The sequence below is a fragment of the Ochotona princeps genome, chromosome 3 (genome assembly GCF_030435755.1).
Source record: "Ochotona princeps isolate mOchPri1 chromosome 3, mOchPri1.hap1, whole genome shotgun sequence".
Classification (NCBI taxonomy): Eukaryota; Metazoa; Chordata; class Mammalia; order Lagomorpha; family Ochotonidae; genus Ochotona; species Ochotona princeps.
In genome coordinates, this window is record NC_080834.1 from 115496534 (window position 1) to 115640712 (window position 144179).

At 44.3% G+C, this 144179-nt stretch overlaps 1 protein-coding gene across 1 annotated transcript; it reads left to right on the forward strand.

The window, feature by feature from the left end:
- Positions 1-71913: 71913 nt before the first annotated feature.
- SLC7A14 (solute carrier family 7 member 14) lies at positions 71914-117506 on the forward strand. Its single transcript, XM_004591308.3, has 7 exons — positions 71914-72356; positions 88338-88574; positions 89967-90184; positions 98543-98689; positions 100969-101177; positions 103585-104462; positions 116898-117506. The coding sequence occupies exons 1-7, from the start codon at positions 72053-72055 to the stop codon at positions 117215-117217; spliced, it is 2313 nt and encodes a 770-aa protein (XP_004591365.2). The 5' UTR covers positions 71914-72052; the 3' UTR covers positions 117218-117506.
- The last annotated feature ends 26673 nt before the right edge of the window (positions 117507-144179 follow it).

The window sequence follows — 144179 nt, forward strand, 5'->3', positions numbered from 1 at the left end:
GCTAGAACATACAAGAATCTGGTCTGGGAATACCTCAAAGTATCTTTGGAGATCTCCCCACTTGAACTGCTGGACTCAGAATTCTAACCAAGAAAAGACAGAAGACGGAATAGGACAATCATTCATCTCAGCTACATGTTGGCAGCGAAATATGGGACAAATGGAGACTTCATGATGGACCATATCAATCAGTGGACCACCTCATCGAGCGAAACTGGCAGTGACTCATAACTGGAGAACTATTAACTCCACTTGAGCACATATCTCAGAGCATGCCCCACATTCGGGACTTGGGGTGGGCGGGAAACCGGGTGGGGCTTCTCCCTCAATATCCCCTTTTACCTCAGATACATGATGGAAACAATATGGACATAATAGCATTGCCCACCTCCCTATCCCCCTGAACCTTTTTTTTTTTTTTCCTTCTCTTTCTTGATTTTCCTTCAACTATAGTTAACTATGTAAAGATTGTCAACAACAATACAATAAAATAAAAAGAATAGAAAGCAAAAAAAAAAAAAAAAAAAAAAAAAAAAAAAAAAAAAAGAAGAAGAACACAGGGAAGGCCATATAAATAATAATGAGGATTTTCTTGGACTTAGGCCAATCCTAAGGATGTTGTATATTCATTCAGTTACTCCTCAAACAATTCTAGTTTCCCTTTTCCCTACTTTTACAAAAAGTCATGTTTTCTTTGTTCACCAAAGTCATAGAAATAATTGTAGCCTGTCTCTTTACCTCAACAGTCATGTCAACTTTGCTGGATTGGCACAGATCACCATCTCTTGACTTTCCATTGCCAGTGTCGGAATGTATTTCTCAATGTGTCTGATCTCTGACTCCTGCAACATGTCAGCTGTCTCCTCAAATTGTTACTTGCTGGTGCATATTTAAGGCAACAATCTAATCGGTGAAATGGATGCTGCTGCATTTTCTCCTAGGGGAGTTTTCATTACAAATGCTGTTGCAGGTTGAGTGACTGATGTCCACCGATACATTACCATCTATCAAGGACTGGCTTTTTAGAATTGTACAGAAGTCATTCTTACTGATGGCTGTTTACACATCCAACAATATTTGATGACCCATGCTTACCATAACTGAACATTTTTAAAGCTTCTTGGTACATGCCAAGAATTTTTATGCTTAATAACTAAATAAAAGACTGTTAGTGGATGTAAGCTCAAACATCAACAAATGCAATTATAAGATTAGACATGAATTTTAGCTAGTTTATGGACTGTTGCTATAACAGGATATATGTAAATAGAAAAAGTGTCTATATAACTAGTTTTCAAATTATATAATGATTGAAATAAGTAACTATAAAATGCATTATTAGGCAAATAGTATTCAAAAATTTGCTCAAAGTGACCTGTTAACATTTCAATAGTCAATGTAGTTTTCCATGGTCATAATTGACTTTAGCCACTAAGTCACCATGCCAGGAACCTCCTTTGTCTTTGAAAATGAAATAAAATTCTTCCACAGTGAAGAAAAGCTCAAAGAAAATGCCTCTTCCAAACCTGCCTTACAAAATATGTTCTCTTGTTAATGACATTCTCTTGACAGAGAAGAGGAATAGCACCCACCAAAACCAAAGGCAAATGTGAAGAACATCCCAATAAAATCCCAACAGAAGACTAAACCAAACAATGAACAACCCATTGATAAAATGACAGGACCAAATTATTACCCATTCATATTAACCGTGAATGTAAATGGATTAAATGCATCAATCAAATGTCATAGATAAGTAGACTGAATTTTTAAAAAGCCCATTTATTTGTTGCCTACAGGAGACAAATCTCACCAACAAAGATCAGTGGAAACTGTATCTCATGGATTTTGATTTTTTTTTTTAGTTTCATTTCTTCAAAATATTTTCATTCCCATTAAATTCTTCACTTTCCTGTAGATCATACAGTAGCATCATCTTCTTCAAGGAGATTCTTGATTTTCTTTTTCATTTTTTCATTGACACATTAGTCAATCATTAACATGTTATTTAACTACATGCCTTTTTACATTTCTTTTTTCTTCCTATTGTTGATCTTGTGGCTTTCCATTTATATACTCATGGCTTTATAAATTTCTATTTTTTCTTCCTGTTGTTGATTTTGTATTGTGGCTTTACATTTAAGGGGATATATAGTAACTGTGTAATGGAGACTATCATATTCAGATGTGAGGACACAATACAGTATGCATCTCTACTTCCAGACAAAGACGGATTCCCAATGAAACTGTTTACTACATCTTGACAATAGGATGCTGGACTCTCTGCCATTGTCCATGCCCGCAGTGATGGACATATGACTGTTCATGATGAACTATACTATACTAATAATATAGGGGAGCTTGGGAGGGGAGTGGATTTGGGAAAGGAGGAAAAGAAATACCAAGGCCTATTGAATTGTATCATAAAATGATAATAATAATAATAAAGTATAAAAAAGAAAAATAAATAAAACAATGTAGCTGAAACTCCAAGTATTGAGTTATATATTTGAAGTACCAATATCGCATCATTGGATGATTATTATTCACACTCATGGTCAACCTTAAGCATACAACTCCAACCACTTGAGCAATAACTGCAGCTTTAGTTAGAGTAAGTCTACTTGGTTCCCAATTGGATGGAGATTTCTTTAGTACTTACAGGCCCAGAAACTAAATTCTCAAATTAAACCTATGAAATTGTAGTGTTTGTGCCAAGATATAAATTTCCAAGACTTGTTAAAAGCATATACATTTATACATGTTTATCACTAAAGGTACTATAAGTGCTCGTCTACATCTGATGATTTAGAGGCACCTTCAATGAGCATCATCACTACATATTTCAACTAACACTGAACTGTTAACTCACAGATTCACCACCTAATAAAATTGTCAACCACATAATAAACAGCAAAATAAGGTTTCCAATTTCCTAAGAACCATTACATGTTCTTGAATTTTATAAAGGAACTGGCTATACTTTCAGCAAGATTTGTTTTATTATTTGCAAATCAGAGATACAGAGAAACTGATCTTTCGTCTGCTGGTTCATACTCCAACTGGCCAGGCTGAAGCCAGGAACTAGGAACTCTGTCCAGATTTCCCAGGTGGATTGCAGAGGTGTAAGTATTTGAGTCATTTCCACTGGCTTCCCCAAACTGCTAACAAGTAAGTGGATCAGAACTGGGATAGTCTGGATATGAACTAGCACCCAAATGAGATGCTGGCAACACAGGCAGTGACCTTACTCATTAAGCCACATGACAGGCTCCAAAGATATTTACATTTTTAAAAAGAAACCCTAGGAAAAAAATTTTAAAAAGAAAAAGAAAAAGAAACCCTAGGGTCTGGCACTATAGCCTAGTGGTTAAAGTCCTCGCCTTGCATGCGCCTGGATCCCATATGGGCACTGGTTCTAATCCAGCTCCTGCTTGTGGCCTGGGAAAGCAGAAAAGGACAGCCCAAAGCCTTGGGTCCCTGCACCTGCATGGGAGACCCAGAAGAAGCTCCTGGTTCCTGGCTTCAGATTGGCTCAACTCCAGCCATTGTGGCCGCTTGGGGAGTAAACCATCAGATGGGAGATCTTTCCCTCTGTCTCTCCTCCTCTCTGTATATCTGCCTTTCAAATAAAAATAAAGTAAATTAATAAAAAAACCTATAGAGGTTTCAAAATGTCCCAGGGTCAGGAGTAGGCCTAATTGGGAGACTGTGGGCACCCCTCTGATAGGTTTATCAAAAATAAAATAAATCTCTTTAAAAATGTTTAAACATTTTTTCTGTAGTGTAGACTAGAGTGATAAATTGGCTTGTTAATATGTCAAAATACCAAATGGATAGCTACCTGTTTGCATTTTATATCCTAACCACTTAGATACTAGAGACAATTTGAAAACAAAGGGCTAAGTGTTGCAAGACAACTTGAATGAGAGCAGAAGTCCTCATCAAATGTTAACTATCTTAGAGTTAGCTCCTTATTTCCTAAGATTAAGAATATGGGACATTGTGTGATGGTCTAGAGGCTAAATCCTTGCCTTGCAAATGCCGGGATCCCATGTTGGCACCAATTCATGTCCCAGCTGCTCCGCTTCTCATCCAGCTCTCTGCTTGTGGCCTGGGAAAGCAGTAGAGGATGATCCAAATCCTTGGGATGCTGCACCCATGTGAGAGACCCAGAAGAAGCTCCTGGCTCTGGGTTCCTGGCTTCAGATCAATTTAGCTCCATCGTGGCCGCTTGAGGAATGAATCAATGGATGGAAGATCTTTCTCTCTGTATATCTATCTGTCTTTCCAGTAAAAATAAATACATCTTTTAAAAACAAACAAACAAATAAAAAGATTAAGAATATATGGGTAGGGGAAGGTCTTGTGCTGCAGAGAGTTAAATTGCCAATGGGGTCACATGCATTCCACATCAGAGTACTTGGATTAAGTACTACCTTCACTTTCAATGCAGCTCTCTGCTAACATGCACCTTGGGAGCTAGAGGGCAGTATTTCAAGTGCTTGTGTTCCTCCCATCCATGTAAGACATAGCTAGAGTTCCTGGCTCCTGAATTCAGTCTGGCATAATCCTTTCCTGATTGGCCTAGGTTTCTAGACAGGCATTCATGTATTTTTTAACATTCATTTATTTATTTTTATTGGAAAGGTGGATAGAGAAAGGAGGAGAGACAGAGAGGAAGATCTTCCATCCGATGGTTCACTCCCCAAGTGGCTGCAATGGCTGGAGTTGAGCCAATCCGAAGCCAGGAGACAGAAACTTCTTCCCAGGTCTCCCATGTGGATGCAGGGTCCCACGGCTTTGGGCCATCCTTTACTGCTTTCCCAGGCCACAAGCAGGGAGCTGGATGGGAAGCAGGACCGCCGGGATTAGAACCGGCACCCATATGGGTTCCAGGCACGTGCAAAGCGAGGATTTTAACCACTACGTTATTGCACCAGGCCCCATTCATGTATTTTTTAAATTATTTATTTGAAAGGCAAAGTGACCAGCAGATGGATGATATCACTATATTTATCTCTCCATCACTCTGCCATTCAAATATCAAATGTATTTTTAAAACATATAATGCAAGAAATTTTAATTAAGATATTTATGAAATTTTAAGACTCAGAAAACAAAGTGTCCAAAATAAGGCTCTACCATTATTTTCCACTTATAATTGTTCTAGTTACTAAAGATATTCATAACAGCTATCTTGCAGGAAGGATACACTACGGGTCAGGTGTCAATTGGCACTTGGCACTGTATAGACACTAGCTTATATAATCATTCTCCAAATATTGTGAGGTCAGTGTTATCACCACTTTTGTCATATGAGAAACCTGAAGATCAACGAGCTTTCTGATTACCTCAAAGTTATAGGGCAAGTTGGTAACTCTGAAAATACAAGCTTTTCCCCCTGGATACTGCAAGGGAATTCACTCATGCAGTACTTCATACTGCAAAGCAGGAGTTCTCCCCACGTGACATTGGCCTAAGCTACTGGAAATGTTTCTAAAAATAACTCCTTCGATCGCAGAGGCATCCATTTGGTCTTCCTCCAGCTACTCCAAAGTCATTGTTTTCTGCGCTCAACCCCATCCACCTAACAGCTACGGCTGTTCCTTTTTTTCTGCAACTGGTGATTTGAGATAGAAAATTTTCCAAAGCAAATCTGGCACTCTGTGTTGTGATTCCTCTGAAATCTCTATTCCTCATTAAATTAAGCCAGCCATGGGGAAAAAATAGTAGGAACTTACATCTGCCTTATACAATGGAAAAATGTATACTAAACTTGTGGGGTTTTTTTTTTCTTTGATTTTAACACCTTTGTGTGGTCAACAAAGTAAATATCACTCCTGTTTATCCAATGACAAAGAATGAGTTTCAGATATGAGCCTTGAGATTTGCCCAAGGTCATAGAAATGAGCTACAGCAGATCTAAACCCTAAACTCTGGATTCCGAATCCATGCTCCTTCTGTTATCCCCAACCTCTTCCTGTAGGTGGCCGGTTCCGCCTGCTATCCTTGATAGGATAAGGATAACTGAAGTACTGAAGTATACAAGAGAGAGTACAGTAATGCAATTCTACTTTAGCGAACTTCATTTGAAGTTGTCTTTCCTCCTGGTTCTTGATGACAGTGGTTTCATTCATGTTTGAGAGGAAACCAATCCCAAATCTGGCTCCAGAGGTAGACTACTAATCATCGTAATCCAAACATCCAGATAGAGCCGTTGACAGCATGACCTAATCCAGGCCGATGAGCCTGGAGATGTTTGTTGGAGGCCTAAGGGAGGGAAGGCATACATACTCTCCTTCTGGGTTGTGGGGAGCCGGGTGCTGAAGCTGCACTGGGATTGAGAGGGGCCGTCACAAGATGGTGGCTGGCCCAGGACCAGGAGGCGGAGTTGGTCTCGCCAGCAGGTAAACAGGAAGTCACAGGGATAGGCTAATGCCCTCGTTGTGATTACTGGCCTATCACGTAGCACCAAGTGGACCCACGGGGAGCAGTGATTAGTAGAGAATGACATAAAAGTAGCCAGTAAAAGCTAGGTAGGGACAACGGACTGATGACCGACGACAACGACCACGACAAGAAAGAGACTACGATGCAGAAAGATGGGACGAGGGGGAAGAAGGACGGGCAGGAAGCAGGGTGGCAGAGAGAGAGCTGGAAAAGAGAGATACAGACAGAAGCAGTAAAAGCAGTATGGAGAGACAGGGAAAAGAACGAAGAAATGCAGCAGAAAGTATGGGAAGAAGGGTGGCGGAAAGAGGGCTGGAGAAGTGGGGAGGAAAGCTTAGACCAATGGGGACAGGAGCAGCGGAGATAAGGATTTAAATGCAGCCACTTTTGGCAGTGAGGAGTCCGGTTGCGGTTCTGGCTTTTCCCGGACCCTCAAAAGCGTGCCTCATCATTTGGGCGGTATAGTGCTGATGTGAAACCTGGAACCAATGCAGCCATTCTTACAGCTTCTTTTTGGTAGATTTCAATCAATCTACTGAAACAAATTCTGAATCTTATCCTATCAGTGCATCTACCTAAATATTGACTTATTTATGTGTCTCTGCCTCCATCTCTATTTCTATCTCTGTCACATCCATCCTGGTCTTTAAAAAGATACAAGGTGGGGCCAGAGCAATGACTCAATTGGCTGATTCTATGCCTTCAGGCACCACTAAGATTTCATAAGCGCCAGTGCATGTCCTGGTTGGTCCACTTCCCACCCAGCTCCCTGTTTATGGCCTGGCAAAGCAGAAGAGGATGGACCAAAGCCTTCGAACCCTGCACCTGTGTGGGAGACCCAGAAGAGGCTCCTGGCTTCAGATTGGCTCAGCTCCAACTATGTGGCCACTTAGAGGGTGATTTAATGGATGAAAGATCTTTCTGTCTCCCCTTCTCTGTATATCTGCCTTTCCAATAAAAATAAGTAAATCTAAAAATAAAAAAAATATCTAAAGCAGACACAAGGTTATAAGAGCCATAACTCTGCTTTATTTTCTTTTTTTTTAAAAGATTTATTCAGTTTGTTACAAAGTCAGATATACAGAGAGGAGGAGAGACAGAGAGGAAGATCGTCCATCCGATGTTTCACTCCCCAAATGAGCTGCAACGGGCCGGTGCATGCCGATCCGATGCCGGGAACCAGGAACCTCTTCCGCGCCCAACTCTCCTTTATTTTCAAGCCAGTTTCAGTTGGCTTTTCATTTTCCTACAAGCAGATGCATCCTAAATGATATGTACAATACACATTTATACATCATTGGATTAAGAACAAATAGGGCCCGGCGGCGTGGCCTAGCAGCTAAAGTAATCGCCTTGAAAGCCCCGGGATCCCATATGGGCGCCGGTTCTAATCCCGGCTGCTCCACTTCCATCCAGCTCCCTGCTTGTGGCCTAGGAAAGCAGTCGAGGACGGCCCAAGGCTTTGGGACCCTGCACCCTCGTGGGAGACCTGGAAGAAGTTCCTGGTTCCTGGCATGGGATCGGCGCGCATCGGCCCGTTGCGGCTCACTTGGGGAGTGAAACATCGTATGGAAGATCTTCCTCTCTGTCTCTCCTCCTCTCTGTATATCCGGTTTCCCAATAACAATAAAAATTTAAAAAAAAAAAAAAGAACAAATGATCAGGGCTGAATGTTAGCTCCAAGTAAATTGTCCCAACACCACGGTTCTTAAACATAAGTAACATGATCTTTTGTCTGCTGCCACTTTCCAGATTGACAGCTAGGAGCAAGCTACCAGCCTTCCTCTTTCAAACAGCCCCTTTCCTGTACGTAGTTGCTATGCTACTATAATAACATATCTACCAAGGTAAAATTATTTAGTACATTTACATCTTCATTAAGAATTGTTGAGCCCAGCAAGATGACAGGTTGAGCTAAAGGAAGCTGTGCGTAAGGTATGATATTTTGACAACTCATGACAAGAAGACTAATGTCTGGTAGCTGAGGTCACTGTATAATTGACTTGCTTTGATGACATGTAAGAGCTAATGAGAGGCATGTGGGAGAAAACTTAACAAAGTATAAAGAACCAAACAAATGCAGAGGGGTACTAATAAGAAGAAATCTATTCCCTATTGTTTCAATATGGAAGTTCCTAGAGGTGTTAAAATCAGAGAACACATTTTATACTTGTTTAAAAATGACTTCAGCAGAGTCAGATAAGAATCTCAATGCAAGACCATGATCATTATGTGAAATTATGCAGGGACTGAATCACTTACAATTTCGTTCTACAGGAGAGTGATCTCAAGAAGTTTTATTCTATGGCCATTAAATTTTGGAAAATGTTCATTGTTTTCACCTTTCTTTTTATGGTAAGAGTGTTCCAATCCCACTCCCAGGCCACATGGCTTTTGTGGCACTAACCCCACATCCCAGAACCATGGCGGTACAGGGCGTAAACCAGCCAATGATGGCTCTGCTTTCCAAAGCTTGTGATGGCTTTATTGAATGGCCAAATGACCCTGGCCAGTTCAATGATTGTCAGACTTGTGACTTAAGTTGAAATTGTTGGGCGAGCAATGTGTTCCATTCATTGATGTTGTTCTCAAAAGAGCTGAAATTGAGGATTTGAACAGATATTTGTATGTCAATGTTCTCCTTTTAAGATGTATTCATTTATTTGAAAGTAGAGTTTCAGACAGTGCTCAATCTGCTATCTGCTGGTTCACTCTCCAAATAGACACAATGGCTGAGTCAGGCCAAAAGCTTAGAACTCCATTCAGGTCTCCCACATGCGTATCAGGAGCCCAAACACCTGTGCTTCCTTCCCTGTCACATAAACAAGGAGCTGAATCATAAGTGGAGCAGTGAGGACTTGAAACAGCCCTCTTATGGGATGCCAGCATTGCAGGTGATTGCTTAACATTCTGCCCCACAAAGTATTTGAACAGCAGCATTATCCACAATAGCCAAAAGACTGAAGCAACCCAAACATCCACTGACAAACACATTAACAAAATATGGAAAATCCACATGAAGGAATTTTATTCATTTTTTTAAAAAGGAAAGAAATTCTGGTACACACTACCACATGGATGAAACTTTATAATACTGTGAAATAGCTAGTGCTTTATGATTCATTTACACAAAGTATTTAGATTAGTCAAATTCACTGAGACATAAAGTAAAATAGTGGTTAACAGGGGCTAGACGAGAGGAAAATAGAGAGTTACTGCTTAATGAGTGCCCAGCCTTGGTGGAAGGTAAAGCTGTAGATCTAGATGGTGATGGTAGCTGTTCAATACTATAACTATGTCTAATGCTGTTGAACGCCACTGGAAAGTTCTCTGCCAGGCCACATCTCATCAAGGGAGGCTTCAGACACAGCAATCACTTGTGCATCTCACATCATAAGAGGCTGTTTTACCATCCCTCCTCCCATCCATTCTCCCATAAGCATAAATGCAGACACAATTTAGGTTTCCTCTATGTTGCAACTCGCCAGCCACAGAAAAGCAGCCAAATACCCAGATGATAGCTTAGCCTCAACGCTGCACCTGTTGGATGACACAGGTCACATCCCTGAGGAGGATACTCTCACTTTCACTGATCCCTTTTCTCTTGTTTTATGAAGATTCCTGATCAACTGAGAGCATTAGCAATAGTGAGATGACCCAAGAGTTACACAGAGTTCATTTTGTAAAAAAAAAAAAAAAAAGTGAGATATTATAGCTGCTTGCAGAATTCAAAGAAAATGGGCACTTGCTTGTTAAACCAGCCATTGTCAGCATCTGTTCTGGACAAAACAATTACAGTCTTTAGCTGTTGTGAGATGGGATTAAGTTTGCCTCATTTCCCATTATAGCTAAAAGTAGTTTTTCTGATGATACAATAATGGATGTGAATGTTTCAAAGACAAAACATGGTGAAAAGAACAGTAACTGATTCAGCCAGGGGGCAGAGGGGAGAGGTAGGAGGGAGTATGCATTGCCTTCAACCTCCCCAGCACTGGATGGTCCCTGAAGGGAAGTCCCAGAGAACACACAGGAAACCCAAGCCTGGAAGTAGACCTCATGGATGAAGTGAGCCGTTACAGTTGTTTATCAGGGGGAAGATGAAGGTAAAGGGACATTACCTCAAAGCATCAGCTGTGTAATACGAGATCAAATACACACTTTGCAGCAACAAGAGGAAATTCAGTGTGTCTCTTCTATGATCACATAGCATTCATCTAGATCATCAAAAGTGGGAGTAAGGGCAAGCGTTGTGGTGCAGCTGGTTAAACTATCTCTTCGAATGACAGCATTATTAGGGTCCTGTCTGCTCCACTTCTGATCCAGCTTCCAGCTTCCTGCTAATGCATCCTGGGAAGTATGGTACTTTCAGTGCTTGGGCCTCTGATCCCCACTTGGAAGACCCAGATGGAGTTTCTCTAACAAGATTCAGTCCTGATAGGAGATCTCTCTCTCTCTCTCTCTCTCTCTCTCTCGCTCGCTCTCCATCCTCCTATCCCTCTTCTTCTCCCTTTCACTATCTGACTTTCTGTCTTTTAAGCAGAGGAAAATAAATAGGCATTTTTTTAGAGATGTATTTATTTTTAAAAGTCGGAGCTATAGCAATGTGGAGAGACAGAGCAAGAGCCATTTTCCATTTGCGGGTTCGTGCTCCAGATAACTACAACACATAGCCAAAACCAGGAACCAAGAGTTTCATTCAAGTCTCCCCTATGGGGTAGCAGGGTCCTGATGCCTTGGGCCATCCTCTGCTGCTTTCCCAGGCCACAAGCAGGGAGCTGGATCGGAAGTGGAGCAGCCAGAACACAAAACAGTGCCCATATGGGATCCCAGTGTATGCAAGGCAGTGGTGTTTCCTGCCATGCCACAGCGCTAAGCCCCCATATTTTTTTTAAGTTTTAACTTTTTTTCTTTTTTTTCTTTTTTTATTAATTACATTGCATTATGTGGCACATTTTTATATGCACTGGGATTCCCCCACCATTCCCAAAACCCTCCCCCCCACGTTGGATTGCTCCACCTTATTGCATTTCCATAGTTCAAATTCAGTTGAGATTCTTTCATTGGAGGTATTTACCGAGCATACAGTCCAGCATCTTATTGTCCTGGTAGGTTCAATAGTTTCTTGGTGAGACCATCTCTGGTCTGAAGGTAGAGCCAGCAGAGTATCATCCCAATCAATTCAAAGCCCCAACATAATATTTACAACCAATTACAACATTATGGCATTAATTGACATGCTACTGATTAACCAATATGTTAATAGGAAAATGCAGGGTCTCAACCACAACCTGTGACTTCTTCATAGACATTTCCATTTTGGTTTATATTCAACCGTGTTCTATACACCTTAAAATGGCAATAGATTGCCATTCAGCTGTCTCATGTCTATTTTAGTTTTAGTATTTAGCAGTTTATAGCATTGAAGCATGGTTTCTCTGAACCTGGCTGTTTTTCGGGTAGTCTAACTTTATAACAAGACATATGTCAACAGTTTAGGTGAACAGTTTTAGGAGGGGTGTGCAGAGAAATCTTCAATACCCCAGTGAGGAGTAACTAATCTTTGTGTCCCACCCAGTGAGTTATAAGTGCATCCCCGCTGACCGTTTCCTGTCTGTTTCTAAGCTTTCCTTGTTATTCTCTATTCTAGTTTGTTTGTTTGTTTGTTTGTTTTTTGTTTTGAGGGGTTTCTGGAGCGATCCTGATGGTCATTACGAGAGGGTGGGCACACACAGTTGGAAGCAGGCAAGGACCAGAGAAAGCTCCTCTCCCTAGTCCCGAAGGAAGTTCACCGTTCTTCTGTTCTGCAGACCGCTCAGGGATCCTGGTTGTCGTTCCGATGACCTTGGATCCTGCAAGGCAGGACTTGGACTTCTTCCATCCCATGTGGTAGATCCAAATGGGGGTGGGTGACCTCAGAGTTCTTGGCCTCAGAAGGCACTCCATTTCCCCATGGTCTCCTTGGTAGTAGGGATGTAGTCCTCTGTGCTCGTACAGATAGTCCTTGATGAGGATCTGGGAGTCTTCAAGGCTGGGATACAAGCCTCCTCCTGTCCCCCTGCTCCACTCTGGAGTCCTCCCTGCTCTATGCGTATGACCTCCCGTTAAGAGGTTTTTAGGATTGCTCCTGATTCCCCCTATATGCCTTTGTAGTTTTGCTATTGTCTAATGCTGATTCGAGTCTGTTGCATATGAGTTACCAGTTATGATCCTGATAAGTTATACTTCCCGTCTTCCTCACATCTTCTAGGGTGATGTAAGATTTCTCTAATAGGCATTTTTTAATGTGGAATCAGACTTGAGAAGTAGTGACCTGGTTCAGGATTTGGTTCAAGAGGCCAAGTCACATCTCAAGATATGAAAGTTTACAAAACACTTTTCTAAGACACATAAGGAAAAACTGTCCCAATAGCAAGCTGAACACAGAGCTGAGGGCCAACAGCCAATGACTTAAACAATCTCAGAGCCACATGGAGTGGCTACTTACGTGGAATAGCTGAATCCTTGCCCTAGTCATCTTAAAGGGCCCGTGACATGTTGACACAGTGAGACACAGGAAACCTGAAGACAAAGATAATTAAGCTGCATACTAGTTTGTAGAAGCAGGAAGAGTAAGGTAGCCAATCTTGAGTTTTTCTTTCCTGAGGATTTTGAAAGAAAGACATCTTGGTGGTTGATTTAAGCATTTGTCAGCTGAGCCCAAAAGGGGATAAAGACTAGAACTTCATGGCCTTTCCCAGATTGCTTCATCACTTTCATCTAATGTGCTGGGACGCTTTGCAGAGTCTTTGGTCTTCTTAAGAGCTTTAAGAAATGAGTAAATGGAATGAAATACTCTCATTTTCTAAAAGTCATTGAATTAAATAGGAGAAAGCTTAAACACAGCAGGTGAATACATATCTTTAAAAGACTGACAACAAAATAATCACTACTTTACACGATGGATGCCTATCCAGAAGGTAGTGATTTGCCTGCCCATCTCATGAAGGGAATCTGCTGTGGACATAATTGACCTATTATCAATGTAATCTATTATCCACTTGGAGGCAATAGCATGGGCTGCTGAAATGGGGATAAGCTAACAATCCCTTTAGCATGAGCATTGTTTCTCATTTCCAATTCTCTCCTGTGTTTACTGACATTTTTCACTTTGTATTCAAAGCCACTACCCTGGCTGCTGCCTTGGCAATCTGACATTTCTTATAAACAAACATAGCTAAAAGTCTACCCCCTGACTCATGGTCATTCTGTCAGTGCCTACTGTTGTTAAGGGTCATTGGTCGGTGGCAGTGGCCAGCAAATGGAATATGCTGCCATCTGAGATTTAGGAATTCTGCAAACATACCCAGAGATTCCTTAATGCCTTTATTCAGCATGAGGTATTAATATGCCCATCACTGCAGTGGCTATGCCCACTCACCAGCAGTGTGCACTAATGCACCAGTTAAACCACAGGGCTGCTGGCCATAGGCTTGCATCTACAGAAGAGTTGCTCCTACTCTTTTATGTTTATGAACTAGTTGAGACTCTGTACAGGAAACTGCCATCACTGAGTTCAGTCAAAAAGAGAAAGGCTTTACCATATTCACCCTTTTCATATCCATCATATTAATAACAATGACACTAAGAATATGGCCATCAAGCACAATGTGTTGGGCACTTTGTCTATATTACTCTACTCTTCACCAAAATTCTGCAGTTAGATATTACTCTCCCTTTTTACAGAACGGAATACTAAGTAGACAAAATTTGAGTGATTTGCCAAATGCTTCATCACCATTCATACATAGCTAGGATAGAAAGTCAAGCCTGTCTGACTCCAAAATCCTTCTTCCTGTATCCCACCCCCCATGATCTCAGGAACTTACGGGACAGTTGTAGACCCCACAGTTCTCAGGTTCTGGAGAAGGACTTCCCAGTGCCCACACGAGCCTTAGTTACTACATTTTCTCACAGTCTAGTTCAAGATAATCTCCCAAAGACTTCCCCTCTTCTATTTTGTCCTTCATATATTTGTAAAGTTCTTGCAAATGTTTATTATAAATTTTTATTGTAAGTATGTTTATACCTTTATACTATGTATTTCAATGGCTTCTCTTGTATGGGCACACAGTCCTAAAGAGACAAATGTTTTCATACAGTGAAAAGTCATGAAAAGGAAGATTATCAGGTGGGAAAATAAGCTCTCACAAATACGCATCCGCTTAGCAGCTTGAGGAGAAACTTGGCTTGCTAGGAAGACTGGGGCAACCTGCGTAGCAAGCATTATGGAATCAGAATGTCAGCTGCTTGCTAGCTCAAGCCTAACACAGTGCAGCCAAGTCTCAAGAATTCCAGTGTCAGTATACACAATAATCCACTCATCAGGACCAATGCAGCCTCATTCCCTAAAAGAGACTTACTTAGCCTTCCTGGGAGACTCCCCATTTGCAGTCTGTATTGATCCTTATTTTACTCTGTGTGTTGACCTTGAAAACTTAAGTAAGCCCTCAGAGCCTTTGTTTCTTTGTGTGTAAAGCAGGATTACAGCAACCTGACATGAATAATACAGAACAAAAGTATGCAAATGTCCAAATGAGGACTCGTAGCAATATGGAGCAGAGGCCAGAGTGACCCACCATGAATCCACACTCTGAACAATTACATTCACATTTCATGTATGTTCATTTCCACAGAGTATCTACAGAAAGAGACATTATTTTCATGTCATAGCACTGGTTGTTTTGTTTTTCCTGTTTGGCCATAGTAGGCAAGTCAGTGACTTCAAAAGTCTTCTGGGAAAGAATATCAGATTAAGAAACAGGAGACCTGTAAAATGTGAGTTTTAACCCTGGCTTATCTGAAAACTAAACGCAAGATTTTAAGTTAATTACATACTCCACATATTCATTCTTCTCACCTATCAATAGGAGTATTTCCCAAGATATGGAATACAAATCATTGCTGGAACTCTAAATGCTTGCTACTCAACAAGTGGCCTAAGCACCAAGATTGTTGAGATCAGGTCAGAAATACAAAGCCTTGGGTCCCAGTGCGTACTTATTGAATCCAATTCTCCATTTTTAACAAGATTCTGCCAAGGTATTTCTATGCACAATAGATGGAGAGATTTGACTTTACATGGTACCAGGATCCAGCATGCTTTTCCCCTTGTTTTTCAATGTTTCTGATTCTCTTGTGGTGCAAGTCTTCATGTGATTCCAATATGTCATTAATACCTCAGTAACAATGACTAATTTTCTTTGTAATATGAAGGCAGTAGGCCTCAGTTTCCTGAGAAGGGAAACATATTTAGCTTGACCTTTTTATTTTCTTTGTATTTATTTAATTAGCTGGATTTATTTACAGCAACTGATACCCAACTTCCTATTTGAGATAGTGATGGAAACTACTAAAATAAATTAATTCTGAAAAGTCAGCATACTCAAAGAAAAATTAAATCAATAAAAGGAATTGTTTGATTCCATATCAAAAAATTCCATTGGCTTGACACTCCTGAACTCTTATTCATTCAGCAGCTTCACTCATTGTACATAGGGTAGGAATAAGAAAAGTACTATATTGAATTACAAATTTAGGAAAGAAACAGGCGTGCTGGTCAGCTTCCCCTTTCCTTCTCTTGAAATGTAATCAGAAGATAATATACTCATAGGAAATAACCTTGTATCTTCCCATGTAAGTTAAAGTTTATGAATGATTTCTTGGTTTACACCATCTTGAATGGTATACTTATGGGAGTCGCATCTTCCTGTGTCTATGGTATGTTGTGTCTTCTTTGCTTTCCACTGTTGTTCAGGAATACCTCTCCCTGTAGAGGGTTCTGGACCAGCCTCTGGCCAGGCTGTTAGAATGATTTTGCCTTTTCAAATTCTGAATTTGCTCATAGACAAGAGTCAGGGTGCAGTAATGAGCCTTGGGGTCCTTCTAAAGTAAAAAAAAAAAAAAAGCAATTGTATGTACCATGAATCATAAGACAAAATCAGATCACTGTTTTTAAGGCATCTAGTTAATCGTCTCTTAGTCTAACCACCATCCATAGAAGCAGGCTATAAAGGGATTTGGTGGTTAGTTAGTCAACATTCTCAGCCAAAAGCTCTAGGGGGGGTGGCAGCACCTGTTCTTTTCTTCAAGAATAATAGCTTTTAGGGTAGGACTTCACCTTAACATATCCCAATCTTCTATCACCTCTCCACAGGGAGAGGTGTTCCTGAGTAACAGGGGAAAAGAAGACACAACATACCATAGGCACAAGAAGACACGACACCCAATAAGCACAGCATCAACATGGTGTAACCAATCTTTGAACCTCTTGGCGATAGAAGATTAGGATATGCTTTATTCCTTCCCCATCACTCTGCTTTATTTTTAGCACAGCATGTATTGGACATGCTTAGTCTGTAAGCTCAAGGAGAGTGAAATCAATCCCATATTGTTCATAGCTGTATCCTGAGAGTCTAGAACAAGTAGAAAAGACAAATCAATGCTTTCATATTCCAATTGCAAGAATAAGAAAACTAGAATGTGAGCTTTCAAGATCCAGTTTTCAGTCACTTTTCAGAATTATTGCTTAATTCTGGAACTGTGTCCGTTGTAGCTACTGTATGAGTCTAAGTAATTATGTTTTTGTCTACTACATTTCTATTTGTTGGTTCATTAATGCTCTACCCACATCTGGAAAGTGTTTGCAGTAGCTTATGATAAAGTCAACAGTCACCAAGCAAAAGATAAGAGCTTGTAAGTAAGACAGTAGGGTTCAGGGGATATCTTATCAAGAAATCTTCAGGGTGTGGCTTTCCTGGTCTGTGCAAAATCTGTCATCTAAACTCCTTTTTCTACCCTTTGTTAGGTGAATTTAAAACTACTTTGAAAAAAGTATTCAGAGTCCTAGAGCAATTTTTGGTGAAACTCAAGTTTTCTTTCTTTTTTTTTTTAAAGATTTATTTATTTTATTACAAAGTCAGATATACAGAGAGGAGGAGAGACAGAGAGGAAGATCTTCCTTCTGATGGTTCACTCCCCAAGTGAGCCTTAACGGCTGGTGCTGCACCAGGAACCAAGAACCTCTTCCCAGGTCTCCCACGTGGGTGCACGGTCCCAATGCATTGGGCCATCCTCGACTGCTTTCCCAGGCCACAAGCAGGGAGCTGGATGGGAAGTGGAGCTGCCAGGATTAGAACCAGCGCCCATATGGGATCCCGGGGCGTTCAAGGCGAGGACTTTAGCCACTAGGCCACCGTGCCAGACCCAAAGAAACTCAGCTTTTCTAAAGTTTACATTTATCTGAGCAAGTTTTCATAAAATACCATTTTGGGAGATCAAATTAGTTATATTTCATGCTTATCTTCACTTTCTTATGTCTCCCGATGACAGCATAGATGTGGGTAGAAGTTAAAAGCAGTATGTATCTAGTCAAGACAGTTTAAGTGATATACAAAGGAACATGGCTGGCACCTTTTGATTTTTTGATCTCCTAAAATACAAAGAGGTTCAAGTTGACAATTTCTAAAGACCATCAAAGGAAAGCATGGTGGCAATGGGAATGCCTGATTTGGATGAAGACTTCTTCACGTTTCTTAGCATTAGACTTAAAAAAGAAATCACCATATAAGCTACTGAAGAGACTTTTCAACATAGCTGCTGGAATATGACAATTTTTTTCTTTGAAACGTAATCCATTGTGATTTAGCATCCCAAGTCAATTTTACCTAGCAAAGGCAAAAAAATTTAAACTCTGATATTCTGAAATCTAGACACAAACTTACCCTATATAGTAAATACTCTAAATACCCTAGATAGTAAAGCACTGGGAATTATGACTAGTGTTATTGCAAAGATGGGGACTGGAGATTACATAGAGATGCCTATCACAGCAGAGAGTGAAACTAGCTCTCAAAACACCGTGCTCCTTGAGCTACAGGCATACATGCAGGCTTGAAGAAGCACATTGGCATTGTAGTAACTGTTCTGTAACAACCCCATCTTCCCAACTCTTCCCGCCTAAACTGGAGAACAGACAGGATTTTCTTCTGTCCATAATGTCAACAGCTTTCCCTTTCTTAGTAGCTTTCCCTGCATTATTCCATCTAAACACCACAGCTTTCTTCAAGGAAAGCAGATAAGCTCCCCCACCCCATTTTGAATATGAGTCTGAGGACTTAAGTGCTTGGCCAAAGAACCTATGGTAAGTAGCTAGTGGAGCCTGCACTAAGATTCCAAACATCTCATTCTTAAACTCTACACTTTGCCACCTTTTCCAAAGGTGTATTCATTTGAAAGGCAGATTTACAGAGACAGAAGGAATGACTGAGAGAAAGGTCTCATCTCTCCCAGTTCACTCCTCCAAATGGCCAAAACGGTTGGGTTGGGGTTAGGCCAACGCCAGGAGCTAGAAGACTTTTCCGAGCCTGCCTCGCAGCTGCAGCGGCCCAAGCACCTGAATCATCCTTTGCTGCTTTCCCAGACACATCAGATGGGAAGAAGAGCAGTCAGGAACCATCATCCAACTTAACCCACGGTGCCACACTGCCAGTCCCTTTCTGCTGCGTTCCATAGCTTTTTGGTGTCCAGGAGAACCCTGAAAGCTACCTCACAAGGCTGTCTGAGGACTTGAGCCCTGAAAAGGAATCCAGAACAGTGATGAGCTTGAGCAAGTAGACTCACCAAGCCTGCCCTGGCTATGCTCAGTCATTTCTCGATCCCCAGAGCAGACCCATGATCTGGAACTAGATTTGAACTGTTCAAATAGTGTCAATCAGCCACCATTCTCCTGAGACTTAAGTCCAGTGAATTTGTTTCTAAGGACAGGGAATTGCATTTTATTAATTCCTAGGATTTTGAGGGCATGGGTCAAAGCTATCAGAATTCATACAGGTTCTTCCAAGCTAAACCAGGCAACTCAATGCATATTAAACAATCCTTTCACCAAAGGGCCCAAACACGCTAGTACTGGTACCAATTGATCGCCATGCTCTCAGGCATGACAGCTCTAAAACATTCACCTCGAAGGAACCAACGCAAAATATAAGCATTGTGTCTCTCCTGCAGCCTTCTAGCCTGATCTCACAGAAGGCTCCTCCAAGGCTTAAAAAAGATACCAAGCTTCTACTAACACCCATCCCATTCTTTGTTTTAACCCAAGCAGGGGAAGAAGGATTCTCATCTGCTGAGCTCCAGATGTGAGCTGGGAAAAGCAATTTCAAAGAAAATGATCACGTTTTATTTTTCATGACAGTCCTGTGAGGTGGTCATCTCAGAGATGGGAGGGGAGGAGCAGTAGTAGGGAAAGTGCCAAGGAGAAGAATCCAAAAGCTATGGTCTAGAATTCTTGGTGGGTATTCAAGTCTTCAAATCTCAAATCCACAGTGACGTTGTCAGCCCCCAAAGAAGGCTCTCATCTTCAGGAGGGCCTGGAAGTCATGCACCTTCATCCAGCCAGGCGAGGGAGGTGGAAACCTGGGAAGGACAAAGGAGGAAAGGTTCCAGAGGGCAGGAAGTCGGGTAGAGTGCAGCAGAGGCCAAGTTACTGGCAGATGCCTGCCAAACCCAGCGACCCTGCAGGGTGCTGCCCAACTGGCCCTCTTCCCCTACACGCTCTTCCTCAGAGCAGCCAGAGACACCCAAGGCGGCACCCCGAGGCTCCGAGGGCTGGAGAGTAGTCAGTGGCAGCCAGGGCGGGGCGGGCTGGGACCGGGGTCTGATGCGGGGCTCCGGCTCCGTAATGCGAGGGGTTGGGCCGTCCACGTGACTCCCAGGGGCGGAGGCAGGCTAGCAGCCGGCTTGGACTGGCGGCGCGGAGAGCCCAGCCTCGGCGGGCGGGCGGGCGGGAGGCCGGGGGGCAGAGTCTGAATAATTGAGGAGCGGCTGGGCAGAAGCGGCCGCCGCCTGCTTGCTTCGTCTCCACCGCCACCGCCGCCGCCTCCCGCACCGTGGCTGGAGAGACGGCCCCGCGCCCTTGCGTGCGCACCGCTGGCCACCAGCTTCTTGGGTGAGTCCACAGCCCCTTCGCCGCAATGTCCTCTCCGCGACCCCCGCAGGACCCGCGCGCCCCCCAGGGATTTTTTTGTCCCCTAGATCCGAATGAGCTCGGAAGCCCGATCGCCGGAATCAGGGGAACAGGAACATGGCGCGCAGACTGAGGGCGCCCTCCGGGAAGGGGTTCCCTGGCAGAAGGAAGGACCTGGGTTGGGGTCTCTCCCAGTCGGCCCCAGAATGGGATCCGGACAGCGTCCGACGGCTGGGGGAGAGGGGCTGCATTCCCAGAATCTGCTAGGCGCGGCGGAAACAAACGCAGCCCCAGCGCGGCGTGAGCCTAGGGCAGAGGCAGGTGCCTGGCTCAGCTTTGGGGCCGCTGGGTCTAGGCGGACGCCGGGCCCGTCCTTGCCTCTTCGCCTTGTAAGCACTTGCTCCCGCAGCTCCGGTTTCGACCTAAGACTGAGCCACAGAGAGCAAGTGATGCTTCGGGAGACTGCAGCCTCCTGCATCGAACAGGGGACATCTGCCCTTTTACCTGAGAACAAACTCTTAAAAGCGACTCCAGTTTAGCCTGGCGCCGCGACCAGGCCAGTGCGCCCCAGGGATGTCTGTCCCCAGGGAGCGGCGACACGCAGGGGCAGCGAGGCGGGAGAAGTGTCCAGGGAAGCTTCCTGTAAGGCTGGCACCCCAGTAGAGGGCTCATGTCCTGACTTGATCAGAAGTCCCTCTATCCCCCGACCCTAAAAGCACATCTGTTTTCCATGAATCCAGAGGGCCCGAGTAGGCGGTGTGGCTACCAGGGATGCAGCCGGGACCGTCCCTTTCTCTCCTAAGCCCCTTCTCCCCACCCCATGGTGGGGATGAAGAATTAGATAGAAGCTGCCAAATGAGGAGATGCAGTGAAACTGTTTCTGGCATTCTTTTTCCCCCTGCTCTAGTCATTGGAGTCTTGAGTCGAGAGGTTCTGGAGAAGGGATTATAGCCGGAACGGCAGGGACAGTTCCTTCCCACAGTGAGCCTAGGGCCTCAGGGTGGCAACCTGTCTCCCCCAGGAGTTTGGGGTGCCGGAAGAGCAACGGTTGCACCCTGCGAAAGAGCTGGGTCTCTAAGTGGACTGCGGGTGGGGCGCTGTCCGCGGTACTGAAAGTTCTTCAAGGCTGAGAGCTAACGTAGCCCGAGAACTGGCGGCCAACGTTCCCTTGCCAGCAGAAATAGCGCTAGAATCACATAAAAAGGGTCCGGTGGGATAAGCGACCCAGAGAAAAATAATAGGTGAGCTGTTTTGTTCAGTTGCCTGCCTTTCTCCAGACTTTACTTGGGCGGGGGGGAGGTTCCCAGTACTCTGGGGTGGAAAAGAGAGGAGTGATCACCCCAGGATGCAGCTAACTTCAGGTGGTGCCTTATTTAGTTGTTTCCTGTATCTACTCAGTGAGTTTTTTTGGCTTACAGCATTTTCGGAGCAGTTTTCAAGACAGCAAAGCTACACTAAGGAAAAGCTTCGTCAACCAGAGGAACAGGCTTTCTATTCCTGGCTATGGCTTTTTCTCATCCCTCTATATTGCCCGTCTAGCAACCTTATGTGCTCTGTTTCATTCACAAGTCTTAATATTATGAGCAAGATGGAGTAAAGAATTAAGTCAATTTGGGTCAATCAAGTTAAGAAGATATTTATTGAATATCTGCTACCTGCTATATAATTTCATTTAAACTTCACAATAACTATTAAGTATCACACAGGTCAGAAAGCTGAAATGAGAAATCTTGAATCCTGAAGTGGAATTTGACTTATTTCCAATGTCCAAGACATTGTCATGCCCCCTAAATAAGTAGATGGTACTGCATAACAATTGTTATGGAATATAGCAAAAGAATGGCATTAATGTACACACACACACACACACACACCCCTTTTCACCCTTTCCTCTTTAATCTGTTCACACACACCCACATTCACTCCCACTCTCCTCTCCACTTCCATGCATGCTGCTTGAGATACCACTGCTCACACAACTTGACCTCCATTATTGAGGAACAAGTCTTCAGAAGACCAAGCCAGCATGCTTTCCTGAAACAGCAGCAGGACTCCAGAAAAAAAAGAACTGGAGTTCACATGTGCCTTTCTCTCAAGAGTTCTACTGTTTAGTTTCTGTCAACGTAACTTTAAAGCTCATTCAGCATCATTGTTTACAAGAAGGACAACATGGTAACTAAAAGATAGTCACTAGTTTAGGTCACATCATTGAAAAGCCAGGATTATAACTAAATTAACTTAGCACCAGATCCAGTCCCTTCCCAATACTCCATGATAACTCCTTCATTTGTTCTTGCTAGAATATCATTATGGGTAAACTAAATCTGGCACTCTGTCACATGTACTTACAATGCAAGCAAACCTTTTGGATACTTTTAGTGACTGCTCCATCACCTACCATTGTTCTACTTTTCCAGGATTATCTGACGCCACAAATGTAAGAGATTTGACCCTACTTCCTCAGCAACAATTTTCTCTGTGGCAGCAATTTAAAAACAGGGATGGTAATATGGCATTTCCCAAGTTGCCTTTACAATGCTTTTTTTTTCCTTCTTCAATGGCCTACTCCCAACAAAACAATTTTCCCAAAATTGATTCCTCCAAGCAGCTTCCAAAGTTTTCATATGGACTTGAAAATGGCCCCATATAGGGCTAGGTGGAATAAAGGTCAGTGTAGTTTTTACTATCTATAAGTGGATCCTACATTTTAGCCATGATTCTAAGTCTTTTGTGAAATCTTCAGAGTTTTGTAAAGTAGGTAGCTTCATTGGAGATGATGCTGGAGTTCTAGACCATTCTGTCATTGGTATGGCCTAATGCTAAGTCCTTCTTGCTTCCTTACACAGCTCCTAACAAAATCTAAACTTAAATAACTGGATTTCTGTAGCCTTGGCCACATCATTTACAAAGAGGAAATACTTAATATTGGGCTGTTAGTCTTGTCCTGCCCTAATACATAAAGTCTAGAAATTCAAATTCAATTCAAAGAGTACAATTCTGCTCTTTCATCTCTTAGCATTTATCACAACATGTCCTTCTCATTTATTATCCCTTATTTTAAACTCCTCACATGGCTTCTTGTTGCTGAGACCAACATTCTGTTTCAAACTTCCTCTAGGGGTGGGCATTATGGAGTAGTGGGTAAAGTCACCTCTTGGGATGCCTGCATCTCAAGCTGAAGTTCCAGGTTTAGTCCTGTGTACTCTGCTTCTAATCTTACTTCCTGCCAATGCACCTTAGGAGCCAGCAGGTGATAACTCAAGAGCTGGCATTCCTGACACCCATGTCAGAAACCCAGATGGAATTCCCAGCTCCTGGCTTTATCTGGCCCAACCACAATTGCTGTAGGCATTTGGATGATGAGCTAATGGTTAGAAAATCAATCTCTCTATCCCCCCCCCACCCTCTGTGTGTCACTTTGCCTTTCATGGATATGAGTAAACTTTAAAATAAACCTCTTCTGGAACTAATTGAGGTTTAATTCGTATTTGTGAATTCACATAATTTCTGTTGTGTGATCATCAGGCAATCCTGCAAAGATACTATTGCCCAATTCTTTTTTAAAAAAAGATTTTATTTTCATTTAAAAGACAAACATTCAGAGAGAAGGAGAGACAGAGGGAAAAAAGCTCTTTCATCCACTGGTTCACTCCCCAAATGGCTGCAACAGCTAGAACTGGACTGATTCAAAGCCAGAATACAGGAGCTTCTTCCAGGTCTTCCACTTGAGTGCAGGGCCCCAAGGACTTGAGCCATATTCTGCTGCTTTCTGAGGCAATTAACAGGAAGCTGAATTGGAAATGGATCAATCAGGACACAAAATAGCACCCATGTGGGTTACCAGCACCAAAGGCAGAGACTTAATGCATCATACCACAATGCCAGCCCCCAGATTGTTAAACTTTATTTAGAGCTGCTGTGGCCAATATAGTAGTTACTAATCACGTAGCTATTAAATTTAAATTTGATTAATTAAAAATTTAGTTCCTTGGTCATGCTAGCTATACTTCAAATACTCAGTAACTATAAATGGCTCCCTTACTAGACACTGAAGATACAAAAAAATCCCCTCATTGTAGAAATTCTGCTAGACAATACTGCTTTAGAAAGTGCTATAAACTCTTTTACAGCAACCCAAAAGAAGGCATTTGGAAGAAATAGGGACATACCACTCTGCTTTTAATCTTCTACAATGAAAGGAGCAAAGGCCATTTGCACAGCTACAGCAGGCCAGATATTAAGGACAGTCAGGCTATGAAACAGCGCACATGACTTGCCTAAGGAGCTGGTACCTTCAGGGTGTGCATCAGAGGGATGCCATTTTATCATAACTTGAATCCCAACTTAAACATCGCCTGAAAGTTCTCATTCAAAATTCAGATTCACATGTCCCACAAATATGTGCTAACATGTGTATGTATGTATACTGTATTGCTGTGTAAGCAGAATATGACAAACATTTATAAAATTAAGACTCAGAGTTTGTAATTATCACATCATTTGCTACTTGAGATAGTCTAAGTTCCTTTGGAGCTTCACTCCTTCACCTGTGAAACCATGATGAATTACTCTATCTCCAAGGGCTATTGTGAGTTTCTGAATGCAAGTGCATGAATGTACTTTGTCAGAAACATGACTGAATAGGCAGTGCTTGATCCTTTCTTAGAGATATGATATAGTCAGTCACAAGCGAATGGTTTACATGCATTCTTGAATGCTTTAAATCTTTGATGAGAATGAATCTGGCCTGTGTTGTCATTTGTTTCCCTGAAAAGTGAGATGCTGACGAAAAAGCATTTTGGCTATTGAAATTTCTGCTTGATTAGCTTTTTTACTAATCGCAATATTGTGTATCATTTATGTTTAAGCTTTATGGTCACAAACACTTCTCAAGATAAAATATATATGTTTGAAACAACATTTGCCTTTTAGCTAATTGTTTTAAGTTGATTGTCAACAATTATCCTGTCATGATAATATGAGTTCAGAGATAACAAATAAGTATTACAAATATGCTATTTCTCAGTATGGGTGAATGACAGAGATAATTTAAAATAATTTTTCAATATTACTAATTGAAGTGAACTGCTACCCATCCTGTAAATCAGTGAGAGTAAAAATAATTCTATTTGATGCATTGAATCTCCCAAAAGAAAAGCACATTCATTTAACTGAATTTTTGAGGTTGCATTATCTAACCTCAAACCAGGTCTTTATCTCACCCCTTCTCTAGGGTAAAAGCTATTGGAATTATGAGCAGAACCTTAAGCAGCATGCTAGCATTTACTCCCAAACCTGGCATCTGTTGCCTACTTCAGCACCTTAACCTATTTGTCAGTTAGGATTGCTTTTCAAATGCAGCCATGCCTTCCTTAACGACTCACCATTTGATGGTTAAATATTTCCTCTTAAAACATAAAGATGCTCAGGTGTTGTAAAAAATTAACCTGGAAATCAAGCAATTCTACCAAATGATTCTTGACTATATTTGTGATGGTTGTTGTACCTTCCTGGAAACTCCATGAAATAACTATAATTCTTTGTCTATGTTTTTATTAATTGACAAAACATCTGAGAAATCACACTGAGTACAGCCAATGGCATAAGATTCTTTCTCTGGTTCCAGGACCCTTGGCAGATTATTTCCTTTCTTAGGGATTTAGTTTACCAACAAAGACTTAACAAATCCATGGTTAACAACTTGTAAAATGTTTTGGACAGAGAAATAGTTAAGACGTATTCTTAGTTCCTAATGCTGGTTTATCATATCATTCAGGGGGCTTTGTTGCATATGGAATTACTGAGCAGAAAAACAGTGAAGCTGTCAACTCTGACTTTACCAATAAACTTTTTGTTGTTGGGAATCATGGTTTATTCACTTTGGGGGACTTGTCTATTTCCTTGAAGGGGCTGAATTTTGAAAAGCAGAAAATGACATTACCTCAGAGCTAAAAAGAGTTCAATTTTCTCTTTGGGTAGCTTAAGGATTTCTCTGATTTTGTATCTAAAGAAATAAAGAATATTGATAATTGGATAATTGATAATTGATATTGAAACTTGTTTATGCAGACAATCAATCATTTAATCAATAATGTGACTGAAGAGTGTCCTGCATTGACTAAATGCAGTTAAGGATATTTGTCACTCCTGTTATAGCCTGGCAAATGAGTGCTCAATAAGTATTTGTTGAATTCGGACCATTGTTTCAGGACAATTCATGCTGCACACTCAACTAGCTCCCCCTATCAAGAAATGAACATTTTGCGGTTTTTTCCTTTAGCAAATAAAAGAGAAGGTAAACAGAAATCAGGAATTACCATGATAACCACAGCATAACCACTGTGGGGACACAGTTAGTGATGGCGAGAGATGACTGCTCCAGGAACTGTGTCTTCTTGCCTTCACTAGAAGCAAGAAGCACATCAGCCTTGGGTCTTCTATTTCACTGCGATGAGGCGACTTCTTGGAGATGTAGGTGTGTGCTCTTTTCCACTGCTACTTTAAAGAGATGCCTATCACTTCCTTGAGATTTTCTTGGCCTCACGCTAATGGTAGGCAGTCATTTGTTCCTAAATTCAGGTACAGGCATAGCATAGAATGGAATCACATATATATTAATTAGAGGACAGCTGGTAACATCACACACAGTCTGATACGTCTCAAAATGTATCCTGCTCTAGGAAAAAAGAGCTCCCTGTATGAGTTTTAGCTGGTGATTTCTAGCCAAAACAGAAAAAGAAAGAAAAATAGATCATTTTAGTCCAGTAAGTCAGTAAACCAAAGCTTAAAATTAGCTGATTCTCGTTTGCCAAAGGCAAAATATTCCAACCCAATAAGCTGTCCTTCAAATGAGCACACTGCTTCCATGGCTTCTTCATGTTTTACATAGCTTTTTTCTTTGTTTTTAAAATAATCAGTAAACTTTTTCTTTAGTAAACTTTTTAAAGGTGCACCCAAATGTTTGAACTCACTGATGGCAAAATGATCTTTATAATTCAAAAGACTTCATTATTCATTAGAGAATATATTTGTGCAAAATAATACGGAGTCACTATTTTACAAAACATAGCCTGAATTCTCATCTCATGTTCCAAACAGAAAAACTGAGACTTGGAACTGGAGTGAATGGCCGAGGCAGAAGTAAGGCTGAGACTCCGCTCCCTCAACCTTTGCTGCCCTCCACCTTTGTGTCCTGTAAGACCTTGCATCTTTCTGTTAGTCATGAAAGCTTGTTTGCTCAACAAGATTTAGCCTCTTCACTGAGTTCTTACCAGAGGTCCTAAGAGTAGGAAAGTTGGACATATTTGGATTTCAGATTACTTCTCTTTGTATCTGCCCAATGAAAGCATCACTAGTGAAGGATTAATAAACAGAAATTTCATGGTTGGAACTATGAGCCAAAAGGAAAGAATTCAGGGCCAGTCACTGTGGTATAGTGAGTAAAGCTGTCTCCCACAATGCCTGAATCCTATATGGGCACCAGCTTGAGTCCCAGCTGCCCCATTTTTGATACAACTCCCTGCAGTTGTGCCTGGGAGAACAGCAGTGGATAACCCAAGTGCTTGGGCCCCTGCACCCACATGGGAGACCCAGAGGAGGCTCCTGCCTCCTGGCTTCTACCTACTTCTGACCATTGCAGCTATTTGTGAAGTGAATGAGGGAAGTACTCCCCTCTCCTTTCCCCTCTTCCTCCCACCCCCTACAACTTTGTCGTTCAAATAAATAAGCAAAATAAAGGAAATTAAAACACAAATAAATAAGCAAATATTTTAAATATAAACAAAGAAGAAAAAGAAAGGATTCAAAGTCTCAGAATGCTTAAAGCAAGAAGTTTGGCAAGGGTTTAATTCTCTTTCCTTCTTCATCTTCAGTTCTGAAAAAGGATATTCAGATTAAATAATGTTCCAGGTCATTTACTTTGTAATATGCTAATGTTCTATGAAATAGGGTTAAGGGCTAGAATAAGATAATTTGCCTAATTTTGTGTACACACACACACACACACAAATTTTAAACAAAGACTTCTTTTTTTTACATCATTATGTATTAGGAACTAACATTTTACACTAGTCTGTCATCTGGTCACAGTGGTAATAATAATAACGATGGCAGTGACTAAATACTTTTCTGCATCTACCACGACCCTGAAAGGTTGGCCATGTTATCCCCATTTCACAGATGACGAATCTGGAGCCCTCAGATGCTTCTTCAAAGAACAACCTCAATTTCAGCAGGAGGGAAGAGTTTCAATAGGTCAGGATGCTCAAAATGCGAGATCCTGCCCTGATTTTGACCTTTGGGGGGTCCCAAATTAGTAAATCTGATTCTACACATCTTCAGTTTGTAGCTTGGTGAAAATTCATTGATTTACTCTCTTTAAGACAAGCATGAACCTTGTGAGGCAATGGACTTAAAACAGAACCCCTGCCCTCAAGTCATCAATAATCGATCAGACAGGTGTGAGCTCTACTCATTTTGTGCACAACATGACATGGGCTGTAATGTGGTGGGAGGCAGTCTGCAGGGAGAGATTAGGGAGGAAAGCTCCTGCACAGAAGAAATTACAATGGAACTGTACCCTGAATGGTATGTAATATTTTTTTCCAGACGGATAAATGAAAGAGAAGGCTGTTGCGAAAATTGGAAGCAGCCTAAGCAAACACTGCAGGTATGGACAAAAATGGTACTTGTGCCAGCTGATGAGCATCCTGGCTGGGAACAGCAGCAGGCCACACTGGAAGGGCTCTTACAGACTTGAATGCAGCAATGTGGGTATATTCATTCAACCTGAAGTTTAGCTGTTGAGCAGGGCTTTAGGAGTATTTTAGAAATGTAGCTGGAGTCAGGATGAGTTCCCAGCGGATACCAGGATGAGAGTTTTCTCTGGAAGACACTTCCAAAGTCATCCCAGTCTTCTACATTTCCCCATGCTTTATAGTGGAAGTTGTTAAAATAGCACTGTGAGGCAACCTGTCCAAGCCAGCCAGCGAGTTAGCAGTAGTACCGGAAAGGCTGGTATCTGATCCACCCTTCCGTTTAGAGCATTTTACTCTGCTGTGAGCCTTCAGGATCTTTCTTCATCCTTTGAGCAGAATCCAGCGTAACACTCAATGTGATGATTAAGAATGTATGAGTCTCTGAGTTTTCCATGGCTCCCTATAAAGCTAGCATTCTGTCCTCACCACTCACTGACAGATGAGCTCCTGGGCTGCTTTGGCCTGCATGGATTCCCCTTGGGAATGCAGGCACACAGCACCCAACACAGCGGCCTGACATGCTTCTCCTCCTCACACATCCTCCCCTGCCTCTTCATTTCAAACTGCCAGAGATTAGGGAGGCACAGCCTGAACAGAAGGCATCTTAATCCTGATGGTTCTATAAACAATAGGCAGCTCCTGCTTGCTTAGAAATGATCACAGGGCCCGGCGGCGTGGTCTAGCGGCTAAAGTCCTCGCCTTGAAAGCCCCGGGATCCCATATGGGCGCCGGTTCTAATCCCGGCAGCTCCACTTCCCATCCAGCTCCCTGCTTGTGGCCTGGGAAAGCAGTCGAGGACGGCCCAATGCATTGGGACACTGCACCCGCGTGGGAGACCCGGAAGAGGTTCCAGGTTCCCGGCTTCGGACTGGCGCGCATCGGCCTGTTGCGGCTCACTTGGGGAGTGAATCATCGGACGGAAGATCTTCCTCTCTGTCTCTCCTCCTCTGTGTATATCTGGCTGTAATAAAATGAATAAATCTTTAAAAAAAAAAAAAAAAGAAAAAAAGAAATGATCACAGCCTGCTTCCTGGATGAGGGAGACTTTACAAAGATGAGGCTGCCTGTGCGGGGAGCATTTGAGAGATAGGATTTCAGACTCAAGCCCTGGCCCTCCTTGTAACTGGGTTGAATTATTCACCCAACTGAGCATTCCTAATCATTTATCCAGGCTGATGGCCTTAAATTTCAGCTATCAGTCGAGGTTGTCTGTGCATATTTAGGTTTTTGGGGTCAATTATTTCCAACTTCCTATTCTCTGGTCACTATGCATTCACTCCTTACCCAATACCTATCCAGTAGGACTCATCCAATCCACTCAATTTTAAATTATACTAATTGGGAAACTGGTATAATGGCTAATCCTCCTCCTTCAAGCACCAGGACCCCATATGGATGCCAGTTGATGGCTCAAGTGCTCCACTTCCCATCCAGCTCTCTGTTTGTGGAGTGGAAAAGCAGCAGAGGATGGCCCAAGCCTTTGGGACCCTGCATGCTTATGAGAGACCCAAAAGAAATTCCTGGCTCCTGGCTTCAGATCAGCTCAGTTCTGGCACTTGTGGCCACTTGGGGAGTGAACCAGCAGATGGAAAATCTGTCTCTCTGTATCTTCTCCCTATAGATCTGTCTTTCCAATAAAAATAAATGAATCTTTTTTTTTAAAGATTTATTTTATTTTTATTACAAAGTCAGATATACTGAGAGGAGGAGAGACAGAGAGGAAGTGGAGCTGCCGGGATTAGAACCAGCGGCCATATGGGATCAAGGCGAGGACCTTAGCCACCAGGCCATGCTGCCGAGCCCAAAACAAATAAATCTTAAAAAACAGTTGTGCAAACTGGAACCAAGAGAAGGGAAGCCACTTGCCCCTGTTGTACAGCCCAAAGCTGTGTGACGACTCGATTCCCTGACTCCACATCCAGTGCTTCCCCTGCCACTCTAAGCTGCTGCTTCCCCAGGACTGACAACGCGGCATTTCCCCACTGTTCCTCAATGCACAGCCCCCTGAAGATGAATGGAAGGAGCTGCTCACACTAGGCTCAGCATTAGAATGCCACATGTTACTCCTCTTGCTGTATCGACCCACTCATCTCACCAAGTAGCTGAGCAAGGAAAAACTTGACATGTCGGTCCAGAAGAAACCTAGGAACACCATTAATCAAGTCATGGTCACCATAGTAAACTGGGTGTCCAGGAAGTAATAGGGGAGGATCCATGGATCCCCTCATTTGAGAATGAAGCAGAGTTTAGCCAAAGTTCAATGTAAGTGGCATGTTGCTAGATTCATAACCCCAGAGACCAGATAGTTGGTTTGAATTAATCAGCATGGTGCATCTCATTCAGTGTAGACAAAGTTTTTGTGATGGGAGATTTAAAATAATCAACAGAACTTGGATTTTCTGCTTAAATTACTCTGGAGGAATTGATCACTTTAAGTGGGCCCAGTGCAGTAGCCTAGTGGGTAAAGTCCTCGCTTTGCACACGCCGGGATATCATATGGGCACCGGTTCTAATCCTAGTGGTCCAACCTCCCATTCAGCTCCCTGCTTTTGGCCTGGGAAATCAGTCAAGGACAGCCCAAAACCTTGGGACCCTGCACCCACAGGGAAGACCTGGAAGAGACTTCAGGCTCCTGGCTTCAGATTGGTGCAGCTCTGGCCATTGAGGCTGCTTGGGGAGTGAATCAATGGATGGAAGATTCTTCTCCTCCTTTCTTCAGAACCCAGGCACTGGCTTCTTAAGTAAGGCTTTGGAGGGCTTTGATTGCCTCACAGGCTAACCACGTTCACAAGGCACAGAAACCTGATTCTATCTGCTTTATCAATAGTGATCTAACTCCGTAGAACCAGGCCATGCTTCCCAAATTCCAAGGAACCCGATGCCAAGAGAGCCACGTTCAGCAGCAGATGCTTGTGAATGCTGCCCAAATTCTGCTCTTTCTGATATTAGGATAGACAGAAACACAAATAAGCCATCAAAGATACCCTGTCAGGGCAACTGCTGGAGCTGGACAGACAGGCTCACGAAAATGTGCCAAGCCACTGCCATAGGGATCAAAGAATTCTTCCAAATTCACGCAAGAACACCTTTTGCATTACTGGAATAGTTGTGCCCTTCAAATAAAACATCTTATTCTATTTCTCAAGGGCTGGAGATACTGGCGAATTCTTTTAGCATAAGATGGAGACTTGATCTGCAGTGGCCGTCGTCTGTTAAGAATCACCTTGGACATGACGCGACATGTTAACTCAGAACCTGTCTTAAACACACGACATGTGAACCTCCTCTAGACAGTTCTGATAGGAGCCAATCCAACTGCCAATCACAGATTAGCCACCTGAGTATGTGGGTTATTTCTGTAAGGGTCACATCTCTTGTGCTTCATCCTGATTCCCCTTTCTCCATTTCAGAGGCTACTTGATCCAGCCTTGCTCTGAGTGCCCCTGTGTCTGCTCTATCCTTGTCAGTCATCTCCCTGTGTGGACCCTGACATTTGAAGTTATATCTATTCGTCACTCTGAATATAAAAAAAAACAGTCCTGGACTGAGTATGGCTCATTTTCAAAACACTGAAGAAATCCTTGAAAGGGACCTAACAGCAATTTAGTATTTTGACTTTCCCTTTGAGCTGACAAGTTACCCTGATTCCAAGTGGGAATCAACTACACAAACAGTTTGGGATTCATTTTAGGTTCTGCTCTAGTCACAAAGGCTTTTGGCATACATTTTATTTCAACATCAGAAAAGAAAAGAAAAAATTCTGAATGAGTAGAGACTGTTGTGCCAGAAATAAATCTTGAATGTAGACAACTAAAATATGCTACTATAGAATACAACTGTCAAAGCACAAATACTTTCTTAGTGAAGAGCCTGTGTTCTCCCTTTCCATCCCCAAGTTTCCAAGGACCTACAGCTGTTAATAAATCAAAGTGGAAAATCCCAATATATAAGGATCTAGGGAACGTTTGCCATTTGAACATTATGAGGTCATCTTGTCACACAAGTGATTCCAACACGGTGAATTATTGGTATTATTTTTTCAAAAGTTGTAATTTTTATCTATTATTAATTTGAAAGGTAGAGTAACAGCAAGAGAGAAGGGGAGCAAGATTGTTTTCCACCAACTGGTTAACTTCCCCAAATAGCCATAGCAGCCAAGACTGAGCTCAACTAGGAGCGTGAAACTCAGTCCAGGTCTTCTGTGTAGGTGGGAGGGACCCAAGGTGTACATTAGCACAAAGCTGCATCGGAAGCAAAGATGAGACTCAAATCCAGCCACTTTGATATGGGACATGGAGTCCCCAGATGGTGTTAACTGTTGTACCTTTAACTGTTGCACCTGCTGTCCTGAATGATCTTCTTAAATTCAAGGATAATTAGATAGTTCTATCTATTGTACTGTGCTAATAACAATCATTCACAGATGCTTATTTAATCATATGAAGTATTATTTTCTTTGTTTTACAGATGAAAAACATACAACTTAAATTACTTGCCCAAGGTCTCATAGCTGTCTGGCATCACACTCCTACCCATTTATCCCACCCATTCACAATTTCCTTTTTTTTAAAATCTATTTTATTTGTATATTGGAAAGGTAGTCTTACAGAAAAAAAAAGAGAAACAGAGGGCGATTTTTTGTCTGCTAGTTCATTTCACAAGTGGCTGCAATTGCCAGAGCTGAGCCAACCTGAAGCCAGGAACCAGGATCCAGGAGCTTCTTCCAGGTCTCCCACACAGGTGCAGGGTTCCAAGGGTTTGGACTGTCCTCTACTGGTTTCCCAGGCCACAAGCAGGGAGCTGGAAGGAAAGCAGAGCAGCCCTGACTTGAACCAGTGCCCATATGGGATCCAGATGGATGTAAGGCAAGGATTTAGCTACTAGGCCATCATGCCAGGCCCTCATCCACATTTTCTAAACCCCCATCTGAAACAGAGCAATCTTAACATGTATTATCTAAGTATATGACTTTGCAATTCTTTCTTCATTGCCTAGGCAAAAAATTGAACCCAGCAGTCTAAAAGTTTGGCGTGGGACCTTGGGCAATTCATATTTTCTCTAGGATTCAGTCACTCAATCTGTGAAAGAGATCACGCCTCTTTATTCATTTGGTTCTTTATTTGACAAATACAGTAAACTATGAAACTATGGGAGAAAACATACTGGGAACTGTTCATAAGAAATATAAGAACCACTGTCCACAGTATTGAAAATAAAAATAAAAGCAATATGAACTGCCAACTGCCTAGAGTATACGCAGATATTTAATGGTTTTTGTTTTCGTTTAGTTTCCTTAATGGAGTGATTTGAATTCTTCTCATGGAAATGTTAAGGAACAAAGTTATAGGCAACTTAATGCCAGTTACTACTTACAAAAACAAAGGGCTACATTCTCATTGCTCTGTGAGTGGAAAACCCTAAACTGTCATGTTACCTCTCTTAACTTAAAATGTCCACATTACATCTCTAAACTTAAAATAAGTATTCCAGAAATTTCATGTGGCAGGAGCTCATGTCTGTTGGTCAAATACACCAAGAGTAATGAACTGTAATGGGAGAATTAATGCAAAAAGGACTATTTATGAGCAAAATAGAGTGGGGGAGTTGAAAGGGAGACAAGTAATTTGAAAGGACATTTGTTCAGTTTCAGAGAATTTTAAAGTTCGATCATGCTGATGGGCTGAAATGTGTTGAGTTTGAGTGACAGAGTATAACAGAAAACCAGGATTGGGTGTTTCGCTGTGAAGAAGCCACTTAGCACACACCCTTTGCTCCTGGATCCAGGACCTCGCTTTATTCCCAATTCCAGCTACCCTGGTTGGGAGAGGTAATGGATCAAGTAACTGAGTCCTTGTCACCCACATGGAAGATGGACTGGATTTCCTGGCTACCAGCTATGGTCTGGCCCAGCTCAACCACTGCCAGTGTTTACAGAGCGAACAGGCAGATAGGAATCCTGTGTGTGTGTGTGTGTGTGTGTCGGTCTCTCCTCTCTCTCTCTCTCTCTCTCTCTGCATCTCTAAAATGAATTTTAAAATATAAATTAAAATTAGAAAAAAAATAAAGTCAACAAAGAAGAAAATGCATTCGTTGCAAGGTACTTTCTCTTGAAGTTAGGGTGGAAGATATGGAGCGTAGCTGTGCAGAGAGAAAGGAAGACGCAACTCATTGCCCCTGTCAAAGCTTTCCCCAGCGCCTCGCAAATCAATAGTCGGTTCTGTCTCTCTTCCAAATCCTTCAATTCATCCCCAGTTTCCAGAAATCACTTGCAAGCAGCCATTAGAAAGCTGTTAACTAATGGATTCCACCTGCATCAAGCCTAATTCATACTCAGGAAACCATTCAGTATATTAAGGTTTTTTCTCCTTTTCCTACCATGAATGTCCAAGCTTTTCTTAGTAGAAGGCCAAAATAAAAACAAGTTTAAAAAACAAGGGGAAATCATTGCCATTAGAGAATGAAATGAATATACCAGCCTAATCTCACGGTGCAGCTTGTGGCAGGTCTGATTTCAGGTGGAAAGCAGGGCAACACCTGTTGCATCCACACGACCACTAAAACAGAATGTTACATTCACCAGTGACAGCCACAACAAAGTTTTATTATAAATGAGAGGCAAGGCAACCAACTGGCCAACCGACTTGCCAAGCAGGACCCATACCCCTTACCAGAGTGTGCCCCAAAACAGCATATTCATAGGGTTTTTACAGGGGCAGTCCACAATAACTTGAAAAGGGACAACCCACAATAGCCTGCAAGGTGAGGGGGAAATAACACACATTTTCTACCTATCTTGGCTGGACAGCCCATGCCTGGCTCTTCTCCAGTCCAGCAGTTAAGGCAATCACCCACTTAATTACTTGGAGCCACCTGTGAGATACCCAGACTTGGACCTTGATTCATGAGAATTGGGGCCCATTGGTGCTAAAGGTTACATAGGCAGTTTGGCCTGCAAGCTCACACAGTTTCTTAATAGCAATGAGCCATGTTTACTCTACTTTGTTTTCAATTCTACACACCCAACACTACATGATATTGAAGGTGTACCAGGGCATTGTTACCTCATAACGTCCGGGGTATTGACTTCAGCTTTGCTTTCAATGTTAAAGCAGAATGTCAAGCTTGCTTTCATTTTTTCCCCTTCCTTTCTTTCTGTTTTAAAATAACTATATGAGATGATCCTCATCAGAAACTGTTTAGGCTCAAGTACTTGAAGGAAGGGAAAGAGGGAGAGAGGAAAGGAGGGTCTGAAAGCTATCGAATCAGGGCCATTGCAGCTATTTGTTGGCTATGGTTAAACCATGCTGTTCAACCATGGCTAAGGTTGAGCCCAGATCTGAAGACTAAAGGGACTGTGCCTCTTCTCTCCTTAGCTTACCTGATTTCAGTAGCCCGCCTTTCTCTCTCAATCAGCAGGAACCACTCCACTAGCGAAAGGGGCAGCAAGAATGAAGAGATGAGCAGAGAGGAGAAACCAGATGAGCTTTGCATGCCTGGTATGCAAACAACAGCAGCACCCAAGGGAAGTGGGTCTGGGTGCTGGCCTCAGCTCAGGCTCTTCCTGCTGGCTGAGCTGCACCTTGCTCCTCTGGGCCTGAGGTTAAGATAATTTCCATGGTACTTTCCAGCTTGAAGATTTACATCAGCAGCATTATTAATTTTAAAATGAATTTCATGGATCATAGTGAATTCCAAGACGCCAAAGCTGCCGAGGGCTTGCTTTCTTCACTTTCTTTCCCTATCCTCCATTTCTTTCTCTCTCTCTTTTTCTTTTCCGCTACTTTTCAGAAGCAGGATTTCCCCCCAACCCTTGGACGCCAGTGAAGGGGACACTTACATAAGCTGAGATCATCTGTTTATCTGCAAAACAGGGAAAGGCCATGGTCCAGCCAGGTGGTTCTTCCCACACCATTCTGCTGGTGACTCTCAATCCCATACCGGCAAGAAGAGAAAGTTAGGGGGTCTCCCTTCCAACTTATTTTCAATCCTTCCTTCTCAGCCAAGCTGCAGGCTCCAAGGCTCCAGGTGACACTTATCCCTGCCTGCAAGTCAAGCAGGGTGGCTGTTGCCATTTCCTTTTCCTAGACAGCTATTAATGAACATTCCTCCAACTTAGAATGACAATAACTCTCATATCCCCACACTGTATACACATCTCCTTGTCTCCTTTCTGGAATGGTCTTTACTTCATTTTGGTCTGCTCAAGTCCAACAGGTCAGCAGAGGCCTAGTGGCCTCACTCACAGGGAAAGGTCAAATGCTGAGTAGTCACTTGTCTTCCTGTCCCTTGAGCTAGTATTCATTTGAGAACCCACACTCTCCTGTCTTGCTCATCTCAGTACAACTGGGTTTAGGCAGGATCTATCTGGTCCCACAGTCCTACTCCAGGGCCTTTTACTTAGAAATTTTTCTTCAATTAGTATGTGGGAGAAGAACCCTAGAATCTATTTCTCCTGGTCCTTGGATTCAGAGACTAGAGTTTCTCCCAATAGTCCAGGATTCTGCAGCAACTCCCAGCTTATTTGATTGCTAGAAATCCAGGAACAGCATAGCTAGAGCTCTGAGATGCCTAAAGCTACATCTAGGCCAAAGTTCTAAAGCTGTGGAGAGACTTAATTGCCAACCAAGCACTGAAGAAATTTTAAGTTACGTTAAGAATTAGAAGCAGCATCTGATCTGACCCTGTCATCTAGAAGAATAACTTCTGTGTCTGATAAAGTGTGTTTCAAGAAACACCCAAACAAGTGAGGACAACCATCCTACAAGATCAGTGTTCATTTTCTAATTTTGCAGATGAGAAAAAGACTGCAAACTCTGAACAGGTGGGATGAGAACTTTGGCATAAATCTGTCTGCTGTTAAGTACAGACTTAGTTGAAGGCCTCCCTGCAGAAGGTTCAACTGCTTAACCCTAACCTTCCTAGACTGAAGCCCAAATCACTGAGCTGGAGAGAGACCCTGGCCACAGCTTTCGGGCTTCAGTTTTCCGGTCTATGAAATGAGAACATCGGATGCACTGCTTCCTCCCAACTCCCACGCCTGGGAGTGTGCTTTCTAGTCCCTGTGTGTCTCCTCCACACTGGGCAGATCTCTAACAACATATAGTGCCACTTGAGAGCTCTGGAAGTGACTCACAGAATAATGCTGTTCTGAGAGAACCTGTAATTTCTGGCTGTGGCTGGTCAGAGCCGGTTTAGATGGCCATTCACTGCTATTATTCTGCCACTCCGTGGCGGTCTCTGACAACATTAGAGAGATTATTGGTGCTCAGTCCTTGTGATCCATGTGTCTAAAGGGGTAGTGACTCCAAAGTAAAAGAAAGAGAAAATCGTACACACCCATCCACAGCTCTCACTTGAAACCCATCATAAAATCACATTAGTGGTAGACAGGACTGGCATTATTACCGGCAAGGTTTCTTCATTTCATAAAAGGAGTTACCAGGATGTCTACTGTGTTTACAGTCCCTCAAAGATGGTTATCCAAGAGAGAGGGAGAGAGACTCTAAATCGAATGCCCTGAAAATCAGTACTGACCAAGTACAAAACCAAATAGGGAACCTATGTTATTTGAGGTAGAAATGCAATATTCTGTTGGCCAAAGTTTTTCTACAATCTTTAGGCCCAGTGTTGGTTGAACCATTGGCAGCACCATCAGGGTGAATATGCAGGGATGAGCTGGTTGCACATCATTGGAGGAGGAGGAATACCCAGATGTGAGAGAGCGTATTTCTACATGGAAAGGCATCATGGTACAAATGCTATATTGATTCTGAAACAATGGGAGAATATTGACAGAAGAGAGGATGGCAGTGATGCATCCTTTGGGTTAAACAACCACAGAAGTAGCTTCCTCTAAGCCATCTAGAATCTCAGGCTCCTTTGCTCGGCATATTAACCGTTAAAAGAGAGTTTGACAGGTGAAACCAGTATTTGTTTTAGCAAGTCCAGGATAAGCAATATTTCCCAAAAGGAGCTAGACAATATTACTACCATCTCTATGGTCTACCCTGTTTGGGTGGGTAGGCTTTCATAGTTTTTACGGCTTTTCCACGTGGCATTTTTCATCTAGTCTGTGGAGTGCCTCCTCAAGCTCATGGAAAAGGTACAGTCACTTCTATTTCTATTTGTCCTTAATCATTTTGAGGTCTCCTCTCATTCAATCCTCATTTTGAAATTTGGAACAGCTAGAATGATTTGTCTGGAGATGCACAATTTTTCTGTTACAGACTGAACCAGAACCCTGGACTCTGGCGCCCAGTCCAGAGCTCTTCCCAGTTGACACTCCAACCACATAAGAGTAAGCAGCAAACAGCATACATGTGTTGTATGAAGATGCAGAGCAATCACCTGCCCTGGGGAGTCGGTGTGTCAGCTAACACATAGTTGCTACAAGAAGCATGGTAGATTTGTATCAGCCCTGAAAAGGACCAGAACCTGGGCCATGCTCCCAGGGACCTCGCAGCTGTGCGGTCAAATTGTGGGGGGACTTCAGGCCAGGAGATATGTTAACAGAATAAATCTAAGCACTAATTCAGGATCAGATATTGAAGAGGTGAAAGAGTAGAGGAGGAAAATGGAAGTATATTCCCAAGATCCGGTAATAGGTGTGACAGAAGCAATTTCAATTTATCAGCTGAATAAAAACAAGACACGTTGATGGAATATAATTTTTGCTAGACGGGAAGAACTCGATCAATTAGGTTTACGATTTTCTTCTGTTATTGACAAACTTTGCAAATTCCCAAGCACTTTGGCCCTTTACTGTTGGGTCTTTTGTGTTCGGTTTGTGAGGGATGTAGAGAGAAGCCACACTTAACTGTTTCTGCACAGCCTCACCAACACGTGGTGATGCTCGGCTTCAAAATCAGAGCTTAAATCAACAGTTTGAAACAGCTACTTGTGGGTTTGATTTGTGTTTCTGGAATGATTCATGAAGTATTTCCACATTTTTTGACCAGAGGATTTCTTCATTGGTGAATTGCTTGTTCCCGGCTGTTATCTGTTTTCTGCTATGTTGTTGGCCTTTTTTCTTATACATTTGTGAGGATGTTATGGAATTTCTGATGATCCTTTATTTGGTCAATGTACACAATATATCTTCTTCAGTTCTGCAGCTTTTCTTTCTTGACCATCTTCCCTTTTAAAGTTCTGTTTATTATGACAGTCAAGGAGATTTGTGACTGCATTTGGCTTTCTGCTGACAGAATCCTAAACTTACTGATGAAACTAGATCTTCAGAACCTTCGACTGAAAGTGTTAAAATGATGCAGGGAATTCTGGATCTCCTGTGCTGTTTGTCTCCACCCCGATGGCTAATGCGATGTTTGTTTCCAATGAGAATTTAACTTATTTGAGATAATGCTTTAAGTCACTTATTTTTTTCATGAAATTACTCATGAGGAAAAATGTTACACCCTCCCCTACAAAAAAAGAAAAAAAAAACCCTCTAGGGATTTTCTTTCTTTAATACTGCTTCTGTCCTTTGAAAAACATTTGATAAAAACAATTGTCATGTATTAAAACCAAGAGAAGTCACCACACAGATGATGACTCTCAGCCAGGCCAGACAGCTGGTAAAGCTGGAGCTGGTCATTTCACCCTCAGAAATGCCAGTGCACTGAGCTGGCTTGCTTAGGTCTGTGGACTGCACTGGCTGAGACTAGGGTACCACTTAATAAAGCCAGCCACGGTGAGGGAGGCCCATCAAATTCAACACACAGTAGAAGAGGGAGACGAAGACAGAAACTATATGTTATCAGTGAATCTATTGTCTTTTAGATCCAAGTAAATGGAATTACTTTTTTTAATATCTATGTAATTTAATCAAAACAGAGATGAATCAATATCCCCTGCTTGAATAATACAAGCGAATGAGTGGTTAGGGGTAAAAAGAAATTTTCTAGAAATAATGGAATGATCCAAAATGATTCTGTGAACACTATAGCTCTTGCATAAAGTTATTCAAAACTGACCTAATGGAAAGTGTATTAAGGTAACAGATGACTGATCCTTTCCCCACTTGATAAATATTCTACAATGATAGTTAATCTATAGCAACAATTTTTTAATGCTTTTTTATTTTTTATTAGGAAGCCAGATTTACAGAGAAAAGGAGAGACAAAGATCTTCCATGTGCTGGTTCACTCCCCAAGTGGCCGCAATGGCTGGAGCTGAGCTGATCTGAAGCCATGAACCAGGAGCTTTTCTGAGTCTCCCACACAGCTACAGGGTTCCAAGGCTTTGAGCCATCCTCTGCTTTTTACCAGACCACAGGCGGGGAGCTGGATGGGAAGTGGAGCAGCCAGGATACTGAACAGCTTCCATACAGGATCCTAGAGCATGCAAGGCAAGGACTTTAGCCATTAAGCTACCACAACGGGTCCCTATTGCAACAATTTAAAATGTGTGTGTGTGTGTGTGTGTGTGTGTGTGTGTGTGTGTGGTGTGTGTGTGTGTGTGTGTGTGTGTGTATTTGTGGGCCCAGCATGATAGCATAGTGGCTAAAGTCCTCACCTTGAACGTGCCGGGATCCCATAGGGAAGCTGGTTCTGATCCCGGTGACCCTGCTTCCCATCCAACTCCCTGCCTATGGCCCGGGAAAGCAGTCAAGGATGGTCCAAAGCCTTGGGTTCCTGTACCAGCGAGGGAAACCTGGAAGAAGCTCCTGGCTCCTGGCTTTGGATTGGCTCAGCTCCAGCCGTTGCAGCCACTTGGGGGAGTGAACCATTGAATAGAAGATTTTCCTTTCTGTCTCTCCTCCTCTCTGAATATCTGTCTTTCAATAAACATAAGTGAATCTTTTAAAAATGTATGTATTTAAAAATCAGAGTTACAGAGAGATAAGAGATAAGGTGAGACAAAGAAAGAGATATATTGTATTTGCTGGTTCACTCCCCAAATGGGCATAATGAACAGGACTGGGCCAGGCCAGCGATATGTGCCAGGAACTTCATCACATTTCCCACAAGGGTAGCAGGGGCCCAAGTACTTCGGCCATCTTCTGCTGCTTTCCCAGGTCATTACCAAAGAGCTGGATAGAAAGTGGAGAAGCCAAGAAACATACCAACACACATATGGGATGCTGGTACCACAAGCTCCTGCTTTACCCATTACACCACAATGCTGGCCCAGCCACAAAAAAGTTAATGAAAAATGATCAATTACTTCTTGTTATCTTTTTCAGTACCCAGAAGACAGTTTATAATCATTTAAGAATCGGTTTTCATTTAATAACAATCTATTTTTCTGAAAGAGAATTATCTTGTATATTTCCGCCTGAACTGAAAGTTGAAATAACACTTTCAAATTGCTAATGTGCTGGTTAAAATAGCTCATCTCTCTGTATCAATACCAGCCATTGACAGGAACTGATGTGGGATCTTCAACAAGTTTGTGAAAAGTACATGTTAACGGAAAAACCGCAAAGGTCTAAAATTGTCTTACGCCAAAATAAACTTATCTTTTAACTTCATTTCATGAACATTTTTTGTTTTTTGTTTTTCTTTTTATTTGAAAGACAGAGAGAGTACCATCTGCTGGGTCACTTTCCTAATGACTACGAACAGCCAGGACTGGACCAGGTTGAAGCCAGGAACTACAGCCTTCATCTGGATGACCAGGTCTCAAACACCTGAAGCAGCACCTGCTACCTCCCAAGGTGTGCTTTAGCAGGAAGCTGGACCCACAGCAGAGGGGCAGAGCCTCAGGCCAGGCTCCATGATGAAGGCTGTAGGCCTCACACAGCAGATTAATCACCGTGTTACATGCCCACTTTGCCACAGACTTTTTGATTTGTCTTCACCTTCCGTGGTGGGGAAGGTTTGTCATATTTACAAAGTGCTGTCTGTCTGGGGGTTGTGGATTTTTTTTTCAAGCTATTCATTTTGGGGAGGGAAAGGCAGATTTAGAGAGAGAAGGAGATGGAAAGATCTTCATTCCCCTAGTGGCCACAGTGGCCAAAGCTGAGCCAATTCAAAGCCAGGAGCCAGGAGCTTCTTCCAGGTCTCCCACACGGGTGCAGGGTTCCAAGGGTTTGGACTGTCCTCTACTGGTTTCCCAGGCCACAAGCAAGGAGCTGGAAGGAAAGTAGAGCAGCTGGGACATGATCCAGCACCTGTATGGGATCCTGGTGCATGCAAGGCGAGGACTTAACCCCTAGGCTATCGCACCGGGCCAGGTTTGTGGATTTCATAAAGCAGACGTTCATGTCACTGAATTCCTATACAAACCTCTCAAGAGATCACCAGGCCAGGCTGTGCCTGCTGGAAAGCTGCAACTCACATTCTTCAGCTGAATTTTGCCACCAGCAGGGAGAACTATTTATACTGGGACTAAGCACTGTTACAACGAGAAGGGCTTACTCCCCTTCTGCCTCGTTGTAAGGAGAAGCTTAAACAAGCCATTTTTATACTCTAACCTTATATTTATAGCCAGCAGAAAGAAAAAAAAAAGCCCAGTCATTGAAACCCAACTTTGTAATTCTCCATTCAAAATGACATTGGAGAGAAAAAACATGATGTTTAACTCTGTCATCTGACATTTTTTTCATACAAAGTGGGCGTGTTTCCTATTCCAATTTCAGCCACACAGTATTATTAAAGAGCTACTCCCATCTACCATGGTGAGCTGACAATGAAACTGGCTATTTGCCCAGATACCTCAGCGGCCAAGACCCAGCAAGCTGCAAGCAGAACAGGGATTTGGAAGGTGAGAAGCGCAAATCTGAAAGGGAATGTGGAGTTAATCCCTCGCCCCTGCACTTCTATGTTTGATACTGAGAATATCAAGATTTCTAGTGGTCCTACCCGAATGAGATTGGTGCAGTTTTTCCAGACAAAGCCACCGGGATACCCTGACCAACCCTGCCTGTTGTAGATTTTTGTCATGGTGCAAGGTAACCCGTTTCCACTTGGGTAGTCAGGACCAAGCAACCAACAATACAGTAGACCTTACCCTTGTCTTTTCATTCAGAGACATAAGTCTTGCCCAAGATCAACAGAACTACCTCATGGGGTCCTAGCTCTCAATGATAGAATAAGCAGTATCTATTGATGCTTACTATACACACTGCATTTCCTAAGCATGTTCCAAGGAACATCCAACTTAATCCTTGCAACAACTCTTTTGGAGAAGTATTAAGTATTTTAAAACCAGCAAAACACAAACCAAGATGCGGAGAGTTTAAGTAACGGTGCCATGGGAGAGGTTTGCAGCAGAGCCGGGATTTGAACAGACGCCGGGTCTCCACTAAGTCATGCCACACTGCTTTGGGTCTATATCTCCCAGTCCAGTGACACTTTCCCTACCCAGGCCACAACTAGCTGAATGTGCAATCCCTGAGGGCAGGCACCTCATCACTTTTACCTCCTGTCCCAGCACCCTGCAGCACACTTAACACAAAACAGGTGTTTGTTATACATTTATGAACTTCCTTTTTTGTATGTAAGGTTTTTTTTTTAATTTTCATAATATGGTTCCATAGACACAGGGATTTTCCCTTCAACTCCCTATCGTTTACTCTTTTTCCCTGTATTGTTACAATAATATAGTCCTTCAGCAATAGTCAAAGTCCATCATTCTGATATTTAAGTATATAGACAGGGAAAAAAACAAATGATATTTAGCATCCTGGGTTATTACAGATAGCAATATGACCCCCTACAAATCTGATTTCTAGGAGCCTGGCTTCCTGGGCTGTCCATTACAGACAACAGGCTGCTGGGCAGGCTGCCACACATTGTGGAACCGGGTGTTCATTTTTTACATGGTTCAGCCTCTGTCCTGGGATATTCAACCCATTGATAAGCTGTAGGTCCCATTGCTTCCTGGCTTTGTTTCTAGATAGGTTTATTTGCACACTTGCTGCTATTACTTTTGATTGCTCAATATAATTTTGAAATGTGTTATAGGTTGTTCTAAGATGGATACATTTAGTCTGTATCCTTTTGAGTTCTTTGACTTTGTGTTTGTTTTGTATAATGAATTGCATATGAAATACCATGGCAGTGAGGAAAACAGATGATAACTTGGAAAAAAAAAGTTTATAAACTTCCTTAGGCAACAAAACTGGGCAGTTCTGGCCGCACTATTCTTAGGATCAGCATGAATTACATCACTTAGGGAAATTCTCAAATGAAGGCTGATGGAAACCTTCCTGACCTAAGCCACGATATTTTAAGGAATAGGTCGTTTTGGAGGTGAGTTTCTAGTGCTTCCAGTGTGTCTGGACCGTTTAAGCATTTCCTATACGTGATTTCATATTATGGCTCCCAATCTCTTTATCAGATTAATATAAAGATTCAGGGTGAAGACACCCCACACCTCTTCCATCTGCTCACAATGGTCCTTGGGGCCCAGTCACTGAAAGAGGCCGGCTCCAAGGCACAGCTGACTCAGGTGGGAGCCCAGAATGTGGTCTGCCCCTCCCTTCCAGATACAACCCAGGCAGGGCCTTCACAACACCAGGCCACGAGCACCTTCCTGACTGTGGCAGCTCTCAGCCCCTGTCAGCCGCATTATCTTCCTCTTCTGGACCCTGTTGCCTTCACATCTCCCCCACCCCTGGAGGTGCCAGCTCAGCTGGCAGGAGCATGCCCATTAGGCTGTGGCTTCCAGAGAAATGGGTTCCCCATTCCAAAGGGTGGCCTTCTTTGTGGACTCCCACAGCAAATGCTTTTAGGAAGTCTTGAGTGGTCTGTTCCCAAAAAGTCAATCAACAGCAATGCAGGGGAAAGACACTTTGCAAGAGAATCATGCCCAGAAATCCACCTGAAAGCAGCAGGTGGTGAAATCCACCTGACCCAGCATCTTAGGGATTAGTACTGAGGGATGGGGGCATAAGAAGGAGAAAGGAATACCGTAAAGGGACCAAACAGACCTCCTGAAAACGTTTTTTGTTAAGGGTTTCCTTTTATTCTGTTTTTAATTCCTTTTTAAAAAGGCAGTAATAAGGGTGGGCTCTAATCTACCCATAATTGATCCCAGCGGATGATGTAGGCCTTAAAACAATTCACCGTTAAAAAAAATCAATGCATTAGCTTTCTCAGGATGTCTGTGTATGTCAGTGTTGCATTCCTCTGGGTTTGCTGGGGGATTCCTAAATAGACTGTCTGGATTCTGCTGGTAACACACATGCGGAAAGTAGGTTTATGTGATGACTCCGCTGCTCACTGTGCTGATGCTGAAAACACTATTAATAGCTTCCTCCAAGAGTAACACCAATAGGACTAACGTTTTTGTGGCCACCCGGGGAAGGTAATGCCTACGTGATGCCCAGAATGTGCGTTAGAATTACAGCTGTGACAGTTCCATGATGCGGCAGGCGTTTGACATAGCAGTGAAGATATCAGCATCCCCATCTAGGTGCCTGGCTCTGACACCTGGCTACAGCTCCCTGCTGACTCCCCTGATGCCAGCCCTGGAGACAACCGGGGTGGCCCAAGGAACTGGGGTTCCTGCCACCCACGAGGGAACTCTGGACTGAGTTCTCATCTTCCAGCTTTCACCCAAGCCAGGATCACAGGCATTTGATGATCTGATGAGTGAAAACAGATTGGGACACGTTCATTCTCTCTCTCTCTCTCTCTCTCTCTCTCTCTCTCTCTCTCTCTCTCTCTCTCTCTCTCATACTCTATAAATACATACATACATACATACAGTACAGAAGCCAGTACAGGGACACAACAGGCTAATCCTCCACCTGCAGCACTGGCGCCCTATGTGGGTGCCAGTTCATATTCTAGCCTCTCCATTTTTGATCCACCTCTCTTCTTGAGGTCTGTACAAGCAGCGGAAGATGACCCAAGTCCATGGGCTCCTGCACCCACTTGGGAGACCAGGAAGAAACTCCCGTTTCCCAGCACTGAATCAGCTCAGCTCCAGCCATTTTGGCCATCTGGGGAATGAACCCACCAATGAAAGACCTCTTTCTCTTTCTGTCTCTCCTTCTCTTTCTGTAAAATCTGCCTTCCAAATAAAGATAAATATATCTAATTAAATAATTAATTTTGACTTTATCATAGAGAGATGCAGACCTCCCACCAAGCCTGAAAGTAGGCGTGATCAATAGTGTTTGTAGGTAAAAAAAATTTGAAGGTCAGACCACATGTCCAGTGGGTGAAGCTGGTGCTTGTGACAGTAACATCGCATATTAAAGTGCCAGTTAGAGCCCTGACTGCTCCGCTTCCCATCCAGCTCCCTGCTGATGGCCTGGCAGGACAGTGGAAGATGGCACAAGTGCCTGGGTAACTACCTTTCATGTGTGAGACCAGGATAAAGCTCTCGGTTCCTACTTTCAGCCTGGCCCAGACACCACAGCCATTTCTGGCCATTTGGGAGTAAACCAGAGGATAGAAGCGCGCTCTCGCTCTCTCTCTCTCTCTCTCTCTCTCTCTCTCCTGCCTTTTCAAATAAATCTTTAGAACAAGAAGGAAAACAATTGAAATCTGAAAAGATTAAGCTACGTATCCAAGCTCACAAAGAGAAAAATTGATGCCAGGGATAAGGAAATACAGTCCCCATGGATTTCCCACCCTTAATATTGCTTCCAGAATAAACTGGAATCCTTGTACAGGCTGCAGGACAATGAACTACCTGGTCTAAGCCTCCAGGACAATGAGCTACCTGGGTAGGAAATGGGCTGTAATCTTAGTTGTTTGCAACTGTCCTATCTTAGATATGTATCAGCTAAGGTCTAAAGGCACAAAATCCACAGAATATGACAGCTGAAAGTTGACTAGCTCAGCAGTTCCATTTCACTAATGAAGAAATCGAAACCCATGGAAGTAAACTGTCTTTAATTCCATCAATATTTGTAGTGCACCCACAGTATGCAGAGTTTTGTGCATGTGCCCGGGGTAAGATATGCATGTAGTAGAGTTTAAAAGGAAGCATGTTAATTGTTAAAATAATGGAGCAAAGAGTTATAAGGTACCCTTTTCTAGAAATCTCTTCTAAGCAAATATCAAAATTATTATTAAAGATTCACATGCAAACAATTCTTTGTACCATTATTTATAATAATGAAAATCTGATAGCAACCTAAATGTATAACAATACCAACAATAGATGAATGATTACACCAATTATGGCAAGACTGTGTAATGGAACATTTAACAATAATTCAAATCATGTTCTATCATATTTTATTTATAAGTACATTTTCGTTGTCTGAACAGATGTTCATAATATGAGAAGCAGTAATAGCAGAATGCAGTATTGTATGCACAATTTGAGCATAATTTTGGACCATTTTGTAACAAAATGTGAGCAGATATTTAAATTTGAAAATCTTATGCTAACAGTTAATGGATTCATGCTTATGATCATTGGATTAGGGTGGACATTTGGTCTAATTGTGGTGTCTTGGAGATGGGACCAGTGGGAGGAGGTCAGGTCCCTGGGAGCATGTCCTTGGATGCTAGTTTTCCCAAGATCTGCTTATTTAAATTAGGTTTAGCCCTGCTTCCTCTCTCTGCCTCCTGGGTCACCGTGTGTTCATTCTACATTCACCCTGCCATAGTGGCTCTGCCTACAAGCAGTCCCCTGCCAGCCTCCAGGCTGCCCAGTCTTCAATTGTGAACTGCCAAGCCATAAGCCAAAATAACCCTGTTCTTTTCCAAGAAGTACCTCTCCAGTATTTGAGTTAAAATGACAAGCAACTTTTCACAATGAGCAGGCTTCACTTGCAAAATCAGCCAAACAAGCAATGTTTGTTCAAGTTGCTTGGCCACCTCTTCACTGATTGCTTTCCCCTGGAGCCATCTCCAACTAAGAGAGCATAAGGCTGGAAAGATGGGCTAAGACAGGGTGTGAACTTTGTTCTTTTCTAATCAGGAAACTGTTGCAGGATCCTGAGCAAAGAGGTGGTAACCCACCAGGGTTTATAAGTGTCCTCGGGGAGGGAGGGATAAAGGATGGGGAGGATGAAGCTGTGGTGTTCAAGACAGCTGGTGGCTCAGGAAAGCTCCGTGCAGTGGAACGAAAGTGGGCAGCTGTGCAGGGACGTTGCAAAGCCCCGGTGCAAGCCATCTGGGGAGAGCAGAGAGAAACCACACGGCCAAGAGAAGGAATGCTTACCCTCAGTTGCAGGACGGTTTCAACATGGCCCTGGGGCTTTCTACCAAATCAAAGAAACGTAAGACGGGGAGGAGACTATGTTCTATTAATAAACTCCCTATAGAAACCGTTTCTGCTTAGCATAGCCCGCCAGGAGCTGCAGTCTGACTCATGCTTAATCTCATTGCGGTCATTCTGAATTGCACTGCTTACGTCATGGGTGTGCAGGGCAAGATGTGATGGAGCAGTGCCCTCCTGGATCCCTGTCGTGCCCAATGAGTGTCTGGTTCTGCTCAGTTGTTTTGGCTTTCCCCTCTCCTTGCTGTTGCCTTGTTTTATTTAATTTCCGATGTTAGCTCTGCAGTGTTTTTTCCTTATCAACAGACTATCAGAGGGATGCCGAAGAACCTTCAAAAACACAGGAGAGAAAAGGACATGTGGGCGCTAAAATATTCACAGCGCCCTCTGTAGGCAGGGCTTAGTAGGATACTGCTTTTAGTACTGTTAGATTTTTTTTGCAATTAACTTCTATGAATTTAGGGAAAATAAAACGGAGTAATTTCAAACTTCCAGACTGTACAGAACAATTTTTAAAAGATCATGTATTTGAAAGGCAGAGTTACAGAGAGAGATGTTTCACCTGCTCCCCCGATAGCTGCAATAACCAGCACTGTGCCTCGCAAAGCCAGGAGTTCCAGTCTTCATTCCATGCTCCCACTGGGTGGCAGGAATCCACACATCCAGGCAATCTCCCACTGCCTTTCCCAGGGCTGATAGTAAGGAGCGCAGTGGGAAGTGGAATTGCTGAGACATAAACAGCACCCATTGAGGATTCCAGTCTCACCACAACACTAACCCTGCTTATTGGAGTTTTAAATTACCTCTTCACATATGTAAGAAAAAAAGACTTTTCCCCATTGGAGAAGTTCTACTATTTGGAAGACTTTCTGTTGATACTGTGTTGTTGATGATGATGAACACAATGATGAGGTGAACGTTTTTGACCTGGGTCCTTCTTTCCCTGACATTACAGTTTAAATATCTTTTCAAATAAATGTATATGTCTGTGCCTTCAAAAAAAATCACAAAAAATGATACTAAAGTATCAATAATTTGGGGGCAAAAAAAAAATTAAATCCATGCATATAAGGAGTCTTCAGAAAGCACATGGAACATATGGATTGTGAAAAAAGTATTCATGCATTTCAAAATTGTCAGTGCCAAAATCAGTTTATAGTTTCATTTCACATTCCATGATTCATTTTAAGTACCTTGTATGTATTACATATATATAGTATATTATATTTGAGTTACTACATATTAACTAAAATGGATAAAATACCTAAATCTAAAGTTTGAAACCTTAAAACTCTTAATAGAAAAGATAAATATAAATCTTCTTGATTGAGACCTTAGATTAAGATATGACACCAAATGCATAATAAGCAAGAGAGACAACAAATGCTTTTGCATTGAAAATAAAATCAGCAAGAGAGTGAAAAAATAAGCCAAAAGATGTGAGAAAATAGTTGTAAATCATCCATCTGAAAAGGATCTAATACTAAAATACATAATGAATAGTTAGAACTCAGTAACAAAATGACAGTTCAGTCTCAGCATGGACGAAGGATTCGAGTAGATACTTCTTCAGGTATGGAAGAATACAAATGGCCAATAAACACGTGAAAACATGCTCAAAATAATCAGCTCTTAGGGAAATGAAGATAGAACCGTGAGATACCGCTTCATACCTAGCAAGATGGTTATAATGAAAACACGTAGAGGACCCGGTACGATGGCCAGTAGCTAAAGTCCTCACCTTGCATGTGCCAGGATCCCATATGGGTGCTGGTTAGTATTCCAGCTGCTCCACTTCCCTTCCAGCTTCCTGCTTGTGGCCTGGGAAAACAGTAAAGGATGGCTCAAAGCCTTGGAACCCTGAACCCACGTGGGAGACGTAGGAGAAGCTCCCGGGTTCACATTGACTCAGCTCTGGCCATTACAACCACTTGAGGAGTAAACCAGTACATGGAAGATCTTTCTCTCTGTTTCTCCTTTAACTGTAAACCTCACTTTCCAATTATGAATAAATCAATCTTTTTTTAAAAAAAAAGATGTAAAAATATCAGAACCTTCATACATTGCTGGTGGGAATGTAAAATGAAGCTGCTGCCTGTCTGACAGATCCTCCCAGAGTTTTTAGCAGAAAGTTGTCCTATGTCACAGCAATTCCCTTCCCTGTGTCTACCCAAGACACCCGAAAATACATGTCCGCACAAATGCTTGAGTAAAATGTTCATAGCAACATTCTTCAGAATACCCAAAAACTGAAGTCAAGACAAATGATACCAACAGATGAACAGGTGAACACAGCGATGGTATATCTACACGGTGGAGCTCAGGCATACAAAGAAATGAAGGTCTGGATGCAAGGTGCAACCTGAGATAACTTTGACAACTTTCCAGTAAGTGAAAAAAGCCAGATACAAGGGGTATGCATTGTACAATTTCACTTACATGCAATGTGCAAAATAGGCAAATTTATGAAGACAGAAAGAAGGTAGATTTGTTGTTGCCAGGAGTTAGGAGAACGGGACAAGGGAAAAGTTCTGAAGCTCCATTACTGCAGTGTTTGAACAACTCTGTGAATGTTACAAAAGGAGAAAAAAAGACCAATACACATAAAAGGGTGAGTTCATTGTGTGTGGATTATGTCTCAGTTTTAAATATTTACATGTGCTGAATTTTTCAGAGGCAGCTGGTACACAAACCAAGGACGGGGGGCTCAGTTTAATTTGGATGTTTATGGGAGTTAGATCACCAATGCCCCAATACCAACTTGATCATGTATAGCTATGGAGATCACAGTAACTCCATGCGGTGTAAATAATTGATTATACTGTATTTCAGCCTTTCCACCTTAAGAAATATTTTCCTTAACAATTAGTTGTCTTAGATCTTCCTATTACACTGAGAGCTAGAAGTGTAGCAATTTTTTTCTTACCTCATGCTTGTGAGTTGGCATTTTAATGACTAGCTTCATTTTAGGAAGGGAAAGAGGGTAGTGTCCTATCACATTTGTAGTGCAAGGTGTGCTATAAACAAGGCCAGCACGGAGGCTAATAGAACTGAGGCCTATTGACCCAGCTCAAATCAAGCCTTCATTACACACATGAGCCATGCTACTGATGGCATTGAGTTATAGGCCCAGGTCTTCCACTTATTCTCTGCACATAAAACTACAGACGGATAAAATCTCAGCAACCCCAGCTTCTGGCATTTCCTAGATGAAAGCTTTTAGCCACCCGGCATCTGCCTCTACAAGTACAAAGATTTCCTTGCAAAGAACTTACATCTCATCTCCAGCCTGCCGTCGCTCTGGTCCAGATGCCCCCCTCCTCCTACATGGGTTGAGGCAAGGTAGATTTTAGTTGATTGATCTGGGTGCATTTTCTCCCCTACTCATGTGGAGATGAGGTGACCAGGGAGACGACTGTTGATTCTTTGAGCTAAGTCCCTCTCCCCAAAACGTCAGTCGTGACAACCGTCAGCATTGTTACTTTCATTTTTTTTTTAAGGTTTATTTATTTTTATTGGAAAAGCCAATTTACAGAGAGAAGGAGAGACAGAAAGATCCTCCGCCACTGGTTCCCTCCCCAAGTGGCCCCAATAGCCGGAGTTGAACCAATATGAACCCAGGAGCCAGGAGCTTTTTATGGGTCTCCCTCATGGGGAGAGGGTCTCAACGTCTTGGGCCATCCTCCACTGCTTTCCAGGACACAAGCAGGGAGCTGGATGGGAGTTTAGCAGCCAGAATGTGAACCGGTGCCCATATGGGATCCCAGTGTGTGCAAAGCAAGGATTTAGTCACTGAGCCATCACACTGAGCCCCATCATTTTTTTAAATAATTTTTACATAATTTATTAGGGTGCAGAGAGTCAAGGGCTAGAGGGAAGTGGGTGAGACCATTGTTTTTGCATTCCCTTGTTCACTTCCTGTATCTGGGGGAAAAGGGAAGCTAGAGGGAGAAAAGCCTCACCCAGCCTCCCAACCATCCCAGGGTCCCCAATGTGGGGCATGCTCCAAGGGTCCTGCTTAGGTGGTTTCCATAGTTCGACAATTCTGAATTGCTGTCAATCTTGCCACAACAATCATGATATCTCTCCAGAATCCACTGGTTGACATAGTCCACCTTGGAGTCTCCGTTTGTCCAGGTATTCATTGCCAACACTTGGCTGGGGTAGTTGAGCAATTTGTTCCATCCTCTGTCCTCTGCTGTGGAGCCAGGTGTCCTCTGCAGACTCCAATCTACTGCCATATCCTCCATGTGCACCTGGATATGCTGTCTACTGCTTCGTCTGAGCCACTGAGGAGGAGGCTCAGCTTTGACACTTGCACTCCATGGTCAGACCATGGAACTTGCAATTCTCTCCATGGTTGGCGTTCTGAGTCCAGCAGTTCAGCTGAGGGGATTCCCCAAAGAAACTTCATCTGAGGTGATCCCAGACCTGATTCTTGTGTGTGCTTGCCAATACAGGGTCCGGCACAATCCATCACTCAGATCAGCCTATGCACACACTGTTAGCCACAATTACTGAGTCAGTTCTGTCTCCAGCCCTGTCTTCTATGCAAACCGATGGGTGTTGCAGGCCAGCCCAGTCCTGCCCACCGCGCCCTCTGCCTTCACACAAACCAATGGTGGCTGCAGCCTAGTTGGAGCAGGAGAAAAACTGAGCCCCAGCATTTTTACTTTCTGAAATTATAACACATGTCACAATGAGTGCATGCAAGCAAGTATTCTTCGCTTGGGCAGATGACGAGAGCTGTGCAGGAGCAGCCTGGAGTTCCTCAGAAGGTCGTTGTCCAAGTCCAGATTCACACTCACCATTGAATGGTCATTTTCTTTCTCCAGACATCCCTTCAGCTGTAAAATTAGAATAATAATGCTTGACTTCCTGTCTTATACACTTACCAAGATAATCGTAACTGAAAATATATATAAGGTGCTTGACAAGCTGTATCTACTCACCAATTCCTTCCTGAGTGCCACTCCTCTTCCCAGCAGGCCTCCACTTGGCACTGGGGACACTGGTCTGTCCTCAGAGGCCTCAGAGATTAATAGCACAATTAGTTAAACGTATGAAGCACTTCCAAGGAAAGTTGCAGGTGGTGAGACAGGGTCTAAATTCATTCACACTTGGAAGGGACATTCACAATGAGGCCACAATGAGGAGCAGCAGCAGCCCAATCAGCCAATGCAAGAATCTGACTTCACTGAGTTTCTTTAAAAAGAAAAAAAAATTTTTTTTATTGGAAAGGCAGATTTACAGAGAGAAGGAATACAGGGAGAAAGATCTTCAATCCACTGATTCACTCCCCAAGTGGCCCCAGTAGCCGGGGTTGAACCAATATGAACCCAGGAGCAAGAAGCTTCTTCTTGGTCTCCCACGTACATACAGGTCCCAAGGCTTTGGGCCATCCTCTACTGCTTTTCCAGGCCACAAGCAGGGAGCTTGAAGGGAGGTAAAGCAGCTTGGACACGAACTTGTACCCATATAAGATCCTGGCACTTGAAAGGCGAGGACTTAGCCAGTAGGCCGTCTTGCAAGGCCCCTTAACTGAGTTTCTTTAAAGCACTGATTCTTGCTCCCACTCCCAGAAATGTGTGTTCAGAAGCTCCTTTGAAGAACCTTATGTCCGCTTTTGCTTTGTAAGTTTCCCAGGTGTTTCTCGGGTGCAGCCAGGAGTGGGAACGACTGAGCCTGGCACATGCAAAGCAGGAGGAGCTGTGTGCTAGACGCACACCAACCACACGGGCACTGCTTCTTCTGGAAGCTTCCTACATGTGCAAAAACAGCAGACTCCATCTAGAGCTACATTTTTTACAAGGTACCCAGGTGATTGTTTTGATGTGCTTAAAACACCCAGATGCATTGGAAAAGAGAATTAAAAGTTTCCCGAAGGAAGTTTATGTTATCTCACTGCTTAGTACATATCAGCCACTCAGTAAACACAACTTGAATCAAGTTGTACAGGTACAAATTTTTGTTATATGGAAATGCCAAATACAGAGATCAAGACTGATGAAAAGTCAATCCTTCTTCATAAGGAAATGGGCACAACATTATATTGAGCGGGATAAACTAGCACCATGTGATGAAAGGGCAATCTCTTAAAGACACCAGATCATAAAAGATACATGTATGCCCTGTGGGCCTCGCATAGTAGCCTAGTGGCTAAAGTCCAAACCTTGCATGCGCTGGGATCTCATCTAGGCACTGGTTTCTACGCTGGCTGCTCCACTTCCCATCCACCTCCCTACTTGTGGTCTGGGAAAGCAGTAGAAGACAACCCAAAGCCTTGGGACCCTGAACCCAAGGGGGAGACCTGGAAGAAGCTCCTGGCTCCTGGCTTTGGATCAGCTCAGCTCCGGTTGTTGGAGCCACTTGGGGAGTGATCCAGCAGATGGAAGATCTTTCTCTCTGTCTCTCCTTCTCTCTGCAAATCTGCCTTTCCAATAAAAATAAGTAAATCTTTTTTTAAAAAAAGATTCATCAAAAATAAAAGAAGATATATGCCCGGTTACCTCACTTCTAGAAACTTAGTCTAAGAATTTACATAGACATGTCTAACATTCACAGGCACTGTAGCGGTGTTTTACTAGAGCAAAACACTAGCATCAACTGCTGTTAAAAGGAGACCCACCTTCTGTTGAATACACATGAAATGGCCAGCCCTGCGGCTCTTCAAGATGATGCAGAAGTGCATACACCACTTTGGGTGTGTCATATCTCTGACATCAGGAGCAAGCAAAGGTTACAAATAATCTCAATTTTGCGTTTTATTTGTATATAATTAATTTCTGAAATTATTTGCTTATAGATAGGGAAAAATATTGCCACAATTGAAAAGAAAAACAACCCCTCTACTTCAAAAAGTGGGACCTATTCTATTTGGCTCAGAAAATGCAGCAGAAAGTCAGGGGAAGCAGGGGAATTCGAGGAGGGGGGAGAGTAGAAAGAAGAGAAGAGGAAGCAGGGAAAGTGATTGATGAGTCAAAGGAGGAAGGCAAAAGTAGAAGGTGAGGCAAAGGAAGCAGGGGAGAATGGAAAAGCAGGTGGCATCCTACGATCTTGTTTCCATCCTGGGGTTTCAGCCTCAAAATTACAGTGAAATCACCCAAGGAGACTTCCGGCATCCCTGAGGCCACATTCGCACTCAGACACCACTAAGGAGAACTCTCTTGGAGTGGGCTTGCTGTTGTTCTTTTCACAAGCTAGCTCCCGATAATTGGAAAATGCCCAGGGCTGCAAGCACCTGTGAGGCTGGCTGGACAGACCAAGATGACCTGGCCTCCCCTAATGCACAAGTGCTGTTGTATGATGCGGCCACTCTCACCAGTACCGACTCCCACTCAACCTGTGTGGAAAGGACTGGAGGAGCAAAAGACTGACCCGAGTCACCTTCCAAGCCAGCTGTCCCCCAGCGGGAGCCCTCCCCACAGATCAGGTGGGGTCATCCGTGAACCAGCCCAGATCAACATCAGTATTAGTGTAGAAGGTGTCTTTGAGAACTGATTGGGAGCAGGAAAAACTTCTATTTAAAATAGACAAATCTGGATTTCATGCTTCAGAAATTATAAAACGCCTTCTTATCGCTTTCTCTTCCTGTGCACCACCATCTGGGCGTGTACGTTCTAAGTGAGTTGGTGGACATGGAAATACAAATCTCCATTAAGATGCTGGACCTTGAGAGGATTAGCAGGTTGGCTGTACCCTGCATCAGTTGTCTTGAGAACCAAGTGCAGGTGGAGGCATCAAGGAAACCCAAACACAACTGTCACTCCACCCGACCTCCATCTCCCCCATCCCTCCCGTATTTTCCTTCTCCTAAAAAGGAGGCCTCCTCCGCGGTCATTCTCCGTCCAATTTCCAGTGGCTTCCTCGTTTCCAGGTCACTGGAAACAGTGGCATGCGGCTCCCTGCCAGGTCACATTAGATGCCGCTGCTTCTGGGTGCCCGGTGACTACATCTCCAGATACACTGGTGACTGGACGGGCAGGTGGCTATCTGAAAAAGCAACAGCATTTCTCCTCTTTTGTTGCCAAAAGGGATTGCCTGGGGGCAGTAGGCCTGGGTGTGTGATTATTTAAGTATGGTTCTCCTGGGCTCAACAGAATTCTATTTCCTCGGTATATGCTCAATGGTTAAAGTGAAATTTCCTTCTGAGTTAAGTCCTGAATCACTATAGGAAGGCAGGGCAAGGACATCAAGTGAATGCTTAGGGCTGTTGAGAGGCTCCTGGGCAGAAGATAGTGCGCCTGGCTCATTATGGATTAACACAAAGTTGACTTATTCAAAACCATCTTAAGAAAAAGTGTCAATCTCCCAAATCATAAAGAATTATAATTTTCTTTAGTAATAAAATTACTTAATATGAACTTAATTGAAAGACAATGTTGTAAGAAAAGGAGAACCCTCAAATTAAATACGTAAGTTTGAAGTGGACATAGCATTAGCACCTTCAACCAAAGGTTGCGGAGGTATTTTTTGTAATATAATATGTGCTTTGCTGCCGATAGTGGAAGAATTGGGATAGGGTGCCGAGAAGAATAATCAAAGAGAAAGAGATTATGAAAGAATAGCTTTGAACAAGTCCTTAATATGCTAAGGACAAGTACACTGCTTAACGGCAAGTTGAGCTGCTAATTCAGCCAATTATCAGGGTCATCCCAGACTCCTACACATGTAGCGTGAGGTTATATCATAATGCGCAGTTCTACTGTTACCACGTTAATAATGGAGGAAGGGAAAAAGGCTGCTGGAAAATGGTGAAGATTTAAACACAGGCTCCCAGCTCCCATTTGCAGAGACGTCCGGTGTCTCCTGCAAAGCATATCGGCATCTTTCCAATTGTATTTCTGTAGTTATTAAGTACAGATTCTTCAGCTGTGCTGTCTGCTGTGACAGCCACTAACTGCACGTGGCTGTTTAAGATGAAAGAACGGGCATAGTTCTAGGAAGCAGTGGCGATGGCTCAGGCAGTGGGTCTGTCCTTGCTATCGCTGCAGTTTCCTCTCCTTGCTTTGGCTCAGCCCCAGGCTGACTGCTGGCAGCATTTGGGAAGGGAAGCAGCATATGAGAGCTCTGTGTGTGTGTGTGTATTATTTGCCTTGCATATAAATCAGTTAATAACAAAATTAAAATACAGATATCCCATGACCATTGCACTTCACTTCATTGCTCTTTGCATATATTGCAATTTTTTTGTGCAAACAAGATTGCTAGCAACCATACTTCTAGCAAGTCTATGAGCACCATTTCTCCGTCACCTCAGATGATTATTTAGATCCAGGCATTTTTAAACTAAGTTATATACATTATTTTCTTAACACGCGCTATGTACACTTCATAGACTATCACATAAACGTATCTTCAATATGTCTTGGGAAAAGAAAAATTTTGTATGACTTGTTTATTTTATGATATTTTCTTTACTGCATAGATCCGGAACCAAACTTAAAATATTCCAAAGCACCCTAGCAATTAAAATTAAATAAAATTTAAAGTTCGGTTCTCGAGTTGCACCAGCCACATTTTAGTACTCAGTGAGCACTTGGGGTTAGCAGCTGCTTCTTTTTGTTGTTGTTTTGGGGGTTTGGGGTTTTTTTGTTTGGTCGGTTGGTTGGGTGGGTTTTTTGTTGTTTGTTGTTTGTTTTTCGGGGGGTGCAGCATGGAAGTCTGCTGAACGGTGCTACTCTCGCACATCCAGCTCTAGAGCTATGCTGTCTAGATTCACATCTCCCAGCTGTATTCCCAGAGGCTACATTACTCTGCACAGATGTCTTCATTGGCATCATATGCAATGATGTTCATTAATGCCCCAGTATCCTTATCTTTCGTTTGAGGATAGTTAAAAATCATCTCTCTCTCGTAGGGTTGTTCTAAGAACCAGTACATCTCAGTCAGGTGAAGTCACACCTGCTCCAGAGAAGTGATGCTCAGCATCACGAGAAGTGATGCTACTGTTTAGGCAAGGGCTACTCAAGATAGAAAACAGGCAGCACGTAGCACAATACAATGGGAACTAACGAGTATTTCTATCTTACTAAGTTAACATGTTAATATTGAAGATTTTTATATTATGAAACTTTGGATCTTTAGTTTGGACTTCTTTTGACTTAATGAATATAAAAGAATAAATAATATTTTGTTAGTGATCCGGTATATGATTATTTCCAAACAATTTTATATCCCAAAATAATGTGTAAAGCATCCAATAAAAAAAATTTCTTCATTTGCAAATTCTGGGACTTTGACCATACAATTTTTAAGATTTTCCATTCTGTGATTTTATGCACAGTAATTAGTAGAGAAAGTTCTTAACTGCAGTGAAGATCTGAAGTATTTGTTCTTGAGGGATTATTTCAAATGTTTATTTTAAGTGCAACCTTTCTATGAGGTAGTACTTCATGCACATGATCTGGAGGACTCACTTCTCCTACAAATATTTACTGATTTCTTACAGTGTTCAAGTACCTGTCTATAACTGCGGGTTCAGCAAAGATTAAGACAGATGAAATATTCTAGACAGAATGCACAAACAATGAAAACAGAAACGGATAAATGAAAAATTCAGATAAACCACTCCAAATAAATGAGTAAATAGGTAGGCAGATGTATGAGTGGATGGATGAAAGGAAGGATGGATGAATACGAAGATTATATATTAATAGATCCATGAATTGATACTGATAGCTGATGGTAATCAGGACAGATGACTGATATATGGATAGACAGACAGATGAAAGGAGAGGACTCCTCATTGTGTCAGCAGGTTTAGGAGGGCCTCCTGCTACAGAGGTGACTTTCAGCTGAACTAGAATTCGAAGGAGCAAGCCATACAAAAAACTAAGGCGAGAGATTCCGGAGAGACGAAGCAAATGCAGAGGTGTGGATACAGTTTAGTGTGCTTCAAACAGAGAACAAGAAGGGCAGGCACTGTGGCACATCCAATTAAGGCACAAACTGAGGTGCTGACATCCCAGAGAGGTCCTGGTTCGAGTCCCAGCTGCTACACTGCCATTCCACTTCCCTGCTAACCTACCTGGGGAATGCAGTGCAGAAAAGTCTGGTGTGTGGACCCCTGTATGCATGTGGACATTCAGACGAAGTCCAGCCCTGTCTATTGTGGCCATTTGGGGAGTGAAGATCTCTTTCTCTCTGCTTCTCTAGATAGATAGATAGATAGATAGATAGATAGATAGATAGATAGATGATAGATAGATAATAGATAGATTTAATAATAATAAAATAATTATTTATTTAAAAGGCAGGTTTACGAGGGCCTCCTGCTGCAGAGGTGACTTTCAGCTGAACTGGAATTCGAAGGAGCAAGCCATACAAAAACCTAAGGCAAGAGATTCCGGAGAGACGAAACAAATGCAAGGGTTGGGGAGGGGGTGTTCCTACAACCAAGGGGTTGGCCATGCTGAGAGCTCCTGGGGTGGGGGGGCACAGGCCATTTTTCCCTCTTTTTTGCTGCTGCATCCTGGACGCATCACTCCAGGCACTTGCGGGTGTTCTATAAATACATGCAGAATTCCACTGAGCCCTTCCTCTCAGGCAGATAGCGTGCATTGAGAACAGCAAAAGCCAAAGACAGAGTGGGAATGAGTGTACTGCCATGATGCCCTGTTGGGAATTCAAAGTTCAGAGGGAGTGTATAAGTCACCTCAATAAAATTACGATTGCATTAGCCTGTTTCCTCTTGTATCGTGTAAAATGGCCATGCTCGAAACCTGAAGATTCTGCTTGAAATTGTCTCACTTAAAATGTAGACTCTTTGAAATACAAGAAGCTCCCTCTGGAGGCAGTGGACGGAACCTCAAAAGAGACAGCTGGCCAACCTCCAGAAAGACTGTATCTAAATCCCGATGGGTCTGGGTTAAGTCGGTGAACAGAGAAAACAGAAGTCAATTAAATAACCCAGAGGTACAGAATCAGTCATCCAGATTGCAGTTCTTGATATTGGAGAGGCAGGTCCATCCCACACAGCCAGTGTGAGCAGCTGCCGGGATGTGTCCACGCTGGGATTTTTCTAACCACCCTGGGGAAATAAAGTTAGCCAGTAACATTATCAAATGGATTTAGAAGACTCCTGATGGAGCTATGCAGCTCCAGCCTGGGATGAGAACATTTCTACCTAGACAAAGTTGCTGGGGAGTTTTGTTTTGTTTTGTTTTGTTTTCAATAATTGCGTTTTTTTTTTTTAGATGATGTTTAGATAGTCAATCAGGGTGGGAAGGATCCGGGGTTAGGAAGAAATGGGTGTGATTATTGTTTCCAAGCTTTCTATTTCTTCTTCCCATTTTGGTGGGGGAGGGGTGGGAATAGATAACAGGGTAGGTCCTACCCAACTTCCCAACCATCCCAGTATCTGAGGATGGGGAAGGGCCGCCTAATATCAACCCAGGGTTACAATGGCGCATATCCTGAAGGTTCTGCCCAGGTGGATGCAGTCGTCCCAAAATGTTTTCAGTCCCGCTGATCTATGGGGTGAGGAATCCTTTCCAATGTCCATTGGCTGACACAGTCGACCTTATAGTCTCCAATCATCCAGATATTTGCAGTTATCATTTGGCTGGGGTAGTTGTTCATATGTTCTGTTCTCCATTCTCTGGTATGGTACCAGATGACCTCTGCCGGCCCCAATGAGCTACCATGTTCGCCATGTGCACCTTAGTCTACGATGCAGCAGACCATCCACTACACTGAAGAGGACAAGCTCTCCTATGTGGGCTCATGGACCTGAGCCAGGAAACCTGGGCCATGCTGGATCCCCCATCCTTGGGGTTCATGGATACAGCAACCACCCCACAGGCAGGCACATGGCTCCAAGCCATGCAACCCAGGATCCACCAGATCCCACACCCCTGGGGCTCATGGACCCGGTCCCTACTATGCAGATGGGCTTGGTGACCTGGACCAGGAGACCCAGGCCCCTCTTTACTTTCCTAAATGTGAAACAGGAGGGGAAACATGGATTTGGAAGCCAGGAGAGCTGCCATAAGCTGGCTTGTGGGTGTGCCCAAGGCTCTTCAAGTGCTCTGGTTTCACAGATGCTCCTCTGAAAGTAGCTGACTCTACCAAAGGCATCCTTGAGGGACAATAGGTTCATGTGGTTTGGGTGAAGTTTTAATATTTATTCAATGGAGGAAATTTTTAAGAATATTTTATGTATTTATTTACTTATTTATTTGAAAGGCAGAATGACACAGAAAGAGGGAGAAAAAGAAAGACTTTCTACCTTATGGCCTCAATGGCCAGGGCTGCAACAGGCCAAAGTCAGGAGCCAGGCATTTCATCTGGGTCTCCATTGTGTGTGAAAGAACCCCAAACATTTGGGCCCCGCACCACTCCTTTTTCTCAGGCCATTCACAGTAGCCCAGATTAGACATGGAGCAGACCAGACTCAAATTGGTACCCATATGGGATGTCCTTGTGGCAGGTTGCAGCTTTACCTGCTTCACCACCATGCCAGCCAGCTAAGTTTTCACTTTAATTAGGGATGAAATGTTTGGAGAAAGAGTACAAATGCTGAGCCAAGTTTTTTCCAAGGGAAGAAAGAAGAGAAAATGTCAGTTTGCCAACGTGTGGAACTATGAAGAGAGGTGTGTATAAAATAAGATTGCTTCTTGGAAAACATGTAGGACCTCTTCTCAGAGATGGTCATGATCTAATCTAACAGCTGTGACTGTGTCAGTTTACATGACAAGGGGACTTTGCAGGGTGGTGAAACTACAGAGTTTAAGATGGGGACATTGGAGATACTATCCTAGGGTAAATGGTAGGCTGCAATACTCACAAAATTCCTGAAAGAAGACAGGAGGTCAGAAAAGAGAGGACGTGAAATGTTGCTGTCTTTGGAGATGCAGGAAGGAGCCTCACCGAGCAGGGACTATAGGTGCTGTGCAAATTCTAGAAGCAGAAAAAGCCAAGAAAATACATTGTTCTCTAGAGCCTCCAGAAAGTATGCAGCCTGGCAGAATGAGAGCTGTAAAATGATAGATCTGCATTGTTCAGGGTCACTAAGTGTGTGGCCGTTTGTTACAGCAGTCTTAATACAGATGGGAGTTGGGTGAGACATGAAGTAGCATTTCATGTCACAAAAAAATTCAGTAAAGGCCTCTTTCCTCCCAGTGTCTTTGCTGTCTGCCTTTGGTGTGAGGCCATGTGAGCTGGGCATGCAGCCAAGGTAATACAGATTGACGTCTGGGGACTCAGCAACACAGAGGTTAAGCATGGCCCGAAGGTGCCTTGCTGGATGATGCCTTGCACTAACATCCGATGACATCATTGTTGCAGAATGGCCTCAATCATGTTTGGAGTGAGATCAGAGTTTGGATACCAAAAACAAAACACGTTGTTCATCATCTACAACTGTGCTTTTCAACCTGTGGTGTTGCATTGAAAAGGAAGTCATTATTATCACTTCCAAATGAGAAAAACAGGACCCTTAGTGAGCTGTGGCTTATTTAAGATCTCACAGCCAGTCGCACAGGGCTGGGGCCAGCCTCAGGTCTCCTAATTCATAGTTCTGTGCTCGTTGTGCGATAGTGCCCTTCACCTTGCAAAACAATAATTTTAATGATCTCCTTGTGTTTTATAATGATCAATGGGCTCATCGTATTTCCCAATAACTTTTGCAAGCAGTATACCTGGAATACTTGGGAAATATGTTCTAGCCAATTAGCTTTTCTGGTTAAGCCAAGTGTGTACCAGAAAAAAAAATCTATCTGCCTTTCATTCAAAAATTTCCTAGAATTTCATGGCCCACTCTCCTACTTTGGTAAAAGAAGCATTACAAATAATTTAAGTCTGCTTTGGTTGACTACCATGTGTCTTACTATGTCTCCACCAGCATTTAGGGGCATTAGTCATCATTTCAATGCCTAAAATGATTGGCTGCTTTGTGGTTTCTCAACCTAATCCACAAGCATCATCTCATTAAATCTTCATGACAACTTTACACATAACTCTTAGCACTCCCATCTTTCAGATGAGAAATGAGCAGCTCGGAGATTCAACCAAGGTCTCAGGGCAGGGTCAGAGTCCAGGCGTGGCGGATCTGATTTCAAACCCATTCATTAGCTCTGTACACTGGAAGGTAGAGTTGCTTGTCCTCTGTCTCTGTTGGAATGGAACCTGTGACAGACCCCAGCAGGAAGTGTTCAGCATACTTAGGAGAGTTCATGAAAAGGCCTATATGCGAAGATATGCACAGTGACACAGAGACCATGGGGGCAGTGTTGGGGGGCTAGAAACACAGGCACCACCCTGTGCCCAAAAGGAGCTACCAGGGCCAGAGACAGAGGTCTTTGGGGAAAGGCCATGTGGCAGGAGCCATGGTTTCTATTGAGTGGGCACAGCAAGCACCTAGTGGCTAGCTGAGCTGGGGATAAGGACCTCACTGCCTCTTGTCCCCCTCATCACTTGCTGGCCCCTCCCATTGACCAACCCAGCCAGAGGGCATGGGACTCCAATCAACAGCTCAGGATGGACCAAGCTAGTGGCTGGTGAGAGGATCTATTACTGTTGGGTTAAGCACCTGGTAGGAACTCAGTGAAGACACTTACAACGATACACTCAACATTTATTTTTACATCTTTTATGGCAACATTGAAAGCTCACATTATTTGGGAGTGATTTTTTTTGCCTTCTAAAACAAGGGTTTCCCAATGAAACCTGATTAACGGACCGTTTTGTTTCACATCCTAGACTCTGGCTTTTTTGCTCTTATTCTATGCCATGAGTCACACATGACACTAAGCGGAGACCTGGGAAACTGGATTTGAGGCCATTGGGAATGGAAAGTGAACTCAGTCTGTGGCCACATCTGCAACGACACAGGACCTTAAGCAGAGACTTAAAGCCCCAGAGCTGGCAACCATAGGATGGCAGAGTAAATGATGGTGCCAGCCAGTAACACCACCCTGGCCAAGGAGTTGGAGAAAGGAGGTGACCCAATGCTGAATGACCACAACCCAGAACCAGTTTCCCTAGACTTCTCCCTCTAAGTAGATGCCAGACATTGTCTTTGGAAATTTCCTGCCAAATATGAACAGTTTCTGCCTAATGTGAATGCATACCCGGATAAGGGTCTCAGTGCTTGGAGCACTGGCAAACCAGAGATGAATGACAAACCAATTGCTTTTTGGTTTTTGTTTTTAAGATTTATTTATTTTTATTGGGAAGTCAGATATACAGAGAGGAGGAGAGACAAAGCTCTTCTGTCTGATGGTTCACTCCCCAAGTGAGCCGCAATGGCCGTAGATGAGCCAATGCGAAGCCAGGAGCCAGGAGCCTCTTCCGGGTCTCTCACGTGGATCCAGGGTCCCAAAGCCTTGGACCGTCCTCGACTGATTTTCCCAGGCCACAAGCAGGGAGCTGGGCGGGAAGTGGGGCCACCAGGATTAGAACCGGCTTCCCTATGGGATCCCAGTGCATTCAAGGCGAGGACTTTAGTCACTAGACTATCACACCAAGCTCCAAAAAATTGTTTTTAAGTGGAAATATCCCAGACCAGGTAATGATCAATTGTCCTCTTCAGGTTTGGTTTTTGGTTTTTTGTTTGTTTGTTTGTTTTTTAATCTGGTTCAAACAAAGTTAAGCTGATTTCTTCATATTTTGTTCCGCTTAATGTGAAAGGCAGATGAATTTTAACCTTATATTGGTCATTCAAGGAAATCAGTAGTTACACCTTTGAAGAATTCATTGTGGACGGGCGGGAATAAACACGGTAGTCTCCTTAAGTCCAGACCTCAGAAGCATGAACTTCTGCCCTTCCCAGATTAAAACAGCCTCAAAAGAGACATGCAGTCGCCTTGCCCGTGGGGGGAGGGGGGATTTACAGAGATGATGTCATCACCACTGGTCACATGCCATCTTCTAAACAAAGTGCACAAGCTTACCTGTTGCCAGTGTGACTCACTTGCTGCCTGCAGGAGAAGGATACCTCCCATCCCACTACTTTGGGCTTGACGTGGTCCAACAGAGGGTCTAAGGAAATGTTAGTGCCACGAGAAGCAGGAAGGACATTCCACAGTTCTCTGGTGCCTTGGCCTTGGCCTGTGCCACAAGAGGACAGCACATGTCAGACAGGAATGGCACGGAGCAGCGCAGAGTAAGAAGACAGGTAGAGTAGACCCAAGAGCCACCCTCCAGCCGCAGCTGAAGCAGAGCCACAAGAGATCAATGGCACTGTTGTGACAGGTGGAAATCCGGGGCTGTTTGTCACTGCAGCAAAAGCTGATTCCTGTACTCAAGAGCCTTTTCAGAACCAGAGAGAGCAACAGTGAACTTTGAAAGGAAGCGGAATTCGTACCATCATTTTGGCATGTCCAACAGGTGTAGCTGTTATGGATTCAACTCCCCTCTCTCTATAGGATTTATTTGTTTTGATTAGAAAGGCAGATTTACAGAGAGAAGGACAGAGAGAGACAAAGATCTTCATCTGCTGATTCACTCGCCAAATAGTCACAACAGCTTGAGCTGAGCCAGTCTGAAGCTAGGAGGCAGGAGCTTCTTCTGAGTCTCCCACATGGGTATATGGCCTGGCCCCAAGGCTTTAGGCCATCCTCAACTGCTTTCCCAGACCACAAACAGGGAGCTGGGTGGGAAGTGGAGCAGCCGGGTCTAGAACAGGCACCAATATGGAATGTTGGTGCTTGAAGGTGAAGGATTAGCCTGTGGAGCCATGGCACCAAGCCCTGCTTTAAAAACACTCCAAGCAAAAGGAATTCAGCTGGGTCTGAGTTTCCTTATACAACAGAAATAGGCCAATGCATTGTTAAGCAGTAGCACAGATGATCTAAAATATTTAAAGTAGGTTAAGATAACTGGTGAGTTTAGCAATCTGAAAAGCAGGAATCACGGTTTTTTAAAGTCAATTGATTATCAGAATGATTCTTCCAGAGGCCACCATTATTTGATTTAGCAGGTGCATACTCAGTCTGCTGCGCTCACACACACACACATGCACACACACAGCCACTATGACCAAAAACAGTTTCCTCCCCGCTCTCACATCATTCAAATACTGTCAACTATAATAGAGTGCATCTTGCCTAAGAAAATGAATCAAAATGTGACTGTTCTAGAAGCTGTCGCATATGAAGCACCATTGACCATGAAAGAAATCAATAGTGTTTAGCCTAGAGAAGATAAGAGTCCATTAAAAAAACATTAGCTGCCTTCAAAATCTGAATGAGTTATTCCATAAGCAGATTAACCCTAATCTCTATGGTTGCAGAGACCAAAATGGCAGACAATAGAGTGTTATTAGGACACATCTCCCAATCTAATGTCCTAGAGTGTTCTGTTAGGCCAGAGTCGACCCTGAGATTCGGATCCAGCAGCCCTGTACCTGGCCCCTCAGCATAAAGCCACAGCCACAGATACACAAGCACGTCAGGTGTGCTGTAAACGTGGAGACGTATCTGGGAAGCTGTGAAGGAACAGAAGAGCAACAGAAGCCAAGGAGCCCAAGGAGAGGGGCCACCAGCAAAGACTGAGTGAGCCAGAGACAGCCACTGGCCTGACGGGCAGAAGGGGACCACATTGTCAGGGATACGATGGTGCCGGTAGATAAACTCACTGCGTCACAGACACCCAGTGGTGTGTGTGCCTCTTTAGGGGGAACATCGAGGGCATGGAGGAATTATAGGCAGTGCAACCAAACCAGGTCAAAGCAAGTAAGTCTGCTGAGGAGCCCCCTTAGACAGGAAAGCAAGGAGGAAGTAAGCCTTTCCCTATAGTCTTAGGAAGCTAAGCAAGAACCCCTTGGTGCAGAGAGGCAGGTTGTACCATCTGCCACTGGGAGGAGGCCTCTAGGATTTCAGCAGAGCAAAGTCCTGGGTAAGGGGCGAGCTGCAGGCAGAGCACTCTGGAAGCTGCCCCCGGAGGTGGAGGTGCTGAGAGGCATATGAGCAGTAGTCGCTGAAAAGACCAGATTGGGGCCCAAAGCGCGGCGACGTGGGCTAAGGCTCCTCCCATGGTTCTGGCAGGATGGATGACTCCACTCCTCACCACACCCTGGTAGTTGGTGCCACTGTGGTCCCTTCTTACAGATGGAAAAACTGAGGGTCTTTGTGCGTGGTCACTTGGCGAAGGCAGAGCCAGAATAGAAGCCCAGAGCACCTGGCTCCTGAACTGGTGTCCTTAAGTGTGAGCCAGACCCTCACAGGGGAGAAGAATGAGGCTGAGGCTGATAACAGGTTAAGACTCTGGGAGACAGGATGGCAAGGGTGCAGCCGACCCTACCTCACCAAAACAAGCAAGTAATTCTCACTGTAACCTCATGTTCCTTAGGCACGTGTGTTAGAGATCTTTCATACCATTCATAACTGACCAACCATATGGAGATGCTATTTCTCTTAGCCCCAGTTTCCCATTACCCTGGAGGTCCCCAGCAGGGCAGGCAACAGGTCCTGGACAACAGAGAGATCTTAGTACTCCCTTAATGTGTTTACAAAATCATACAGGAAGGACTTTTGGCTGTTTGCTGTTTTGGTTAACCTTCTTTTCCTGCTTCTCCTCACCTCCCAAGGCGGCCTTCCACCTTAATTCTGTAATCCTACCTAGTCAGTGAATTGCTAGACGGTAATTACGTTCATCTGCAAAGGAAACTGTCTTTACCGTCCTCACCCTGGGAGCCTCCTAAGGCCCCAGCACACTGCCAACACCACAATGATGGCTCTCTTCTCCCTGAGGCCCCAGAAGCCTTCCTGAGTTAGAGCCAAGAAGTATTTTGAGAAACTGGAATTAAAGTGCTAGGGAAAGCACAACACGCATCTATTACTCATCTTGGAAAAGACAACAGCCATGAGCTTCCAAAACCATCTTTGATTACCATAATCTGAGGTTAATGAATATGGATGTTGTCAATAGTCACCTAGAAGCACCTTTTCTTTTGTACATTTTGTCCTCCCCAGTGAATTTCCTACCATGGAAGGAAATGACCCAAGCTCCTCCCTTCAGTTCCTCCATCAGCGTCTAATAATGTGTGGCTGTGTGCCTTCATCAGCCCACTCTGCTGGGAAACACAAGAATCTATTATTTGAAGGAATTCTTGTCACCTTCAATCCTTGCTGATTCTCCGTGTTTTCATCATGGTTTCTAGTTACACACAGTGCAAAGAGAAGCTGTCACCTCCCTTCTAAGCATGGTTGATTGCTCAGTGATGGTGCCTGTTGAAGGGCTCACCAAGGCAAGTATCCAGCATCTTTGCCTGTAGAGAAGAGCTGTCGAGAGTGCCAGCTATCCATTCAGGCCAGGCAGCAGGAAGTGCCGGTGGATCACAGCTCCCAGCAGAGGAAGAGTGAGACACTCCAGCTTTTAAACAGCCCCCCTGTACACAGTAGAACTATCCAGTCACAGGGATAGTGAAGCCATTGTCAAGAATAAAATCAGCATGAAGCAACCCTGTCAGATTTAGGAGGAAATTAAATCAGGGGAGTTATTACCGAACTCCTGTGAACCAATCTGCCACATTTCTAATGATTCTTCTAATTATTGTAGATATTTGCAAAGCCTCTAGAAGCAGAGAAGTGCTACATTAAGATCTCAGTAGTGTTAGCAATGTTTGTCGATTATTTAGCCAGGGACTTAAAATGTATGTTAACCATACTCACAAGTGTTAGTGCAGCATTTGCAATCAATATTTGGCCATAATTCGAAACTTCTTTACAGAATTTTATAGTTTCCAATAAAAAAAAGATAACATTTGTATCATCTATTTTGGCAAAAATGTATTTTTAGAAAGTATTTTATTTGAAAGGTAGACAGCAAAGAGAGGCAGACAGATGAACAGAGAACTCCCATCCCCTGGTTTACTCTCCAAAAGGCCCCCCCAAAAAGCTAGGATTGGACCCAGAAACGTGAAGTCCAAATCAGATCTCCTATGTGGGTGACTGACTCAACCACTTCAGCCACCATCTGTTTCCTCCCAGGGTGGCCACTGGAAGGAAGCTGGGGTCAGGAGCCCAACCGGGACTAGAACCCAGGAACTCAGATGCAGAATACTGCAGTCCCAAGCAGCATCTTATCCACTGCTCCAAATTCCCACCCCAGCAAAACTTTAGCAATCTCCAAATAGCAGAGTTCACAACTCTATCAGACCCAATAGCCCTTTTAATAATAAATATTTTTTGCTACACCTCGTTATGGATAAAACTTACAGATAATCTAAGTCAAACATATTTCAGTATGTGAATAGTCAGGCATGTCCCAATGAGGTTGTCAAATGCTTGCACGTCATGAAGAATGCTGCAGATGTGCCAGTTCCAAATGGCTGTGTCATGGGCACTGTGTGTGATTCCAGGGAACAGCAGCATGCCATCACAGTCTTGGGTGTTCTGAGATGGTGAACAACTTCTCTTAAGTTCCAAACTAAGTGCTTTATAGCCGTGCTTGGATTTATGCTATAGTTGCATCCCTGAGAAAGTCCATGTGCTTGTGTTAAAACAGTCTAAAATATCTGTGCATTTCTATGTGAAAGAGTCAGGTTGCCCTCCCACCATGTGCCAGGGGCATTCCCTTCCACCACCAGTCTTCAGAAGACAAAAAAAAGTTCAAAACATTCTTCATTTTGTTTGAGAGGTAAGACCCGAAACAATCCCACAGGTGGCAAGGCTCTCCTCCTGAGAATTTTGAAATATAATATCATGCTCTTATGTAATTAATTTTAATATATATATATTTGAATTTTTGACTGACATGGTACAATTTTGAATATACTAGGATTCCCCTTGTAATTCATTTTTAAAAGATACTTTGTCCCAAAGAACATGCTGAAGAATCACAGGCCAAGGCTGTTAGTCGACTTCACATCACTAACAAATACCTGAAAGAAAGTTAATTTCTGTTCATGATTGTGAAGGTCTCACAGCCCAAGACTGGGCAGTCCTATTGATCTGGTGTCTGATGAGGGTGACGGATGGCAGAATACCTGCAGAGGAAGGATTGCACAGTAAACTAGGAAGCATGAGGAAGCAGAGAGCACACACATCCTCTTGCATGTGCTCTCCCCTTTTGCACCACCATGCTCCAATCATGGACTTGCTTCTTACAATATCATCCAAATCAAATCCTTCTCAAAGGCTCCGTCTTCAGACACCATCATTTCATTAAGCCTCTACCATGTGAATCCCAACAACCTATGATGTTGGGACTTCGGGCTGCACAAGCTGAGGACCCAGGCAGAGCCAGGTAAGAAGTACTTAGAGTCGAGCTGTATGCGCTGTTCCCATGCACCAGGCTTTGTCTTAACTCCTTATTTATATGTGTGCATCTACTCTTCACATCCACTCTACAAGGAAGCCTTTATTTCCCTTGGACAGATGAGACCCAGAGTGTCAAATGATGGAGCTCTGACTCAGACCATCCTTTCCAAGATATCTGCAACCCAGTGTAAGCTGCAGGCTGTGATTTGGGACTGGCAGGGAACATGAACCCTCTCATGTTATAGACACCCAGGAGAGACCACTTCTACCGGTTCAGGACCTTCGCCTCCAGCCCCGCCTCTAAGTCATCATTTGCCTCCCACTCATTCTCATCTTCTCTTTCTTATGTATTTTTCCTGCAGATGTCCATGCTCAGAAGAAGGCTGCTTTGGGTCCCTCGGGACCTTTCCTGAAAGGGAGATCCCTGTTCACTAGATGAGTTCCAGAACCATTCAGTAAGGCTCTCATTCATCAGCTAACCTTCACCGCAGCACTAATCATACAAGATGAGTGGCTTTCTGGCCTCCCTGGACCCCCGGCGGGTGCAGTGGGGAGCTGCCTGGCATGCCATGCACTCCAGGATCCTGCGCACCAAACCTGTGGAGTCCATGCTGGAGGGAACTGGGGGCACTACAGCACATGGCACCAAGCTAGCCCAGGTGCTCACCACCATGGACCTCATCTCCCTCGGCGTCGGCAGTTGTGTGGGCACCGGCATGTACGTGGTGTCTGGCCTGGTGGCCAAGGAAATGGCAGGACCTGGGGTCATCGTGTCTTTCATCATTGCCGCTGTGGCATCCATACTGTCAGGTAAGTGTCTGGATACGGGGAAGGCCTGTGGGGAGCCTGCCTGCCAGCCCAGTTCCTGCTCATCCCACTTCTCTGGAGTCCTTAGTGGTAAGATAAATGAAGCAGCTGAAAAGTCATTCATCATGCTCCCCACTTTTGCCTTGACAGCCAGGGAGAGCAGGGCTAGGTTTCGACTCAAATGTAGTTAACTTCTTTTTTCTTTGATTTTTCTTTCCGAACAAACAACTATTCTGGTGCCAAGTCCTTTCCCAATCTCTCATGGTCTGTCATGGTCTGATGGATCTATTTTTATTGTTAACCTATCTATTAGAAGGTAGGCCACTTCCTTTGGAGGAGGTCACAGCTAAAATGTAAATAATACACAAAGGGTTCAGGAAATAGTGAAATGGCTTTAGCAAGAAGTCCTTCTGAGAGGACTTCTCTGCTGGTTTTACCACTATGCCCCTTTCCTGCAGTCACCTTTTCATAAGCATCATTGCCCTAATAATGGAGAACCCTGTAGAATAGAGGATTTCTCTCACTTACATATGAAAATAAATTACTCCATGCATTTCTGTGTGTATTTGAAGTTCTGTTTAAGTGACTGCAATCATTTCTAAACTTTCTGAAAACAGAAACTAACTCACTTATAAATCTGCACATCTTGAAGTGTGTCATATAGAATAGAATGTAGATAGTAGGACAAAAGGCAAACATAAATCAGGGGGCCCCACAGAGGGCATATGCAAATGCCTGAGTGTCCTTTGTAATTAATGCAGAATACTCAGTTTTCTCTCCATCCCAGTCCCCAGAACACGATCATGCCCATCAGCAAATTGCCTGCACCTAATCCTTTGCAGTGCTACATTGCATCTAAAAACCCCGAACATGATCCAGTTGCATTCTGGGAGCCTTGCCCTTTCTGGACTCCTGGACATTATATAATCTGGACTACTGCACTGCAGGAATGGAGAGCCCAAGACTGACCCAGCCAGCTGCTGAGAGTTCTGACTTTTCATATCCATTTCCAGTCTTATACTAAGAGAAGTCAGCTGCTATTTGAAACCAGCTATGGTAGGTCTACATGATCGCTGTTATTGTTCAGAGAACCAGTTGTTACACATTTACCAGTACACCATTGACCCACCCCACCAAACACCCTGCAACTTACTGCTGAATAACTGGTACCCACACAAGGACCAGAAGGGAAACCTTAGCCACTATCCTAGTTGGGATCATCTTTTTTCACATATGACCCCATTCATAACATTTCTGTACATTGTGTAATTGACTTACATCTGCCCTAAAGCCAGCCAGAATCCTCCCAGAGACTCCAGCCAGAGCCAGGACCAAATAACTAGCACCAACGTTAACAGATTTCTAGCAGATTGTCTCCACCAGGCCTCTCTGGCCTGCAATCTTTGATCACTAAGCTAGAGGAAGATTCCCCTCCACTGCCTTTCTGGTCACGCCCACATTATCATCTTCACATCACCTCCCCCTGGAAAACTGCTTTGCTGCTTCTCCATACTGCAATAATCTAACTCCCCTACATCCTCACCCTTTTGAGCATGTGATACTCGTCTCCTTCTGGGCTTGATTAAATCCTGGCTCACTTCCTGGTAGTCCAGTCTCCACAGTCATACATTTGTCTGGCTATAATTGCTGTTTGGTGCAAGGATAGAGTAAAAAAGAAAATTGGGATTAACTAGATACAGTTTTTTCCAAGCCAAAGGAGAAAAGAGCTGTGGGATTCAGAGTGTTTCCAAGGGGGAGAATAAGCCATGCCGAACTTCACAATGTAGGCTGAAAAAGCAGGAAAGTAAAAACCTGGAGAGTGAAGAGTGACGGTTCCTGGGACGTGGTGGGATCAATGGAGATGGGAAGACTTTAGTGAATTCAGAAAAAAAATCACACTACCGAGAAACTGAGCTAGAAGCCTAGGAAAGGGCAGCTGGAAAGTGAGATGACTGGAACACCGACTTCAGAAGTGAAATATGTCAGCAAGGTGAAGTTCAGACTTGGAACCTGGGTCAGCCCCTCACTAGCTGGGAGTACGCAAATATGTTCCGTGATTTCTTGGAACCTCAGGTTCTCTCCTTGGAAAATAGTGACACAATAAAGCCTGAATCAGGGAGAGGTGAGGAAGACTGAGGGGGTTGCCTCTCAAGTGCCTGGTACAATGTCTAGCACATGGCACTAAATACATGATACTTTGTTCCATAACAAACTCTACAAGAGATGCTCACCACAGAGCATAACAATGTAAAACTCACAATTGCTCTTCAAGATAGATGTTATTATCTCCGATTTCACATATGTAGAAACTAAAGCTTAAATGACAGAGCTTAGGGCCTGGCGGTGTGACCTAGCGGCTAAAGTCCTCGCCTTGAAAGCCCCGGGATCCCATATGGGCGCCGGTTCTAATCCCGGCAGCTCCACTTCCCATCCAGCTCCCTGCTTGTGGCCTGGGAAAGCAGGAGAGGACGGCCCAATGCTTTGGGACCCTGCACCCGCTTGGGAGATCCGGAAGAGGTTCCAGGTTCCTGGCATTGGATTGGCACACACCGGCCCATTGCGGCTCATTTGGGGAGTGAATCATTGGACGGAGGATCTTCCTCTCTGTCTCTCCTCCTCTCTGTATATCTGGCTTTCCAATAACAATAAAATCTTTAAAAAAAAAAAAATGACAGAGCTTAGATTCAAATCTATTAGGAACACAGTTTAGGAACTTAAATCACTTGAGAGATTTATTTTTCTCTGAAACAGTGGATTTGAGCTCCGTTTTACTAAAGTATGATACAAATATCAAAATCCACCCTGTTTTGTATGCACTTGCATGAGTTTTGGCAAACACGTCATATAACCTTGATCACGATCAGCAGACAGAAGAGTTCCATCATGCCTAAAATAATTCCCTCATACTTGCGCTCTCCCCTTCAGTCTTCTGTGCAAGGTTGTAGTAACTTTCTAGGATCTACCTGACACTTCTGTTCCAATACTGTAATTGCCCACAGCCCTGTCACCAGCAGAAAAGCGTGTTCCAATTTTTACCTTTTATCCTGAAGGTTCGATCTACTCTGAGTAACTTCATGAGGCACAACCTGACCCCACACACATGCAAGCATGAAACAAAGTAAATAAACAAAAACTTTTTATACATTACACACAGATTTCACATACAGGAAATGGTTTTTCTTCCTGATCCCTGCCTCTAAGCTGGAGGCAGCATGGTTCACAGGGGATCTCTTATTTAGCTGGCTGGCAGTAAAACAAAGCAAAACCATCATTGCAGGGACATTTCAACCATCCCAAGCCCCAGCAGACCTTGACACACTTGAGTGATAGAAGAAGAGCAGGTTTGACTTTTTCCTAAATTTATGTCCAGTTTTTTTTTTACTATTAATCAGAGAAACTATCCATAGAATATGGGCCTGAATGACTCAAAGCTTATATGCTTTCTACAGTAACCCCACAAGCTCCTATCCCAGTGGCTTTGTCAAAGATTAAAAGCTAGTACACAGCAACACTGCTAGTCCCTTGCCTCACACAAAACACCAGTGATTTGTATCATATGTACATAGCAAGTGGTTGGCAAAAATGTAACAGGATATAGTTCAGTAACAATGTATTCAGTTCTGACGATGTATCAGACTCTAGGGCAGTAGCACAAACACATGAGAAATTGCCTCTGTTAAAGGATACAGCTACTTATTAATGCAGATAATAAAATAAAAACCCAATAAGTAAATACAGCAATAAAATTAGTAATAACAGTAACAGTTGCAGCCACAGCTACTACTTACTGAGCAGTTACTATGACCAAATGGGCTGCAAGTGTTTAACACACTTTTTTACTTAATCCTTGACAACACTGTTTTGTAGCATCACTCATCACATACAAAGGAAGTCCAAAACATTCATAAAAATGGAATTCAAAGGGAAGACACCTTCAGTACAAAAAATTGTTGAAATCCATGCATCTTTTCATATTACACATTTTACACATACTTGCTACAGCTCCCTCCTCATGCAGGTGAGAAAACCCGGATTACTGAAAGGTTTGGTAACTTACTTAAGGTTCCTGTTCAATAAATGACAGAGTCAGGCAGTGACAGAATAGGAGTCTGACTCTACAGCTCACTTCTCCATCAGTTTATTATTCTGCTACTATATCAGAAATTGAGGATTCCAGTACGGACAACGGGAATCCAAAAATGAAGCAATAACTTCATAGTTAGAAGTTAGACAGAAAAGAAATCAGAAGGAAGACTGTCAGTGTGGCTCCATATCGAGGATTCCAGCCTTTTTATTCTCTGCCTCGCTGTCCGGGTTCCTGACCTGGCTTGCAGCTACAGAAGGGTATCAAAATTCAGCATGGCTGCCCAGACACTTGTTGGCACGTTTGAATGAGGACAGGAAGACAAGGGGAATGTTGAAGCAAGTCCTTCCCCACCTTTCTATGCCCTTTTAAGGAGCTTTCTCAGGAATCCTTCCCTATGACTGCCTTGTACATTAACCAACATTTGAACACCTGGCTGCAGCTAAGGAGGCTGAGAAATGTCATCTTACCACGAGTATGTGGCCAACCCCAGGATCACGAGAGTCTCTTGATAGGAAATAAAGAACAAGCCAGCGCTCACTTCTGTGATGGCTGTAGAAACCCTAAGCCCTCCAGTACTCCTGGACCAGTCGTTCTGAGAGCTCTGTGTCGCCAGGCAATGTGCTACTGCGACAAGTGAAGCCTCCCTGTATCGATGTCACAGCTCACCGTCTTCTAGTTCTCCCGGCTCACACTCTGCTCCCACAGCCTCTCTGTCTCCACTTCACATTCACTGCCAGTAGCCTCCTTCTCTTTAGCTCCTGAGAACATTAGATACCACCCTCTCCTCCCTCTCCTCAAGGCATAAGAAAGGAAAGGTTATGTGAGCAGGGATCTTCCAGAAAGTTTGGGCCAGAGAGAGGCTCCATAACTCAGTCCCAGCAGACAACACACTTACACCTGAGTATAGGACACTCTAATTCTCTGCCTTCAGGGGATGACCACCAACCATCTCCTCTTGGCTCCAGCCCCTATCAACGCTAGTGGACAGTCTTTTTCCTTCACCCCCTCCTTCATTCTAGTCTACTGTCAAGTTCCAAAATATGTCTGCATCTCACCCTTGCAGTTCACTGTCCCCTTTTGATCACCCTCCAATTTCATCCTGGCCATTCTCCAAAGATAATCTTCCCCCAACCAAAAGTATTTCAAGATAATTTACTTAACAAAGATGTTTCTTAGGAGAAGGACTTGGGGACAAAGCCATAAAGTTTAGGTATCATTTTATAAAGGTTCAGTGATGGAGCCATCATTGTGGCGCAGTGGCTGAAGCTGCCATCTGTGTTGCTGCATCCTATACCAGAGCACCAGTTCAAGTCCCAGCTGCTCACCTTCTGATAGTTTCTTGCTAATGAGCTGGATAGGTGGCAGAAGATGGCTCAAGCACGGTTCCTGCCACCAATGCAGAGACCATTGCAGAATTCCAGGCTCCTGACTCCTGGGTTCAGCCTGGCCCAGCCCTAACTATTGCGTCTAATTGGGTAGTAAACCAGCAGATGGAAAATCTCTCTCCCTCTGTTAAAGCTTTTTTCTTTCTTGTTTTTTATTTGAAAGATGGAGTTTCAGAGAGAGGAGAAGTGACAGAGAGAGAAAGAGAGAATCTCCCACCTGCAAGTTCATTCTCCAAATGGCCACGTCGGCCAAGACAGTCAAGCCAAAGCCAACTGCTTCCTCCATGGGAACAAAGGCCAGGATGAACCCGATGCATCAAATGAGAGAGCTGTGGAAACAGCAGTATGACTAGGATACTGAATTTTGCACAGCACTTCCCAGGACCTTAAAAAAGGGGGTGGGAGGAAGGGCGTAGAAGCAGGCAAGTGGCAAAGCAGACCAGCCCAGACCAAGACGAGCGCTGTGAAACCACCTGTGCATGCAAAAGGTGCTTTCACCCGGCGCTCTTCCCCAGCCTCTCCTACCCAGCAGAGGGAGTGACTATATCTCTGTACTGCAAATAAGGACCAGCCAGCCAGAGGCTAGGGATTTGCTGGAGGCCCCACAAGCTACCCCAGTCAGGGCTGGACCTCGGATCTGGACTGCAGGAATCCAGTACTCACATCCTTCCATCTCAGCAAGGCAGCTCTCGGAGGCCTTGGAACCTAAAGTCTTACTCATTAGATGTAGATTAACAATTGCAATCAATTCTCATCGATTGTGTCTAAATAGCAGTGTAGAACCATCCCATGGAGCAGTATTCCTTCTGGTTTTCATGGTTTATTAGCTTTGGGGTTTCTCTTCTGTGTCTGCTGCCATCTCACGTGCCCCCTAGCACCTTCCGATCAGCCATCGGGCGAGCCCAGTACAGCAGAGCTCCTGGTGAGGTGGCAAGGGACCCAGGGTTTTGTCGAGCCAGCACCTTTCCCAGGAGCAGCAGAGTCTGCAGAGCCGTGTGGGGCTGGCTGTCTCAGCAGGTCTTCTCCAAGCTCAGACACAGGCTCCCCAGCCCACACTTCATCTCGGCTTAGCTGTGCATGGCCAAAGAAAAACCTCTAAAAGCTCCAAAATTATATTATCTGACAAGTTCCCTTGTTTTGTTTTTTTGGAACAACAAACCCTTTTCCTTCCTCAACTTATTGAAGCTAGACTTGGGAGGTGAAGCAAGAGGCTCAGTCCTTGGTCACCCCTGTTGGTGAACAAAGCTCACTCACTGATTCCACAAGCTTGCGTTGCTTTGTTCCCTGGAATACCCCAGAGAACTGCCCTGCCCTTAGCCACACCACAGAGTGGAAGAGCCAGGAATATCAACAGAGTGAGGAGGAATTGAGAAGATGAAGAAAATAATCACTCCAGTCCTCAGACCTCTGGAAAACTTGCTCTCCCAAACAGTATCCAAATACATAGCTCAGTTTGAGAATTTTCATAACAAGAACAGCCACCTCTGCTGGTTTTTTTGGTCTTCCAGATATGATTCAGCAAGCACTCAACCAATGCTAGTTTTTACTGTTGTTATGTATTGTTATGACTAGCCAACACTGTGCACCACGCACTGTGGACCCAGCACCTCATGTAGCCCTCAGTCCCCTGTCGGGTGGACACGAGTGTCCTGTGTTCCGAGTCACCATGACAACTACACACGCTCCTGAGGGCTTCACGGGTGTCTGGCACCTGCCGAACCCCAGTCACTCAGTCCTGGCAAACTCTCCCAAACACAGGCAATTGTTATCCTCACCTTTACAGATGACAAAACCAAGGCACAGGCAGGTTACATGATTTGTCTGGGTAGTCAACGCAAACCATGGACCTAACCCAGTGTTGTCCTGTGCCACTTCCTGCAGGCATGTCCCCCAACACCCCCCCACACACAGAGATCCAGAATTTTAAAACTCACCGCAGAGAATGAAAGGATTCCAGAAAACCTTCACCTCTATTGAGATTCCAAAAAAGCCTATTCCTCGTCCTATTCGATTGATTAGGAGAACACTTTCCTAGATCAAAACTTCTGCAAATTAGGTCATGAACATGATTTCTAAACCTTGTCTTGGTTTCACCTGTCACCAGAGAAGAGAAAGGGCTATGAAGTTCATGTAGTTCTTCTATCTAGAGCTCTGTTGTCAGCCCCGTAGGAAGGATGTCAGTTACCTGTTCAGAGAAGGTGAGCTCATTTTAACAAAAATCTCTGAGTTTCTGTAAACCACTGGTAGTGCAAACAGATTATCTCCAACAAACTTGGGAAAAATCTGGGCTGCTTCTACATCCACCACACCTGGTAAAATGGACGGTGCATGCTGAGGACACCTGACAGAGATGTAGGGGGAGTTGGCCACCAGCTGTGTGCTCAGTATGGCAGGAACTTCTTCTAGAGAACACAGGGAAGAACTCATAAGAGAGACAAAGAGCTTGGAGAATCCAGACAAACACATGTGGAAGAGCTGAGTGCTGCAAGAACCAAGGTGCCCACTGAGGAGCAGGCAAGAAGGGGGGGTGGTCACAAGAGTGAGTGGTGCACCGTCAGTGGATGCCCAGGGAGGAGGAGACCCAGGGAATCGTTGGGTCTTCCCAAAGACATGCAAGATGCTTAAGAGAAGGCTGCTATTGATGCTTTCCAGCTTGGGCAGGGTGAGGAGAGCAGAGCGGCGACCTGGACTCAGGGGTCTCAGGAGAGAATCTTTTGGGAACGGGGGACGCTTCTGCCTCTGCCTCTTCTCCTTTTGTTGTTACAAACACCAATCACCTCCTTCCCTGCCCTCTGCCCTTACAACTCTAGAAGAGTTTGTCCTCCTCTGGGATGTAAATATCGAATTTATGCTTTACGAAGTGGGTGTTGTTAGCAGCTGCTGGGTTGGGAGGATTGGTGGGTGGGATGTACTTGGCACAGAGCACTGGGGAACCTTTCTGTACACAGCAGATGAGTTAGGGCTGCTGCTCTTCCTAGTGGCCCCACCTCCCTAGTCCTGTGAAGGAACCAGGAAGCCCCTAATGAATGCAATAGCCATGGGCAGCTTTCAGCTTTCAGCTGGATTTCGTACAAGGGACTTGGCAGTGGACAGAACAGAGACTATCGTATCTGTCGGTGGCTTCTAGAAGGAGACATTCCTGCCAAGAAAAACATCATGTGCTCTTGGTCGTATTTATGCCATTCGGCCATATGAAGGCTCTCGTCACTAACACATCCTTAGCAATGTTTTCAAAGGAGCAGGCATGTGGGTCTACGCTTCACACATAAGCAAAATTCATTGTATTGTTTATTGGCCTTGAGAGTTCAAGAAAGTATAAGCTGACCTCACTAGGTGGGACACAAAGATTAGCCACTCCTCACCATGGTGTTGAAGATTTCTCTGCACACCCCTCCAAAAACAAAATGTTCTGCACCTTAATTGTCGACAAATGTCTTGTTAGAGTTATAAGCCAGTCTAGATTATCCTAAAATCCGCCAAGTTCAGCAAAATTATACTTCAACACAACAAACGGCTAAATACTAAAATGAAAATAGACACGAGACAGCTGAATAGTACCCTATAGCCATTTTAAGGTGTATAGCAGCCGGTTCTGTATATAAACTAAAATTGAAATGTCAATGAGCTAATCACAGGATGTGGTTAAGAACTTGCTTTTTTTTTTTTTTTTTAACATACTGGTTACTCAAAACCATGTCAATTCCATAATGTTGTAAATTGTTGTTGATGTTATGTTGGGGCTCTCAATTGATTGGAATGATATGCCTCCAGCTCTACCTTCAGACCAGAAATGGTCTCCCCAAGAAACTGTTCAATTCATCTGGACAATAAGATGCTGGACTCTATGCTTGGTATATGATTGCAAAGAAAGAATCTTGATTGAATTTGAACTGTAATACTGCAACAAGGTGGAAGAATCCACCATGGGGGAAGGGCATGGGGAGGGGTTGGGGGATTCCCAGAACCTATGAAACTGTCACATAATGCAATATTATTAATTAAAAAAAAAGAACTAATACATAGTTTCACAGAAAGCATAAATAACAAACAAAAAAAGAAAGTATAAGTTGGGCATTTTATAAACAAAGTCACAAGATAAGTCTAGCTAAAGACTATTATTGAATTCATCCCAAAATAAATAATAAAACATACAAATTTATTCCAAAATAAATACTAGGACATGCCTGAAAAGTTCATAAGGTCTACACATTTACATTACATATCCTTAGGGTACTTCAAGAAGTTCAGCGGGTGGAAGGAGGCAGTGTGTGGACGCAGGAGGTTAAGCTGCCACTCCCATCTCCACTCCTGATTCAGGCTTTTTGCTAATGTGCACCCTGGGAAGCAGCAGATGATGGCTCAAAGAGCTGGGTCTCTGCCACCCATGTGGGACATCTTGATTGAGAACTGTGTTCCTGGCTTCTGCATGGCCCAGCTCAACAGTTCAGGGCATTTGCGGAAAGAACATGTGGATAGAAGATGGCGCTCGTTTGCTCGCTCACTCTCTCTCTCTCTGTCTGACTTTCAGATAAGCTAAATAAATAAATTTGCAAACCAGCAATTGCAGGACCAGATAATGCTTGAGTTCACCATTGTGTGGAAGCTGTTTCTCCAATAACCTCTAAAATCTTTTCATAGAGGGAGGTCTGGGGCAGAGGATAAACAAATTGGCTAGTTACGTTCAGCCAATAAGCCATCAAAGTACCTTGACCTCTTTAGGGGTTACTTCCCTGGCTGTAAAAGGAGCTTCTCCCCTTCCTATTTCCATGTTGATATATTGGTGCCAAGGCTAGGGGATTTAAAGGCTTCCTGTTTCCCACCCAACTTCATCTAGAGCCCCCTCGGGTTCAGTGGCTCATGGTGCCATCTACCCTTGACCAGTGATGCTGCCCCTCCCCTAGACATAGGCTGCTCCAGTTTTCCAGGCTGGGGATGGGACTGGTCTGGCAGAGAAATCTGAAGTCTCAGGGTAGACACAAAGAAGCAGGCATCCACAGACACATCACTTTTCTCCCAGACACATTTTAAAAAGCTGCCTGGGCTTTCCTGACAAGTGACAGAGTGACCAAGTTCATTCAGATGGAAGACAGAGTAGAGGCAAGGAGAGAGGAGAGGGAAACTAGCAGGCAACTCCCAGAAACAGAAACTCACGATTTCCTTGGCTAACCATGATCATGGGGCCAAGGACACTCATGGCTTGTGGAGGTTTTCTTGAAATTGGACAACCCGCAGTGACGGGGTTGCTTTATTACCTACTGCTGGAATTCATTGTCATAGTGGAAAATTCACGTTCCGGTCCCTCTGCCTGGTTCATCCTTATCCTTCCTAGACACAACTTCAAAGCCCCCAGACTCCCTTGCTTCCTCCCCACTTCAGTACAAAGAACCAGGCTCCCTGCCTTTTTGCCTTTAGCCTTCATGGGCCTGGGAGAACACCTGGAGTGGCTCAGCTGTGCGGAGTCAACTGTTGATGCAACTCCTTAATTAGAATATAGGAGCTTCCCCATCAGGAAATCTGTTACCGACTGTTCCTCTCTCTGGTTTCACTGCAGTACCTGATTGAGTAGGCACTTCACGGTGTGTGTGTCACAGAAAGGAAGAAAATTAGGAAGTCAGAAATGATTTGGCAAATTGCTAAGTTAATTGATAAATAGGTTAGGGAATTAGTAAGTTAAGCTACATGCTAATAACAAACCTCTCCATGAGCAGACAGTCATTGGAATTTGAGAGTGAATAACCACTAGATATAATACTCCAGGTGGAAGCAAGCTAAATATTTAGAAGCGTTACTTACCTACTGGCTTTCTTTGATGGGGGAGGAAAGAAACAAGAGCCCCTTCTCTGCCTTTTGCCAACTGGCAGGTGGATTTTTCTTCTCCACACCTGCTCTGGGTACAACCTCTTTACCTTCAGGTACCGTGGGAGTGACAAACTATTAGGAATTTTTGTCACAAAGCCAGACACCAGATGCAGCAAGTCACACAGGAGGTCTTTATTTGAGCTGAGAAAGATGGCTGTGGGAAAGAGTCTGATGAACTGCTCCCTCAGGGGGAAACAGCCAGGGATCACTTCCATTTTGCAGAGTGACCAATAGGGGAAATGGCTGTACAGCACTGGGCTTTTATACATCTTAGATGTAGGGGATTAAGGAAGGTTGTAGCTCCTTGGTTTGCACATGCTTGTGACATGTCATCATGGCAGGTGTTGATCTTCTCTGCAGACTCAGCATTCCAAACATATCTGGATGAGAGTGTCTACTTGACCTTGGTAAAGATAACATTAGGCTAGGGATGCTTTCTTCTGTTGTTTATGGCTAGAGGGAAAGAGGAAGAAGAGACAGCACTGGGACTCAGTCTGTTGCTTGGTGTTCCAAGGTTACCATGTATTCTTGGCTTGTGATAAGCTTCCTTATCTTCTGACTCACACGGCTCCTTCAGAAGTCCCTTCTGCTCGGCCCAGCAGAGGCCAGGCCCGGCTGTGGATGCTGGGATCAGAGGAGGCGGAGCTTGCATTGGTTGTCTTTGCTATTGGTGGGCACTGCGATAGTCCAGTTTGAAACCTGAATGTGGTATATGGAATCTCAAGGCCTGTAGAACCCAGACCTCTGACTTGGAAAGGACTTCACATTGACGAAGGTCATGCTTTCCCTGTTTCTCAAAGTCATGCATCACCTAGTACATAGAGCTTATTTCAAATCAGAGGATCGCCAGGTGTCTCGTCCCAGGCCTCTTTTCAGTGTCAAGAGCACTCTAGGTTTAACTGCGGGATGTTGGTCCATTCCACCACAGAGTTGTGGATTTAGGAGTAAAACCCCAGAAATATGGCAGGCGTGAATAAGGATATGTTTAGAGTGCATTTAGAGGGTGACTGATTGGAAAGGGCCTCAGAGTTGCAGTCGGCGAGCTGTCTCCACTCTTTCCTCTAGCCCCCCTGAAATAAATATCCCTGCTTCTCGAGGGCCTGGGTTTCCTGTCTGTGCACCACTACAAGGGGAACATTTCCATCTCGCGGTGGCATCACAGAGTGATTCACTGATGGCCACCTACATCTAAATGTTGTATGCTAGTGATTTTCTCCAGCTGCTTCATTATACTTTTGAAATCCTGCCTCTCTAATCACTTTGATGGGTAACCAAGAAATGCTAAATCACTTTGGTAAAATAGCATAAGGCAAGTGTGATTAAGTGGTAAGCCTTGGGCAAAACGTTCTCTAAAAGGATTATCACATTAAGTAAAGATTATTTAGACATTGATCCCTCTTTTAGAACAGTGATTCTCCAAGATTCACACCGACCCATTTTTTGGTAAATCCTTTGGGTTGCATCCTTTCCTAGTCAACAATGAAAACTGGAGCTCGTGTTACCTTTCTAGTCACTTGATTTTTCTATTTCACCCAATGAGGGTAGCTGACTTGCTCTTGGACACTCAGATCTTGGATAATCTATATCAAACCCTAGGTTTCCCCTCCTGTGCTTTTTATTTCTTGTGGAAATTAAAAAATTACTTTGGGGCTTGGAGAAATAGCCTAGTGGCTAAAGTCCTCACCTTGCAGGTGCTGGCTCGTATCCTGGCTGCCCCATTTCCCATCCAGTTTCCTGCACATGGCCTGGGAAAATAGTGAAGGACAGGCCAAGGCCTTAGGACCCTGCACCTGTGTAGGAGACCACAAAGAAGCTCCTGGCTCCTGGCTTGAGATCAGCTCAGCTCCAACCATTGTGGCCACTTAGGAGGTGAAGCAGCAGACAGAAGATCTTTCTGTCTCTCCTTCTCTCTGTACATCTGACTTTCCAATAAAAATAAATAAATCTTTTTTAAAAAGAGAAAAGAAAGCAAGCTACCCTTAGACATATCTCACTTGCATACCAGGTATTTCAAAATAGTTCAATGAATGAATGACAACATTTTCCGGTTTCTTCCAGGATATTGTGTTTCTAAACAGGCAGCCTTCAGCATCGGGCTTAGATAATGCCAGCTTAGATAGTATCTAGGGCTGTACGCAAACAAATCAGAAGGAACTGAAAAGTCAACAAAATTCCTTATAACGGATGCAAAAGAGTGATTTCTTGGGACAGAAATTGTCTTAAGCTGTTACTAGCTAACTGACTTCCCTTTTGTTCTCCCTAAATCACCATCATCAAGACCCCCGTCAAGGACCCTGGGAAATGAATCCTGAGTTTCTCAAAGCCCTTGACACCAGGCACAGACAGGGCCACTGCTTCACACTCCAGACAGCCGGAGGCCTGTCCCTTCACAGCACCGGCACAGACATGGCCATTCCCTAATTACCCTTAGCCACTGAGCTCCAAGGGTGAGTTCGGTATTTTTAAATTTAATTTGGCAGATGAAATATCACAGGGGGAACATTTGATTGCGCAAATTCCACAGTATCGGCTCTCCCAATTACAGTTGCAATCAGATGCATGCCTGCTCCAAAAACCTCACTGGGGAAAATTCCACTTGTAAACCTTGTATCAGGGAGTAGAGATACGAGGAGAGGGTAAGCTCAAAAGACCCAGAAATTACTGGAGGAAGCCACGGATCCTACACCAAAGAGAAGGTCATGGCCACCTAATGCTTCCCCACACCGCACTAAAAGAGCACCCAGGTCCGAGCCAACTCAAAATAGAGAAGTCCTCCAGGCCTCCAAGGACGCAGTAACAGGTCCTCCTCCTCCGTGCTGACAGTCTGTACTCTCTTCACCCAGGAATTCTTCCCGCCTTAACGCGGAGACAATTTCCTCTTAATTGTAGACTCACTCTAGCAGTTTAAACATCCAGGGTTAGAAGCAGCAATTTACAAAAGAGATGGTCTTACCAGGACCTGAGGGAATCAAGCCTGGTAACAGCTGGGGGAGGTAGCAGCCCCCATCAAGGGAGGAAACAGAAAACTCCTGCAAAGTCAGGGGAGGAGACCCTTACTGGAACTCCAGGTCAACAGTAGCCTGGTCATCTGATAGGGAACACATGGCTTCACTTGCTGAGTACAGCTCCAGAATGCAGCACAACACGGTGATTTCCGTAGAGTTGCGTTTATGCTCAATACACTTGCCAGCAAAATCCAATACAACAGGTAGTGTCCTCTAGTGCCAGAATTAGGACTTCCTTGAGACAGTTCAATATGTTTCTTAAATAAGGAAGCTGAATACACAGGGGTGGGTTTGAGGCAGGAGCCCAGTCCCGTGGGTCCAGTGATCCATCCTGCTAGCCGATGCCACTGAGGGTGAGACAAGAAGACATCACCTTGAATAATTGATTGTGTCATTGCTTGGACATATCTGTTTTTGCTTCCTTGCATTGATTTGCCCCCTTCAAAAGGAGAAGAAAGCTGCTCTGTTCACAAAAGAGTGAACTATTGTTCCCTGGTTTGTGATGAGAGAATCTCAGGGCTGGCCCTTAACAAAATTGAGACTGAAGGTAAAGTTATTTGAGTTCCCTCCCACATCCTCCTACAACCCACTCCTGGTATGTCTTCTCCAAGCTGTGCTATGTCTGTCCTCCAACTGGCTGTCCCACCCACTGGCCCCCCACACAGAATGCCTGGTACAAAATAGGACTTTTTTCAGCTCCCAGAAGTTTGGTGTATTCTCAGTGTCTTCCTAGTTGCATCTCTCATTGCATCAAAGAATGAGGCCATCTTCCAGCGCTTTCTGGATGTAAGTGACCATAAACATTACCTGGGCCACTTGTTAAAATTCAGCGTCCTGCTTCCCACCTCCTGAAGCCAGGATTCAACAGTTGGTTCTGCTGGCTGCAGACCTTGGACCTACTATGGAAAATGCAATGCTGCTGCGTGCCTGATGTCTTCTCTCACATCCATGCACACCCCCTTCCACCCGGTCCCTCATCCTGTCTCTCTCCACCATGTCTCTGCCTCCTGTCCTACCTTCTTAGTCCAATTAGTTCCTCCTTATACAAGGAGCTGAGCATGTCTTTTCTTTCTACTACTGCTCTCATACATGGCTGACTGAGTTTGTGCAGCCTCCCACATGGGCTGATTTCCTGGCCTATCTTGAGGCTGGGGTGTGTGTCATTTGTCTTTGTCATTGCAAGCACTTAGCACTCTGCCAGCCAATTTAAAATGTTTGTTAAATTACCTTCTGCATGTGTTAAATGTCTTTGTTAATAACTAATACTTTATTTATAACTGCATTGCTATATAAGTCCCTAGGTACCAGTGCAGCGTTTTCAGACTGCTGGAATCATCATTCTCAAACAGGGAGCTCCTTCTGTAATACATACAAACTAAAGAGAAAGATGGTAATTATATAATATAACCCTGGTGCTGTCAAGGATGGGGGCCATACAGAATCAGGCATTTCCTCTCAGAATATCTGATCCCAAAGGAACACAACAGACACACAAAGCAAATGGAAATTTTTCTACATAAAGATTAGTTTCCAATAGTTTAGTCGAATTAGTTCTGTTTGCCTGTAATTTTTGGCCTGCACTCACTAACCAATCACCAAGGGACTGGCTGATCTCCCGAAGTCCACTGCCTGTATTTGTCCCTTGCAGGTGTCTGCTATGCAGAATTTGGAGTCCGGGTTCCCAAGACCACAGGGTCAGCCTACACCTACAGCTATGTCACCGTGGGGGAATTCGTGGCCTTCTTCATTGGCTGGAACCTGATCCTGGAGTACCTGATTGGCACAGCAGCTGGCGCCAGCGCTCTGAGCAGCATGTTTGACTCCCTAGCGAACCACACCATTAGCCGCTGGATGGTGGACACCGTGGGAACCCTCAACGGTCTGGGTGAGCCTGCACAACACCTCCCCTCAATATGCAGTCTTACTAAGCCAAAGATGGCTTCCTCCCCCAGAACACAATTTGGCAAAATGCATCCAGGGCATTAAATATCTTATTTTTCATCAAGTAACCCTTCCTCCACGAATCTATCCATTTTGAAGAAACTATCCTATTGTCCATAAAATCATTATACCAAAAGGTGTTCATCACAGCCATATTACAATATATTTTTAAAAAAACCTAGAAACAGCCTAAATATTCAACTGTGGAACAAACAGTTAAGTAAGTTCTGGACTTGTATTAGGTGATGGCAACTTAAAAGGTTTCTGTGAAAACTCTTATCAGTATATCAAAGGATATAAACCACACATGTACCATGTCAAAAAATAAAATACCATCAGTTCCAGGAAAAAAAGTGGGGGGACTACAAGGAATCTGCCTGGTGTTTTCATCAAGACGATGTTTTCAAATTTTGATAAATAAACATAGTTTAAGTTTCAAAACATTTGTATTTAAAAAAAATACTAAAGAAACAAAATGGGTTCCAGACTCACGGAAGTCAAGCAAGGGTAGTAATTGAGTGAATGTTGAAAGATCAGAAGCTCGCCCAATAAGCACAGTGAGCTCTGGCTCATCACCTGCCATCCACATTCCATCCCAATATTCAACTCTATCCTTTCACGCCCACCAGACGCTAAACAAGCACAGAGCAAGCTTTGGCATCTTGCCTGAGAAACTCCAAAGCATGGTTTGAAGTCCTTTGATTTCAGTGCCCCTAGCTCAGCAAAACCGGCAAGAATGCAGAACATCCAGTTACCACGACAGTTAGATATAATATGGAGATAAAGGCCATATCTGTTCCCTGTCCTGATAGCCTTACTTTATGTCCGAAAGAGTCTTCAAGAATCATGTCATCCAGCTCTTTCACTTAACAGATGACATCCAGAAAGATAAGGCAACTTGGGTGCGAGGTTGCACAGCTGGCTGCTGGCAACAGCACAGCTGGAAGTCAGGGCCCCTTCTAGCTGAGGCAGTGCCTCTTGTACACCACAGAGGGCAGGAGTCCACTGTACCAGCCAACTGGCACAACCAAACAGGATGGGTATGAGCCCTGGTCATTTTCTTTCTGTAATCACACACAGAAAGAAACAGCTGCTGGAATAATATAGAAACTGTGCACATAATAAAATTAACAATATCAGTTCCAAGCAATATTTAGACCTGTGGAGAGTCCTCAAACTTGTTGAGCTCATCCTGATCCCAAGCCTTCTTGGATTGCATAGGTGCTGCTGTAATTGTCCATTTAAACATCCCAACCTTCCAGAGCTGAGTGCAGAGGCCCTGGGGTGGGACCCTTCTGCCCTCTGGAAAACACTAACACCTGTCTTTGCCCTCCAGGGAAAGGGGAGGAATCCTACCCGGATCTTCTGGCTCTGGTGATCGCGGTCATCGTGACCATCATCGTGGGTCTGGGTGTGAAGAACTCTGTGGGCTTCAACAACGTCCTCAATGTGCTGAACCTAGCAGTGTGGGTGTTCATCATGATCGCAGGCCTCTTCTTCATCAACGGGAAGTACTGGGCTGAGGGCCAGTTCTTGCCCCATGGCTGGTCAGGGGTGAGTTCATCCTCAAGGCCTGATGTACCTGTCACACACTCTGCCTTCCACCAGGCGACCAACCTAGCATAGAGAATCAAGAAAATATTTCTGTGTCCCACCTCTCCAGAGACACCCTTCAACACTGTTAAACCTGAATCTCATTCTAATATTCTGAAGAAGGGATTCTTTTCCAAATGTTTGTTTGTTTCATAGGCATCCACTGAGATTGTATTTTATACAAGTAACAATAACATATTCACTGTTAAGTCACTTCAATATGCAGATACTGTGCTAAGCACTTTGAGTATAGTATCTCATTTAATTATCCCAATGATCTTGGGAAGAAAACAGTAACATTCAGATCTTTAAGATAAAAAGAACTCACACTCAGAAGGTCAAATTACTTGTTAGACTGTCAGAGTACAAGTGGCAGATCAAGAACTCAAAGCCAGGACTGTTGGACTCCAAAGCCTGTGGGAGAACAACTCCTTTCTACAGGCTACTAAGACAGACTGATGGAGACACATAGATAAGGCAGTAAAGGAGCCCAGGGAAAGAGACGCAGGTGAGTAATCCAATCCCAAAGGTGGGAGAGATGTGATGGGGCTTTGGTGCGCTGCCTGAGTGCTGGTTATAACTCACATTGCACAGGTGTGGTTTCTGGCAAAGAAATTGATGGGGGTTGGTGAGAGAGTGGGCTGGGCCAAAAGAGCGTTTTCCAAACTGGTCTTTGTGACTTGGGTGGTATGGGATATGCTACAGAAAGATAAGAATGTCAGAGTGGCAGGTTTGTTATGCTGACAACTGGTTCTAAATTGTGCCTGGCTTCTCTCTAATGTAACTAAAGATGCTTATTTTATGTTTTTATGGGTAAAAACATGAAAACAACCCATTCCTTTTAATGACAGCCTAAACTTGAAGGCTGGCAAGGTGGGGTTAGAGGAACTCTGGTCTTGTCCCCTCACTTAGAAGGTAAATGAACTGAGGCCAAGAGAGGCAGGTCTGCCTAATAAGGCAGAAAGCAAGTGCAGGATTTCGCCTGCTTTGCTTTCATAGCTTCTGCCGAGGCTGGTTTCCCTCCAAAATATCCAGGGTTGAGCAATCTGTCTTGGAGAACATCCAAAATGGCTTCTGTTTACTCTGCATCGCGCTGTGCTGTTCAGTGCAAAGGAATAAGCAAGAAGGCAGCGTAAGCCCAGACTTCTCATCATCTACTTATCTGTAAGAATTCCACAGAAGCGCAAAGTGTGTCCTTTTCTTGGAAGGAATAAATGCTGAAACTGGATGAAACCAGACAAAGAGACAAAGAAATACTGTTGGCTCCATTCTGGAACCCCAAGTCTGTATTTTCTTAGGATACAAATTGGTCCATTCCTATCACATAAGAGAAACAACAAATTAGAGGAGTGAAAAGAATGTTTTCCTTGAACTCAGTTGCATTTTCATCAAAGCACAGGAAGATATTCTCACCATTTGTTTTAAAGAATCTAAGAAGTTACTGGAACATGAACTTACTGATAAGATTTTACCCATCCAGTAACTTCTGTGCTTGAAGGTTTTCAAATCTATCAAGTGGAAAAACTGTTGCAGATATGTATAAAGCAGAACAAAACATTCGGTGTTTCATGTGCACATTGTAATGGATTTAGAGCAGTTAGAATGGTGGGAAAAGGAACTCCCTGAGAGTGGCCCAGCATTGTGCTCTGTAGGTAGCATCTTGCTCTTAGAACTCTAGAGCAGATGCTGTTACCTCCAACTTAAATCAAGAATACAAAGTTTGAGAGGCTGGATAACTCACCTGTTCCTCAGGGCCAGGCTGAAGTTGCCACCCAGCTCTGAGTATCCCAAGCTTTTTCCAGTCTTCTGAGTAATATGTATCCTGCAGGAGTCTCTCTGTAAGAAGTAATATGGAGCAGGTGCTTGGCTTAAATAAAGACACTCAGATCAGAATCTCTTGAGTTGGAGTCCCAGCCCCAACTGCTGAATTTAGCTTTCTGCCAATGCAGACCTGAAAACAATAGTGATGGCTCAAATAGCTGTGTCCCTGTCTTCCACATGAGAGACCTGGGTTGCGTTTCCAGCTCCTGGCTTCAGCCAGGCCCAGGCGCAGTCACTGTGGGGATCTGGGGCACAAGCCAGAGATGTGAGTCTCTCTCTGTCTTGTTCTTGCTCTATATTGAGAACTCTTAAATAAGGAACTAATACGATAATGAACCTAGCATGTTATATTTCCTTTAAACCTTCACAAAGTCATAGAATTTTGAAACTGCAAGAATGTTAAAGAACAATCTAGTTTCTTATCTTCAGATGGGGTATTGTTAAGCCAGGTGGAGAGTACACTGTTCATGAAAACATCCCATCTAAGCCTTTCAGAAGTGTTTCTTTATTCTGCCCTGTACTCACTCTTGAAGAAGACAAACCCTGTGCTTTGTCCTGTGGTCTTCTGTCTTGAGGGGGTCCCTCTTCTCTCATTAGATGTTCCACATTCTTCCTTGGTTAGAGCTGAAGACACCACAGGAGTAGTAGTGGAGCCAGCCTTTAACACATCCTAGGTTTTCATCAGTTCTTGTGACAAGACCTCAAGTCAAGCATAAAAGGGAAAGGAAGAGAGTTACTTCACATTTCCTTGTTACAAACTCTTTTAGATGAAAATTTTGTTTACTCCTTATAACAGCCCTGCAAATAAGTACAATGATCGCTACTTTTGTTACAAGAGGATTGAAGGTTGGAAAGGCAAAGGCCATAGAGAGAAGCCATAAATTCAGTTGCATCCTGGCTGAGTTGACTCTTTTGCCCCCAAGTTCAGGCCCATGGGATCAGTCATCTTGCCCACTAACCTCATGCCAATGCAAACCTACTCTCCTGGGTGAGTTTTTTCATTGACCAACAAAAAACCTTGGCTGGCATTTTGGATTTTTGCTAGCTACAAAACCATTGCCCCTGAAAGAAAACCTCAAATATGTGTTGTAAATATCACTGCGCACAAAGAGCAGCTGGCTTCCTCACTAGAGAACAGCTCTGCCCTATTCTTCCTCATCAACTTTGGTTCCACATCACTTTTCCAGTCCAGCCAAGCTGTTCTGAATGTAGATCCTACCTTTTAAGACTTGACAAGCTCTCAGGAACATATTATCTGTCTTGGTAAGCAACATGTCTCCCACTCTTACCCAACAAGACTTAGCAAAAGTGTAGCTTGGCAACTAACTGACCTTCTTTCCTTAGGGAATCTCTGGCCAAATCACTGAATAGGGGGCTGGAGGAGGGTTCCATCCCTCTTTATTTTCCACTCACTGTGGGTGGACAGGATGGGGGGAAGCCACTGTGGAGGGAATGCTTTGCAAGCAAGTGTGACTTGAAACACAACTCCCAAAGACTTTGAAAGGGTTAATGGACAATCTGTCTTCTGGCCATGGACCCTCTGAAGCTTCGGTTCTCCTGCTCCTGCCACGTTCTTCCAAAGCAAATAGCTTCAGGAATGGTTTACTTACAGGTTCTGGGTCGAATGCTTCTTTGGTCTTGAAGAGCTTAAGAACAACAAACATTTTCCCCTATATCAAGTAACTTTAGCCTTCAGCTGAACTCCTGCTTCCATCTGCGGTTCTTCAGCCCCCAGTGTCGGATATGTGTTCCTTTATGTTATTTGTTCTTGATGCTATCTTAAAGTTTTTCTTATGCCAAATGGGAGACTCTACAAACACAAATAGCTTCTAGGAAAATGGCCCAGAACAAGCATTGGTGGGAAATTCTGACAGCCTGCAAAGAAAAAGCTGCTTTTTCTGATCTCCGTATCTGAATCCATTTGTTGGAACCAGTTAGGACATTCCACTGTCACTAGGGACAGGCTGCTAATAGAGCCAGGGGCATGAGAGTGGTAGACAATGCTATTAAAGTTAGAGTTTTGTCTCATTACCTTCGGAGTGAATTACATAAAGATGTCTAATGATCTCCTAGCATCTGGCAAACTGACCATGGCAGAATGTGGGAAGACTGCCTCATCGTAATGCCTGTCAAACATTATCAAGCTGGGGGTGGGGGAGATTTAGGGACTCCACACACTGGGCAGCAGGCCACTAATGACACTGCTTTTGACAACTAATGAAAGGGCGGTCCTCCAGCAACTGGGGCACGAGCTGCTCCCCTGCAAAGCTCGGAGGAGGGCTGAGCCCATTCTGGAGCATCTGGCTGAACATTAGCTCAAGGCTGACTTGGGAAAACAGTTTCAGCTCTGTCATCAAATGTAAGTCAATCCTGTTTTGGTTTTATTTTTAATGATTTGAAACATTAAAGGAAAGATTAGGGATAACATATCAGTGACCCCAGGAACACACACACACACATTTAGCCACCCATTTTACTCACAGCTGCTCACCCCTGGGTACATACACATTCTTTCATGCAGGGAAGGGAATCCTATTCATCAACCTCAGTGGCCACATCTGAGGTCTAGGTCAAATGAAGCAGAAAAAAGTTTCTGTGATCATCTGGGTAGAGAGACGTCCACACACCATTTCATTTCATGACTCTTTCATAGGTACCCAATCAGGGGCCATTTGCTGCAAGAAAGAAAAATTTGCACAAACTAACTTGGGTAAAAAGGGAAAGTTTAAGGTTTACTTATTTTTATTGGAAAGGCAGATTTACAGAGAGTAGGTGAGAGAGAGACATATCTTCCATCCACTGGTTCACTCCCCAAGAGGCTACAATGGCTGGAGCTGAGCTGATCCAAAGCCAGGAGCCGGAAACTTCTTCCAAGTGGGCTTTGGGCCACCCTCTACTGCTTTCCCAGGCCACAAGCAGGGAGCTGAGTGGGAAGTGGAGCATCTGAGACACAACCAATACTCATATGGGATCCCAGTGCATGTAAGGCGACGACTGTAGCCACTAGGCTATCCCACCGGGTCCATGCAGGTCTTTTTGACCCTAGTGAGTGAGCTTGTCTTTCTTCATGTATCTCCACTTTCCAGCCCCATTCCCTAGCCTTCATGGTCTATTCTGTGTGCCAGAAAACCCCTTGCTGATTGCTTCTTTGCTGTACTTAGCCAGTGGCAAATCACAGGTGGAGGAGAGTACAACCCCAGTATTTCTTCTCCACTCCTCCCAGCCGCAGTATCACACTTGAGGGGAGTAACTTTGCACCAGACTCTAGGAGCATCAGTCCTCCCCTGGCCCACGATCTAGGGATGGCAGCACTTCTTATGTTCACCCCCCCCTCCCCGAGGCTTCACAATCCCAAGCCTTACATACCTGCCCATTCTGAAATTATTTCATCTGAGTTAAATTCTTCTGACTTGTAGAATCCTTTGACTTGTAGAATCTTTCATCAATTATAATGACTTTTGGGCTAGCACAATGGCTCAACTGATGAATCCTCTGCCTGTAAGCGCTGGCACTCCACATTTGCAAATTCGGGGTAACAGCTTTCTGCTTCGCAAATTTGCACCATCCCTTCCCAATGTGATCATTGTTACTTTTCTGGAAGCTAGTCATTATCAATGATTGCATCCATTCTTTCATTCATTTGGAAAATCATAGTATTTCTGTCTCTACAAATAACACAGACGTTTATTAATCTTGCTTCATCTGTTACGACAGACATGGTTGCTTTTGAATCCTTGTGGTATATTTTAGCTTCCGTGCTTCCCAAGGTCAAGCTCAGGGTAGTTTTTTCCTTGTGACTACATCTCAGCACCAAGCACAGTGTCTTGTATAAGGTAGTACTTCATATGAATTACAAAGTTATAAAAGAAGGAGATGAAAAGAAGGCAGAGCAAGGGAAGTATGTGCCCTTGGGCTTCAGTTGCTATAGCAAACTTGACAGTGGTACTGCTAGAGGTAAGAGCTGATATTTGTAGAGCACGTATTGTGTTTTAGCACTGCAGTTTACTATACAATTAGTTCTTAGGACAACCTGATGAGCTGAAAGTTCTTATTGTCTCTACTTAAATGATACATCAGGGATTCACCCTAGGTCACCAACCTAAGACAGAAAAGTCAGGTCTGACAGCCTATGAAGTCAGCACACCGACAAGCCAGCCCCGGCACCATACATAGCTCTGAGGTGCTCTCCCAAGGACACAGTGTCCACTGTCGCAGCTGCTTTGCTCCCTGCCCTTCAGATGCCTGGCAGCGTCCTCTGCGTCTCCCCTGGAGATTCTGTTCTACAAGGTGGACATCCCCAGGATCCCCATCAAGCCTCACGCACCCACATTGTGTGGTGCCCAGCCTGCTACCTTTCCTGATGGCTGATTGCCCTGAATCTGCCTGGTTGTCACCTCAGCTCACTGTATGATTTGCAAGTGAGGTGTGTGCATGTGTGTAGTTGTGGTTTTGGGTATATCCACGCCTGTGTGTACACACGTGTGTGCCATATGTATGTGCCTGTATGACTATGTATTATGTTATTGCATTGTGCATATGCACGAATGTGTATATTTAAGGGGATGTTCTCTCTGTGTCTGTGTGTGTGTGTGTGTGTGTGTGTGTGTGTGTGTGTGTGTGTGTGTGTTCAAGAGGAGAAATAAGATAAAGAGGGAGTCAGTAGGAAGTCTGTTTACCTTGACCAGGGCAGCTTAGCAAGCATGTCACCCAGCATCTGTTTATGCAAGGAGGCCAGTAACATTTCCTGGAAATGTGAAAACAAGCAGTTTCAAGCCTGTGTTCCAGGCTTGAGGGCTGTTTTCTCTCCTGTATGGAGGCCAAGGATGCTTTCCATCAGATAAAGGACTTTGTTGGAGGGCAAGCAGGGATTCTCTCCTCTCCCAGAAAGTAGGCCTTCCCAATGAGAACTGCTTATGCTGGAGAAAAGTCTTACTAGAATGGACCAGAGTGTCTGAAGTTTTTTTGTGCCACATACTGCTTGCAAGTCTAATGAAGCCTATGACCCCTTTTAAGAATTATACTTTTAATGAATAATCTAATTATACTGGAATTCAGAAAAACCAAGGATCCTAAAATATAGTCATAAATATTTCAATGATGATATATTAGTCCTTTAAATATTAATGTATCTAATAATTATAATTTTGAAGTACTGATAGGTAATATGTCAAGCTCTCTGAAATTTTTATTATATCATTTGAAATCACTCTTGGTGACAGTCATAGGTCCTGTTAATTTGTCAACTGCATTCAACATCAAACGAAATACTAACATACAGCTAGCAGTCAGTGAACATGAACGTGTCATTTTTGCCAGTAAAATTTCCAAAGCCCCTGAAATTCGTAGGCCCCAGGCCGAGACGCCTTAGGTTTGGGGATTGAAACCTGAGAGTTCCAGCTGGGAGGGACCTGGATGGGACAAACCATTGCCACAGAGGAGCAAAGGTTACTTGTGTAGGTTTGGAAAGATCTCCAAGTCTGCAGGTCCCAATATTCTGTACTGTGTCTTCTTGATGAGAAGTCCATGCGGAAGATAAGAGTTAAAGTTTTGAACAAGTGTCTCCTTGGCACATACTTTGAACTCCATCATATAAACTGAATGTAGGGAAAGGGGGAAGGCCTTTAAGTTAGAGCTTCCATTTGTTCCCTCAACCATACATGTAAGTAAAACAACAACAACAACAACAAAACAACTCTTACTTTTTCCTAAAATGACAAACTCCATGTGAACTGCAACAAATTCTCTAGAATAAAGTAGCACGTGGGTCCACAAAAGGCTGACCCTGACATCTCAGCTTAAGAAGTCCCTGTTGTTCCTGGTGCTCTTGGCATCTGTCAGATGGGTGTCCAAGACGTTCCTGGGCACCACCTCGCCAGCTTCGCTCTGCCCTTCTACCTCAGCTAACAAGGTCACACCTGCTTCCAAGAGAAGCCAAAAAGCAAACCTTCACCACCCTCCCTGATGAAATCAGTGGACTATCTGAACTTCTAAACATTTTTAATATTGTTTCCAATCAGTTACCAACAGAGGTGATCTGTGGGGACCACTAACATTAGTTTGGAAAGAGTAATTCTTTGCACAAAAGATACAGCTAGTGTTAGGCCACCCTGAAGTCAGGGACCAGGAACTCCATCCAGCTCTCCCACGCGGGTGACAGGGACCCAAAGACTTGGACCATAATCCACTGCCTCCTAGGTGCGTTAGCAGGAAGCTGACTCAGAAGCACAGAATAGTCAGGTCTCAATCAAAGCGCTCCAATATGGGATGGGAACTTAACTCACTGTGTCACAGTAACCATCCCTGAACATAATTCTTCTCTCCATGTGAGAGCTGACATAATTAGCCAGTGTCACTCAGTGATCTCGGGTGTTCAGCAGTAGCTCGACCACATTTCCACTCTGTACTATCTGCAGGATGTGGGGCATTTGTGGGTACCAAACTTAACACCCAGGCACTGCCTTGCCTTTCTGCTTCTGACAAATGACATCATCCATACAGGTGCTGCAGGGAGCAGCCACGTGTTTCTACGCTTTCATTGGCTTTGATATCATCGCCACCACTGGAGAGGAAGCCAAGAATCCCAACACATCGATTCCCTATGCAATCACAGCCTCCTTGGTCATCTGTCTGACAGCTTATGTGTCTGTAAGTACCAAATGCTGGTGTCCTGTTGATGCTTGACCTTAAGATGTGGCTCTGGCACTCCGTTCCCTTCTTCATCACAAAGGAGCCCTATCTTGTGCCTTCTTAGTGTCGGGATTGCTGTATAACCCACAAACCCATTTCAAGGAAGAAGTCAGGACCCAAAGTGGAGAGGAAGAGAAGCCCCAAGCCGTGACTCCGGCCTCAGTCTCTGAGTCTCCATCTTCACTGCTCTCTGTACACAGGCCAGGGGTGTCTGCTCCCACCCCAGAGCATGGTGTGCAGGGAATGGGCTGCCGTCCAAGCAGCTCAGGTCATAGGCTGGCAGTAACGGGCGTTTGCAAGCACGGGCATTGTGGGTCTCTGTGCACATCTGTCAATTGCTCTTCTGTCTTCTGGGAGCTTCCCGGCAGCGAAGAGGCTAGGCGGAGCGAGGAGACAGAAGACATTGTCCTCAAGAGACTTGCTTCCCTCTGCATCCAGGCAGGAAGAGGCAGCCTCTCACCCGGCTGTGGCTCCCTTGTTTTACTCTCAACTCCAACCCAGCCTCTGGGTTTCCCTGCCCAGGACAGGCCTCAGAAGATGCTCAGTATGCTCGAGTATGCTCAGGGTCACACTCGAGCATCCCTCACACTTATCATCTCTCAGTCCCTGTTCCAGCACTTAGAGCACAGAGACTGCTCACCTACATCCAACAGCTGTTCTTCCCCAGCAGACCCTGCCCAGCTGGCAAGCTATCACGTGTGGTTACAAAAACGTTCCCAGGTACTAAAGGCCCTGCTTCCTTGGTTCATCCCATTAGCAGAGACCAGCTGTGGGTACAGCCTGTCAGCCCAGTTGTCCGTGGAATCCATACCACCTGACAGCCAAGACAAGCTACAGAAGAGGCTTGCCCTGAAAGCCAGAACAACACAGCCAGTAGCTGTGGGTGTGGTTTCCAGAAAGTATCAGGTGTTTTGTGATCTCCCATTATGTGCACAGCTGCACGTGGCTGCATCCTATCCTTACCCAGTTATCCCTGTGGGCAACAAGTTGAGGGAGACAGAAGAGGGTTGGGGGCAGCAGACACACTGCTCTGTTTCCCCACCAACTCTTCTCTCACATCTCCCCCTCATCCAGGGGCAGCCCCGGGACCCCCACACAGCGAAGTCAGTCATCGTGGCCTCCCTCCCTCTGAAAGCACCTGACAGGCTGTGGCTTGTTTCTGTACATCCACCAACTTCATAGCCATTCTCATTTACTGGGGTTGGAAGCCTCCCTGTGTGTTTCCCTGAGAATGGGTTCCCTCTCTTCCAGCCAGCCCCAGTGCTGCCATTGCTCATGATCCTGGCACACACTCTTTGTTAGGTTGTGTGGATATTACCCATGCCTCATGGGCTATTTGCTCTCGTGTTGTCAGCAGGCTGCCACTCCACCACCATGTGAAGGGCCAGCTGCTGAGCTGTGGTGGCACATCCTGCCCAGTGCCCAAGGCTTCATTGCAGGATCTGGTTCATGCAGAATAACAAAGCAGAGCTCTGCATCTAATCACCTCTCCTTTCCTTGACTGGCTTCCACACACCTGGGGGGCCCTGTGTCCAGCCAGCTGACCAACGTTGAAAGGAGGGATGTGTGGAAGATCTATGACATGTGGAAGACGCCTGGTCCTGGTGACCAGCCAACTGACTCCTGACCCAAGAGGCATACTGATTTTTGTTTAGATGCTGTCATTTGTTTGCTGACCTGCCTGGCTTGGGGGATAAAGCCAGTGGTAGAAAGTAGAAATGTGAGTTCCGTTTGGGTCCCATTAAGAAATTGACCATGGATTTTCTAAGTAGCTACCTGTGACATTTTGATCTCTTGTGTTCAAGACCCTGAAAGTATAAAAGAAGTAAGAGCCTTGTTCACATCAAGAAAGTGCTCACGGTCACTACCAGGCCATGGCTTCAATGCCAGGAGCTACAGCTCCTTTCATCTGGTAGGGACTGCCCCCTCTCTCCCGTTAAATGGTCACTATAAATTGTACATAGAGCTAAAATGCCTGTAGACCTCACATCTGAAAGGACCACCAGGAGACCTTTTGGCTGAATCTATTATATTCACATGAGAGGAGAAATATGAAAACCCAGAGCTGTAAAGGCCAAATGACTGACCTAAATAAAACCATATACTGAGAAATGGCATCTTCAGACTACTGCATGGACCTCTGCCCGCAGGTCCAATCACTTTCCTCTCCAATGAAGCATCTTTGCATGTCCTCAGTCCCCTCTAATGGCTGGCCATGTCTTCTCTTGTTTGAACAGGTGAGCATGATCCTAACATTGATGGTGCCGTATTATGCCATTGACACGGAGTCCCCACTCATGGAGATGTTTGTGGCTCACGGTTTCTACGCTGCGAAATTTGTGGTGGCCATTGGGTCGGTTGCAGGACTGACAGTCAGCCTACTGGGCTCCCTCTTTCCTATGCCCAGGGTCATTTATGCCATGGCTGGTGATGGACTCCTTTTCAGGTAGGGGCTGTGCGCCATGAGACTTATCATACTCTGCCCTGTCCATGGAGGATGTCCTCTACTGTCACTCTGACCATAAACTGGACATGAGCACTTTTCCCGAGGACTATGGACCATGTCACATCCTGGAGAGGAAGTCAAGTGAAGAGAGCTCAGGCTCCCTGGGTCCCTGAATCCAGTGAATTCAGCAAAAACTGTTGTGTCCCCCAGTTTCTTCCCCCAAACCTGTTTGATTTTGGATGCTCTTTTGTGAAGACAGCAGGTGTCAGGAGGAAGGACACCTTATGCCAGCCTAAGGCCTGACACCAGTTCCCTCCTCTCTCCACAGCCACCCTGAGGCTGAAACAAGAAATTGGCAGAGAGGACAAGACCTCTGCACAGAACCTAACAACTGTAGCAACAAAACTGCCATTTGTTGAGCATTTGTGTAGCTGGTGCTTTGTGGTTAGTAGCCCATTGAGCCCTCCTAGTTACTTTGTTTTGCAAATGAGAGCAGGTCAGGATTTGGAAAGGGGTTGGAAAAAAGCTTGCTCCTAACCCCCTACTGCTGGGGTCTAGAATTTGAAAGCAGAACTGACTGCCCAAATCAGACTTTCAGTCAGTGTATTGTTAATCCTCACCCTCTGCATTGACCACGAAGCAACCCACAGAAAGAATGTGGCCCCAACGCTTGGCTCCCATTGCCCACCACATGACGCCATGCAACTGTTGGCACTGCAGAGGGAACTGGCTCAGGGATTTTCTCTCCCTGTCAGCTGTCATCTTCGCATTTCCTCTGCAACCGCTGAAGCCATTTCCATATCATGGGTGCTATGTTTGGGATGCTGAACTGATCAAGAGGGGGCTATGGTGAGGGAGGCATGATAAACGCATTCACCCAAAGGTTTCTCTATTGCAAAAGAAAGCTTAAGAGGAATATATGCTGTGTGATCTCACTCAGGTATGGCACCTGTAACAGTTGATCTGGGAGTGTACATTGAACTCAGCACTTCAGGTGGCACATCTTGCCTCAGAGTGCCTTGGTTCAGTTCATGGATTCAACTTGAGACTCCAGCTTCCCGTCAATGCACACCTTGTGAAGCAACGTTAACGGCTCTAGTCATTGGATTTCAGCCTCCCATCTGGGAGACCTTGATTGAGATCCCAGCTCCTGACTTGGCTCCAGCCCAACTCTGACCATTGTGGCCACTGGGGGATCAAAGAGCTGGTCCAATGTGGCTACCCTGGGTGGTTCTGGCAGCAGGTTGGACTGGGGCCTTGATCCGTGAGCTCAGGTCCTTGATTATTGTCTATTTTGCCAACTCTTTTGCCCTGGACCTTTGTTGTCAGGCAGTGTTTCCCTGGTTTTAGCACACACCAGAATCCTCTGGAGATCTGTTGAAACTCAGTCTGCTGAGCCCCGCCCACCCTGCCCTGATTCAGATGCAGATGTTGGGTGAAATCCTGAACTGCCTCTGACAGGCTATGATGCTGATAATCCACAGGTCTACAGCCCAAGCAACCCATGACTTCCTCCAACTGTCTCCTTTACACAGTGAGGCCTGGACCTCAGACCTTTCTCAAAGACCTACAGTCAGCTCTTCCTGTGACATAAACAAGTCAGAAACAGTAAAGCTTTCCTTAGTACCAAGAATTCAAATCAATTCTCTTTAAATTATGGTTCCAGTGATTGGGTTTATGCCAATCACATAGGAGAGCTGAATTAAGGCTCTAGCTCCTGGCTTCAGCCCATCTCAGGCCCATCGCAAGCAATTAGAATGTAAACCAGCAAGTGGCCAGTGTTGTAGCTTAATAGCATCTCATACGGGTGACAGTTCAAGTCCCAGCTATCCCACTTGTGATTCACCTCCCTGCTAATAGCCTGGGAAAGCCCTGCATGATGGCACCCTTGCACCCACATGGGAGAACTGGAAGAAGCTTCTGGCTCCTAGCTTTGAATCAGCCCAGCTTAGGCTATTGCAGCCATTTGAGGAATAAATCAGCTGGTGGAAGATCTCTCTCCCTGTCTCTCTCTCTCTTCCTTTCTCTCTCCCCTCTCCCACCCCATCTTTCTGTAACTCTGCCTTTTAAATAAACAAACATTTTTTTTAAAAAGCGGAATAATGTGAACCAGCAGATAGGAACATTTGTCTCTCTCAACAGGGAAGAATTCAATACAATTCTCTGTTTTCCAGAGGATGGACATGCTCCATTAAAACCATGAACTCATGGATTTAAAAAAATAATAATTTAAAAAAGAAGAAAAACATAAAATAAAAGCAACAAATACAAAGTTAATTGGGAGTCAGGATGATTAGGAGTTAACCATATGAACCTATCAGCTGACATTTCTAGCTGCTACTTTGGCCCTGTTGATGCAGGAAACATCGGCAGCTCACCATTAACTCTGTTTGCACCTGTCCTTCAGGTTCCTGGCTCATGTCAGCTCCTACACAGAGACTCCCGTGGTGGCCTGCATCGTGTCGGGGTTCCTGGCAGCTCTGCTCTCGCTGTTGGTCAGCCTGAGGGACCTGATAGAGATGATGTCCATCGGCACACTCCTCGCCTACACGCTGGTTTCTGTGTGTGTCTTGCTCCTCCGTTACCAACCTGAGAGTGACATTGATGGTTTTGTCAAGTTCCTGTCTCAGGAGCACACCAAGAAGAAGGAGGGTGTTCTGGCTGAGTGTGAGAAGGAAGTATGTTCTCCTATGAGTGAAGGGGATGAGTTTTCTGGCCCAGCCACCAACACATGTGGGGCCAAGAACTTACCATCCTTGGGAGACAATGAAATGCTCATAGGGAAATCAGACAAGTCAACCTATAATGTCAGCCACCCCAATTACGGTACCGTGGACATGACCACAGGCATAGAAGCTGATGAATCGGAAAACATTTATTTGATCAAATTGAAGAAGCTGATTGGGCCCCGTTACTACACCATGAGAATTCGACTGGGCCTTCCAGGCAAAATGGACCGGCCCACGGCCACCACAGGGCACACGGTCACCACCTGCGTGCTCCTGCTCTTCATCCTCATGTTCATCTTCTGCTCCTTCATCATCTTCGGTTCTGACTACATTGCAGAGCAGACCTGGTGGGCCATCCTTCTGGTTGTTCTGATGGTGCTGCTAATCAGCGCCCTGGTGTTTGTGATCCTGCAGCAGCCAGAGAACCCCAAGAAGCTGCCCTACATGGCCCCGTGCCTGCCCTTCGTGCCTGCCTTTGCCATGCTGGTGAACATCTATCTCATGCTAAAGCTCTCCACTATCACATGGATCCGGTTTGCAGTCTGGTGCTTTGTGGGTAAGTAGCCTCCTCTGGAGTCTCGGGAGCTCCCTTTTAAGGGTTTGCACAGATTTGTCCAAAAATGACCTCCCCGCTGGGCTAGGCATCTTCATCTCTCAAGAAACCCAGCTTGACCTGTGCGTTAGAGTTGGTAAAGCCAGTGTCCCCTTTCTACCTATTGTGGTTCAGGAAAATACTAGTCAAACCATCAGTTCACAGTTCTTATATGAGGAAGGAATGCAAGGAAACGCCCATTTAAAGTGAATCCATATTTTAAGAAAGCACAGAAATATCATAAAAGAGAGGGATAGGTTGAGTTTATCTTAGAAACTAAAACCTGTAAAACAAGAATTATTCATATGAACTCTTACATACGACAAAATTAAAATAATAATCATGTTCTAACTTTTTATATATGCCAAGTGTTTCGTAATTCAATATGGATTTGTTGCCATTATTTTTCTCTTAAAGTCAAATCATGCCATCATTTAACATTCCTCTTTTCATACAGACTTGTGACATACACAACAGCTTTTCATCTCAAAGTCCTTTCGTCATCCTTTTTGTTCTAATCATTTTCTCTGAAAACAGCCATCCTCCTTGTGGATTTGCTTTCTTCTGTTGTCAATAGCCAGTGTCACTCCATTAGATCCTATAGTGTCCAGAACTTTGGCTGTCCACTCAAGTCATTCTCTCCAAACTCATTCTCATTGACTTCAAGGAGTTCTGTACCTGTCTAATTTTACTTTGTGATCAACTTATCTTGCATCTGTATGATAAGCTTATCATACAATTACCAGTGTTTACAAGATGGTTGGAGACTGAGGCTAGTGATAGACTGAGAGGTATGTTTAAGTGAAGACTAATTTTGAAGTTTCATAGTCATTATCTTTATGTCTCCCAGCTTGGCAACCCCTAGCATCCCTGGTATTAAATACATAACTAAGGAGTATCTTGCCAAGGTTTGACAAATAGAAGAGTAATATAACAAGTGACTGCTGCTTAAAGGAGAGGCAAGACAGCTATCCCTGGACCAAGCAGCTGAGAGGACCAAGACTTTTACTGATGAGTAGTCTGTCTGCTCAAGATCAAGGGCATGAGTATTCAAGGCATGTCCTCTGTGCCTGCAACAAAGAACCCACAGTGTGTGCTCAGGCAATACTTCTTAAGTCATGACTAAGTCCTCTTGAAGAAGCAGAAAGAAAACTTCCAGCCAGACTAATTAGAAAAGGTTTTGAGGTGGAGTGTCAACTGGACCATAAGGTAAGATTCAGATGGAGAGAAGGGGAAATGAGCCTCAAAGGAAAGGGCATCTGGTTTCCAGCAGATTCCTTGGTGAGAGTGCTGTTCCAATTTTTTACTATTCTAAGCCTTGCCACTTTTTAGACTTTGTGGGGGATTTCTTGAGAGGGCTCCACTGACTCAACAATATTTATTCACAATCTCTCACCATCTCTGTTTAGACTTGTTCCACTGGATCATACAGCTAACCAGTAGAAAGAATCTGTTCTGGATAGATGTGATTGAAGTGAGTAGAGTTGTTTTAGTCATGCATTTGTCAAATGACCGAAGGTTTAGACATAAACATGTGTGAACTTTATTCATCCATGGACTATTGAAGATTGAGGGGGCCTTCAATAACTCATACATTGTTGTTCATGGAATGGGGCCCATTCCATTGCTAATGTTTCAACTGATTTGAGAGAGTATATGGACACACTTTTTAAAATACTTTATATTTGTTTTACATTTTTTAGCTGTCTTACATTTTTGTGCATATAAGAAAGCCTAGCCATGCACATGAATCAGGTGACTTCATAAATACTATTGAAGACTGCAGTTCTTTATTTTAAAAGTTAGTCATATCAAAGAAGAAGCACTAGTACTAGTAAAAGTGTAATTTCACTATGGTAATAAATAATGCTTCTACTGTACTTGTTACATATCAGTCATTATTCTCAAAGCTTTACTTATTTGCTTATTTAATCCTCAAAACCCTCTCCAATTTACAGATGAGGCATTTGGCAGCACTCCCTGAGCTAGCATATAACAGAGCCAAGCTTGAAACTCAAAAGAGCGTGATTCCAGAGCCCACAGTGGTAACCACTCCACCAAACATAACGGCACGTAAAGAGCTGGAGAGAGGAATGATAACATAGTCCATCCACTCCACACCTCTCCCTCTCTGTTCTACAGAGATACAGCGTAAACCTCCAAAAAAATTAAATTATGTGCTCAAGGTCAAAACCAAGCTCCTCAAAGAACTATTCAGTACACCCATGCTCAGATCAAGGACTCCCACCACGCCCCCCAGGGTGCCTTGGAGAGTCTTTCTTATCAGATCAGAATATTTGGTGGGGATTAACTAACACCGAAGTCAGAACCAGCTTCTTGGGCACAAAATCTCAGCACGAGGTCCCAGGCATGGCTCAATGTTCTGTTGAGCCCTTAGGACTTCCTGAATAAGAAACCGCCTGTTTTCACTGAAGCTCAGTGCATTTTCTAGCTAATTACACCTAACACCACAAGAGGCATTTGTGCACGAAACGATAAGGTGTAAGGGCCCTTGCTTTTGGAGCCAAACAACAGAAAGTTGACATCACAGTTTGCCACCTCCTTGGCTTGTGACTCTGGGAAACTTAGTTATCTCCTTGTAGCCTCAGTTGACTCATCTGAAAAAATCAAGTGATTGTGTCAGCACTGAATTGGCTACTCTTGGGAACTTAAGAAAGAAAACATCAGGGAAAGCAGTAAGGAATATTTATTTCCTGCCCTTGGGGGAAAAAAAAAGTACTACAGTGTGCCTCAGCATGGCCTGCGTAGCTACTATCCCAAAGTACACTGTGAGCCTGTGCTCACTCCTGATTATTAGGCAGAGAACTCCCTAAGAACAGTCTGTAATCTTCACCCTCACTTGGGAGGATACCACCCAGAGAACACAGACATCTGTGGGTCAGGAAAGTCCCTGGTAATTACCATGCACAGTCCCTACCCACCGGGTGGGCACCTGCCTCTAGCCACACCAGGATAAAGACTGCTGAAGGCTGTCTGCTGTGCAACACAGGTTCACCCACAGCAAGGACTGTGAGTCCATGGCTGAGCATTAGTACCAACCTACGTGGTTTCGGAATTTTCCCTCCCCACACCGAGATGTTTCTGATCTGGTTGTCTGACATGGCTGGGCACTCAGAATTGTTTAACGCTCACAAGGGCCATTTCAATGCACAGCTGGGTTTCTACTGTTCTAAAGCAGTGGTTCAGCATCCGAGCCATTAGCAGTCGGAATGTCAGAAGGCAATGAAGGCAATGCAGGGTTTAACAAGCCTTCTAAGGGATGCTCAAACAGGCTCAGGTTTGCCAACCACTGCCCTAGAGAAAAGGAGCAAAGATTATCAAGCAGGACATGGAATGGGATTACAAAAATTCCATTTTCCAAACATGTATGTAAAATATGCCCTCATTACAAGCCCAAATTGGCTAATAACATATTTCATGATCTTGGATAAATCTTTCACCTCCATCAGATGTTTCTTCTTAATCTCTGTGGCTGGCTTCACTCCCCTGGGAAGAACAGTTAAGATGTTTGAAAATGAAACTTTTTGGGAAACTTCAGCTACTTTTCAAAGATTTTCAAGGTTAGTCTGAGTCATAACTTCGCAATCTTCCTAGATACATTTTTACCCAGCCTTCTCTAAATGAATCTTCCTTACAGCCTGTTTGTGACTGTGTTTTGCTAAGCTTATGACCTTGAAAATAATATAACTCAAAGAAGAAATGAGGCAAAAGCCCCAAGGAGATGTCCCAGCACATGTTTCTCCTTCAGATAAGCAGATAATAAAAGCAATCAACGATCATGAATCACAACAAGGTGAAGCAGCTGCCTTTGTGTTTCTTCTCTTGTGGCTGACGCAGTTTCCTTAAGGGAACATCTCCAGGGGTTGGCTCTGTCTCCCGAAACATGAAACCAGCAGGTGCCCCAGGACAACAAACACCCATTGGCAATTTCCAGGGCATCTTTCAGGCTACTGTTCTTTGTGGGCCTGGATTACAAATAATCAGCTGGTAGACTACCTCGCTGCCCCACCCTCCCCCTTAGCCTGGCAGCTACCCAATGTTCATTTGGAATTGTCTAGGTTTAGAGAACAGATAAGATTTGCGCTATTGGAATTGGACCTTGTGAATCTATACCAAATTATGAACATTCCAAGGGGCAGACACACCTTACGTTCTTAACCTGAACATCACCTGAAATCCTATTAAACTAACCCCAGGCAGGGAAGAAAAGGCAAGGAAAAGGGTCGTGACGTGGGACTGGAGAGGGTCCCAAAATTCGTGATTCCATATCCCATAAATTAGGATTTGAGATTCTATGGGAGGCAGAGGAGAAAATAGTTGGTCCTTTCAACATCAAGAGCATGCTCAGAAAAGTTTAACACATCAGGAGAGTCAGACTGAGCATGGCAGCAGTGTTGGTGGGCTTCCCAGAGTGAGTGTGGAGCAGAGGCGCATAGCAGCCCAGGATGCCTGCTGGCAAAGAGTGCCCCAAGAGGCACAGCAGACACACAGGAAGGAAGGAGCAGGACAGCCATAGAAGCAGCCAGGGAATGCAAGATCTCCTATGGATCACAAGAATGGAGACAGGATCACAACTGAGATGGGAAGCCTGGGCTGGGATGTGCCGTGAACCTGCGGCAGCCAGCCAGCCAGCCAGATAGGACAGGGCGTTGTGCTTCTTTTTCCCTCAACACCGTGTCTGTGAGATCTGCTTACGGTGTTAGCTCGTTCATTCTCCTCACCGTCCACCCCTCCGCTATGTCCTGCACCACAACGTGTCTGTCCTGTCCAGTATCTCTTCAGTGTCTGTGTTGTTATGGACAGAGCTGCTGTGAATATTCTTGGGTGTGATTCTGTGGGACATATGGACACATTGCTGTTGAGTTCGACTTGAAGTGCTGGTTCACATGGCTGGGGTTGTTTTCATATTGTGCAACATATTGGCATTACCTGTTATGGCTATTATGCATCTTACATAGAATAACGGTCCTCAACCCTCAGAACATGTACACACTGAGACTCTGGGTTGATATGAGGTGGCGGTTGCTCATCCCTGGGTACTGGCACGTGTGGAAAGTTGTGAGTGGTTTCCCCCTTTGTCTCTCCCCTTCCCCCAGGAACAACAAGAAGAAATAGCAAATTTGGAAGCAATGGATTCACCCAGTTTTCCCTAAACCTCAATCCTTCCCACCCTGATCAACCATGTAATCATTATTTTAAAAAATAAAACTTATTTTAAAAGAGAAAGAAAACGGTCCTCATTGCCACTTGCACATGGGAACCTGAGGCATAAAGTAACCCAACTTCACATTAGATCAGAGCCAGGCAGAGAATATGTGCTTTATCTTAAACCCAACCTTCCTGGCCACACCATACTAAAACGACCTCTTTGTGATTGTGAACTCTGGATTATATTAAAAAAAAAAAAAAAGAAAAAAAGAGGGGGAGATGATTGGTAGTTGGTGGGGACCGTAGTGGGTCAGGAAGACACCTTCTCATTACCATCCAGGCTTGCTGTTTGGCAAAGAGCACTCAAAATCAAAACCGCTTTGGGCAGTGGGCAAGGATTCCTGCCTCAAAGTGCACTCGAAGGAACAGTCCCAGTCGGCCTGAGAATCCAGAGAAGCCAGAGAAGCCAGAACTGCGTCTCTGCAGACCAGGGATCTCCTCTTCAACCCACCTCGGTGACCTCAGAGCGGGAAGCCTGCTGCTTCTGCTCATGGCGTTCATTGCTTTGCAGAGCTGGGTTTCTGTTTTAAGTTTTCTCCTGTGAGATGGAGACTTGTCTCTCCTGTCCCCTTCACTGGTATAGAAGGTCATCTTCTTGCCAGGATAGAACAACAGCAGCAGGCGAGCAGGTGCTTTGGCATCGATGCTGAGGGGGCTCTGCACCTGAAAGTGGACTAGGCCTTCCCAAGCCCTGCCAGCTCTCCAGTTGCATTTCAGTCCCTGGTTTATTGTGCAGTCTTAACTTCTCTGAAATGACAGGTTTAGATTTTTTTTTTCCTAAAAGGCTTTCTTGTTACAAAGTATTTGATTCCGGAGAGAAAGCCAATTCAGTGGCTAAGAGCAATGGTTCTTCCTCTTGTCTGGCCTAACCGCCCATGTTTTCCACCAGGGAGCTCTCTGGTAAAAGAAGCCAGATCTTCCTTTGCCATGAACAGATTTTCACCTCTGACCGGACCTGGCATTCAGCGCAGCTGTCCTGTTACAGCTGTGGCTCTTGTTAAAACACCAATACACTTCTGGCTGACGATTGGCAGGCCCTGCCCTGGCCACACCATACAGCCCCACCACGACTCACCAACCAAAAAACAGTTCCCACCCAGCAGGGCAGCCTCCTAAATCCTGCTGCTGCCCAAGCACTGCCTTCATTTTCATCGTGTCCTTAATTAATTAGTCTATTACAGACATAACATGTGTAACTACAGAGCAATAATTCAAGTGTTTTAAAATAAACAACAGAATTACATGTCCAACTAGAATGAATCATGACATGTATTAATTAGTCATTGTATTCTTATTGCTTTGTTCCAAATGCTATCTGGCTTATGCCAAAGTCAAAGCCACCACCAAAGATGAAACGTTGCCATTGTGGCTTACAAAAGAACCTGATGACCGTCCTAGTGACAATGCTACATAACAGTGCCCCAAGACTATTTCAAGCAATGCTATCATCATCAGAAGCAACGTACAGCCTCATAAGGTGGAGTGTTTTTTCTCTACGTGTGTAAAAATATAGGGAAATTTTAGTGTCATCAACTATCAAGTCAAATGCAAGAAATTATTCATGTTTACCCCCGATAATGACATGGAGTGTAGTTTTTGGAGGATTCTACCGTAGAAAGAATCCCACAGAATATTGAAACCTTCAATGGGAGAGATTTCCTTCAAAATATTGAAAAGGCAGTGGCTGGGAAGTGCAGAAGGAGCTAGTAACAGGCTCTCAGGCTCCGTTTGCAGCTCACTCCATTTTTGTATATGAGATTCTTCAAAAGAAAAGGATAAAATGAATTGCTGTCCATCTATTCACACCTCATAGCCAACTCCTGATAGACGGGAGACGTATGAGAGCAAGCAACAGCCTCAGTGCTCAGGGTGTACAGCGCTCTGCCCACTTACTGCTTATGGTAAATGATCCCTGCCTTTCTCTGGGCTGCTTCCTTTCTGTCTGTGAAATGTACAACCTTCCCACCACACACACACACACACACACACAAGTGCATGAGCTACATGAGTGCATCAAAACACCCATGGAAATGTAGAATTACAAATAAGTGTATTTGATACAAAAATTTTTGAAATCTGTATGTACAAAGAGTCTTCAAGATAGTTCATGAAAATACATGTAATCAAAAAAAATTGCAGAGATTTCCATCATTTTTGCATTGAAAGGAAGTTTTTCCATTCTATGGTACACACGCTGGCAAACAGGCTCAGTGGAGTGTAACCAAGACAGTATGCGTGTAATGTGCTAAGCTCCTTGGTTGCAAAGTACAACAAAGTGACACTTTATCACAAGACCTCCTTCTACAGGAGTCGGGGGCGGTCGGGTCTAGGTGGATCCACATTCCCAGATATCCCCAGAGTTCTCGGCAACTACCTCATGTTGGCTTCTCCCCGCCAACTGGGCGAAGGCGAAACAGGAGCAGAAACAAACGCCCTGCTTAGCCCGGGGCTCTGTTTACGCCCGCGACACAAAGCCCTCGTTATGTGCGGCAGATGGTGCGCGCTTCTCTCCTCTTCTCTCTCCCTCCTTCCCTCCCACCATTCATTTGTTCCTCTCTGTTTCTTTGTCCCCCTGCTCCCCCCAAGCAGCTATTCCTGAACTGTCTTTTGAGGGGCAGCAAGCATGAAGGCAGACGGCAGGCCAGGACTGGGACAGTGTTTCAGCCCATGACCACCACTCTCCAGTGCGTGTTGGGTATTCATGAGTGCTTTTCCAAAATAAGCATAGTCCGTATGCAACACACACACACACACACACACACACACACACACGTTCCTTGTCAGACTGGCCACTCCCCAAAAAACAGCTGTGGACCTAGCCTCTGACTATTTGCTGCACTAAATATTGCTGATAAACCAGGCTGTCGAGGACTGAGTTTGCCAGGCTTTGCTATCCAGAGACAACACTGCTCCCACTGCACATGAACCCTTTGTCTTTCCCAGTCTCAATTTCTTCTTCTGAAAGATGTAGCTATTCGAACACGCAGACAGATAACCTCCTGAGCCTTTGTCAGCTTTACATATTTAAGATTCTATGATCAGTCAAACCAGGATTTTAGAAAATTCCCTTTAAGATAAGGGGATATCTGGAAAATACCCAAATGGTTTGGCAAGAGTAGGGCAAGTTCTGTTGGAATAAGTCAGGAGCTTGCATGGTGGTACAATGGATTTAGCCAGGGCTTTCAACACCAGCATCCCATCCTGGAGCATTGATGTGAGTCCCCACTGCTCTGCTTCTGATCTAGCTTCCTGCTAATGCACCTGAAAGGCAGTAAAAGATGGCTCCAAGTGATTAGGCTCCTACCACCCGCAAGGGATATCAGAATGAAGTTCTGGCTCCAGGGTTCAACCAAACACAAATCTGGCTGTTGCAGCCATTTGACAAGTAAATCAGCAGGTGGAAGGTATCTCTCTCTCTTTTTTTCTTTCTCTCTTTCCGTGTGTGTGTTTGTGTGTGTGTGTGTGACTATGACTGTGGCTTTCCAAGGGATATATAAATTAAAAATAAATTTTAAGAAGAATTGAAATCAATCCAGTGCTCAAACAATGGCCTTGTTAGTGGTTAGTGGCAGGAGAGAGGAAAACGAAGAGGAATGCTCTCTTCAGTGAGGAAATGACTCGCTATGAATAGTAAGAGAAGAGGATCAGAAAGGAAAGAAGTGGGTGAGCAGGCACCATGCAGGAGTAGGCAGCATGCTTGACACCTGCCCGGATGTTTAGGACAAAGACTTTCTAAAGAGTAAAACTGAGCAAAGGAAAGTGTCACCTGAGGTTCATACTCAAGTCCCAAAGAAGCTCCGAACAGGCCTCTGTAAGAGTCAACATGGTGGTCCTTTCAGAGAAAGCCTTTCTGGGACGTGCTGTTCACGGTGAGGGTAATTACTCTCCCCTCCAGGACCACCCCCTGCTGCCCGTCAAGAAAGACTAAAAACTTATACTAGAAAAGATGAGGTTGCTATTTGAGAAGCAATGGCTACATCTGCAAATGATTTTCTCAAGGATTCATAACCAATTAGGACCATAAATCTCTGCTTACTTTGGCTCCTGAGTTGATTTCATGGGGGACGGGGGGACGGGGGGGCGGGAGGGAGTCCTTGAAGAGGGAAAGAGAGAAAGTCATTTGAGACAAGGGGGGAGAAACCCAAGCTTAAAAAGACACACACTTCAAGTTCAAAAGGGAACAGGATTATGCAGGCAGCAGAGGAGCAAGCTCGACTTGCAGCTCCAAGCAAACAGCTACAACAGAGGAACAAGCTTGATAAGCTACACAAATGCCCACAGGATCAGCAGAGGTAAAGGTTAGGGACCCAGAAGGAGAAGCCCAGTGGCCTGGCCATGGCACGACCTCACTAGGCAGAGAACTGCTGTATCAGACATAGTTCCTTATCTCAGGAGAGCCTCCATTTTGGTGGATCATTGCAAGTGATTGCAACAATTGCAAGTGATCATTGCAATCACTGCAACCTGTGAAGGTTTAAATGACATCGCTAAGCTTAAGTCACACTGCTGGCTTATTAAATCAGAGACTTCATGACTGGAGCCTGGGCACCAAAGTGGCCCATGGTGGGGTGGGTAGGTAGCCCAGGGGTTAAGACACAGGTATACCACATCAGAATGTCTTGGCTCCATTCCCAGATTTGCATCCCTTTCTAGTTTGTCTGAAAGGCAGCCCTGCCACCCATGGGGAAGACCCAGACTGAGTTCCCATCTCCCAGCTTCCAACAGTTAAAGAGCAATCCAGGGATGGGAGTGCAGCATGTCAGGTAAGTCCCAAGTGCAACCAAGTTCAGAACTATCGCCTACTTCATCGTTAGGCTTCCACATGTTTCAGAAGTGTTGTCACTCCCAGAGAAGCTAAGTAAGAGTATAAAGGCTGCACTGCTGCAGGTGCCAGAGGCAAGATTTGGACTCAGGGCCCGTAGTCCTACTGATTATACCCCATGACTCCAAGACTACAGTTGTCACCTGCCCAGGCCCTGAGCTTTCACAGAATTTTTAAAATAGGAAATTAAGGGCCCGGCGGCATGGCCTAGCGGCTAAAGTCCTCGCCTTGAAAGCCCCGGGATCCCATATGGGTGCCGGTTCTAATCCCAGCAGCTCCACTTCCCATCCAGCTCCCTGCTTGTGGCCTGGGAAAGCAGTTGAGGACGGCCCAATGCATTGGGACACTGCACCCGCGTGGGAGACCCAGAAGAGGTTCCTGGTTCCTGGCTTCGGATCTGCACGCATCGGCCCGTTGCGGCTCACTTGGGGAGTGAAACATCGGATGGAAGATCTTCCTCTCTGTCTCTCCTCCTCTGTGTATATCTGGCTGTAATAAAATGAATAAATCTTTAAAAAAAATAGGAAATTAAGACTCTCACATTAGCTGTTTGTCTAAGATTTATTTGCTTTACTTTGAAAGTCAGAGTTACAGAGAAAGGGGATAAGACAGAGGGAACCAAAGAAAGAAATCCTCTATCTGCTGTTTCATTCCCCAAATAGCCATAGTGGCCAGAGCTGGGCCAGTCTGGAGCCAGGAGCTTCTTCCAGATCTCCCACATGGGTGCAGAGGTGTATAGACTGGGGCCATCATCTGCTGCTTTCCTAGGCATATTAGCAGGAAACTGGATGGGAAGCGGAGTGGCCAGGACACAAAGCATTTGAGATGCCACTGTCATAGGCAGAGGGTTAGCCTACTACACCACTGGCCCCAACTCTCAAACAATGTTTATGTATTATTCAAAAATTCATAAAGAGACAGATGGTTGGCATAGTGGCTAAGCCACCAGTTGGGATAGCCACATTCTGTGTTAGGCTGTCTGCGCTGAAGATCTGGCTCCACTCTGAGTTCTGATACCTACTAGTGTGCACACTGAGAGGCAGCAGGCGGCAACTTGAATGGCTAAATCCCTGCCGCCCGTGCTGGGGACATGGATTAAGTTCCTTTGCTTCGTGTTGCATTGCTTCAGCCCCACCCAAGCCTGTTGCAGGCATTGTAAGAGTGATCAGGTAGATGGAATCTCTCTCTCAAATTTACTTTGTTTTTCAAAATTCACTCCTTATTTTTATTGGAGAGGCAGATTTACAGAGAGAAGGAAAGATCTTCCATGCACTGGTTCACTCCTCAAATGGCCACAGTGGTCAGAGCTGAATTGATCCAAAGTCAGGCGCTTCTTCTGGGTCTTCCATGTGGGTGCAGGGTCTCCAGGTTTTGGGCCATCCTCTAATGTTTTCCCAGCCCACAGGCAGGGAGCTGGATGGGAAGTGAAAGAGCCAGAACATGAACTGGCACGCATATAAGATGCTAGCACTTGCAGTAGAGGATGATCCAATTAAGCCATTGTGCCAGGCCCTCTCAAACTAAAAAATAATAAGCCATAGAAATGAAATATTAGCCCTTTGTAATGTTGTGTATTCCTGTGACTTAGGTAGATAAATTTCTTTCCCTTGGTTACAAAGGACCTCGACACAGGGAGATTATAGTGGACATTTCATGCTCATCAGGAATTGGCATTCCCTCCCCGAGCCACCATGCAGCTTTCTGCAGCTGTCTATAGCCACCCTGTGCAGATGATCACATGGCAGGTGCTCCAAGGGCCCTAACAGTGCATACCACAGACACTCCGAGGACCCACGGAAGACAGCAGGCAGCTCAGGGGTACCCTTGGTGAGCAAAGAATGGCAGTATAAATCGTGGGCTAATGTAGGTCTGTTGCTACATTGGTGAACCCACAGCTTGAGCTCCCCAGTAGAGGCAGGGTACCACAAAATGTTAAAAAAGGTTGGGAATGGTTCATTGCTCAGTGGTCTGTAAGCATTTAACTCAGGGTAGAAAATGTGTATTACTGGCTGATGGCTGTGCAAATAATGCACTGGATGCCTGCAGGGAATGTGGGCATGGCGGTGGCCAGCAGAGCCCATCCTCAGCTCAGTCTCACTCACAGCCAAACACTGTCACAGACGGAGTGTACATGCAGGACTGTCAAACGTTTTGACTTTTTCAGGAAAAGTTGTAACTGTAGGTTACTGCTTGGAGGATCCCCTGGGGCTTTTAAATGGCATGTTAACTGTTGTCTTTTCCAAACGCATCATCTAGTCCCCCCCATGCGTCCCCTGAACCCCAAAGCAACTGCTCATTCACCTGTGGCCTTCCTCTTCCTCCCTCCCACACACCCTCTCCCACCGCAGGTATGCTCATCTATTTTGGGTATGGCATCTGGAACAGCACCTTGGAGATCAGCGCTCGAGAAGAGGCCCTGCACCAAAGCACGTACCAGAGCTACGCCGTGGATGATCCCTTCTCCGTGGAGGAGGGGTTCTCCTATGCCACAGAGGGTGAGAGCCAGGACTGGGGAGGGCCGACCGAGGACAAAGGCTTCTATTACCAACAGATGTCAGATGCGAAGGCCAACAGCCGGACAAGTAGCAAAGCGAAGAGCAAAAGCAAGCACAAACAGAACTCGGAGGCCCTGATTGCAAATGACGAGTTAGATTACTCTCCAGAATGAGGGGAAACACACAAGAGGGTGGAAATGATGGTGGTTGTTTTGCAGTAACTTAACCTGTGGGCTTTGAAGGCGAAAACTTTTTTGGCTCTCATTTCACACACCCAGCCTCTCCCGAAATCAGTCCCCGGTCATAGCCTGTCATTTGCGACTGTTTGCTGTTTGGGATTGTTCTGTTGCAAGGTTTCACTCAAGTTCCATAGCTGATCCTCTGGTTTAATAACAGTAATGATAATATACTAAGTAGGAGGCAATGTGAAAATTCCATGTGAAGTGCAACCATCAGAGCTGACGCTGGCAAACATATTGATGGTTGGATCTTCGGGGCTGTCATTGAGACCTTAAGCAAAGACTACCCTTCTTGGACCCCACGGAGGCAGCAGTGCCAAACAGGCAGGTGTGGCTCAGGCAGCACCTCAGCCAGCTGAGGACCCCCTCCCCTGGGGTAAGGCCCTGTTCTGAGCGTTGGCAGGATGGAGCGTGCCTCCTCCGGGCCCAGCTGAGCAAGTGACTGCTGGTAATGCCTCAGTGAGCCACGCTTTGTCCTGATATGTCACCCACAACAAAAGTCATGCGAAGATACACGACACTGCTTTTTACTCACCAGTGTTCCCATTGACTCCAAATTATAATGGCAAGACCCACTGAAGGTCTGCCACTCTGAGACCATATCCCACAAGGTTTGACAGATAGTCATGCCTTCCCTCACTTGGTAAGGAACAAGCCGACCTCAATGCTCAGGAAAGGTCCAACAGGCCTCTCTGGCAGTGAAGGCCAGAAGGACATGGGTAGAAATTAAGCCCCTGTCAAGCCTTCTCTGTGGCCAGACTCTAAACGCCCACTGATTTGATGATAGAAGTCAATGGCGTATGATTTCATGGCCCCAGAATGCTGGAAGCAGTGGGCTGTTTGTTCTCTACCCAGATAAAAATCTTCACTAGGCAAGGTGACCTAGCCTCAGAGATCACGTTGCAAATCCTGATCCATATTTCTAAAGTCATAAATTGGGTCGCTTTTGGAGATACGCAACCACCTGATGGATGGGTGCTACTCTGAAAGCAAAACCAAACAAAAAATCTTTGAAGCACAGCTGCTTAGGTAACTGCATTCCTCAAGATCTCATTTCACTTCCGCGGCTTTCTGGGGTTGCTCAGTTGAAGGAGTCTTTTTTTTTTTTTTTTTCTGTGATCTCCCAGAGAAGTTCTACTAAAGCTTGAAGAAATATCTATCTGGTAAGGTCTAGATTTGAGCTATATAAAGGTTTTTTAAAGGATTTTCAAAGAAGCAGGATGGATAAGAATTTGCTGCCAGTAAAAAGCAAATGGCCTGGGAATTCTCCAAGTGGACAAGGGATGCCTGTGGCTGCCCGGAAACATGGACACATGGATGTGAAGGCATAATATCGGTTAAGCTGAAATGTTTGGAGAAGCTCTGGAAAGGGAGACAAAATAGCACAGTCCTTGCCTTCCCTCTTCTCCACTTATTTCCATTTATGCCAGAAACTTCCAGAACACACCCATGACATTCAAGTCTGTCCTTTCTTAGACCTTACACCCATGCCATCTTGGCATGTACTATATTCTGCAGAGGAAACCAAGGTCTTTTATTATTATTATTATTCAACCAAACACTGATTGAGAAAATATCAACTTCTCAGTGACGGGAAAGAAAAATGTGTTGCCTCTGCTCTTGGGACCCACTGGGGAGCAGTGTAGATTGACAAATGCAGTTAAAACAATCAAACTTGACCAGTCCTCCTGACTGATGCCCTTGGCTTTAACACAACACACAAAGATTCATCACGTCTAGTTTTTTAAAAAAATATATGCTTTTAAATAAATCACATATTATATACATAACCAGTGTACACCATTTAATTCTAACTGAAATTTTCTACATCTTTTTTCATCCTCCATATTTGTTTAAAGATGTGGTTTCCCAAAGTCATTTTGTCATATTAACCTAGTGTTTGACAATGCTGTGCTTTGTTTAAACTAAAGGTATAGTGCCTGGCCCGTGAAATATATCCCTGGATATAAGCTATGCATTGCTGAATTTGCCAGTGACGAGGCACCTAAAAAATCAAGAACTGGTGGTAAAAACAAGATGTACTCTTCCAATGTGAAGAAATAAGTCTTTTCCCATGAGAGCAGAGAATTGAATAGATCACTAAACTCCACAGCTGAGCTTCGAGCTAGAATTTCCTAGTGATACATGCCTGGCATACAGTAGTTACTCAATCAGCACCTGATGGCTGGATGAAAAGTAAGTGGGAAGGACAATGAATTGTTCAGAGCTCAATCATGATAGAAAGATAGAAATCCAGCCCTTAAGAATTAGAGTAAGAATCAGCAGTGAGGGTTCCTGTGAGATGAGGGCATTGCACTGTGGGGTACAGTTCAGATTTGGACAAAGGCTGCTTCCACTGCAGAGCACATGAAGGATGCGGCACTTGTGTTGTATGGAATGAGCAGACAGAATGGACAGGGCCTTTCCAGCTAGGAATGGGAAAGAGATCCACCCAGTAGAGGGTCCTGGTGAGTCGCGGGACCACTATGACTGACAGCCATCCCCTAACAGGTGATTGTATTGTGCCTCCTTCAAGGGAACCGAAAAAGCCAGCTAGACTGGAATTAATGATTTATACATGATTTGTATGTGGAACGATGAGAAATATGAGGAAAGCAAATTTGGGTTCACTCACAGACTTGAATGTCAGACCGCACTAGCTAGCTTCCCTTAGGTGGGATAAGATCTGGGGACATGATGACAGTAGGAAGGAGGGCCATTTGGACTTTAAGGAAGTTGAAGCATATTCAAGGACTTAGCAAATCACATGCTCAGGCTGATATAACAAACCAAAGGGAGAGAAAGCCCACATGGAAAGCAGTGTCTGACTCTTCTGTGTGGAGTTTCACCACCAGCCTAGGAGAAACAGACGCATCTAACATCTGAACAGGCATTCGGTTATTCACAGACACTTAAAAATGTCCAATGATCAGTCTCAGCACCCAAACTTCTCAACTTTTCCATCTGTGCAATTTACATGATAAAACCTCAGCTCTGGGTTTTAGTCGGTTTGGGCCCCTTGGACTAGCAAAAGGAGCTGACAGATAGAATTAAGTGAATAATCAAAATTCTTACAACAGCTGAATCAAATTCCTGCCTACATAGTGGTTATAATAAGCTATCTAATTAAACAGGGAACAAAAAGTATTGAATTTAGCATTCCATCCGTGTCCAGAAGATAAAGATCAGAGAGGATATATCCGTATAAGCCCAGTAATTTACTGGGAAATAAAACCACAAACTCCTTTAAAGAAATGTCTTAATTCTAGTGACAAGAGTTGATCAACCTGGCAGCTTTTAAATCGTGCTTGGTGGAAGTCCACCGTGCCAAGGAACACCTCAACTCTGCAGCAGAAACAGAAATGCATCTGTTTGAGAATTCACTTGGAAGACAGGCAACGGCTGCCCCGCTTCTCACTCACTGCTTAAGTGAGGGGCCACGGAGTCAGTGAGAAAACCACAGCGAGTCACCCACAGATTCGCTTGATTTTGAATCTCAGAGCAGAAAATAGGAAGTCAGAAATTAGGAACGGGGTCCAAAGCCAGAGCCAAGATTTGCTCAAGGAGCACCAGTAGCAAGAAGTAATCCACTCAGAATGAAGCCTGAGGTCCATTCAGAAGTGGCCTTCATTTCCTTCTGGGGACAGGGTGGAAGAGAGCAGAGGAAACCCACTCCTAAAATGACCACTGGTGACTGAAGCCCATTTAGAACAAGACTTGTCAAGGTGGTTGTTTATCCTAACTTAGCATAGAGTTTCTGTGCTGCCTAACACTGGAGACCACCTGTTCCCAGAGCCCTTTAGATAACCCCAGGAGAGAGAGGCACCATCAGGTCAACCTTGATGGCTGACCATGCGAGAGCCAGTGCTTGTAATTAAACAAAAGAGAAAGCCTCCCAAACAGCAACATCACCAGAATGCTGTCCCCGAGATATGCTACATTTTAGTTCTCAGTTGCAATGGTGTGAGTGATTTTAAAAAGCCCTCCTGCACACAGAACTGTCCAGTGGAGAGGCTGTTGGCCTTTCCGGTCAGGAGCAACTGCCTTTCTCCCACATTCTCTTCCACTCGGCTTCATTTGCAATCACCCTTCCTAAGACACCTCAGCAGCTGCCTTTTGCCAAAACGATTTCGCTAAAGAAGAGAGAATGTTCCTCTTTTTAGGATTAGTGGGAGCTCTGAAGCCCATCAAAGGTGAACATGTGTTCTACAGCATCAACTGAAATAGTGTTAGACATCACCAAGCAGCACTCCACATGCATGGAATTAAAAAACCAGTACAGGACTTTCAGAAAACCGGCTTGGGGGCTTCAAGTCCTCCACCGGTTGGCTGACCCTGATCCCTTCCTCTTTGAGAACATTAGTGCATGTTTGGTTCACATAAGGAAAGGAGATGGCTTGTTTTAGAACTAGGAAACAGGGATAGCCTGAATTTTTATGTTATGTTCCTCTGTGCTTTGTAAATGTTTTTTCTCTGAAGCTTGCCTGACATTGACAATGGTGGCATTGGTTAACAGAAATTGTGGGTCACATGAATTTCTCTTCAAGTGCAGACGTTGAAGGATTGTGTTCATTCGGATGCGGGGATAACGGGACTGCTCCCTGAACATCCCCTTGTTGGTCTTGGCACTTGCTGATGCACAGTTCCCAAGTTGAGAATTTACACTGGACATCATAAACCCACACTTTCCAAAGCAAAGGCATTGTTATTGTTATGATAGCGCATAAATACCTCAACTGTCTGGACTGAGAGAAGGGGCTGCAGGTTCCTAAGGGAGCAGTTATGTCTCATTCCATGTAGTCACACCCTCTGACATCAGGACTCTAGCTTTTCTCACTGTGGAAAAAGAAATGCTACTGTGTATGTCCTATCCAAAGTTATAAATATACAGCTTGTACATTTTCCTAACGTATTTCGTTTCTGTTTGGTCCTTGAAAAGTACAACTTGCATCTTGAGATGGTAATTTCTGGTGTCGTTCTCTGCTATTTTTTTTTTGTATGGAATTGCTGTATTTGTTGAAGTTTGTTCGTTTTGTGGTTATTAATCCCCATTGGTGCACTGTACAATGGGGTGTTGTAGTGTATCATGAGGAAAGAAATAACATGCAGATATGTTATGCAGTGTGCTTTATTTTCAAATGACTGTGATGTTGACAATATATTAATTTATCAAGATACTAAAGGAAAATTCTAAATTTACCAAAATGTGTATATTTTAATAAATGCATAAAGCTTTATTGTGTGCCTTTAAATTTTGACATGGGGTTATAAAGAAAGTAAATAACAAATGTGTCTTACTATACAATATACATAGTAATGTAAAACTAAAAAAGATAGTCCCCGGAAGACTATCAACGAAAAGGAAGCAAGAAAAAAGTGGGGAGGTTTCCTGCATTCTGTTATCCTTAACCAGTTCCTGAAGTCTGTTAACTTTGTTTCCATTCTAAAATGGAGATGACCAAGTGAATCTTGCCTTAAGTGTTCCAACCGTCCTTTGTAGACAAGCCAGAAAAATGAGCTCATTTTGAAACTAACTGCATTATTGTGGAAAATTCATTTTCAGAATAAAAAATATTTTAAAACATACAGCTAGTCGACTAGTAACATTTAAGCTTGAAGGAAGTCAGTGGCATCCTACCTTTTTCAAAGTATTTGATTTCTGTGTGGTGAGCATAAAAATTCCACTTGGGTAAACCCAGGAAATCACAAGTGATTCCATCTCCCATATACCATTTTCTTTGGAAAGATACAGGGTTGTTGCTGGGTACCTGTTGTACCACACCACCTCTCCAAGCACCCCCTCCCACCAGGACCACTACTCAAACCATAGCGCCCTCACCCTCCACCCTCAGTACCATCTTGCATTTAGTGGGGAACATCCCAAGGGTTGCCTTCATTCACTTTCAGGATAAGTTGATGGAATGTTACCTGCTTGCAGTTCCAGACCTAATTACATGGCAGTAATGGTGACCTATGGTTTTCTGATGACCCAGTTAAGGACATCCAGACAAGAGGCAGAGGGGGGTGTGGCAGGCTGACACAGGCATGGGAAACTCAAAGGACCAGCTTTATTCCCTCTGCCTCACTGATCTGCTTACCAAAGGGCCACCTGCCTGGAGAGGAGAACCTCAAATGTATTAACTCTTCCTGTGTCATCTCTTACAGATGACTGGATTTCTTTGGGATAAATTCTCAGCCTTCCCAGTCTGCCCTCCCTCTCACTGCTTCCCAAAAAGAGCACCTAGAAACAGGTCTCTTGCAACTCTGAGCTCACAGGTGGGGTGAGGGAGGAGAGCACACGTGAGAACTGGGGGGTCTGGCCCTTTAGCTGAGGCTGCTGCCAAATCCCAGGACTGGTGACCGCTGAATAAGGAGGGACTGGTCCATTCCGCCATCTGGATCTGGCATTGAACTTGTGTGGTTCCTATTGGTCTTTACTGGTCACTTTAGAACCTGTTGCACATGGCCCATAAACTAGGAAACCACAACCTGAGCTTTGAGTATCCAGCCATGTCCTTTACGATTCCAACAATGCCACTTGGGAGCTATCCTCCTTGACGCTGTTGTGGCAGCCTGCTGGTGAGAAAGACCATGAACTTCATGGGAATCTGGAGTGTTCATTGCTAAACACAACCATTATTAAACTTAGATTCTACACGCCTACCATGAATTCTACTGAAAATAAAGGTAAGCAATACTCAAAACTAATGGTTATACTACATTTTACTATTGGATCTGCCTTTGAGGTTATTCACAACTATTACATTAAAATGGGAGAAACATTACGTAATTATGAATTACTACACATCTCTCAACATCAATTATAATAAGTTCATGCTGAAAATCAGTCTTGGTGGGAAACTGGCAGATGGTACAAAATCAGAAGAGCTCACTGCAAACCTTCACAAGCACATCACTCACTGCTCATGCCCGCTCTAATTTCAGTACATCATTAACCCACCCAGTTTTTGTAGACTCTCATTCATTCCACACCAGTACTCGGAGAGGGAAAAGTCTGAACGAATATTTTTCCCTTCTAACCTACTTATATTTCTCTTCCTCTGTGCATCATTTTGCAAGACCAGAAGGGGCTAGATTTGCACTCCACTCTCTGTCTAACAAAGACACCTGCTACATGTCATCCTTCGTCTTGAGGATTCCAGCCTCATCAAGGCACTACAGTTGGTGACCAGGAGGAATTATAGGACAGTCCGGAACTAGTGATTATCAGAGTAAAAAATATATGGATTAATATTCCAAAATACACGCCCCCTTATACAAACCAAGGAATTAAAAATTCAATCAGTAATAAGCACTGGAGAGGATGTGAAGAAAGTTGAACTCTCGTAGACTGTTTGATGGGAATGTAAATTATAGCTTATATTAAAAAAAAAAAGTTTGGCAGTTTCTCAAAATACTCCAGAGGAAATGACTATAGGATCCAACAATCTCACTTCTGTGTGTCAAGACAGAATTGAAAGCAAGGTTTCAAAGAGATGTATGTACATCCGAGGTCTTTGCAGCATTTCACAACAGCAGCCCAAGTATCTGTCAGCAGATGAATGGATAAGCAAGCTAGAGTCTATATGATAGAACGCTCAGCCTTCAAGGAGAGGACGCTGTGGCATGGACTACAGTGCCACTGAACTATGAGGAAATTACATTAAATGAAAGTTACCCAGTCACAAAAACACTAACGTTGTGTAATTCCACCTACAGGAAGTACTTGGAGCAGACCACGTCATAAAGACAAGCTGTGTCGTGGTTATTTAGGGATCAGAGCTGCTGTAGGGTCATCTTCCTCTTGGGCCCTAACTGCAAACCATTGTAAAATGAAGAATTCAGTGAGAAATGTGAGAGATCCCCATACAACTACACATCCAACCAACAGCTCTGCAGCAGTAGGGCCCCAGCTAGCACAGTTCACTCTGGTCCTACAGGCAGATCCTTTCTGAGCCCAATTCCCTTCCAGTGCTTTGCCCACGTACTTCACCTGGGAAGGACCTGGAATTGATTCTTCTAGTCTCATGTTGGTCTCTCTCATGTCCAGGGCAGCAAAATGCTGTTGTAGGGTTGGCTCTGTGATTTAGTATGCTAAGCTGCTGCCTGCAGTGCCAGCAACCCAAATGGAGATTGGCTCAAGTTCCAGATGCTCCACTTCCCAACCAACACCCTGCTTATGACCTGGGAAAGTGGCAGCAGATGCCATAAGTCTTCTTGGGCCCTTGCAGCCCCGTGAGAGCTCTCTCACTCTCTCCCCTTCTCTCAGATCTTTCAAATACAATAATAATAATAGTAATAATAATCAAAATAAATTTTTTAAATGACCACCATGAGACTCAGAGAGAAAACCATAAATCCCCATCGCTTGGTCTAGAAGTTCAGATTCTCCCAGCTTTCCTACCAAATTTTTGTAAACCTGCTGCTTACCCGTCAGAGGCATTTAGAGTGTTTTCAGGAAAGAATGAGCCTTCTGTAAGTCAATTAACTCGATGAGATAAGTAATGGGGCAGCCTTTCCTTCAGAGAAGAGAACTACAAATGATTTGTGACTCTAATTAACTTCAAACACAGCAACAGGAATGTAATTTGGAACAGAATCCAAAAAGGAAACAGCCCATCCAAATTCAATTCTGGTGGCTGGGAGACTGAATTTCCTGAGTACAGACACCCCTAACAGGGTGGAATGAGGAAAGCAGTTGCCTGGCAATGGGGTTTCCCAGTCCTATGAAGTTTTATTTCCAAAGCAGCCCCTTGCATGTACGGGGATTTAGTTGGTTCAAGGTATGGATCCAATGTTTTGAACTCCCTTACCCTGTCTTGTACCTCCCCTAACCTTGTTCCTTGTCCTCTTGGACCGACTAGCAGAATGTGGAGACTGGGCTAACCAGAGAAAAGGCTAGGAGGAGACATTCTATGCAGGAGTCTCCCACAAGGCCAGGGCAGCTGTGAACCTCGGGCACCAGCAGAAGGGAGTAGCTCTGCCTGGTGTCCTACCCGATGCTGCAGCTCCTTCACTGGCCGCTGATGCTGGCATTTCCCCAGCAAAAAGGGGAGCTTCAGCTGCCATCACACTTAACCCCCTTGCACAGAGAAATGCTCCGTCTTCACTTCCCAATGCTGAGATCCAAAAGACTGATGTCATGGACTGCTTCCCAGAAACCGTGTTTTCACACACCTTGGGCAAAGGTGATGAGGTCCCTGACTGCCTGAGAAGGGAGGACTCCAGGAAGGGCAGTGCAAGACTTGGCCCCATTCACGTTATAGGCTGGGGCTGAGTCATACCTGAGTGCAGGAAGATCTCACAGACCTGCCCTGAAGGGAAGCCCCAAAGACCGCAAGAGAGACCAGGCTCCGCAGCTGGCTATGTCAGCACAAGCAAGCCACTTTCTGTTCCCCATCTGGAAAGAAGAAAGTGTTGCACAATCTTTAATTTCCCAGGCCACTGCCAGGAAGGTGATGTGCACCCTCCCTGGCTGCCAGTGTGCACTTGCACCAGGTATGGAGTCTGGGATATGAAAGGCATACACATTGGTTGAACCCCAGCTGTAGCAACTACCTAGGTTGCCTTGTACCTACACAGCTTGGAGAAAAGCAGCCAGTAGCTGGCATACATTCTAAGCCTGGATAATAGTAAATCTGTGTTAGCTATACCAGTGTGCCAGCAGAGTTGCTATTCCAGTCTATTTTGCTTTTTTAAAGATATATATGGGGAAGCTGATGAATGCCAGGCTGGGATGCACCACCCAGGTCCCAGGAAGGGGGATTTCAGATCGCCTGGAAGGTGTGGGGACGTGTTAGACTGGGAGCTGCTGAGAGTATGTTTCACAGGGGAGGAATGATTTCTGTGGGCTTCCATGGGCCCACTCACCACACTTGCAGGTGCACAAAGAAGCTGAGATAGAGTGGTTTGGAGGTGGGAAAGCGGAGGGCATGTCTGGATCAGGCCACGGCACCCACTCACATGTAAGACATGGGCTGGGCTAAATAGCATCGCTCACAACTCACTGGTGCATGCAAAAGCTGGGGCTGAGGAGGCATGCCTAGCTGGACCAGGCTGCGATACCTGCCTGCAAGTATCATACCATGGGGAGTCCATGTTAGGCTGTACAGCAATACCCACCACAACCAAATCAGGCAGATTCTGCAGGGAACTTATGGGCTTACCTTAATGGGAATGCAGCACCCACCAGTTTGCATGGACACCCAGGGATGGTGACAGGCCAGGCCAGGCTGAACCATGGAACTCACCTGACAGGAACCCACCTGATACTTGCAGGAGCTGGGGCTAGGAGAAGGCCAGGCTGGGCCAGGTTTCAGCGCCTGCTAGCATGCAGGAGAGCCAGGACAAGGTGTGAGCTGTGCCTGGCTGGGCTGGGCTGCAACACCCACCAGCAAGAGCTGATGCTGTGAGTGGGCCATGCTAGGCTTAGTTGAAGCACCTGCCAGCATGCACAAAATCTGGAACTGGGAACAGGCCTAGTAGGAAGACTTTGGGGACTGCCCTCCTGGGCCATAACTCCCACTAGCAAGTGTGATAGCCAGGGCTAGGGTCAGCATATGTGTGAGCTGGCTCTGGGACAGGCCGGGCTGGGTCAGTCCACAACACACACTGGCCCAAGCGAGAACAAGGATGAGGCACAGATCAGGCCAACTTGGACAGCATCACCCACTAGTTCACAAAAATGATGGTATTCGGAATGGGTCAGGCTGGGCTAGGCTGCTGCACTCACCAACAAAAGTGAACTGGAGGCAGGCTGGGCTGAGCTGGGCTATTGCACCTGCTACCAATGCTAGACATTGCAATACCAGGGGATACAAGTGGATCAGGTAGAGGAACTCTGAGGACACCTTTACTGGACCCCTGCTTCCACTGTTGACTAGGAGAGCTGGGACTGCAGGCCAGTCTGGAGGCAGTCTACAAGTACAGAAAATTCAGAATGGGTATGGACCAGCTGGGTTACACCGCAGCACCTGCTGGGAAGTCCCAAAACTGAATGAAAGTTGTGTCAGACTAGAATACAGTACCTTCAGGCAAGCGCAAGATCCAGCTCTGGGAGCAGATCTGGTAAGGAAATGGGCATTCCTCTGCTAGGCTGTAGATCCAGGGCTGGTGGACCAGGCTGGTCAAGGCAGCAGCACCCGTTGGCATATGTGTGGGCTGGGTCTGCAGGCAGGTTGGGCTGAACTAAGCTGCAGCACCCACGGGTGTGTACAAAAGCCGGATATGATGCAGGATGGACTGTGTTAAACAGAAGCAGAGGCATGTATGTGCAAAAACCAGGGCTAGGGCAGACCTGCCCTAGACCTGGTATGAGTGAGGACTAGGTCTGTGGTGGGCTGGCTGGGCTGGGCAGCAGTACCATTGGTACATGTGAGGTATGGGGCTAGGGCAGAACTGACCATGCAGCCATATCCACCAGTATGTGCACTGGCTGGCACAGGTAACAGACCAAACATGATCTTGCACTGGCTGGAGGCCACAGGAGCCAAGTCTGAGTTCACTCTAGATGACATTTCTTGGAGAATTCCCCAACAAAACTCAGATCCTGGTCACAGGAAAACTTACAGGACATGTAGTCTGATCTTTGAGTGCCATGTGTCGCGACTGGGCGTCCTCAGTTACTGATGCCTGTGCAATGGACAGCACATCCCGATGCACATGGGGGACATCAGCCAGCTCATCTAGGCCAGTAGGGGATGCCTCATCAGAGGATAGGAAGCAGAACTTGACAAGTGTCCTGGTCAATACACTAAGATGGACTTAGCAGTTCTTCTCAACCCTGATACAGCGAAGCCAAACCTGTCTTATAACCATCAAAACCACTCAAGTAACACCCTCGGGACACTCTTCCCCACATCAGGGTCTCTAAGGTGTCTTCAAGTGACTGTTCCCCATCCCCAGGTGCTGATGAAATTTCACAGCAAGGAGTGGCAGACTCAGGAGAAAAAAAATTGAAACATTTTTCCCAGTCACCTTCCTCCATACATCAACTCTCCCTACCCAGTTGGAGACCCACATGGACATACATCCCTCTTAACTATGTTAATAATGTTAAAAATAAAAATAGAATAAAATAGTAACAAACAAACAAAAAAAACCACCATTTGTTGAAGGAGAGAATGAACAGAAATTAAATCTCAGTTTCAGTTTCTCTACATCAATATTGAATTATTCACCTCTCTGACAGATTCTAGATTCTTTAAATCACCTTTAAAAATTGACTCATCATAATGCGTCAGTCAGCTAATCCTCCACCTTACATCCCATTGTGGGTGTCACTTCATGTCCCAGCTGCTCCACTTCCCATCCAGCTCCCTGCTTGTGGCCTGGGAAAGCAGTTGAGCATGGCCCAAAAGCCTTGGGCCCCTGCACCCGTGTGGAAGTCCTACAAGGAACTCCTGGCTCCTAGTTTCAGATCAGCCCAGCTCTGGCCATTGCAGCCATTTAAGGAGTGAACCAGAGGATACAAGCTGCTTCTCTCTTTCTCTCCTTCTCTCTGTAAATCTGCCTTTCAAATAAAAATAAAATAAATTCTTTTAAAAAGAGAAATTGATCCTAAGCAAGAAAATAATCCTAAATAGAATCGAAAGTTTACAACACATGTTGTTATCCACATAATGCCTAAAATTGGAACCTGTTTAAATTAATTACAGTACACATTAAAAGAAAAAAAAAAGCACTCAATACAGCCATCCTTACAGGATCCCCAGAGAATTTGTTCCATTATCTCCTGTAGATATCAAAAGCCACTAATATCTCTTATCCAAAATAAGCTTGTGGATGGAAGATCTCTGAAACTCAGCATCTCAAATAAAAAATAAATAACTCTTTCAAAAGATGTTTAATGATATGAATTATTTTAATTATGTTAATTTTTAAGTAGGATGCAAAAATAATACATGACTTTAATTTTCAAAATACATGTGTCTTATTACGACATAGAACAATCCCTAGAGGGAGACGTATAGATTGTCAGCATGATTGCTCCTGAGAAATTTGACTTGGGTAGTTTTGCATTATCTTCCATAAGCTTTGTCTGAGTGTTCAGATATTCTTCAAAGCATAATATACATTTCTGAGCAGAAATATAATGTAATTAACCTTTAGTTCCTTAGACGTAAGGGCCTTTTCAGATATGTGACACATCCTAAACGATAAATTAAGGGGGCTTCCTAGCACCCCTCCCCAAGCAGACACCATTGGTAGAAGCTGCCCTCTTGGGGCCAGCATCTCGCCTAGTGGTTAGGACGCCCACATCCCATATTGAAGTGACTGTGTTAGAGTCCTGGCTCTGTTCCTGAATTCAGCTTCCTGTTAATGTTCACCCTTCCAGGCTGCAGGTGGAGGCTCAAGTAGGCAGATTCCTCTCACCCACATGGGATGCTTGTATTGTTGAGTTTTACATTTCCAGCTTCACCGGCCCAGAATGGATTATTTCAAGCATTTGGGGAATGAACCAGCACACAGGAAATAACTGTCCCTCTCTCTTCCTCTCTCTCTTCCTCTGTCTTTTCCTTTAAATCAAATCTAGTAAACAAATAAAGCTTTAGGAATCTATGTAGCATATTCAGATTAGTGTGCAAAAGTAATTAAGAAGCATCAAGAGGGCCCGGCGGTGTGGCCTAGCGGCTAAAGTCCTCGCCTTGAAAGCCCCGGGATCCCATGTGGGCGCCGGTTCTAATCCCGGCAGCTCCACTTCCCATCCAGCTCCCTGCTTGTGGCCTGGGAAAGCAGTCGAGGACGGCCCAATGCATTGGGACCCTGCACCCGAGTGGGAGACCTGGAAGAGGTTCCTGGTTCCCGGCATCGGATCGGCGCGCACCGGCCCGTTGCGGCTCACTTGGGGAGTGAATCATCGGACGGAAGATCTTCCTCTCTGTCTCTCCTCCTCTGTGTATATCTGGCTGTAATAAAACGAATAAATCTTTAAAAAAAAAAAAAAAAAAAAAAGAAGCATCAAGAAAAGCAGATGGATAACCACTCACCAAACCTTCTGGGAGAATGGAGGAGGATGACCAGCAGTACAATGATGTAGTGATGTCTTTGTGGTCCTGTGTGTTTACATATCTTTTCTCAGCCCCAAGGGTCAATAAACCAAACAAATAAAATTTAGCTGAAATTAGACTCTGGGATCTTTTTTTTTTTTACTCTGGAATCTTTTTATTCTAGATATTAAATAATGATATCAGTTGAAACTCATTGCTCTGAATAAAGTACTAAGATAAATACAGAATGACTGAAGAGTTTATATCATTAGTAAGCAGCATAAAATAAAGATGCTAAATGCTATTTTATTTCAGTCTCTTAATCTTTTGTATATATTTTATTACAGTGGTACATTTATATAAATAGTTAAATAAGCATGCACCTAGACTTTTAAAAAGTTACTAAAAATTTACAAAACAAAAATCTTTTTTTTACATTTTTATTATTATCATTTTGTGATACAATTCCATAGGCTCCTGGCATTTCCCTTATCCCCTCCCCAATTTCCTACCCCCACCTAGTTCCTCTATATCATTACTAAAATATAGTTCTTCATACACAGTCCTGTGTCCATCATTGCGGGCATGGACAATGGCAGAGAGTCCAGCATCCTATTGTCAAGATATAGTGAACAGTTTCATTGTAAGTCCATCTTTGTCTAGAAGTAGAAATGCATACTACATTCTATCCTCACATCTGGATATGTTAGTCTCCATTTCACAGCTACTGTACATCCCCTCAAATGAAAAGTCATAATACAAAATCAACAATAGAAAGAAAAATAGAAATTTACAATGCCATCAAGTTAAATGACATGTTGCTAGATATGACAGTCTCCATTACACAGCTACTACACATCCCCTTAAGTGAAAAACCACAAAACAAAATCAACATCAGCGAGAAAAAGAAATTAACAACACCATGAAGTTAAATAACATGCTACTAAATGACTAACGTGTAGCTGAAGAAATGAAAATCAAGAACCTTCTTGAAGAAAATGATGCTACTGTATGATCTATGAGTCACTGAAGAATTTAATGGGAAGAAAGTGTTTTGAAGAGATGAAACCAACAGAAAACAACAAAACCTGTGCAATATAGTTTCTGCTGATTTTTGTTGATGAAGTGTGTCTCTTCTACACAATAAATAGATGAGTTTTGTTTTTTAATCCAGTCTGCTAATCTATGACATTTGATTTAGCTTAAGCCGTTTACATTCAGGGTTAATATGTATGGATGGTACTTTGGTCCTGCCATTTTAGGAATGGGTTGTTCATTAATTTAGTCTTCTGCTGTCATTTTACTGGGATGTTCTTCACATTTGCCTTTGGTTTTGGTAGGTGCTATTCCTTTTCTCTGTCAAGAGAACATCTTGAAGTATCATTTGTAGGGCAGGTTTGGAAGAGGCAAACTCTTTTAACTTTTCTTTACTGTGGAAGAGTTTTATTTCATTTTCAAAGACAAAAGAAAGCTTTGCTGGATATGTTATCCTGGGTAGACAATTTTTTTCTTTTAGAATCTGGAATATGTCACTCCATTCTCTTCTTGCCTGTAGAGTTTCCTGTGAGAGATCTCCTGTGAGTTTAATTGCCATTCCTTTATATGTCAATTGATTTTTTTCACGGTCACAATTGAGGATCTTTTCCTTATGTTCGACTGAAGAGAGCTTGATTATCATGTGTCTTGGTGAAGATCGCTTTTGATCAAGCCTGTTAGGAGTTCTGTGCCCCTCCTGGATCTTGTTTCCCAATTCTTTCTCTAGAATAGGGAAATTTTCCTTTATTATTTCATTAAAGACATTTGCAAACTCAGCTTCTCTTTCTGCACCCTCTTGGACTCCCATAACTCTTTAGATTTGGCCTGTTAATAGTGTCTTTCAATTCTTGGATACTTTTTTTGGCCTGATCCAGCTCTGCTTCCAGCTTTTTGTTTGCTTCCCCCTATGACAGGAAATACCTTCCAATTCTGAGATTCTTTCTTCTGCTTGCTTCATTCTATTTTGGAGACTCTCCATTGTACTTTTAATTTGCTCTACTGTGTTCTTAATTTTTGATATACCAGCCTTGATTTGCTTTATTGCTTCCTTAAATTCTTTGAATTCTTGTATGTGCTTCTCATTTTTTATCAGAAGCTTTAAAATGAGTTTTATGAATTCTGTGTGCCCCATTTTCTCGATGTCTTCCTCAGTGAACTCTGAGGTTGGCATAGGGTTTTGCTCCTTTGCTGGGCAATCTTCAGTAATAATCATTGTGCCCCTCTTCTTTTGCTCTTGGTCATTGCACTTCTAATTAGCAGAATCTTCTCCTTGGGGCAGGTTTCTAAGCTGTGTCACCCACAGGTCTACAATGCGATTTTACTTATTGTAGTTGGTACATAATTCTTTGCTTGCAGCCACTTGTGCCACAACCTCCAGCAAGTTCCAGGTCTGGGTTCTTATGTCAGATTTCCACCGTGGTCTCCACAGTCCCAGCTCCTGGCTCACCACTCTCCACCTCCTGTGATACCATGCTGAGGCTGCACCTTCATCTCTGCAAGCTTTCTACCACTTCCAGTTGGAGCAGATCCCAGGATTAGAGAGACACCAGGTGTCCTATATAGTTAGGTTATTGGTGGAGCTGATCTTGTTGGAACCTGTTGGAGGTTAGGTCTGGGTGCCACACGGACCTATTTTGACCCATACGATGCCACAGTCGGTATTATTTTCCTGTGGGACCAGTGCAATCCATGGAACTCAGTGAGTTCTGGCGAGATCAGCACATGCGCAGTTCACTGTTATCCCCTGAAGTCCTAAAGTGTTTGCACAGTGTGCAAAATGGCGCCTGATGTACCACTGCTAGAGTTCTTGATCTGCTGCCCGTCAGATCCGAGGGCTACCCAGACCTGTCTCGGGTGGAACCTGTAGAATGCCACGTTAATGCAGTTCACTGAGTCAGAAATGAGTTCACTCCAAGCTTAGCATATGCTCAGTACTTTCCCTTGCCTTTGCCTCCTTAGGCAAAATGGTGCCCAATTCAGCTCTAGGGGGCTGACCAGGCTGTGAAATCCACCCTGTTCTTGCACTGCCCATCTGGGATCTGCTGCTCTGTATCTGCTCCTGGTCAAATCAAAGAGACCAGCAGGATGGACAGTTTTTTGTCTGGGCTCACCTTCCAAGTTCCCAGTGAAAGTCCCTTCCCACCTGGTTGCTGGTGGAGTTCCAGCCTCTGGTGGAATTCAGATTGCTGTTAGCTGAATGCTTATGGACTTTCAGGCACCGTAACACCACACTGTTGTGTCCGCTGCTTTCCTGTGTCTGGCAGTCTCCAGGTACCCCTCTGTTGTTGGTCTGTCCTCTCCCATTTCCTGGAATGTGTCTTCTCTGCTTCATCCTGATTAAATGTTTCTCCGTCCATTTAAACGTATCCTTACCCTATTCCGCCATCTTGATTCTCCAAAACAAAAATCTTTACGATTTAACAGCACAGGTATTAAAAGTACTATGAATCCATGAATCCCATCCCTTGAAACAGAAGGAAAACACAAAAGGAAAGGAATTACCTGAGAAGCCATTGTTAGCTTTTTCACCACCAACGCATGATGCCGGGCACAGCAAGTGAGCCACATGAAAGGTCTTTATTCTGCAGGGGAGGTCACTATGCAGTGCCCAGTTTAAACCTGAAAGTCACTAAGCTTACTTAGACAAGTGGTCCATTAAGAGGGCCAAGACCTAGGAGATTTACAGTAGTGTTGGGTAAGCAGGCATTCAAGGTGGTGCTGAGTCCAGGACAGAAGGATGTTTAAGCCACTCCTTACAGCCATAATATGTTTACTGCATCATATTCACAGGAAAAGAAATCCCTTCTAAAGAAAATAGAATTTAAACACCACTACTGGCTGAAAGAAAATAATATGAACAATGCAGACATGTAGTACAGAGGTTAAGCCTCTGCTTGATACACCTGCATCCTAGTAGAGTACCTGTTCAAGCCCTGCTTCCTGTCCACCTGATTCAGTCCCAGTAGATATAGCCAGGAGGGCAGCTCAATCGTTTAGGTCCTGTGCGGGTCCAGTTTTGTCTACTCCCCCCTCTCTCCCTGAAACGACAGAGTCTCGCTGGTAATGCAAAGGCAAGCAGAGTTTATTGTGCCAGCATGCTGGAGTGAGACCGTTCTTGTGGCACGCAGGCAAGCCAAGGAGGGGTTGGACCCCGAACCAGAGAAAAAACACTGATTCTATAGGCCTCTCTTGGGCATTACATACATCATAGCTCATGCAAATCCAAACACAGTAAATCAATTTAAAGAGTAACACATTATCCAACCAAAGTAACACACTTCAAACACACCGTGGCCATGGGTTCTGGGTATCAACAGCGCATCCTGTTTCCTGGAACCAGACAAATGCCCTGCCACCCAGATGTATTCTATAGATAGGGCTTGTGACACTAGTCAGTAGCCCTGACTCATCCTGAATAGGGTGGAATCCCCCAATATCCCTGGTTCATCCTAACTAAGCAAAGCAGTGGCTTCTTGGCACCATGGAGCTTGGCCTGGTACAGCCCTGGTCGCTACAGGTGTCTTGGAAGTGAAACGGTGGGTAGAAGATTGATATCTCCCTCTTTCCCTCTCTTCCTCTGTCTATTGAAAATAAATACTTCTTACAAAAGAAAACAACGTGGAATTAAATAGCCAGGAAAGAAAGTGTAGTGGCAAAGAATTATATATCATAGTGTCGCTTTATGGCAAACTCTCAAGATTTAATCTTTAAATAAATCCCCTTGCTCAAACAAAGATACATTCTAGTATTTTTCCTAATAGCACACTAATTTGAATTAATGAACATGATGAAATTCTACCGTTTCCAGAAAATGCCAACCCAGTTAGTGAAAAGAACATAGAAGAAAATTGGAGGCAGTTTTATGACTTGTCATTAAATAGCAATTTAGTGCTTTGAATATGAGGCTGAAACATGTTTTTGCTTTCTTCCCACAAATTCCATGGAGCTTTGTTTCCATTGAACAGATTAGAAGACGGCTACATTTGCAGCTAATTCACTTGCTTCTGTGCCCAGAGCTCCAAGCGCCCACAAAACAGCTTAACAATTCTTCTTCAACCCATTTCTCATCTCAGTGGCTGGGCTGTTGTGGTCCTGAGGTCAGCTTGACCACCTAAGGAGATGATGAGGTGCGCTGCCCAGGTGACCATGAAATGAACCATTGATGAACTAAAGCCTCCACCTTCCAGGAGACAACTGAAGGAGAGGCAGCAGGCAGAGCTGCTCTCACCATGGGTGGTAACCAGATGGGACTTGTTAACTCCCAAGGACAGGGCTAGCTGAGACACTCCAGTTCAGGGAGGGTTCAGAGGCCTTCGTGGAGAGCAGCTCTCTCACTGGTGATGAAATGCAAGTTTAGCTTGTTCTTGCACAGCTCCAGGCTTTAGGGATGGCCATCCAAGAGGACATACCCTGTTCTTCTTTCCAGAGGGGCTTACTGATCTGACCCAACAGGTCAGATCCTCAGCATGGAGGGAGTCTGTTTCTGCATCTTGGCTGGGTCTCTGCTCCTTGGATCCAGAGGGGAGTTCCCGACTGAGAAACCAGAACTGGGGCTTTTTGTTCTTCCACCCCTAAGCGAATAACTTTTGAAACAAAAGCAAGGCTCTTCTCCCTGCTAGGGGTCTTTCAGGATTCAAAGTAGCTCAACTGGACCTCCTGACCCAGAGTGAGCCCTTGTTTTGTTCTCAAGGTTAAACCAAACTTTAGGAACTTCCGACAGGCACTGTGTAACAAGCATTATTGTTTACCTGAGGAGGCCCTACGGAATGAATAAGTTGAGGGATCTCCAACACAACCATTTGTTTGCTAGAAACAGTGTCCTCACTGGTTTGGGAATGTTTGTGCACTCCTGTGCCCATCCCCATTCCTAACAACATTGGAAATCAATCCTGACTGGTGACCATGGAGGAGCAGGCACTCCTGTGTGGCTGTGTCTTTAATATACAGATTGTCATCTCTTGTCATTCATTAGGACTTCAAGGCCTACAAGAGAATTCATTTCCCATGGTAGTTAATTCCCCTTATTTCCTGTCATGGGACTGATGGAAAAATGAGTCTTTATTTCCCTTTTCAGAGATACAAACATCCAATAGCCCTTCGACTGGAAAGACACTCAGTTCTATTTGTCAGTTCACTGCAGAAGAAAAATCCCTCCCTAATATGTCTGTTAGAGAATAATGAATATTTGCAGTCAGCATAGTATTTATGGTTCAGAATCCTACACTAATTTGAATGCAACCCTTCATCAAGTGTCTTTCCATCGTAGTCCATTCCGTTTTCTTAGGGAATAAACTCCACTCGCAGGCTAGAGCATCGCTCAGTGCCTTTAAAATCAACAGGTTGCAAAGAGGCTAACCCAGGCTGTGGGCTTGCAGACAATTCACTCCATCTTCTTTGTGTTTCTGTTTTCTCATCTGTAAAATGTGGGTGCTGATGGCTGGTACTCACAGAACTGCTGTTAAATGAATACATATGTACACAGTGCATTCTGTGTCATTATTTTTGAGCACTTTAGTAATGTATGAAAAAGATATATCTTCTTCACATAGTTTCATTTCATTAACTCCACGTATATTACAACAGTATGATAACTGACCTTAAAATTAGAAGACACAAGTTCAAATCCTGTCCTTGGTACTAAATCTAAGACCTTGGCCTGTTATTTTGGCTCTCAAAGCCCATTTTCTCACTTGGGAAAAAGAAATTATATTTTCCTTACAGAATTTTCAGAAAGTGTCACTTCAATTATTAGTTTCCTCTAAAATCGATTCTGTTCCTCTCATAGACTTTAGTCTAGCTAGGCATCTAATCACCTGGAAGAAAGACAGGGTCACTGACTGCATGACCAGGAACTGTTATCTCACAGACCTCACTGGCAGAAGGGACACATACTGGACTTCACGTTCCATTGCTGACCTCTTGAAAACAAAAAATTGTTTAGATTTGTTTATTATTTATTTGAAGGAGAGAGAGGAATCTTCCATCTGCTGGTTCACTGCCCATATGGCCAAAATGGCAGGGATTCGGCCAGGCAGGAGTCAGGAGCCCAGAGCCCAGTATGGGTTTCTTACATAAGTGGCAGGAGCCCACCACTTCAGGCCATCATCTGCTACCTTCCTAGAAACATTAGCAGGGAGCTGAATCAGAAACTGAGCAAACAGGACTTAAATCAGCCCTCTGAACTGGATGCCAGCATCCCAGGCAGCAATTTAGCTAGTGAAATGACAATTCCAGCCCCTGAGATTATTATTGTTTCTTATTTAGTTTCGGGGGCTTGCACTGCGGCATAACACATTAAGCCTCTGTCTGTGGTAGTTCTAGTCTTGGCTGCTCCAATGCCAATCCAGCTCCCTGGTAGCGTGCCTGGGGAAGTTGTGAATAACAGGTAAAGTCCTTGGGTCTTCACACTCATTTGGGAGACCCAGAAGCTCCAGGCTCCTGGCTTCAGACCTGTCCAGCACCTGCCATTGCTGCCTAATGGGGAGTGAACCAGCAGATGGAAGATCTCTCTGTCTCTCATTCTCTGCAAATTCTACCTTTCAAATGAGAATAAATAAATCTTTAGAATTACTCATGGGTTCATGTAATTATCTGAGACACGGAGAGACAGACAGTCCCCATCAACTGGTTCACTCCGCCAGATGCTCATGACAGCCAGGGACAAATAGGCCAAAGTCAAAAGCCAGGAACTTGGTCCAGGTCTTTCTCAGGTACTTGAGTTTCCACCTGCTTCCTCCCAGGTTGCACACTACCAGGAAGCTGGAATTGAGAACAGATGTGGGACTCATACCCAGAAAGCATCTTAACCACTGGACCAAATGCCCGTTCCAAAGCCTTCAAAGTTCTAATAATTTGGTCACTGAACATCTGTGGGGGTTTTTAAAAGATATATTTACTTGAAAGATAAAATGAACAATAAAGAAGGAAAAACAGAAATTTTATCCACACTGATTCACTCCCCAAATATCCACGACAGGCTAAAGCCAAGAGCCAAAGCTTCGCCTGATCATGTGTGTGTCAAAAACTCTAGTGCTGGGCCCGGCAGCATGGCCTAGCGGCTAAAGACCTCGCTTTGAAAGCCCCGGGATCCCATATGGGCGCCGGTTCTAATCCTGGCAGCTCCACTTCCCATCCAGCTCCCTGCTTGTGGCCTGGGAAAGCAGTTGAGGACAGCCCAAAGCTTTGGGACCCTGCACCCGTGTGGGAGACCCGGAAGAGGTTCCTGGTTCCCGGCATCGAGTTGGCATTCACCGGCCCGTTGCGGCTCACTTGGGGAGTGAATCATCGGTTGGAAGATCTTCCTCTCTGTCTCTCTTCCTCTCTGTATATCCGGCTTTCCAATAACAATAAATCTTTAAAAAAAAAAAAAAAAAAACTCTAGTGCTTAGGCTATCATCCTCCCAGGCTCACGGCAGGATGCTGGCCCAGAAGTGGAGTAGCTGAGAGAACAGTCGGGTGCTGTTGATGGAGGATGTAGCAGCACCTTGACCTTCACCACAATACCTGTCTCTGGAGGTGTGTTTTGGTTTTTTTTTTTTTTTCTTTTTTCTTTTTTTTTTTTGTTGTTTTTTTTATTATTGTATTGTTGTTGTGATAACCGATGGAAAATGGAACACTTACGGGAACAGAGAAAACACACTTCAATTCAGGCACCTGTGGCTTCTCACCACCCTGTGTTCACATAGCATTTCTCATGCCCCAGGCTGGAGAATTCTGGTGAACTTGTGATGTTCAGCAAGATCCAGAGCACGTATAAAGGGAAGCTTGAAGGATGCACTGATGGACCCATGAGTACCAACAACAGGATTATCTTGCTTCACGTACAGCAAGCAGGCAAGAGGGTTACAGAAAGCGCATAGCCTAGGAACCCTTACTTGTGTTCATTGCTGGTATTAGTTAACTGCCTGAGATTGAAAAATGCAAGAAATAGAAATAGAAGACAGGTAGCGCTATGGCAACTTTTTCATTTCATTTCAGTCCTGTCTTACCAGTAAGCTAAATATAGAGAGTATTGGTAGAATGTGTATGTTAAGAAATAAAACAAAGCACAAACGAGTTCATTTTGGGCAATGTTTCCATTGCTTTGATAATCGCAGATTTCAAATGTAGGAGCCACCAAGTAAAATTACAGAATTTCAATGCCTATGTACAAAACTTAAATATTTTTAAATCAAAAGGCACTGAAAATTGGATTGTACTATATACAAATTGAATGATGAAACTCATGCTAGTAATTGCAACTTTTAATTTGTCTTGATTGGGAACAATATTAAATAGAAAAAAATACCAAAATAAGGCAGGGGAAAAAAATCTTAGTATTTCACATCTTTAGCAATACTTTTCCTCCTTCTTCTTTTTGTAAGAGGAACACAACAGATTATGCAGCCGACCTTGGAAAGAACTGTACTTCCAAGCCTGTCACAGCACATGTCCAAGTGACCTGCCACAGGAGGGATCCCGTGGCAACATCAGGGGACCTTTCTGAAGGGTAACGGGCATGGAATTCCACACCCTTTCTTTTGCCTTTCTACCTGCAATGCAGACGCTGCCATCTTGGACCACGACTTCAAAAGCCACCTCCTAGAGTTAATACTACAGTGAGCTGGAAGGATCTAGTGCTCTAGAAATTTGATGTGGGAAAAACACCGCCCTAGACTATGAGTTACCAGGCTTTCACATGCTGTGGAGGGATTTCATGAAATGACTTATGCATTGCTTTCATTAGTCACTCAGTAAATGCCTAGATGTTTGTAGCTGTTGAGTTTTTCAGGGCATGATGAAAAAAAGCTTGCCTTCCCTCTTTGTGTGTTTTGTTTTGTTTTTTTGTTTGTTTTTGAGAAACATTGGCACCCTCACATCACCTGTAGTGCCCAGGCTGGGGATCTCTGCTTCAGTTCTCCACTTTACTCCGCTAACTGCATCTCCTCAAGCACTTCATGCAGGTGCCAGTGCCGGCTGACTCAGCTTTGTTCTTGTTGCACCTGTCACAACAGAAGCTGAGCTCTGACACCTGGACAAAGAGTTCTTTCTTGCTGCAGAAGATGAATGATTCCAATAAGTCCCTGCCTAAAGAAGCAATGATATTTTCCTCAGCAGGGATCTCAGCAGCAGGACAGCTCACAGGGTGGAGTGGGAGTCTTCAAAGAACAGTGTTCTGCCCGTGCTGCACCACGTCACTCATCATTGCAGCCATAGGCTTTAGGAAGGTGAGGGATAAGATGACCTTCTGAACTCATTCATGGAGTGCAAGGTTCACATTAAAGTCAACATGCCTTCATATATGAACTATTCCATAACCTCTTATCTTTAATCTGTGCAACACTCTGCTTCTGTTGGTATTTCCTTTGCCTTTTTTCAGCCAGGGTGTAACTTTCCAAAGTAGATTAAAGGTGACAATGATAAGAAAGTAACACCGCCACTGTTCATGACATACCCAACCACACCACGGACTACAGGGCCTTGTGTTTCCTTTTTATATCTGCTGGTTAATGAGTGGCTGGCACACAGCACATGCTTGTTAAATGTTTGCTTAGTTAATGCACTCATTAACAAATGAGGGAAGGAATGAATAATGCAATTTTAGCAGATGCTCATAAAACCCACTTGCAAATGATCAAAGTTTTAAAAGCTGGTGAATTTTCAGTACTATGCCACATTTCCAATCTTAATAAAGTATCAGTGAGCTCTAAAGCAGCCAGAGCTACAAACAGCACAGCCATGAATTACGCAGCTGGCCTCACATTCTGAAGGTCTACTTACTCAGAATTATGCTCCATTCTAAGCAGAAGGCAGAACAAGGAACATACTTTAATTAATAATAATAGGGCCCGGCGGCGTGGCCTAGCGGCTAAAGTTCTATCCTTGAAAGACCCGGGATCTCATATGGGCGCCGGTTCTAATCCCGGCAGCTCCATTTCCCATCCAGCTCCCTGCTTGTGGCCTGGGAAAGCAGTCGAGGACGGCCCAAAGCTTTGGGACCCTGCACCCGCGTGGGAGACCCGGAAGAGGTTCCTGGTTCCCGGCATCGAATCGGCATGCATCGGCCCGTTGCGGCTCACTTGGGGAGTGAAACATCAGATGGAAGATCTTCCTCTCTGTCTCTCCTCCTCTCTGTATATCCGGCTTTCCAATAATAATAAATCTTTAAAAAAATTAATAATAATAATAAAACTATGTAGATTTACTGAAAACAGAAATAGCCATGGGGGGAGTTCGAAATGTAGATCAATGCTCCTCCAGAGCATTGATCCTGTAAAGCATCCCTAGTTTAGTGGTGATGTAGTCTTTCCCAAAGACAGTCTTGGTGAGATCATGGGGTGACAGAGCAGAGGGAGCCAGTGTGCAAGAAGTTGGGGCACTGGAATAAACTGGATATCAGTGAGTAAGACGGGCCTGTGTCATTTTGGCTTCATAGTCTTTGTTCTTAGTCAAAGCACACGCACCCTTTGCAGAAATTTTCCTCTTTCCCAACACAGGAAAAATAAATCTACATAAAGAATGTGGGCATGGTAGTCTCCATTACTCCATCACTACACATTCCAATTTGCATGATGGTTTCCTTATATTAGAGAGAACATACGGTATTTGTCTTTTGGGGATTAACTTATTTCACTGAGCATAATGATCTCTAGTTGAGACCATCTAGTGGCACATGGTATAATTTCATTGTTTTTAATGACTGAGTAATATTCCAAGGAGTAGATGTATCACAATTTCTTTAACCATATCCAAAGGTGGGGACACAATACAATATGCATCCCTACCTCCAAGTCGGTGATGGCCTCCCAGTGAAACTGTGGGACATGTCTTGACACTGGGATGATGGACTGTCTGACTTTGTACCAGCAATGTCGGGTTACACTTAAATAACAGACTGATGGAATTACAACTCCTTATGGATAACTATACTATTGTGACAATATGGGGAAAATCAGCTGAGGGTGGGATTTGGGGGCAGGGGAGGAGTCCCAGACTCTACAGAATTGTACCATAAAATTCAAAATTTAAAGTAAAATAAAATATTTGTGATTGAGAAAGAAAGATTATGGGCCTCAGGAGCAATGGTGATGAGGGGAGAGGCGTGTGCAGGCTCCAGCAAGGAGAAACACTAGGGGTGCAGGCTCACCCTCTGCCCCACCCAACTTGCCACAACAGCCCTCACAAGGCACTTCCAGACAGTTCCAGAAGCTTCCATAAGAGAGCACTTTGTGACTGAAAGCAACAGTGACTTAACTCAGACAAGCTTTGACCAAAAACTCTGATGCTGGGCAAGCACTTGGCCTGGCAACTAAGAGACTGATTGCAATGCTTGTGTCCCTTGGCAGAGCACCTGGGTTTGACAACTGGCTCTGACTTCCTGTCAAGGCTGATCCTGAAGGACATCACTGTAGCTCAGACTTTGGTCCCTGCCACCCATGTGGGAGACCTGGATGAGTTCCAGCTGCTGGCTGCAGCCCACCCCAGCCTTGGCTATTGCAGGCATTTGGAGAGCAAGTCAACAGGTTGAAAGTGAGATGGTGTTGACTCCAGAACCACACAGTACTAGAGTCCTGACATTGCTGGGCCCTCGACTGCCTTTCTCACTTCAGCTTCTTCTCCTTACTATAAATGGGCTTCCTGTTAGGTTGAAGGGCATTGGAGTACTTGAGAGCTCTCCTACTTGGAGAAGAAAGGTCTTTTTCAGTTTGAAAAATTCCATGGGCCAGCCCAATGGCTCAACTGGCTAATACTTCACCTCTAAGTGCCTGCATCTATGTGGGTGCCACTTTGCCAGTTCATTTCCTGGCTGTTCCACTTCCCTTCCAGCTCCTGCTTGTGGCCTGGGAAAGCAGTGGAGAATGGCCCAAGTCCTTGGGACTCTGCACCCATGTGGG

Bases quoted from the DNA above. Each gene is read 5' to 3' on its own strand.
- SLC7A14 (XM_004591308.3), top strand. From the start codon at position 72,053: ATGAGTGGCTTTCTGGCCTCCCTGGACCCCCGGCGGGTGCAGTGGGGA. The intron at 72,357-88,337 runs GTAAGTGTCTGG...TGTCCCTTGCAG, and splicing joins TGTGGCATCCATACTGTCAG to GTGTCTGCTATGCAGAATTT. The intron at 98,690-100,968 runs GTAAGTACCAAA...TTGTTTGAACAG, and splicing joins GTCTGACAGCTTATGTGTCT to GTGAGCATGATCCTAACATT.